At 39.8% G+C, this 144,179-nt stretch overlaps 1 protein-coding gene and 1 long non-coding RNA gene across 5 annotated transcripts; both read left to right on the forward strand.

Moving 5' to 3' along the window:
• Positions 1-4,184: 4,184 nt before the first annotated feature.
• Positions 4,185-67,756, forward strand: TRIQK (triple QxxK/R motif containing). 4 transcript variants are annotated; one of them, XM_075743731.1, is made up of 5 exons: positions 5,175-5,189; positions 6,598-6,728; positions 22,268-22,347; positions 52,675-52,760; positions 62,555-67,756. In XM_075743731.1, exons 3-5 carry the CDS (start codon positions 22,287-22,289, stop codon positions 62,666-62,668), a joined length of 261 nt encoding a protein of 86 aa, XP_075599846.1. In that variant the 5' UTR covers positions 5,175-5,189; positions 6,598-6,728; positions 22,268-22,286; the 3' UTR covers positions 62,669-67,756. The 4 variants fall into 4 exon arrangements, with proteins under 4 accessions (XP_075599845.1, XP_075599847.1, XP_075599848.1 ...); XM_075743730.1 differs by lacking the exons at positions 5,175-5,189; positions 6,598-6,728 and adding an exon at positions 4,185-4,286; XM_075743732.1 differs by lacking the exons at positions 5,175-5,189; positions 6,598-6,728 and adding an exon at positions 4,681-4,911.
• LOC142600333 (uncharacterized) lies at positions 22,357-24,953 on the forward strand. The gene is made up of 3 exons (XR_012833764.1): positions 22,357-22,962; positions 23,530-23,664; positions 23,790-24,953. It is a non-coding gene; the product is annotated as an uncharacterized LOC142600333 (long non-coding RNA).
• Positions 67,757-144,179: the final 76,423 nt, after the last annotated feature.

The raw sequence follows: 144,179 nt of genomic DNA on the forward strand, positions 1-144,179 counted from the left end.
CCTCATGAAGAATTAACTAGGATAAGCACTTACTCTAGTTGGTGCACTGTCGATCTGAACAATGCAGACAAAAATAATAATTAAAACATAGCTTCATGCTGAGATGAAACTTTCAAGAGTCTCTACTGTGTTAAGCTTATGATTTTTCTGGTTTTGTATTTGCAAGCATAATTATGTCCCAGAGGCAACGGGAGCTAGTGCTTGTCAGTCCCCATTTTCCCCTCTGATAGGAGATTAATTTCTTTACACAGAAATCCAAAAGTTGATGCCAGAGCAATAATAATAATGTAAACAAGTCTTTTATTCTTTTAATCTGAAATGCATAATTTAATGGCATAGTTGTATAAATAATGAAAATACCACATCTACTTTAGACAATTAAGGGTAAACTGAAGGTAACATTTAATGTAGTATTGATTGACTGTATCAACAAAATGACGGCAGACATCTGTATGGATGATAGCAGTTAGGAAAATGCTACCAGGTCTATCAATACAGATTAAGCAGGGTGGGATGGAGCAGACTTGATGGCTCAGAGTACTCGTAATGGAATATGGAGCCTTTCACCTCCAGCACGCTCACTCGAGCCAGCCTAGGTCAGTCCGTGACTGAAAGTCATTACCATCAGATGGCTCTTCAGTGAAATGAGTTTGTCCTAATGGCAGGCTGTCGTGTCACAAAATGCACCATCTATCATGACTGGCACCGCGTTGAGATATTCAGCTGGAAGGATGGAAGGAGAGAGGATAGGCTCCATATCCCTTCTACCCCCACGGGGAGCAGGGGTACAGACAGTTGTCCGGGGTTGCTCTGCTACAGGTTATGCTGCAGAGGTTTTAGGAAGGTATGATTTTAGGGACCATGGTGCTAAATACTAAATGAGCAAAGAGAAAAAAGAAGGTACCTGTGCTGAATAGATTGCAATTGAAATGTAAGACATGACATGAACTAATGGACAGAAATGGTATATACAAGAGAAGCATGGCTGGAGTAGGCTCAGCACACCAGCGGCCTCCAGCTACAGTACATATTCTGCTATGCTTGTAGATTTGGATGGATTTGAGAGTAACATTGTTACATGGGGGAAAGCACAAGAGGGTTTTTAGAAAAAAAAGAAAAAAAAAGGAAAAAAAGAATAAAAGTACAGTGGAAGCCAGTATCCTAGGTTAGTCAGAGGCAAGAAGCAACACATTAAAAACAAGTGAAAAAAGACAGGACAGGAATAAAGGATTTCCAAATGAAGGCAAAGTGCATACAGAGCGACGTAGAGATGGGAGACATTGGAGAGGTGCAAAGTGGGGAGTGACACGGGCAAAGGGATGAGCTAAGGGGATTATTTCTTTCAGCAGCAGATATGAGCAGAGCAAGACTGTATCTGTCACCAGAAATGACATTGTTTGGAAGTGACAAGAGCATAAAGAGAGTTTTAGCTTTGTGGTTGCATGGGGAATACTGTACCTTTTAGAAGTTCTGGGGAAAGGTATTACCTTAGAGATTTAATGATAGCCTGAATATTAGCACCAATTAAGTAGCTGTTTTATTGGCAACATCCAGGCCTGTTGAGAGATGGGGCAAAACTTTTACTCATAGTGATGGCAAAATGAATGGAACAAAAATCATTAAGGACATTCTTTCACATCTTTGAGCTTAACCTGTTGGTTAGACATACATTAGGAGACATCAGGTTAAGCAGTAGACAAGTTGCTGCGTTTTGGGGAGTTTCTGTCCATTAATTTAATCTGTGTTGTGAACTTGGAATAAAGATGTTGAGCATCTTTTATCTACTGAACTCTAAAAGCTCAGGGACAGCTTCTAGGAGCTCTACAAAAGATAAATAAGAAAAGCAAGTCTATTTTCAGTAGGCCTAACTTAACTTCTATCCAAATTTTTTTTCACAAATCAGAAAGCTGAAAACCACTGCATAGAATGAGAACAAAAAGAGACAGATTCTTGTCAAACGGTCAGAGTAAGCTGAAGACCTTGTGAAGAGACAAAAAGTAGGAAGAAAACCAGGGAAAGGCAGTCATTGAAAACAACGACTGATACATTTTCTTCAAAATTTTGTGCAATAAACTAAAACCATATGAGTTTAAAAAACATTTTTGGATTTTTAAATTCATCTGTTCAGGGGGTATGGTACCAAATTGATGGGTGTGGCAAGATCAAGAGAAGGTACCAGTTATTCCTCTCTGATTGATACACATTTCAGTTATAGTTAAGTAGTTAGTACTTGTATCTCTCATGTATTTATACCTGTGAAACACAGGTTATAAATATCCTAGGACACCTGTACTCCACCCAGGCTGCTTCTTACCCTTCAAAACACACCAAGCCTGTCAGTAGCACTTTCTATCATCTGAATGGCAAATGTCCTCCTGACCATTAAACCAATACGCACACTTTCTCTGCAGAAGACACAAACATTTTCCCCGTAAAGTGAGGATTAAATACAAAGAAATTGAAGACAGTGAAACTAAAAATGGTGAAAATTTCTCAGTGGTTGTAGAGCCCCTTTTCATGAAGTTGTAATTACTTACAACTTCTTCTTTACAGAGTCTGTATCAAGGCTGCTGGGCATACACAGGTTTATTACTTAGAAGAATAACTTGGTGGTGAAATGAATATTGTCATTAGGTGAACTTAGTTAAAACTGAACTAAGACTAAACGTATTTTACTACAAGGACTCACAAGGGCAAACTCTGCAGCAGTGGTTCAGATAACACAAAATCATGTAACAGGATACACTGATTCTGATATTTCTTCACGTTTATTTATTTTGGTTGTGATTACCCAGTCAAAAATCACATGTAACCTCTATTTGAATGAGATTGCTGTTTTGCACATAATACCATATTCAAATATCCATGAGCTCAATCATTAATTGGGTTTAACTGAATCATATTAAAACAATCAAGGAATCAAAATAAAGTATTAAAATATATTTACATGTGTATGGTTCCTGGCTTACCATTAAGAGAATGAATGAAATAAAATATTGTTGAAAATTCTGAACACACAGAAGTTAGAAAAATTAGAGGTGGTGCCCACAGTGAGTATCGGAGGACAAGATCCCCTGTCCCACAGAGGACAAGATACCCTAGGAAGAAAACATAAGGTTGTGTCCAGTGAGCTGTCATGTCCAGAGCAGTTAAATACTCTTAGTGTGAGATTTCTTGGCAGAAAATGTACAAAACCCCCCTTTGTCTCATCACTCGAAATCAGCTGTATTTCTAAGAAAGCTGTTTCATTTCAGCCATCCATTAAGCTTGCTACAGAAATGACTGGAGAAAACTCTGCGGTTTGGTACAAATGCCAGACAGAAACTCTCGATTAATCAATTTTTCTGTAGGCTCATTCTCCACTCTGTATGCATGTCATCTAGAAAGATGGGAAAGTTCAGCTGGGTACGGCTTTCACTTCCTAAGCTGCAGAGGTAAACAAATGCAAATATTTCTTTTTTGTGTATCTTTCCTTACAGGGGAGTGTTACACTTGATTATCAACTGCCACTTTGCAGGAAGCAAAGTGTGCACTTGCAATACTAATCAGTAAGCTGTTCCAAAAGTCAATGGCTTCCTTCTTGCACCGAAGTGAATGAATTAGTTGTTGCAAAGGACCTAGCATCATCTCAAGGTGGTGAAAAATTACCTGACAAGGTTAATAACTTCCCATGTGTTTTTAGGACCATAAAAGTAAGTTCCCACTGAAGAGGGCTTGTGATGATGATGATGTGAAGGTGGCTAATTGCTTTTCACTCTACATGTCTGGAGCAACACTTCTGATACAGGTAGGCAGAAGAGTGGTACAAACCGAGCAGAGGGTGTGAAGGGGGGATGCCGAAATACTCCATGACTGAACTTTAAGCCACCCCCAAAGCATCTCCCCTGGTAAACCCAGCGAGACACCCGAGAGGGGCAGGCAGCCGGGAGCAAGGCCTCCCGGAGACCGGACAGCGCTGCAGGGCCGAGGCAGGAGGCGAGGGCCCGGCAGCCGGGGCGGGGGGGGGGGAACCTTCCTCGACGCACCTGCGGGCGCAGCTGCTGGGCGCAGCGGGAGGCCGGGCAGCGCTCCCACCGCCGCAGGTGCCGCGGGGCCGAGGCACTCCCCACCCCGGCGGGCTCCGCGCCCCGTCCCGGCACAGGCCGCTGCCCGGCGGGGCGGGCGGGAGCAGGAGGCGGGGCGGCGGGGGCGCTCGGGCAGGAGGCGGTGGCAGCAGCCCCGCCAGCACAGGAAGTCGCCCCACCGAGAGAGGAGGGAGGAGGCGGAGCTCTGCCGCTCGGCCCGAGGTACCGCGCCGCTTCCCGGGGTGGGCGAGGGGCCGCGGGCGCCAGGGCCGGCCGGCACCGCGGGCCTGCGGTTGTCATGGCAACCACCCCCCTCGGCGCGGCGGGGGCGCGCTGCCCCGCCGCTCTTGCGGCGCCGCCATTGGCCTGCGGGCAGGGAGCGTCCGCACTGGTGGCGCGCTCGGCCAGCCCGCTGTCCGCCGTGGGTCTCCGCTGCCATTGGCCGGGAGGAAGCGCTCGCCTCCGCGATTGGCCGTAGCGCGCTGCCAATCGGGGCGGCGCCGCGGGCGCCCGGGTGCCGCCCTCGGAACGTGGCCTGAGAGGCCGGGAGGGGTCAGCGGCCGCGGCCGCTGCGGCCATTTTGGGTGTGGGAGGGCAAAGCCGCCTCCCTTTCCCCCCCCCCCCCTTCCCACCCCTCCGGCGGCGTGCGCTGTGCTCGGCAGGTGGGAGCGGACGGCTGCCCTCAGGGCCGCGGCTGGCGGTGCCACCTCACGCCGCATCGAGTTCCTCCGCTGCCTGGCCTGTTTCCCCCGTGCCCGCAAGTGGTGCCAGGCTGGGCCCCTCACTGGGCTGTGACTGGTCGATTTTTGGGGAAATAAGCCCCTTACCAGCGGGTCTCCTCGGCGAGGTCTGTGCTCGAGGCCTGGCCCGGGGGCTGTCAGGCTGGCTGTGCTGACAGGAGCCTGCGACGCCTTTGTGTGAGGATGCCCCGCGACTTTCCCTCGTGAGCTCAACTCACGTGCTGCCCGCCGGCTTGGTGTGGATGGGTTTGTGTGAGTGAAACCCCATCTGTGTGGGGGTTCCGGGGGGCTGGGAGCTGGGCAAGCAGCTGCTCTGTGTATGTGCACGTAGGCTGGCCCCCCACGCACACTGAGACCAGGACGTGTTGGAGCCGCTGCAGATGCGGTGTGTAACAGGGCTGTATGTGGCCGGTGGGCTGTGCGTACGCAGTAAATCTGATACAACCCGGGCTTGTTGAGCTGGCTGTGTTTACCTTGCAGGCGTGATGTGTTCTGGATACATTGGACTCCTTTGTGTTTTCTGCAAAGTGCGCTGGTCAGGTTTACATTCAGAAAATCCTGGACAGAAATATGTGAGCTGCAACATTTATAAATGTGAAGTGTTGGCAGGGATTTCTGCCAGTGTATTCGTGTGGCTCTCAAACTGCTCTGCCTTACGTCGGCCTACATAGCTATGAGGACAGAGCATGGCACCAGAAAGCCCCTTTTTAAAAGAGCTTATGGTATAACTGGGCTGTATGTACAGCACATACATTCACGTACAGTAATTCAATTACGTGTCATACAGGGCTCAAGTTCTTTGCTGTTGGGGACCAGGCTCATTCCTGAAGAGGTAATCAGCGTGGAAGGTTACCTGTTACTAAAGACATGTTGACTTTCTTCCAGCCTTTGCTACTGATGTGTGACCTCCATAGTAGAAAACTCTAGAAAGTGATGTTTAAGGGATACATGAAAATCTACAAGTATGGGGAAAATTGAACCATTTCTTAAGTAGTGCTATTTGGCATGTCTTCCTTGGCTGAATTGCTTCACCTCTTGGTACAATGCAGGCGGGACAAACTTTGTTGTTCAGCAGATAGCTTGTCTGCTCACTAAGGAGAAAAAGTGGCAGATGCTTTTGTTGGCATGATTATCTTTGATCACAAATTAGTACATTTTACCCCTCTAGGACTTGTTCTCTGTCTTCATGGAAGCCATGAAGATGTAAACCTACTTCAGGTCAGTACTGTAAGTGTGAGTATAGAGAAAACAAAGTAACTGTTGACTTTGAAATGAATTAATCACACCAATACAAACAGTTGACACTTTTTGTTTTTTTAGGAAAGGGCAATTGGTCACTTTTTTCTGTTATTCTTGCTTCAGTATGTAGATCCTTTTTGTAATTTATTTTGTAATTTATAATTTTATAATTTATGTATAGTCTTCTAGCTGAACCTGTTTGAGCAGAGGTAGATGAGCCTAAGTAAATGACCTCCAGGGTTCCCTTCCAACATCAACAATCCTGTAATTCTGTGAATTTGATTTATTAATTTAACCAATTAGAGATTACAATATTCTACAATTGACTTCTTAGTCTGTCTAAAATAGTATTTTGTATCTACAAAAGCAACATAGAAAATACTCAGTTGTTTCAATAGATGTGAGAGCTCTTCAAATATCTGGGTTTTGAAAGATTACTTCAAATCAAATGACTAAAACAGAGATTTCTGTTAGCTTTGGTAAAACTCCTCTTATAATTAACTTTAAATCTTATATTGATATACGTATGAACACATATCTGTGTTTCTATTAAGTTCCATCAAAACAGGACTGTTCCTTCCATTTGAGATGCAAGCAGCTGAGTTCCTGAATTCAAATACTACATCACATAGAACGAACAGGATTTTTCCATACATCTTTCCTTAAAAACGGACTTTAACAAAAGGTAATATGCAGCAATATACATACTTTTCTTCGTAAAGTCAAGAATAAAGGCAGTGCTTTTATTACTGTTTTTTTAATTATTTATTTTCATAAACTTGAACTATACGGAATAAGTTTATAGGCATTGGAAGCTTCCACATGTACTTCTGCCAGTTCCTTAACTTGATAGCTCTTGCTGTTACACTCTGCAGTCCCTTCAGAAAAAGAAGCGAATCTGTGTGCCAGTTTTAGAGCAGGTATGGGAAAATCCTCTAACTCACTATTCGTCACAAATACAGAATGAAGACTAGTCACGTAAGCTAATATAGTAACCTCTGATACTGCCCAGCGATATCTAGGATTTACTTCATTTAAATAATTCAGCCAAATCCTGCAGCCCAGTCTTAAAGTATGTTTTAAGCTCAGTGTACTTTGTGGCAGTAGCTCAAGGAAGCATCCAGTTTTAGTAGACTCTAAATAGAAAACAAGATGAGGGGGTTTTTTTGCAGTGCAATGAAGACATTTTCCTTGGGTTTTTCTGTGAAAATTTGTTTCTTGATGCCATGAATTAGTTTTTGTTTCTTAGATGGTTTCAAAAGAAACCAAATTCCTTCAAGATTAGTTATAGTTAGCTGCAGTTGGAATTTTAGAGTTTCTGTGAGATTTTTCTCATAACTAAGAAGTTCTTGGTTTTGTTTTCCTTTGAGATATTTCCATATTGATCTAAATTTTTCATTAGGCAAGTAAGCTGTGAGTTATAGCTGAGGTAGGTTACTTTGGAAAGTCTTTATATGTTGCTAAAGCAGGCTAATGTTCCAAAACAGGGTTACATGTTAAAAAAACCTAACCCAGTTTAATACCGTCTTGGGAGGGTTGAGTAACTCTAGTAAGTACTTATTCTTCATAAGGAAATTGTTATGTTTACGTGTTGAGATACTTAAAGAGAATGAAACATAGATGGTTGTAGAGTGTAGACAAAGAAGCTAATTATTTTCATTTACAGTAGAAGTGTCCCTCAATTTTCTGACCCTCTTGTGATGCTACTGTTGTGATACAGTTACTCCTGGGGAAACAGGACTGTGAAAGTATATGTTTTCTGACACAAATTCTGCTTTAAATTTTTCTGCTCTTGTAGATTTTTTTCATTTGTTTGCAGCTTTACTTTTTATCAAGGAAAAATGTGAAGAGATTTACAGAATACATACACACTGATCATTTTTTAAAATAAAAAATGAAGTGCTTTTCAGTGAATGGCTATCCTCATTTCAAATGAAGTCTGCAATGATTAAATATTAAAATGATCGATGGTTTAAATTAATATAAAAACTTTTCAGGAGATTATTACAAAGATTAACATTTTTAATGTTTTAATACTTCCATAGTTTATCAATCACAAGCACAGTGAAACTGTTTTTAGTTACCAAGCTGATGATCTCATATATCACTGCAGTATTATGCACAACATAAACATCATGGTGTCGTTGGTAGAGGAGATGAAGAAACATCTCCTTTGTTACAGCTCTTTATTAATCAGTTTTAGTCTTGAAGTGGTTTTTGACACACAGAAGAAGCAGATTAGACTTACCCCCCTTACCCCCTGCCCCCCCCCCCCCCCCCCCCCCCCCCCGGAAAGAAGACAGAAAGATAGTTCCAGAAAACCTTTTTTTTTTTTTTTTTCTTTTTTTGTTCCATTTAAACAGGAACTCTGTTTCATGTAGTGACGAACATAGATGGTCACTGGTACTGTTACAGAAGAAGAAAAAGCACTTGCATGTGTTTTTCACAGTAGGGCTTGCATTAATACAGCTTCAATATCCCAAAATTATCTGCAACAGCCTATGCTTCCTGATACATTTTTATTCTTTAGAATGATGGTTGAAGGTCATGGGAAAATGTCAAGGCACCCCAGGTGCTTTTGTATCACTAGCTGCACATAGATACCCCTGTAATTCAGTGGGTTGAGTAAACACTTACTCCAGGCATTCTTGACATGGACAGTGCTAATCCCTTTGTTTCCCATTTCTTCTGCATTTTCTTAGAAGCAAGGCTAAAATATGACATTAGGGATTTTTAAGTTTCATTTTGCTTCTCTAACCACATACTGCAATGATACAACAGAGCTTTATACAATACAGTTTATGGTGTCACAGGACTTTTTGCAGTGTTAAATATGATAATTCATACATCAACAAAATATTCTCTGTTCATGTGTTGTGATTGTTCTTGGCATCATCCGTCATCCAGTATGTTTTACTATCAAAACCAAGGCAGATTTGGAAAGACACAGCGTAATGAATTAGCCAATGTAAACCCAATAGGATGGGAGGATGCAGCAAAGAAGGATGGGAGATAGCCAGGAGAGGAAGGGTGAAATATAAATCCAGGAATAGCTGTTGAGCTGGTGAAGTGAATAAATGGGGAAAGACTCTTCTGACAGCAGAAACTTAGGGTGGAGAAGTCATTTATACCAGAAAGGGCAAGTATGAGAGAAGGAAAGAGCAAAGGTTAGCGGTAGGTTAATGTTGAGAATGGTATTGGGAAATTAAAATCCAGAGGGCAAACTGAAGCACGCTGTTTTGTACACAGGTTTTTTGTTAGCTAGCAATGCTGTTATTTCTACTCGTAAGACAACAAAATAAAAGATGGGGTTACATTGCCTGTAGTTGGTTGCCTCTAGCCAGAAAGCCAAATTTATCCTTGTGTATTTCCATTGAAATAAAATAAATAATGGAACAAAATAACCTTTTATGTTATGAACTGTGTTTTTTTTTTTTTATAGTGGGGAAACAGATTGGCTTGGAAATATAGTAGATTTCAAAGTTTCAATTGTTTTCTCTCTGCCTGTGCTGTGTGGTGTAAATGAAGAAAAGGTTAAGTTTACCCATGATAATTCCCTCTCACATTTACATTGTCAATCAGCCTTTGTAGCTTTTTGTGCTTTTATCTATTGTATTTTCATTGTAGTCTTTACATATGAAGTTCTCAATTCCACGAACTCTTATGCTCAAATTTAATCACAAATGGCTCTGACAGATGTGCTCTGGAAGCCTTAGATGCTGTGGTTTAAGATGCTGCCAGCTGGTCACCTTCTCCCCACCCCTCAGATAGAAGTCTGTACAGAAGAGCCAGCAATACTTGCATGTCAGTTTGCTTCCCTCACCTTATCTCACACTTTTTTTGAGTGGCTCGTGCTGATGCATAGGCTGGGAATGGGGTCCTGGGTCCAGAACGTACCCTCTCTTACTGCCCCTTCTTACACCTGGCAGAAAGGTGTCACCGAGGGTCAGCAACATCTTAAAGCCCCTCGGATACCTGAAGCTTGTTTATGAGACTCCCCTATAGTTTCAAGTTGAACATATTTTAAACTTTCTATTTTAAATTACCTACATTTTCAACTTGTTACTGTACTGAGTAAGTGTGGAGGACATTTTAGTAGTTGGCTTTACCATATCACCATCTCTACATAAACTCTCACCTCATGGCTTTGTCTAGTCTTAAGAGTGATCATGCCTAAAAGCTCATTAATAACCCATAGATCTTTCTTTTAGGTAGTATGTATGCCATAGAAATTGTCCAGTAGGCGGTTTTAGTGTTGGACTCGTGTGTGGAGCTCATTATGCTACCTCCAATTAAGATTACATCACTTCACTGCTAGACCAGCTTGGTATTACTTAAGTTCTTGCCAAAAGGAAACAGTTAACCTGAAGCAGTGTATTACTTGTTTTGGTTTTGTGTCTTGGCTGTCAAACTGAAAGTATGCTATTTGTATAGCTAACATTTAAATTTGATTAGGTCCTTGATTTACTGTTACTTAACTAAAATTAATTTAAAAATTAGGACTGTACAGTAACAATAAAATTGCTAAAGAGCTGGTGAGCTGCCAGCACTCAGAAGTAATGGCTGGAGGCCACTGTCAACAGATGAGAGCTTGGGGGCACTTTCCCCAGCAGTTGTGTCGGGTGTGATGCTTTTCGCTGTTTTAGTGAATTCTCTGTGTGTAAACATAAAAGCAATAGTGACAAACGATGTATGGTTCAGTGACTGCTGGATTGATGAAGAAGGGGTGAAGTTTAAAGCATGGCTGAGGTCATGGTAACATGAGCCTGTTAAAATGCAGTTTGTCTGCAAATGTGTCGAGGAAGAAGGAATGCTGGATGTGTGTGCGGAATGGAAGATTCTGTCTTGTAAAGCTGTGATTTGGGTTGTGCGGAAGCACCAGTAGCCAAAGGGGATTCAAATGCAGGGCAATGGCAAGAAGGGCTGGTGCTGCCTAGTAGAGACAGGGGGAGAGGTAGGAGGGCTGTTTAAATCCCTTTAATAAGACCAGTGTTGGAATGTTGCATCTAATTCCCATTTCTATGAAAAATATGTCCTGAAAAATTTCAAAGCATGATGAAAGTCCTGGGAGATGAAGACGTACTTCTGTTGAGGGTATTACCTTTGGTAGGTGGGCTTGAGAGTAGTTTCAAGCTTGCTGTGATGTTTCTGGCCACATGTCTCCTTACCTCACTCGTGGTGGACCTCAGCAAGTTCTGTTAGCTAGCTATCCCACCTGGCTGCCGCAGAGCCTCCTACACACATGGTGTTGAGTGTCCTGGGCAAAGCTTGCTGCATCTCTCTGAATTTGTCATTTCTTCCCAGTACAGAGGGTATGGAAAGCATTGTTTCTTTTTTGTTGTATATATGCATCATGGAAAGCTTTCTATAATGCATTTTTTCAACTTTAAACTTTGGTATGATTAAACTTAAGTATCATTTTAGTGGAACCACAAAGAGTTGCAGCAGATAATGATTTGGGGTTCGTTGTTTTTTTGGGGTTTTTTTGATTCTGCAATCATAAAATGGTCAGAGCAAGGATGGATGTTGCTTTCTTTGGATTTTTTTTGATGTATACTATTTAATTTATGAATTATTAATTTTGAATATTTCTGTAATTTGGAGTGAAAAGGTTAACAAAGCATTCTGAAATTGCTGTTTACCTTTTTATTCTGAAAGATAAGATAATTTGAAAGCCTGGGTGTACAAAGCAGCGTATCAACAGACTAAATGGGAAGAGGGTATTCTGGAAAAATGATTATTATAGAGACAAAACCTATTTTAAAAAGCTTCAAACTATTTTCATTTTAAGTACACCAGTGGGGTTAAATAATATAAGTAACTTCTGTTAAAGTAACAGATCATAATAATTTAAAACAAAAGGTCCCAGCGCACTTGCTAATATCCTTTATGGCTTCAGTAAAATACATCTGAAATGATTTACAAAGCAAAGCTTCTGGATGAATTCTTCCAGTTCTATATGGGAAGAGAGCCTGTTTATCTTCATGCATGTTTATATAGGCCCATGGAAATTATGATCTAAATGTGGGTACCATACTAAAACATAGCCATATATGCAGAGTAAAGAATTCAAAGCACTTGCATTCTGTCATTTATTGCACACAAGTAATGTATATTGTATAGGCTTGGTTCAATTCTGTATCCTGACCATAGAAGGACTCTATAGAATATGTACTGTACCTTGAGGAGACCTTCAAGGGAAGGAGAAAAAAAGGAAAAAGCTCAGGGGAATGGCTCTCTGACCAAACTTGTCTCTTGTTTCTGAGCCTTCAGACTTAAGCACTGTCAGTGCTGGAAATAGTGAAGAGCTGGAAAGATGTTTCCCCTGTACTATATTGGTATATATTTTTATTAACTCACCTCATTTAAAAAAAAAAAAAAAATCAGTATGGAAACAACTGGGACAAATGTGGAGCTGAGTGCATGGGACAGAGTATTTTGCAAGTTAAAAGGAGAAACAATTTATCTGAAGTCCTTTTCAGAGTTGACCCAGCTCTCCTTAAACTTCTGAAGCTTGGTTACAGGGTTGTACAGCTTTTGGTACAGCAGTGGCCAGACTGAGCAATTGTAGCAGAGACAGAACAGACCTGCGGTTTCTTGTGGTGTGGAATCTGTTTGTTCTTATGAAACCCGGCCTGAACTCATTTTACTGTATGCTCTGGCAGTTGGTTTTTTTGTTGTATGCATTCTACAAGGCTAGATTTCAGGCAGTATATCCCCCTCCTCCTAACAAAACTTTATGGCAGTGCTGAACCATACGTTCTGCTTTGACTAGCCAAGGGCATGTGCAAACCCCCAGTGCTCAGAGAGATGCACTCAGGAAATTAGAGCGAACGGAGTGGATTGTCATCTGCCATTTTGTCTCAGGCTAGGGTTTCTGAAGAGATGCTCGCAAGCCAAGAGCTACTCATTAAGTGATCTTTTTTTAGGAGTCTCATAACTATTCCATTCTTAACTGACGTTTGCACAAATGGTCATGTCCGGGACCTTCAGACGTTCACATGATTTTCTGCTATTTCAACTGATATTTTTCTGCTAGTTTCTGCACTCCGCATTTGTCTCCTCTGCCTTAAAATGAGGCAAGTAAACAGTTTACCACATTTTCTGATGGCTATCAGAGCTTATTTTTTTCATTTGGCGCATGTAAAGGTTTTAGCCTGATTTTGATCCATTCCTTTAATTCAATTTTCATTCAAGATTCAGATTTTTGATAGATATCAATGATCTTATATTCCCTTTTTGCCCAAGCAGAACATAAAGCTCCTCAAGAGATGGTATCATATACACTATTTATTCTTTATTTTAAAACTCATTGCCTTTAATGGGATCTCTAGGTAGGTTTCAGGAGAGCCAGATCTTGAGCAATTTAGATATAATCTGCAGAGAGCGTGCTTGGCCTATTGTTTTGAACTACTTTGGAAACTACTGAGCCGATGTTACTTAAGCCATATTAAACTCTTCACTCAATTATGGCCTAATCCTTCAAAACCAGTAGAGTAGGACTTGGTTTTGAAAATGCTGCTGCTAACATCTATGGGTCTGTTCACTAAGGCTGACTATTAGCTCATTATTAAGTGCTGTAGGGCTGAACTCTGCATTTGATATGTAAACACTAAGCTATCTACTGGTTTTCACCTTGGACAATTTTAAAGAAAAAAATGCAAAAAATGAGGTATTGCTTTAAACTTGAGGAAATACATGTCAGCTTTATCTTCTGATCTTTATGGGGAAGATTTAACAGGTTATTCTGTCTTTAATCAGTTATTGAAAAATAGAAGAGAACATAGATGTCAAAACGATGAAATTAAAACTTTTTACACTCAATATTTCTTTTGCCTGGTGACTAGAATAGTTTTTTGGTTGTTTTTGGTTTTTTTTTAAGCTGAGTTGCTTTCCTGAATGCCTAATATAGCATGTGAGACAACAAAAGTGGCATTAAACTATTTTTGTTCATTCATAGATCAGTCTGTTTAATACTGAGCTGGAGTAGTTTCAGAGAAAGGAAAAAAACCCCACATTCATTCTGAACGCTGGATGGAAAGATTACCTTTTATGTCCTTTTGAACACCAGGTTTAGTAATGGAACTAATAATTCAGTTTTGCAGAAGTGTTACAATTAGGTCTACGTGTACTGAAGTGTTATTTGCTGCTGTCATTTGTAGCCTGTTTTTAACTTCAGCATGCTTGCTCAAGGTAAGATGTGATGCAATCATTAGGCTATAAATGTAGTGACCAGTTTTAGCAATTATTGTTACTTGAAGCCCCATGTGATGAGACATTGTATTAAACTACAGTGAAATATATAACAGAAGGGCACATTTGTCTGCTTCCCGGCTTTGTGCCTGTGTGGCTTATTTCTGGCTGTTTTCGCTGCTTCTGGTTTTCAGTTCTGAGGTTGATTGTCAAACAGGAATGGACTATTTGATGAGAGCTGATTTTCTTCTCAAATGATAGACAAAAATTTGATGAAAATGGAGTCAGAATAGATGAGATATCAATGATAGAATTAATGGGGAAAAAATTAAGCTGAAACTTAGCCTAACATACTTTAAAAAGCATTTTTTAAAAAAAAAACAGGGTGAGAGGAAAGGAAAAATTACAGCAGTTTCAAATTATTTTGATATATTTCTTCAAAGAAACTATTTCAATTTTTAAATAATTCACTCAGGAATTTTGTATTTTTAATAGTCCAAGATAATGCAAGCAAAAAAAAAAAGGCACAATAGGAAAAAAATATCAATATGGAATTATTTATTGTTCGAAATTTTTTTGAGTGTGTGAATAACTTCAAAATTTGTAAGATTTATTCTCACTGAAGGTCATTATCCCATTTCACAATATTGAAAATGTGAAACTGACTTTCTCTCCTCTGGATGGTTGTGAACTGTAGTTTAAGATGGATATGCCAAAGGCAAGTATAACTACTCCATAAATATTTCTTCTCACTTAAGGAAGAAATAAGAATTTAATTTCCTTCAAAAATGAGCCTAAGCTTAAAATCTACAAATGAGGAATGAACAAGTGTATGTAATTAAAGCACCCAGGCTTGTAGCAAGCTATGACTTGTGGCAGTCCCAGGAAAGCAGTAGCATCTGGAAAAAAAAGGAATTTTTGTTACTTCCCAAAACTAAAGGCAAGGGAGAGTGGAGGTGTTATTTTCTGATTTGCAGAAGGAAAAGAAGTTGCTCTTCCCCTGCTGTAACACCTAGCAGGGCAAAATGAAGTTTCTGAGGTTTTGGAATAAGACCTCAATGAAACCACATGGTACTCTATTAAATGCAAGAATTGTAACTTCATAACATTAGAAGTGAAGTGCTTAAGCAGACTTAGCTGATTTTGAAATTTAAGGTCTATGACCTATAGCTTTATACCTGTTATTTAAATTATTTGCTACTTCATCAAAGGAAATGAGTGCTGAAGGGGTGTGTGGTGAGGATCAAAGAGGGACTAAAACTGCCTGGATTTAACTGAACCGCAAAATGTTTGCTGCTGCCGCTTCAATTACTGAGATGGAGCAAATAATTGTTTCTCGTCATTGGTCTTGACTCAATGAACTTTTAACTCACAAGGCAGAGAGCGCGTGCTTCATTCCTGTCTTGTGTACTGGTGGTGGTGGTGTCCTTCGTACTTACCCTCAGACCACAGAGGTGGCTGTACAGCATCTGTGGTTGCTCCCATGGAGGCTGTGCCCGTGCTTGGTGGATGTGCCTCTGGGCACCAGGGTGGTCTGGATACCTGTTCTCTTCCCACCTTTTTTACCTCTAATTTCTACCATAGTACCCCCTGCCCCCCCCAAAAAAAAAAAAGAAATTAAACAGATTCTGTTATTTTGAAGCATGTTACTCTGAAATACTGCATATCATAGAATGGTTTGGGTTGAAGAGACCTTCAAGATCATCTGGTTCCAAGCCCCCTGCCATGGGCAGGGACACCCTCCACTAGACCACGTTGCCCAAAGCACCATCCAACCTGGCCTTCAGCACTTCGGGGGGGGGCATCCACAACCTCTCTGGGCAACCTGTGCCAGTGCCTCACCACTCTAACAGTAAAGAATGTCTTCTTAATATCTAATCTAAATCTCCCCTCCTTCAGTTTAAAGCCATCCCCCCCTTGTCCTATCACTCCATGCCCTTGTAAACAGCCCCCTCACCATCTTTCCTGTAGGCCTCTTCACGTACTGGAAGGCTGCTCTAAGGTCTCCCTGGAGCCTTCTCTTCTCCAGGCTGAACAACCCCAACTCTCTCAGCTTGTCCTCATAGGAGAGGTGCTCCAGCCCTCTGATCATTTTTGTGGCCCTCCTCTGGAACTACTCCAACAGCTCCATGTTGCGGCCCCCAGAGCTGGGCACAGTACTCCAGGTGGGATCTCATAAGAGCAGAGGGGCAGGATCACCTCCCTCGACCTGCTGGTCACGCTTCTTTTGATGCAGCCCAGGACACGGTTGGCTTTCTGGGCTGCAAGCGCACGCTGCCGGCTCATGTTGAGTTTCTCATCCACCAACACCCCCAAGTCCTTCTCCTCAGGGCTGCTCTCAATCCATTCCCCACCCACTATTTGTGCTTGGTATTGCCCTGACCCATGTGCAGGACCTTGCACTATGGTGTCATGTATCATGTAGTTTTCCCTTTAGCAGAGATTACATTTTGAACTGTCTGGCGAGGCAGAATCAAACCACAAGTATGCTTTTTTCCTTCATGAACTTCTTTAAGGATGTTTTCTTGACACCAATGCCATCATATATTCCTAAAAATGAAAAAAAGTTCATCTTTGAACGTTTGGAATTTTAAATTTGTTCAGATGAAGATCTGTCTTCATATTAAAATGAATATATGTTTCACAGATGGTATAGCTCTACTCAGCTCTGAAGTGAGTAGGGAATTTGGTTCTGAAGTCAAATAACAAATCCTAATAATGAAAAGTAAATGTAATGTGTATGGAATCACTACAAATAGGAGTATTCTTTTGCAAAATGTCATACTCTTTTTATAACAAGTGTAACACCAATTGCTAAACAGATATCTTCTCTTAAGTAATGTTTTTGTAAGTGAGTTTTGGCCTAGCACATTTTGATTCTTTTTCCCATCGAAGCTGTGACAAACTGGGAATGGAACCTTTGACATTTTTAATAGACTCTTTTTGCTCGAAAAAACCAAATTTACATAAGTATGAAGTCTTTTAAAAAAACGTTAAGTTTTGCAATCCTTGAAATTTTCACTTTTTTTCCTGGCTGTCATGAATACATTTAATGATAATCTTTTCGACTCTTCAGATATTTAAAAACATTTTACATCTAGAAAAAGTGAGTAGACTTTTTGCTAGAGGAGCAAATGCAAATATTTAGTCCTTAATAATCTCACCAAATTTTAGGTACTTAGTGGAGGTTTAGGAGCATAGCAAGATTGCCGGGGGTGATTTGGATTCCTTACCATTGCATCTTTTTCTTTGTTCACTGTAAAGGGAGCGGAGGTGGCCTCTTGCATAACTTCGTTGTCTCACTTACCTTCCTGAAATCAGGTGGAACTAATCTGGATTGTTGATGAAATTTATTTTTTTTGTAGTATGTCGCCTCAGGAGTTTAAAACATCCAGGAGAATATGCTGAGTATTCATATGAACTATTACCTGTGTACTACTTTTGTTAAATAAATTTAGAGCTAATTTCATGGGGTTTGTAGGCACTGTATAAGTAACAAATAACAGAGCAGCTCCCTTCCCTGGAGTGCAAAGGGCAGTTACTGGAAATAACAATGTGCGTTTTGTTTCTAGTGCTTACATGAAGCTATGAAACAGCCTGATATATGTCAAAATAAAAGTTGTAAATCCTGGATGGTTTTAATCTTGGGATATGGTACAGTGAGTGGTTCTTGTCCTTGTGTGGAATGCCCAGATTATTTGAGCAGTATTTGTTTCGACTGGAGTTATGGATCCCATTTTTTGATTCATTTTCCCAAATTTAACTGAATTTAAATCATGTCTGCTGCTTTCAAGGTTAAATTAAGTAAAGAGATGTTAAATTCCTTATATTAAAAGAAAATTAAATAAGTCCCCAAAGAAAGTAGAGCTAGACTCTGCAAGAAGCACCGTGGGCAGGTACTCTTTCTTTTGAAATAATAGTCTCATCCTTTGAGAGAGACTTTTCAGAGGAATGGTGAAGACCACTGTAAGACTTATCAGTAGAACATGAATGTGATTTTCTTTCAATTTTTTTGTTTGTGTGTTCTTTATAAGTGGTACTAATAAAGTTTTTAAAATTCTTTCTCTTGGCCAAGTATGGTTAAAGGATTCAGCTGCATTATTCTTGCAATTTTAGCTGCAGGTTACTTCCCTTGCATTTCTTCCACTGCTGTACAGACAGACCTTAGTTACTTCAGCTGTACACCAAAAAAAGCCAATTAAAATAACCAACAGCAATGATTTCCAAAATACCTACATGCAGACAGCTTCCCACTTTAAATGCAGTGCTACCAGTTCTTTGGAATAATTTGATGTTTGCAGAGGATCTGATGTGCTCCTTGGATTTTACCCGAAGAGGATAAAAATCTATTTTTGCTCTCTTGTAACTTGTAAGGATTTTAATATCCATTATTTATTAAACTGTGAGCTATATCATCCCTGTACTTATTAGTATTTCTAAAGTCATTCAAGATATGTTTCTATGTCATTAAAGTAATTGTTTTTTGGGTTTTTTTCGGTTGATACAAGCAATGTATGCATCAAGAATAGTGAGTTGGGATTTAAACACTCCTGTGGTCAGACCTTGAATGGACGTTCAGAACTGGTTTTTATCTCACAAAATGCTGCTGACAGTTGGAGGTGATAATAGGCAATTTATTGTGTGTATTAATTATTATCAGTCACACTTATGAATAACAGAGGAGGAAAAGAAAAACCATGTATTCTTTTGAGGGTGTAAGCCTTCACAGGTGAATTACTAGAGGGGAGGAGAAAGAGGGTGAAACAACAGTGAAGGGAACCACAAAACCAAAATCATCTTTTGACCCTGTAGTATGTCTGAGATAGCAATAACCAAAAAAATCATTCCAGTGGGCTTCGCTTTATTTTCTTAAAACCATCTTTTGTAAAACCTTGCAAGTTGAGGAGGGCTCACGTTGCCTTCAAATGATCTGAAGTTACTCTTGAAGTATTTTTGGTAGCCTGTAAGAGCAGTGACAAGCTCCTTTACGTGTTTTTTAAATGGTTGTGTAGTCATTAAAATTCCAGGGACCTGAAGGCTGCTTGGGGTGCATGTAGCGCGGCGTGCTGCCTGTCCCTTCGGTTTGGCAGTGGAATAGAGGAAAAGTCAGATCATCCACTTGCTGACTTCAGAGGCAGAGGAGTGGCCAGAGGCAGCTGGGAAAGACTTGAGTGCAAATTTTGTTTACAGTAGCGTTAAGATGGCCAATTATTCTAGGATGACCTTGCTAATTTAAACGTGGCAATGGCACTTTTCAAATTGTTTTGTGACTCATAAAGGTTCCAGGCTTTTCCTTTATGGAAATCTGATCAGAAAGTTATGTTGGAAACCACTCTTACAGTAAGGTTCATAAATAATAAATATTATCTCTTATTAATCCATATTTTAGTTTAACTCTGGCTTGTTGCTTCCTCAGGGAATGCAGGATTCTTAACAAGAGAAGGTGATGAGCCGCAGTCCCTGAGGAATTAAATTGTGAAAACAATCTCAGTTTCGTACATGCTAATATAGATCTGTTATTCCCTTTCCACATCTATCACAACACATTTTAAATTGTGGCTGATCTTTTATGCAAATAGCTGTCTTATTAGACATTGCGGCTGTATGTGCTAATGTCTCCATGGGTTTCTCGGGCGTTTGCTATCTAACCATCAAAGCGGTGGAAATGAATGATGATTACTGCATCCCTTTGAAGAACAAAGAGGAGTCGAGGTTCTAGATGCGGGAGTCAGTGACACCAAGCCATGCGGGCACACATGAGCATTTCAGTGGTTCATATTAAGTCGGGAAATAATTTTTGCCTGCGTTTTCTTCTTGTGTTTTATTGGCACTGCTAAAACTGCAAACATCTTTCACAGCTGACATTTTGTTACAAAACATTAGTAGGCTATTGAAATTGCAAAAGGCAAGACAAAACAGTCTCTAACAGTGGCACAAAAAAGCCAAGAACTAGTTTTGCAGTGTAAAATGTATCTGTTATCTCGTCAACTAGCTGAAAGTTCAAATTGTGCTTTTATTTTCCACACTCATTATTCTGATGTGAACCTTATGTGGGAAATACAACTCAGTCAAGAGAATAGCTGGGACACAGAAGGAGAAAAAACCCCAGTGGATTACAGTTCACTGCTTATGTTTTTTATGTGAAATGGGAGTATTCTCTAAATTAAACCAAAGTAATGTATGGAAACATTAAAAGACTATAAATGAGTTTTCAGTTCGGATTAAAAAAATAACATCAGTCTTTTATACCTTGTTATTATTCCTGAATACTTTTTAAAAAGGTTGCTGATTTTTGAGCACTGAAGTTCATTTTCTGCCCTGTGTCCCACACTTTAGACTAAGGAGCCTGATTCCAGCTCTGTTGTTCCAGATTTGTCACTTGACATTAATTGCCAATAATTCTTATGGAATAGATAAATAGAAAAGAAGAAACTTTTGTGGTTTTAAAATGCATGAATAACTGGTGAGATCATTCCTGCAACTATACTTTAAACTTTGTTTGAAGCTATAAAGGAAATAATGGTGGACGTTTAAGGTTGTGAAGCTGACGGTAGTCCATCCAGCAGTGCCCCGGCATGCTTTTTGGCCCGTGGTTTGGCAGTGCAGTGCCTTCAAGGGCTGTATTTCCTAGACAGCATGCCTTGGCAGAGCCCAGGGAAGCTCGTCTTGCTGTAGTGTAGCTGGTTATGCCTAACAGAAAAATAAAACTTGCAGATACTCCAAGGCCACATCTGCTCAATCTGCAGACAGTTTGTGGCTACCCAGGATGGTTCAGCCAAAGTTTTTGCCCTTGGCACTGCACTCGCCAGGGCCAGTTGGGAAAAGGCAAATGTTGGCTGGTGTGCGTCTCCTGCACTCGAATGGTGAATCTGGCATTTCTGGAAAATGTCAGTTCTCTTGTGAGAGCAGGGGTTGGTGTTGGGTGCTCGTGTCATAAGGATGGTCAAGCAATGGGGTTTATCGTCGCTGTGATGAGTGATGTCTTCAGCCCAGCCACAATGACTGAAAACCAGTGCTTTGAGCAACAAGCATGACTATAAAAGCCAGGTATTTTTTGGCTGTGGAAAAGGGTGAAACGGGCGTGTTTGTAGAATCTTACTGTATCTTTTGAGTGGTAGCCCTGTCAGAGGACGGAGAAGAGACCATAAGGTTTTGCACATTAAATGGGTATATTGGGGTTTGCTAGAATGCTACTCAGATGACGCTTGTTCAGTTACATGGATGGTGTGGGAGCACCAAAATACCGAAAAGAGCGTCTTTGGGTGAGCGATAGTGCAGTTCCCTGTGCAATCCTAGTGTCACCTGCTTGCGCTGTGCAACGTGAGAAGCCCATTCCCGAGTCAGGATGGTTGTTACCTAAACACATTGCAGGCGATTTAAACTCTCAGTACTTTGGCTGAGAGATGTAAAATGGGCACAGCCCCAGCTCTCACCTTTATTCTCAATTTTTTATTTTTTTTTTTTTTCATTCGCAGATCGCTAGAGTCCATGAGGGGAGTGTGTTTTAGTTATCTGTTCCTCTCTTTTCCTCAGGGTGGTTGAGGGGCTGTGGCTGCAGGTGGGTTTCCTGAGCAGTTCCACCTGTGGATGCACACATGCCTAGTCCTGCCGCAGGCTCCCGGGTGTCCCGTAAATGCGGTTGCCAACAATAGAAGCAGCTCACAATATTCCATTCACTCCCTGGTTTACTAAAGAAAAAAAGATATAGGAATGTAATTCAATGCTAACAAATGCTGAATTACAGTGTAATCAGTTTAAATCCTTTTTTTTTTTCTTTTTTTTTTTTATTCAAACTAACAGGCGTTCTGTAATGCTAATAACCCATGCAATGGGGAAAAAGGTATGTTTACAATTTACCTAATAGTCTTCAGAATAGTGATGATTAGCACCAGTGTCTCACTGTACTCTGGGACGGCTTATGTCTTTGTGTATAATCATGTAAATGTTGCTTGGTAAATTTTTTTGTGATGTTATAAGTCATTGATGTAGGAATAATGCTTTTTTTCTTTTTTTTTTTCCTGATACCGACAGTGATATTTGGATTGAAACGATGGGTAGAAAAGATGCCTCTACAGCAAGGACTCCTGTTGACCAGTACAGGAAACAAATAGGTAAGAAATCTGAAGAAAAGTTTGTATGCTTAAAAAAAATATCTATTTTTTTCAGCCAGAGCAGTTAGAATAACAAAATGTATTATTCCTCTTCAAAAACTTTTGTTTTGCTTGCAAGTGGTGCAAAATAATGCACACTCCAGGGAAACGTGTTTTATATGCTGCTGACTAATTCATTCAGCAAAACCTTTTATGAAGACAGTGTTTTGAGTAACTTGAAAAAGTCCATGTTCTGTGTTTGGAAATACTAGTGAAATAATGCAGTGCAGTGGCTCCACGATGTTTCTGAACTGTTGGAAGTTTTCTGATTTTCCTCTGTGTCTCCAGTTTAAAATATGGTTATTTCTAACAAAATACTCTTCCTGCTACATAACAATTTTTGATACATTGAATGCTACAGACCGTAACATTGTATAACATTGTATATTCTCACACTAATGGAATACTTTTAACATGTTAATCGTTTATTTTCCTAGGTCTTTTTCTGGTCCGTTGTATATGTAGGTGACTTGTGTACAAAGTACGCACATGCACACACACGAATACAGACATGTACACTCACACAGATACCTATGTAGCAGATTCAAATCCCTATTTCTTTGCTTAAAGGCAGAGGTAAGTGACTAATTTTTGGAATCCGTATATGAGGATTCTCTCTCCCTAGGTGTTAAATAATGTTATAAAACCGACATAATATTTTAAAAGTGTGTATATAAAATGAAGTACCTTAATCTATACTCAGTTATTTAAGTAAATGACTTTGTTTTACAGTTGCTAAGCACCCACATCTGTGTTTAAATATGCAGAAAAATAGCAAGTGTCTGTGAAAAAAGGCTGTTTATAATATACATTCTCATCGTGAACGAGCTAGGTGTATGTGAACAATCTTATTTTTATCATGTCTTAATTTTTTTAGTGCTGCCTTATTATTTTAATATAACTTTTAATGGTCTATTCTGCATTTAAAGTTGAAAGGAAGGGACTATTTTGTATTTTATTTGTTTTAGATAGCTGCGTAATGCTCTATATTTCCTAATCTTGGGCACTTAACGTGGTTGGCTTCCTCGGCTCATTCTCTGAGATGAAACATGGCTGAAAACTTCTGAGTGCCTTTACAGATGGGAAGCAGATATACTGGAAGAATGTTTAAATAGATGGGCTCTCTGCTTTTGTGCAATTTAGGTTTTGTGTAGAAAACCTTGCAAGAAAACTATTGCCCAGCAGAAGATGACACCACAAATATTTCACCCAAATGGGTTTGGTCAGAAGTGGGAGCCCTGCAGCTCATCTTCGGGACGAGTCATCTCATGTAACTGGGTGCATGGAGAGGGCATGATTGCATCAGCTTTCCGGCATTTTCTCTGCCTGTTTTTCATGGTGGTCACTTCTTTTTCAGTCACCTCCTTCTGGGTTGCTTTTCTTCCTTTTCTGAACACCTTCAGGTGACCACAGTTGGAGTCATTTTTGGAAGTCCTCTGCGGAGTGAAAGAGACTGGTGATCTCCAGCAGGATCCCCAGAGAGCAGGCTGGGCTGCTGGAGGACCACAGGGATGTGAAGCTGCATCTAAGTATGAGACTCACAAAATTACCTCCTGCTCTTCCATAGTTTGGGCTATTTCTTGCACGTTACCACCATGCGGCACCATTGTTGTATGTCTCTCACCTGTGAGATGTCAGGGCTGATCAGCTTGTGCCTTCAGCAGAGGAGACAACTGGTGCTGTAGCAAGGGGGCGAGAGGATTTGTATCAGGGCCCAGCACTCAGAGGGATCCTGTTATGTAGCTGACTCTCTGGTTTCGGGCTAGCACATTGTCTGAACAATTTGGCACCTTACCTGTTATACGATGCAGCACCGTGATCCATCGGGTACCGCAAAGTACAGTGTCTGAGGAGGCTCGTAATAAGCTCATTTTCCTGAGATGCAACGCGTCACTCTTAACTTGAAAAAAGCAAATGTTAAAAATTATTTCAGGGAAGAATCTCACGCTGGCAGGCAAATAAACTATATAACCTAGAAGGTGTTTCCGTGATTGTAGTATTCCTTAGACGACAGAGAGCAAGAACTAAAATAGACTATCCACTGATGACGGTTGTTTCAGCTCCCACTCTGGTCATTCACTGACATAGCCATAGAGTTTGCCAATGGAAATTAGTTCTCTGATCTCACCAGTGAACTTCATGAATGTGAGAGGGGGGAGTTGAAAATGTATGGACACGGTTTTATACTTTAATGTTGTGGACATGTTTGAGGTTTATGGATAAGCATTTTGGGCTAGCTTTAGGCCTGGTAGCTGAGCTCAGTGGAGCTATCCCTTCAGTCTCATTATGCCTTTCAGTGCATTATAGGACAAATAGGTGTATTATTGACAAACATTGTCCAATAAAGATCTTGTCTTGCCATAATAAATACGGAAATCTTTCAATTTTTTGAAAACAGCCAGTTGCCCAGGACAATGTCTAGATGGCTTTTGAGTATCTCCAGAGAAGGAGACTCCACAACCTCTCTGGGCAGCCTGTTCCTGTGTTTGACCACCCTCAATGTAACAAGGGTTTGGGTTTTTTTATATTTAAATGGAACCTCCTGTGTTTCAGCGTGTGCCCATTGCCTGGTCCTGTCATTGAGCACCACTGAGAAGAGCCTGGCTCTGTCCTCTTTGCACCCTCCCTTCAGGTATTTATATACATTGATGAGGTCTCTCCTGAGCCTTCTCTTCTTGTGGGCAAACAGTCCCAGGTCTCTTAGCCTTTCTTCATAGGAGAGATGCTCCAGATCCTTAGTTTTAACTCCTCTTGATCTAATTCTTCATGGTTTGATTTCATTCATGTACTTATTGAAAATTATACAGGAAGAATTTCAATTTTGTCTTAAAATCTGTTCATCAAATAAGGCCTAGATTTGGCAGCTTAGGTACTTTTGCAGGGATGCTTTAGTGTGAGGCTGTTCCGTAGAAGACCCCCTGAAATACAGAACACAGTCATGCTCCTGGACTTATGGGAGCGTATGGGAGGGTCATTCTTGTTTGTAGGAGAACAGAGAGAGAAGGCTCATCTGCTGCGGAGATGGATGTTTGATCACCCTTTCCCAGACAGGTTATATCTAGAAACAGTGGGAAAAGGGAGGCTGCATGGGGCCTGTCTTTAAAAAAATTAATTTATCAAACCCATTTAAAGTTTTAAATCCATGCTTGGAGTGATAGTTGTCCTTCCTTTCCAGGCGTTCGGTATCTGTGGATTCTTGAAAATATTATGATGGATGCTGGCTTAACAGCTATCTCTTTCTGACTAATGGCGTGGCATTATTTTTTAGCGCACAATTCAATGTTTTCTAGCCTTGCTGGATAGAAGGTAACCAGATTGAAACATTTTTAATACCTTTTTTTTTGATGGAAAATGGCAGTCTTCATGGAACAACATGTCACAAAGTCATGTCAACTTCAACACAATTTTCAGTTAGATGTTTAGTGGAGTAATTTGAAATAAAAGCAGATTTTTAATTTAATTTTGTTCCAAGCTTTCTGTTTTGTTCTGAGTTTCCATACGGCACACCACATGTTTGCCCTGTGCCATGGTTCAAGTTCATGTTGATCACTTCAGTTCAGCCGTTTGCCTTTTTCTCTCCTCCGTGAGCTCAGGATTGCTCGCGTCTTGTTTGCCGCTGTGCCGTTAGCGGTTGCTGTTTGCTTCAGTAGCGTTTTCAGAGGATTCCCCCGGCATAGAGATTGATATTGCTCTTCTCTGTCAGCTGGCTTTCAGCCATCTCTCCTGCCACCAGCCAAAATTTGTCTGTAGTGTCTCTTGTTCAGCAAGTGCTCCGGATTCCGACAGCGGCGCTGCCTTTTCCGAGGGGAGCAGAGGCAGCCTTTCAGTTATCAGACCAAACTGGCACTGGCTTCGTGAAGACTGTCCCCAAGTGGGACAGGGAACAACAGCAGCAACCTTTTCAAACTGGCTCAGGCTGTGCCTGGAGGAGGGCGGATGGTGCTGAGGGAATCTCTCCCTGTTCAGTTCCTCGTGAGCAGCCAAGGCTCTGGAGGAGGCACGAGGAAAAGTAATTTTAACACTCTTTATTCAGCTTGCTCTCACATACCCAAATATATACCTGTAGTGCAGCAGCAAATGGGGCTGCTCTTCTGCATAATGTTTCCTTCTCACGGCTGCTGTTTATGCTGCTGTGCTTAATTTGCTGGGATCGGAGGAAAGGTGTGAGGCAGTATGCATCTTTCTGCATTTATGCAGCTTTGCTCCGCAAATGCTGTGTAAATAGCAACAGGTTTTGCACCATATTCGCTTTGTTTACTGTTATGTGCGCTTTAAGTTCCCAGAACAATTCCACATGTATATTTTCCATCCTTCTTCATCTGGTGTGTCGCTTGCTCGGCATGGAAGCTGTAGGATTTGTGGGTAGTGTTCATGACTCGTGTGATTGCGGGATCCTAAGCAGGCATACTGAGAGGATTATAGCATAACTAAAACCTGGTCTACAAATCAGGAATAGACATACTTTTGGCTCCCATTACTATTGTGTTGCTGTAGCATAATTTTATCATAAGAAGAGGTTGTTTGCCAGTCATTCAACCTCCAATTTGTAGACTCAAAGGTCTGCTTATTGTCTGCTCTGTATCTTCTGACTTGCTGGCTTGATCCCTCAGGAGCTGGAGCTTATATAGGCATAGCCCGGGGATCTCTGGGGTAAACAAAGCTCCTCACGTTCCCCGGGAAGGAGGAAAAGTTATGAATGAAAATAAATTCTCTTTTTGTTTTGGAAAGCACAAGGTGCTAGGCTGAGCACCATGGCGCAATGGTGGAGGTGGTACTCGTGGGTGTAGCAGACACAGAGCGATGGAGCGGTGAAGGGGACATGGAGGGAGTCCTGAGACCCCGGCTGTAGCAGCACAGGAGGGGAGAGATGCCCATGTGAACTAACAGCTAAAGCTCTGTGGGTAAAGTCACCCCTTTTTTAAAATTCCTCAGTGTAGGGAACTGGTGGATCATCCAGAAGAAAGGCACCTCATCGTAGTGCCAGGGCTTACAGTCCCGCTGTAGCCCTGATGAGATGGAGAAGAGCTTTTCTCAGTGTGACCATGGTGGGCAGAGCTGGGCTCTGTTGCCTCCCAGCCTCCTGCAGAGCATAGCTCAGCTGGCTGATGGCTGATGGCAAAGGAAAGCAGTGCCCGTCTCCCAAACCAGGAGCTGCTTGTGGTAATATGGTTGCACTGACAATAGGAAGGAATAGACCTTGGTGGGATGGATGGATGGATGGATGGATGGATGGATGGATGGATGGGGACTACAATGTCTCTAGGGTTCCCACCTCCAGCTACCAGCTCAGTCGTGAGCACGGACATGTTGCCTCCCTGTCTCCAGAGGAAAGCCCTTCTTGTGGCAGATTGCCATCTCCACTTTCCCACTGCTAAAAGTGTCTTTACTACCTCGCCTTTTTCTCTGTTTTCCATTATTGTTCACCTTCTCTATGTTTTTTACAGAGTTAATGTCCCTCCACCTTCCTTATCCAGAGTAGTGCCATTACATACTCAAACTGGCTGCTAACAGTCTTCCTTTTCAGCTCAAAAAAGGAAAAAATGTTACATTTTGATACTTTCTTCCAAAATATATTACATACTTTGAAGTGAAACGTGATTGTTTTGTTTTGGATCAGGAAATGTTTATCAGCGTCAAAATTTTAGATTTCATTTCTGAAACAACAGCAGCAACAGCAAAAAATGTTTGGACTGAATTTGTGCTGAAAATTTCAAAATTGCACCATTTGTCACAAAGCAGGAATCCCTATCTTTTTTGTCTGATAAGAGGCACAGGACCAGAAGGCAACATTTGCATCATCAAGATTGCTCTCCACTGTCACAAGCAAAGATGTAGCAAGACTGGTGCCAATGGAATGAAAATTCTCCAATCTATTTTTTTAATTAGTCATCTTCCCCCCCCCCCCATATTTGATGTCAGTCACATATTTATTGGGGTAAAGTACAGAAACAAATACTTGCTATTCTAAGTTGAGACAAAAAGGGGAGAGACCTCTCCTACTATTTATTCAGAATGTAAAATCAACCCAAGAAATAGGCAGTTCCAGTGCGCGGCATGGCCTTTTTTATTTTTTGTATATGGAACATTACATTTACTCTCTTGAATTTTTCTAATAAAAATGTACTACTAAGCACATAATAAAGAGAAGTAGGAAAAAACCCCTCCTTTTGCTATTATGTGTGACTGTTGGCAAGTTTTGGAATCTTTTCCTACGCTGCGTTTCATACTTCACAATGATATGCCATGGATACCACGTGTAGTCACTTTTCTTTTGTTTGGGAGGAGGTTTTATGAAGAATGAATGTCACAAAAATTGAACTAGATCTTTTGGTCAGCGATTGCTGTTTTGATTTCAGTTTTGTGCCAGTGGCATCACTTGTTGGAAACTAAAGCAGGAGCAGCTGAGGAAAACACTGTTGTGGAGTGAAGCCTCGTCTGGCTGTACTAATTTAATCCACATTTTGTGACGATTGGGATGTTTTTAAATATGTTCTGTGAAGGCTGATGATGGATTTTAAGCACATACAGTATGTGATCACTTATTTTTTAAAGTCCAAAGTAGTAAAGCTATATTTTATTGCCTTGGCTTAGAGCATAAAAGGTGATGGTAGATCTGGATATGTACTTATGTTTGTGTGGATATTATTTAGTTTTCATTTGCCTGGCAGACACGGCCCCAGCCTGAGCAGGGACGGAAGGGATGGCTGCAGAGCCGGGGGGCTGTGGGAGTGTGTACACACACCGTGCAGAGATGCTGAGGAGGAAGGTGGTGTATCTAACCCTTGGCTCCCATCCTCCCCTCTCCACAGCAAAAGCCTAGAGTTTCTTTGAATTTGTTTGATTATACTACTTTTACTATACGTTTATACTATGCTTGTGTAGTACTTTTATACAGATGGAGACTCATAGTCTGCTCTTATTTTAATCTCATCAACAATATCACCATTGCACTCAGTGGAGTCACTACGAATTTTTTTGTAGGTGTAAATGAGAGTGAAATTTGATACGCTGTTTCCAATTGCTGAACTGCATTTCAGCATGGTGTTATTTCAAGCACTTGCACTTTCTTTAAGGTATCTGGTGTCTACAGAGCTCTTGCAATGATACATATTTGTGCTTGTCCTTACTCTCAGCTTCTGATCCATTCTTCAATGGATTCATTTCTGCAGTCAAAAAAAAAATCAACCTAAACTAACGTCTTTGCATCCTCTCCAAAATACATAAAAATTTCACTATACACACATAAGTATGTATATATTACATTCAGAGGCAGAGCAGTTTAACATTTTTAGAAATTCTTTCACCTTTGAAAATCTTAGCTCGTATGTGCGAAGGGTGGCCTTCAAAGTAGTCATATCTCAATGTGAATCTGTAAATCTAACTTTAGACACCCATTTCTAAAAAATCTCAGACATAATTTTTCTGTGTATACAGTCTTCATATATATGTGTTCTCTGCGTGTGGTGCACGTGCTTACATTTGTATATTATGTCAATATAAATGCAAGGAGAGTTGGACAGTGAACTACAAATCTGATTTCCTCTTATTTCATCATAAGGCAGCAGTGCAGAAGGCATACGAATTAAATGCCCAGTGCACATGCATCTATCAAGATGTGCTTGACAGATGTTTAAGGCAGACATAATGCATAGTTGTAACAGCATTTCTTTAGTTACAATGAATGCTATGAGATGTAGCGCTATTTTCTTTATTTTGGTGCAGTTAAGTTCTGTCCAGCCGTTGTCCCACAGTGGAGGGTGGCAGTCTAGTTAAACCGCCGCTGCTCCTCCACTGCCTGGACTGGCAGAAAGGAAGGCAGCAAGGAGTCTGGGGAGCATTGCAGGGAGCAGTGGTCTAAGAATAAAGACATAGAGTCCCCTTGGCTTAATTTAAGAGGGTTAACTGCAAGGACTTTTGTATTTCATGCTTCAGGATGTGACCATGTGCATTATGTAGTTCAGCAGGTATCGCACCTATTTATGACCTTAAAAAAAATGTGTTAGGTGTCTGTGTTCGGGGCAAGCATGGCCATAGAGCAGTCGTCTGGCTTTTTGTAATGAATTTGTTCACATCAGTGATTGCTATCATGCGGTCCATTAATTGCATGTTGTCAGGGATTTGTGTAACTGATTTATATTAAAAATATTTCTTTCAGTGGAAGCTTTTGTGTCTGTTATGCCTTATTTTGGAAGAAAGTTAGGAACTGGTTACATTGTGGTTTTCAAGGTCTTGAACTATTTATGGGATTGTCTGCTAGGCCCTACATATTACTTGCAGGCTTTAAGTGTTGGATGGGAAATGAAGTAACAGGGCAGTGGGAAAATGATCTTAGTAAGCTCAAACTGCTAGAATGAAAATATAAAAAGGCAGTTGCTTAATTTGAATTACAGTTACAGAAATTGCAAACATCATGCAACTAGCTTTTGCTTTTACTTGATGGTAAAGACTGATTAAAAATAAGCACTATTGAATGTATTCACACACTCAAAGTTATTTTGAGATTTTTCATTTGTGTAGCAGTTGGGTCAGTATGGCAAAGCACCACAAAGTGAACAAAGAGCTCTACAATAAGAAGTGGAATGTGAGAAATCCAGTACTCTGCCCTGATTGAGTGCTCTGGTCGCAGTTAATAAATTTACAGATAATATAAGGCAAGTCACTAATCTGTTGTTTAATCTCTGAAATACTTTACTTGAAATTTGCTCCTTGTCATCGTCCCATCTACATAGATACCCTATTTACCATGGGACCAACTGAGTGAGTTTTGCTCTGCTAAGCTATTGGTACTGTTCTAAAATGACTCATATATTAAATAATAATATTTTCGAGAGTTTTGACTGCCTGTTAAATAGGAAGGGGGTGGACAAAGCCTGCCTTTTCCTTAGTTTATTTTCTGTGAATATCTTATCATTATCACCATATCTACATTGGTGCTGTATTTGTAACAATACTAGTATCCTTGATTGTGCTATTTGATTTTTCATTAACAAAGTCACAGAAATTTTAGAATGCATGGGATTTTTTGTTAGAATTAATTTTCCTATGGTATTTTAACCGAATACCTGTGAGCTTTCTTGCTTATAAGAATTGGGGTTTGGATGGTCTAGGGTGTGATAGGTAAGAGGATTTGACACAGCTCGTCACTAAATCACTTGCTCAGGTTCAGCCTAGGTGATAGTCATGGGAAGATGGTAACTGCCTGGCAGATGTTGGGTGGCATTTATGATGCGATGTTTGTGCATTCAGTTCCTAGTGGAGAAGTGTTGAAAAACATCATTATTTGTTGGCAGTCAAAACAGACAGGAGCCGGATAATGATCTAGCATATGGAGTGAAACAGTGTCTCAGCATTAGACATGGTCCCTTCAGCTCAAGGTTATGGCATGCTGATGAGAGTGTGGCCCAGATTCCCTGAAGCTGTTGTGAGTAAGTCTGAACTCAGACGGTGCATTGAATCCCTCAGCTTTGGACCTCTTGAGCATAGTGCTTGTGTTGACCTGCCTCTTAGCAGCGCTGATTGGCCACGATGCTGTGTATTATGGCAGTGCATCTCCTGGTTTAAAGTTGGCTTGCACCTAACCAGTTCGACATCACAGGCGGAATGAGTGTGCAACTGTTTGTGTAGATCTGGCCTGAGGGACCTTCAGTCAGTGTTACTGAGGAGCTGGGAGGAGTTTTAACTTAAAGTACAATGCAGGTGGGACCTCCTAGGAGTTTTGCAGGCATTGGGTGGGGATGTGTAAGAGTCACCTCTGTAGGCTTCTCTTCTAACGGGTGAAAAGTCTGAGTTTGGGCTGGTGATTCATGTCTGCCCTTGTAGATTAAACAAGCCTGGTGCTGCTCTCTGGCACAGAGGCCAACTGGCATCAAATGACCCTGACCATACTGTTAAACTCTTTTCTCCCTAAAACAGAGTGGCTGCTTGCAAACTGCTTATTGAAAATTGTTCCAGGCCCATGTTGACTCTTGAGCCATGTGTAGGAATGGCTTGGGAGAGGACTACTCAGGGCACAAACTGTGCCAGGAACTGTTGTAACAATTGGAGGGTGCAAACCACTGAATTCCAGTTTCTGTTGGCGTATAGTACACTGGTACACCTACAACCAGATAGCCACAGGGTACAGTTTGACATTACAAAGTGACCTTCAGCAACACCTGCCTCTCTCTACTTGTACCTGTCCCCATGTTACAGTGTATACTATACCATCCTGTGGGATGGCGCAGCTGTTTGTCTGCCATTTTGATCCAGCTTGAAGAAAAAGATGAGTTGGGCAGTTTTTGAGTTGAATCAATTCCCTGATCTGCTTCATCAGCTGGCTGCATGCACAAACTGAGCTAATATGCATCGAAGCGCAGGATGGCGCACTGCAGGGACTGAAGTGCATGGCAAAACTCGGGCCAACATGTGCTGTAAGCTAGTGTTGCTCTTGAACATATTGCAAAGCCAAGCCACACCTCAAGTGAGTCTAGAAAGAGTCTTTATTCTGTATAACATGCAAATTGAACAGATTAGGAAGCATAAGAAGGATTCGCTTCCTGTGTACGCCTCCCCCAACTTCTTAGAATCACGTTTTATTTCAGTCCAGAGGCCTCTGGAGGTCAGATCAGTCCTACTGGCTGAATTAATTACTTTATGAATAATAACTACAATAGTTTAAATCCATGTATTTTTAGAGATATTTTACGCTGTCTGCAGTGAACAATGATGTTGTCTTCCATACACGTGGAAGGTGCAACAAAACCTGGATGCAGTTCTTTTTTTGGCACAGCCTTTTCCGTAACATTCAGGTGTAGTACAGTGTATTTTGCCTGCTGAACATTAGAAGGAAATGGAGTGAAGTGACTAGAAAAGATAGGCTGCAGTCCTGTGTCTTTTCTGGAATAGATAGGGACTGTGCAAACTAGAATGAACTGTACAGGGAGAAACATTGAATAAATTGCAAATCAAATAGAACTGAAGGTACTATCCTTAACATACTTCATAGTGTGAAGTGTCTCAGAAAATCAACCTGTTAAGTACAATACCAGATGGAAACGATTGGTAGAGTTACAAGAAAATCAGACTCATGTCTGTAACGCAGGAGGTTCCGTGTATCTTGACAGGCAGCTTGGAAAACCACAGACCCCATAGCATATATTCCATGGAAGAGTTTCTGTCCAAATGACTTAATGGAAAAAGCAAATATAACCTGTTGTGTTTGTGCAGAGAGGACTATCAAATTCTAATGAGTAATCGTCATGAAAAGGACAAAAAGGGAAGTGCTTTCATGTACTTTTCAGAGAGGGAGAGTAAAACATTTTTGCTGTGGCAAAAGCAGAAAAAATGTAGTCTACAGAGGATTGTCTTCCCCATCTTACTTCTATCACTAATGGGAAAAAAAAAAGAAACTAAAAGGCATAGTACAGTGTAACTTTGAAGTTAGCCTTGCCTAGCTTCTGGTTAGAGTAGGTAACCTCCAGAGGTCCCTTCCATCCTGAATTGTTCTGACATTCTCTGCCATTATTCTCATTCATTTCTGAAATGCTGGGAATATTTGCTGGCAATATCTTGGCTGGATGGTCGCACTCAGAGAGTTGCAGTCAACAGCTTGATGTCCAAGTGGAGACCCGTGACGAGTGCCATTCCTCAGGGGTCGGTATTGGGACTGGTGCTGTTTAACATCTTTGTCGGTGACACGGACAGTGGAATCGAGTGCACCTTCAGCAATTTTGCCAATGACACCAAGCTGTGTGGTGGGGTCGACATGCTGGAGGGAAGGGATGCCATCCAGAGGGACCTTGACAGGCTGGAGAGGTGGGCCCGTGTGAACCGCATGAAGTTCAACAAGGCCAAGTGCAAGGTCCTGCATGCGGGTTGGGGCAATCCCAAGCATGACTATAGACTGGGCAAGGAATGGATTGAAAGCAGCCCTGAGGAGAAGGACTTGGGGGTGTTGGTGGACGAGAAGCTCAGCATGAGCCAGCAGTGCGTGCTTGCAGCCCAGAAAGCCAACCATGTCCTGGGCTGCATCAAAAGAGGTGTGACCAGCAGGTTGAGGGATGTGATTCTGCCCCTCTATTCTGCTCTCATGAGACCCCACCTGCAGTACTGTGTCCAGCTCTGGGGTGCCCAGTACAAGAAAGACATGGAGCTGTTGGAGCAAGTCCAGAGGAGGGCCACGAAGGTGATCGGAGGGATGGAGCACCTCTCCTATGAAGACAGGCTGAGAGAGTTGGGATTGTTCAGCCTGGAGAAGAGAAGGCTCTGGGGAGACCTTAGAGCAGCCTTCCAGTACGTGAAGGGGCCTACAGGAAAGATGGGGAGGGACTGTTTGCAAGAGCATGGAGTGATAGGACAAGGGGGGATGGCTTTAAACTGAAGGAGGGGAGATTTAGATTAGGTATTAAGAAGACATTCTTTACTGTTAGAGTGGTGAGGCACTGGCACAGGTTGCCCAGAGAAGCTGTGGATGCCCCCTCCCTGGAAGCGTTCAAGGCCAGGTTAGATGGGGCTTTGGGCAATGTAGTCTAGTGGAGGGTGTCCCTGCCCATGGCAGGGGGGTTGGAACTAGATGGTCTTTGAGGTCCCTTCCAACCCAAACCATTCTATGATTTTATGATGATCAAGAAGAGCCTTGTTTAGCACAGCTGAACACAAACTAAGACAAATATGGTTCCTCTTAGTGAATATTTTGGGAGTAAACAAGACAGTATATATCCAGTCTATAACTGCCTATAAATTGTCCGTAAGGAAACATTGCTGGAAATTAGAAGGCAGTTTCTTACCAATAGGAGATTGAGCTTCTTGAGTAATGCCCTACTTGTAGTGCAAAGACAATAAAAAAACCCCTCGAAGCTCTAACTTGTTTTCCAACTGATCACTTTCTATAATCAGTTTTCAACAAAACTGAATGCTATGGGTGCCTTCAGAGTACTGGATTTCAGTAGTTCACCAAGTGCTTCCTAGTCATATGTTCCATATGGACAAAGTTTCACTGTGAAGTGGAGCAGCTTTCTGATATATTTATAGCTAGAAAATGCATTTGGAAGGATTACCATAACTTTCTGACTGTAGTTTTACTTGTGGAAAAATTAATACTGAATATTTTCACCAAAATCAAGATTTCAGGAGAACTGAAAACATGATCTTGAATTTCACAGGCTTTTTCCTTTTTGTTGAAGGGAATATGAAATTCATGCTGAAAGGGGAGAGATGAGGGAAAAGGAGCACATTTTGATCGTAACATTAACCTTTGTTTTTCAGTGCCTGTGCTCTCAACGTAATATGGTGAAACTATCAAAACATTTCCACAACATCATCTTTTCCTGTTTGTTTTTGGTTTGTTGTTTTGGTTTTTTTTGATAAACTGCTGGGTGTACATTTGGTGTTGCTTCTGGTTTTGTTCTTTATATTGTAGAAGGGCAGTACTTAACAGTCTAGTAGTAAGTACAGTGTGCAATTTCTTGGAGGATCCCCAGTTGTAAAGCTTTGACAGGACTTTCCAATGTCACCCCTTGGCCCTAGCTGTTGCAGCATGTCCCACTGGTAGGAACAGGGTGTGACTCAGGCATTCTTGTCATCAAAAAATGTCAATGGGGAACTTAAAACCAGTTCATACTAAATTCTTACAGCTATTAGCTCATCTCCAGGGGGCCAGAAAAGAGAAACGCATAATATTTGTAGGTTGTCAAAGAACCTGGAAACATACTTCATTCAGTAAGTAAATAAGAAGAGTTTGGAAACAGTTTACAGCTGGTGCCAAAGGTTGTGGAATAAGGGCATGGTAACATGGGCGATCTCCACTGCACACATTGCTCACTGAAGTGCTTTCTTTAGGTGGAGTTTTCCTTCTCCGCCTATTTATTTGTTGAACAGCATATGCAAAATCAGTTATTTCCAAAGAATTATTTTAACCTAGCTTAGCACATTTTGAAAGAAATTAATGTGGGTGTGCAGCACTAAGCGTTACTGAAATCTTCAGCATAAAATTGCTTGGATCTTGGAAGTGCACACCAGTGTGGGGGACGTTGAAGAGCTTTGTTCCCAGTAAATCTTGGAATAGGTCAATATATTGGCTAGAGTGAGTTAGAGTTGGCTGAACAGCTGGAGTAGAAAGTGATCAAGACAAATGAATTTATGTGAACATATCACAGGGACTTATCAACTAAGGGTGCCATTTGATCGTGGCGTGGAATTCTGGCCTCGGAGAAGAGTGAAGTAAGACTATTGCCATGTTTTATTTACCTCATTAAATATCTGCACTTTTCCTAACCCAAAAGAAGGAAGGCTCTTATCTAGGGCTGCTTGCACATGTGATGAATCAAAACGTGTATGTCTTGTCCAAGGTCATACCCAAAACATGTGGCTGAGGGAAGAGAAGATATTCTGGTCCTCGTCTATTACTCTGACCATAAATGCATTTTCCTTCTTCCATTGGTCCCTTGCCTCATTTACTACACTTCATTTGACTTGATTGGTGAGTCTTATCATCCATATTTACCTACTTACTGAAGGAGGAAGGGGCTTCTGAGCAGCATACATTATCATAAAATGATAAAAATTGATAAAATTCTGTATTTTGATATATATGTTAGGAGCAGACAACTTTATAATTATTTCTTGACTTTTCAATGCCTGCCTTTGCACTTGCTAGTATCCATGTCTGTATTAAAAGTACAGTTGGGTGCCTAAAGATTTTTCCTATGATATTTCTGTGGAGAAAAACAGTAAAAAATAAAGCACTAGCACATCACGGAGTCAACTGTGAGTCCTTTTGCCACACTCTGTAGCCCTTTAATTGTAAGAAGAAAAAAAATTACCAATTAGAACATGAGCGTTAAATTAGCATTGTATTTCTGCCACAGCTTTGGATTTTGCACCAAAAGAACTAAGAAGTAACTCAATGTAAATCTTCATTTCATGCATTTTTCACTCAAATGTTAGTTGCAGTAATTTTGTTTTAATAATTTATTGTTCTCTGTTCTGCATATGCAAAATCCCTTTGCTAAATTCTTAGAACTTGACATAATCAGATCCACTGGCTTTTTCTTGGATCTAGGAAAAGTACGTCTGTCATACGGACTGCGTTGTTACTGAAAGTGAAGTTGTGTTTCTTTTCTTCTGAGGAAGTGAACTGTTGAAAAACAGGCCATTGGGAGGGAGAGTGTGCGGCTTTGTTTTGTTCTGTGTTTCTATGTCTATCTATCTACAAAATGAGACATTCAGAAAAACAATACACTCCAAATGTGAGACCAACCTCTAGGTTGTGAGGAACTGAAAAATGACTCTGAAAAACAAATGCATTGACTGTTTTTCACTCCTCATGCTATATATAATGTGTCCTTTCTGGGATGCTTAAAGAACACAGTCAATCGGAGTGAGAAATGTTAATGGACAACTGTTCAGGTAGTTCACAAATAACCTCTCTCACCTGCCCTGAGCAATGCCCGTCCTGTCTGTCGGGAGCCCGCCACCACGGGAGGTGGGGGATTTTCTCTGCTGATGCTGCACATCAGGACTTTCCCGCAGGAAATGCACTGGAACTAGGACCAAATCACTGGTCACCTAATGGTGTGTGGCTGAAGTTCCGTGTCCTGTATCGCGTGCTAGACCGCACTAGGTGACTCCACAGAGAGGGACTTCTTCAGCAAGGGAAGACAGAGTGGGGAGCGGGCTTACGTTGGACCTTTGTGATCAGAGTAGTGCTCGTATAAACACTTTGTGAGGAAACAGGCATAACTAAATGTTAGTTTTCTGTTTAATTCTGTTTAATTTTGTATGCTTTTAATTCCAGAAACTGAAATTGCTTTGTGCATGGCTTTATAAATATTTAACACACATTTTTAATGAATAAGAAATTGACTTTAAGGGTCAGTAGCAGATTCGGTTACTTTTTCAGGTACTTTTTTTAATTGTTTCTCATTATATTTGTAAATGTAATTTTAAAAATCTTTAAAAAGAAATTAATATAGGCCATCAGAGAATCATCTCTAATAGATAACACTCATGAGTGTTTTTCACTTCTATTACACCATTAGACCAGGATCTCAGAGTTTTTGATGAGTACCAAAGTCTTGCAAGGAAAAGAGATTTCCCAAGGTCATACAGTAATTTTATGGAAGATTCAGGAACAGAAAACAGCTCCATGTTTTATCTGCTCTAGTCAAATAGTTTTCCAGATGGTAGACTATTTTCCTCAGCAGTCTCTCCAGCTCTTGTGTGTTTCCTACAAGAGGCAGCGTACTTAAAAGATCATCCTGTGGAATAAAGTTTTGGAAAAAATGATGCTGGGAGCAATCCTTGTTTCTTTGAATAAATTGCCCTAATACATGATTTCACTATTTAAATTGTTTATAATATAGTCGTGTTCAAAATAGGACTATTACTGAAACCGACTGACTTTATTCTATAAAAAATCAACAGAGCACTGATGCTGGTGCAAATGATGAAATAAAATCAAAAGGTCTCAGATAAACTCATTACCATCACTCTGATGGCAAAGTGATTGGAAAAATACAGCATTTAAGTTACTTGACAAATTTATATGCCTGAAGAGAAGATGTGAAGTAAAGCCTAGCTATTCTTCATTATATATTGAAGATTGCAGTATTTGTGAATGATATCAGACATTCACCTGTAAGGCAGCAAGTCCAGTCCTGAAGTCAGGAGTAAGATGCCATTGTTTTACATGTTTTAATACACTACATGCATACATATGTAGTTCCTCTTCTATGAGCCTTCAGAAAGGGAAAAGAAAAAGATGGAGTAGTATGTCTAGAAAAATAAAGATAAATTTTAAAGTTAGCCAGGCTGCTCTATCCTATTCTCTTAACACAAACACGGATCTCACCACTGGCTGTAGCCCAGTTTGGCTTTTGAAGATAAAATTGTGTTTCCTAATATGCCTTCAAGACATTATTACACCTTTAGTTCTGAGGTCCATAAACCATTGCTCTGGATGCTCATAAATATGCATTTCCTTTACACTTTCAAGTAAGCTGCTATTGCTGTCATTCACTTTTAGTTAAGACCTGTCAGGTGGTGTTTCTTTTGAAGGAAAGAAGTTTAAATTATGGGTGAACTGAAGATATGTGGTTCTTAGGAGTGCTAAAATTATGAGTGAGTTGGAGAGATTATTCCTCACGAGTAATTTTAGGATCCCAAGGGATAATGGTGATGTGTACAAGAGATGTTCCCTTCTCTGCTAATTCCATTAAAAGCCTCTGATTTCTGTATTGCTGGAGTGAGACTCCAAAAACCTGCTTTTCCATCTTACATAATCACTTTCACAGTATCCTGTAACATCCACCTCTGCTAAGACTGTCAGTGCATTGACTCCTGGAGTGACAGTGATATATAGGTCTGACAAAGCATCCTTCGCAATATGCTTCATTGAAGTGAGAACTGCAAATGCTGACAGTATTACTGGAAACCTTTTACTTAGGCAGAATTAATAAATTACAACTTGTGTTTTGGGATGGTCTAGTAATATACAGCTGGTCCAGAATGATATGACTTGCTAGTAAGGAATTACTGCATCTTGGCAGACAGCATCCAATTTATTTTCAATTCTGAGAAAAGCATTATCCACTGGATAAGACACTGGATCAGGAGTTAAGGCATTCAGGATCACGGTTGTGCCATTCAGGATCACGATTGTGCCATTCTTCTGGTGCCTGACCTCATGCAAGTCTCTTCACCCAGATGTTTTTTCTTCCTTCCCCTACTCTTTTCAACCTGTGCCGTTGTCCTTGGGGTGTGATGTGGCTGTTCACAGGGTGTCCCCCCCAGCTCTTGCAGCTTCTACACTCCTAGGTGAACGTTATGAATACCATGCTTGGACTACATCTGTAAATTTAGTCCGTTACCACAAGTTCTAGCTCCAGTCCAGGCTTTGTTTGGTTCAGAGTTGGGAAGCTTTTCTTTAGCAAGTTGTGACCCGTGGCGAATTAACAGGGAGTCAATCTGAAGCAAAGAATGGTTTTAATCTTGGCAGCAATGATGCAGGCTAATGTTAAAAGGGATTTCAGCTCAACAAGGCAGGCATTAGAGAGAAGTGACCCTAGCTTCTGCTGAGCTGCACTGTCTCTGAGGCTCTGTCCCTGGCTCATCATATGACTTTGTCAATGTCCTTTGTTTGCCACAAGACTTTTTTGTTTTTCATAAAATCAGATACATGATTTAATGTTGGGTGATGTACTAATACCATTCAAATACTGCCATCCTACCGTGTGTGAGAACAGAAAACTGAAACTGTTAGAAATGGATGCGATGTGGTGTCTGCAATGGAAGTCCTCTACTCTGTTCAGTATGGCCTCATCCATTCCCTGAGTCACTCAGGTTTTCTGTGCCACCCCCAAGACCTTACTATTCCAGCAAAGGAAAACAAAGCTGTGGGTGATGGGCTGTGTCCTTCCCTTCCTGGACTAGCTGTCCCCGTCCCTCCTCTAACCAAAGTCCCACAGCAGAATGGCTGGTTAGGTTTGGCTGGGGAGGTCTCTGGCTCCTGGGAGGGTGCTTGTAGGGGAACAGGAACACAGGAGAAGGGATGACTCCAGATCCATGTGGTGCCACAGTCCCACTCTGACGTCCCCCACGGACAGGCCCCAGTCACCTAATAAGGTTGGACAGATCAGGTAGTGTGGGGTTAACTACAGCAGAGGGAGAGAGATCCTCCTCTCCTGAAACACCACTGACCCTTTATCCAGAAAGTTTAATATTATTGTTACAGTACTTGGTGATGTTGTGGTGCTTATTCAGCAACTGCTGCTGTGAATGACTCAGTGATGTTGTCTGGCAGTCGTACAGTATGATATACACCAGAGTAATTGGGAATAAATTTCAGATTACTGATACTGAAAACATTTTTCAGGCAGTGGTTGGTTTGGTCCTGTTCATGTGCTCAAGAGGTTAAACTTATTGCCAGAGATGTGGTCTGGAAGAGTTTCTTGCTGGTTCAGGTAGGCTAGGGCTGACAAAGGGGTTTTCTTCAGCGGGGAAGGAGGGAAAGGGGTATTGCTTTCCTTTTGGTCATGGTCTTAGAATCATTTACATGTGTGTTGTGGTTTTTTCCTGAAAAAATACCCCAGTAGGGAATCTTTGACTTCTCCTGTGACCTCAGTTGCTCCTGTTCTGTTTAAGGTCAAAAGAAAGTCGTTTATGTAAGACAATGGGAGAAATTTCTGGCTATGTAGTTGCAGGGATAAAAAGAACAGAGAAGATGTTTTGTGGAACATCTGTTACATGGATATGCTTTATTGTGGGCAACTGAATTGGATGACCTGGTCATCAGTCTCTATATTTTCCTTTATTGTCTTTAAGTGCTCTCAGTGGAGAACTATTAGTAGAATTTTCCTACCTTCCTGCCTAAGCACAGGCTAGCTTTTATTGGAGTTAACCTCTAGTAATTATAAAGCCAACATCACAATAACAATCAAACAGATGGGACATATAATATTCATAAATTATTGAATGCAGCTTCCTCATCCTTCACAATAAGCTCTTCAGGACAGGGACAGACAGTGTCTTGTAAGCACCTACAGTACAACAAGGAGGTAAGCAACAGCCAACGTGATTTGTCAAATCAATTCAATTTCCTTCTCTGACAGAGTAGCAAACCTTATCGATGGGGAAGAGGAGGAGGTGCCATATGCCTTGACCTTGTCAAGGCTTTTGACAATGTCTCCTGGTAAACAAACTAGAGATGCATGAATGAGAAGCTACTGCAAGATGGGTACAAAACTGGTATCAAAGCTGTTCTTGGTAGTTATTAACCATTTATTGTCTGTTTGTAAAGGTGTAATAAGGGATCCATAGTGGACCCAATATCTTAATTGCAAGCGGGATGATGAATTTAGTTTGCAAATTATACCAGTATGGGAGACAGTGAAGAGATAAGAGTTTAAGATTAAAATTCAAACGAAATTTCAGAAATCGATGAAATGGCTTGGAAAAATAGAATATAATCCAACAAGGAAAAGGACAAGATTCTTAACTTTGGTATAAATAATCAACCTATAGACTGAATATGGGTAAGATGCTTAGGCAATAATTTTGGAGAAAAGGTTTATAACAGTGAGCAGAGTCACAGGCAGACTGTGATTGAATGTGTAAGGAGAGTACATACATACATAAAAGATACCGATAAGGCCTCAAATGAAATGCTGTGTTCAATTTTGTACAAAGATCAGGAAAATAGTCCAGAGGAGAGCAAGAGGAGCCCAGAAAACAATGACTGAAGGACTGGGACTGAAGGCCTGATTCAATCTGGAGAGCAGAACGCTTGTGAGATGTAATGGCAGTCAGTAAATACATAAAAGCCTTATGCAAAGAAGAAGGGAATAAATCAACTATCCTCCAAGTCTGTGGTGGATATGACAAAAAGTAATGTGCTAAGAGTTCAGTATGGGAGACTTGAGTTAGATGTTGGACATGAGGAAACTTTTCATGATAGACCTCGTGAAGCACCGGGGGAAAGCTCGTGAGGCTGTGCCATCTCCGATTGTAAGGATCTGTTTTTCTGTGACTCTCCAGTCCCTCTGTGGAACCTGGTTACTGGATGAGTCCTCCGGGTGCGTATCTGGGGCAACAATTAATCATCTCTCGTTCTCTTGTCTTTGCTACTTAGCTTCTATCTGGCAGATCCGCTCCTGTTCAGTTTTTTCCCCTATTAAGTGAGCTATGAGTACACCTTCAAACGGGGTATGTTAAATAAAGTCTGAGGCCTCTAGGGACAGGGATGGCAAAGACCAGAAGAGCATGCTCAGGACTTGTGCAGCTCTGAAACGATGGCGCTGCGTGCTACCTCCATCTTCCTAGAAGCTCTGACCATAAGTCTGTTTCCACTTATTTCGGGGTGTATCACATTTCCCTCTATTTGCAGCCAACAAAGTTAATAAAATTGGTGTAAGCCAAATTGGAGCTGGGTGCAGTCAGTCTCAGAAAGGCAGAAAGACTCTTTGTGTGGTGTGTGTCCTTCTTACCATGCCTTACGCTGCCTTTTTCACACCCCTCATCATCAAAGAAATAGTATGATAGTTTCCAGTGTCCAAAAATCATCTAATCAAATGTTTGATAAAAATATGGCTTTTAATTGCATTAATGGTGGGTACTTCACTCCTAAGCAGTAGTATTTTTGTTTTGCTTTTCTCATTTTCAGAATTTGTACTGAAACATGGTTGTTTATATGAAACTGCTAGTAGTTGTTCCATAGCAATGTAATAAAAATGTGCTCAAAACTACATGTGCACATCAATGCATGTATATATTATGTAGGTGGAGAAGAAAAGAAGCGAAACACCCACCCAGTGATGTGTTTCAAATTCATCATGTTAATTTATTTTTAAGAAAGGTATTTAATGTTTTCATAGTTGTCTGTCTGAGTAGGAAATGTTAAAGAGATTGTTGGAAAGGTTATTTGAAGAACTACCATCATGGTGCGTTGAAGATACTCCTTTTACATGGAGCTATTACTTTTTAATGGCTGTAGGCATGCACCTGTTGGGCTGGAGCAAAAGATTGTAAAAGATGATTTAGCACTGAAAGGCGTGAAAAAGGACTCCCCATCAAATAGTATCTAGTAAGCATCAATGTTTTTAGTGCTGTTCTTCAGATCTTTTATAACGGTCTTGCAGTTAATTGAGTATATTCTACAGGTATTGAAAGCAATGAAATTACTTGACTAATAAGCTGATTAAAAGTATTGATGTTATTTTTTGTTTTGTACATTATTGATATAACCAGTTTTCTGAATTTCTTTTCTTAATTGCTTATATAGATTTTTAAAATATTCCTTAAAAGAAGTATCAGAAAAGGTGATAATTTAAATATGTTCTTCATTACTCATTACAATCAATGTTTAATACAGATTTTAAATATAAAGCATTTATTTATTTATTGAAATGCTGCTTTTCATGGCAACTCATAGCAATTTCTGAGGGATTTTCTAAGGGATTCTATTGCCAGTCAGAATATTATATTTAACAAATACTACCAGACTTCTGTTTTGGAAGGAAAGATAGCAATAATTAAATGGGTATATTTTAGTATATTTAAGAATGCTTTATATTTTGTTTTTTTTTTTTTAATCTTGCATGCAGCATAAAAGGAACTTATTCATTTTAATGCATCCTTCTTGTTGGCTTAAAGCTGAAATATAGTTGCTTGAAAATTAATTTACCCCTCATGAATGACTGGTTGGATTATCTTTGTAGCATTAAATGTCAACCCTGAGCTCAGAGCACATTGTGTCTACGGTAAAAAGTTGTCCCTGAGCACTTAATGTTGTGTTAAATGATGATGTGTCCTTTGCAAATGTATTATTAGTGTCAAGCTGTTCCGTCTCTCAAGATTGAAAAATGGTCAGTGATTTGAGCTGCCATTAAACCTGAATAAAAAAAGAGAGAGGCTGCGGGGGGTTTTCCTGCCTTTTCTGGGCACAGACATACTCTTGAGTAGGTATAAGACATACCAAAATTTTTCTGTTAACCTAAGACTCCAAAAGCTCCATTTGGAATCACAGCAATTAAAAATAAGAAAATATCATTTATTTTGCTGCTCAGAAAAAGAATGGTCATTGAATATGTCTGTGTGACACTAAGAGCATAAAAACCAATAATAAATACTTGAGAGCTTGGTCTTGTTGCCGTAGATGTGAACTAGAGTTCTGTTGCCAATTCTCAAACATAGATTACAACACTGTTACTGATGTGTCATTTGCTGTCTGATTTTATCTGAGGTTAGGCTTGAAATTCCTGTGGAATTTTCTTTTTCTGAGGTTCCTCTAACATCCTAAATAGATAGTTATTCTAGTTTAAGATGTGTCGTGTGTGAGTGGAGTTTCACAGAGTTTCACTGGATTCAAATTCTGTTACTCAATGAATATCCAGTGACCGGTTTAAAAGTCTCTCAAAGATATTTAATCACCTTAGAAGCTAGGTGCCTATGTACCTTTATGGATCTGGGTGATGTTATAAAGAAAATGTTACTGAGAAAACAATTCTTTCCCCATGCCAGACACCTAACTTGCTGGCATTAATAAAGGCACTTAAAGAATAATTCTACTACTGTGTATGAGATGATAGAGCCCAGTTTTGAGGAATCCCAGGGCACGTAGGAAAAAAAAAATACTTCTTATATTCCCCCTATTAAAAAACAAACTACTGTGAAATTACAGAATTTTTGAAAGTACAAACTGATTTGAACATTTTAGTCAATTGACTTGCTGTTTGCAGACCCTACTGAATTCCTGTGGTGCACTTAAGTTACATTACTGTAGTTGCATTAAGGTATTTCAGACAATGTGATTTTATGGCCAAATTCTCCCTGAGTTGTCAACCAGTTAGCCAGTTCCAGGGAAGCATTCTCTCATGACTGGAAAAAGGTAAATCTTCAAGAAAACTAGAAAGAGGACATGGACATACTAGAGTGAGTCCAGTGAAGGGCCAAGGTGACCATCTGGAACACAAGATGTACAAGGAGAGCCTGAGCGAGCTGGTTTGTTCAGCTCTGAGAAGAGAAGGCTCGCCTGAGATGTTATTGCTGTCTACAAATATTTAATAGGAGGCTACAGACAGAGCGAAGCCTAACTGTACACAATGGTAGGACAAGAGGCAAGTTAGAACATGCAAATTCCAACTAGGTAGGAGAAAAATGTTTTACCAGAAGGATGGTCAACTGTTGGTAAAGGTTGCTCAGAGAGCTTGTGTAATCTCCACCTTTGGGAATACTCAAAACCCAGCTAGACTAGCTCCCTGAGCTAACTTTGAGGTTGGATCCAGATTAGAAGTTGGCTCTGTTCTGAGTGGAGAGTTGGACCAGATGACCTCCAGAAATCCCTTCTAACCTATCAGGCTGTAGCTTAAAGCCCATAAAGGGACCATAGCTGGTACACAGGAAAGGTTCTGAAGAAGCAGTGTGATAATTATGGAACATCTTCATAGCAGTGGCTCTGTAGTAGAGCCAAGCTAACTGGCTTGGGAACCACCACGGCATAGCTGAGCAAGGGTGGAATTCAAGCTGTCATTTTAGATGCATTTTACAGTCCCTTTGTGGCTCTGTGATGTTCTCTCTATAGTACAAGTAATACTTAGGAGAATTACTTCAAAGGTAATTTGGCCATGTCCTCAAATGTCCTGAGAGTCCAGATACAATCGTGGGAGACCGGTTCTCCTTCTCCACTTGTCCTTTAGATGTAGTGTCCTTGGCTCAGATTCATTCTGCTTAATCTTAGAGGTGAAACCAACCCACCTGACTTGGGTGCTGAACATCTCTAGGCTCTCTCTGTTGTTGGTGACAGTAAAATAGGTGCTGCCAGGGAGCACTTTAGGCTATCCTAGACTGCTCTTACTCACTCTTGGGAGAAGTCTCTCTATGGGAAGTAAAGAGACATCTAGACAAGCAATCACCTAAAACTGAAGTCAGGTGACCTTCTATGTCTTGAATGGAAGGAGGTTGTGGAGAATAGCGTGACTGAGCCTTGCTCCATCTTGGACCTTCACCCCTGCCAGTGAGATCTAACTTTTCCCTTCCCCCTCTTACAGTGGGGAACAGGAGGGGATGCTCAAAGTCAGCCTGTGGAAACCTTGAAAAGACCAGAGGACCGTTCCCTTGTTCTTGGTTCATTCTGTGGGGTTTTATGGAGGGTTCCTGGAACCTTTGCTAATTCCGATCAATAATCATAATAAGAACATTGATTTCAGCTTAACTAGTATGATTTCACACTTCCACTGTGACAGTAAAGCTTGCCACAGTTTGTCTCTAGTTTCTAATTAGCTATGTATACATTTTAGTATGGGTTTCAGCATCAGTTAGTTACATTAATGTACTTTAGTTAAACTACTACTGGTAACTAAAATTTACCCAGTAGTTTTATTACACCTTAATTCTTTAACATATGAAATGGATTGCTACTGTATGGAAAATGTCTTACTAATGTTTTGATTATGACTATAATACCAGCACAGAAATATTGAGGACAGCAGTTTGTTGGTTGTTAGGAATTATAGTGAAAGTGTTGAAAGGAATTTTAAATCTGTAATGTTGATTAGCAAATTTTACTATCTGTCAGTTTTTTTGGCATGCTGTAAATAACTCATCTTCAAATAATTTGTCTGAGTAATTAAATTTAGATTGCACATTTCTCATTTCAAATATTTTGACTCTTATCTATTTGCTTTTCCATTGTGGCTTAATTGGTGTGGTCTATATAAACGGACAATAAATTTATATACCTTTGTTATAAAGATCAGTCAGTGAATAGAACTTGGTATTCATCCCAGACAGAATTATGATTGAATGTATTTGCAAGATTAAAGCACTGAATTTACTTTTTTCTAATTAAAGGCAATTAAAGATTTGCAGACACAAATAAAAGACAATGAATTGAGGAATAAGTGTAGGAGCAAGTCCATTTGCAGGTGAAAAGAAGTGCCTTTGAAGCAGAACCAGCTGTATTTTCATTGAAAGAATAACAGTTTAGGAAGCTTTTCTGCATGTGCTTGCTTGATAGCATAATGTACTCATAAGCAGCTTACGCAGTACAGTATTCAGAAAATAGCAGTGCATTAATTTTTAAAGTAGCAAATGCAGGCGAAGAGCAATGCTGCCACATGATGATAATGAAGGTGGATATTGTAAAGTCTACTGAGAGAAAAGAAAGCAGGGAGCTCCTGAAATGTGAACATTTATAAAACAATAACTAGATATTCATATGATAATAAGCTTGGACAGCAGCATCAACAAAGGCCAAAGATGCAGTCCTGTTTCTGCTTAAGCCTGATGAATTGAAAAGCAGGGAGGCAGTCTTTAGTCTGTTATTTAATTCCAGTAATGAGCTATTGTTAGAATGAAAGAGTAAATATCTAGAAGGGTTGGGAATCTAATTTTTTTTTTCTCGTGAAGTTATTCTATAGATTTGTTCAGGTTGTATCTTAAACGGCAGCATCTTTCAACACAATCTTAAATGTAGGCAGTTTTCTTAAATATAGTGCTCACGAAATTGCATTCTCAGTTACATGTATAACAGAGCTTGGTATGTATGCAAAAGTACAGTGTTATGCGTATTACCTGGTAATGTCGCAGTATTTCTGTAGACTGAAGAAAAAAAAAAAATGGTCACCCAGAACTTAATGAGCTTGTCTAGCTCATATGTATTACGTACTTTAAGTTTTGCATTAATCATGATGTCACTGGGGTTTAGTTAAAAAGAATACTGACTATACAAGATCAGGTCATCTCTAATCTGTTATTAAAGTTATTGAATAGAACATATGTGGGATCTCACTTTCCCTTGAGAGTGGAGATAAACCACAAAAATTCTTATAAAATCCATAGTTTTTTAATCCTAGTTACATGAGGAGAAACAAACCCATGTTGCATATTGTATGAATCCCTAATATTTGCTCTAAGGGAGACACTTTGGCATTTTTCACAAAATAGCTGTGTTTAGTAGCTCCAGAAGTCCCTGTATTTCACCCTTATCTTCACCCTTTTCTAATCCTACAGGTGGTAGAATAGTCTTCGTTTCTACACGTGGAAAGTTTTCCAAGCAGGATCTGTAAACAGGGCACAGCTCAGTTAAACTGCTACTGAGGTCACTTTGCCACCAAAGGAGTGGAAAAAACTGTGCCAGAAGGATGGAAGGAAGGGGCGAGATGAAAGGTGAGCTCTGGAGAGCTTCTGAAGGGCTAAGGCAACCTCAGACACTGAAATGGAAAGGTGGATGATCTTTGCACCTGGTCTTGGGAGCAGAGAGATGATGGCTGTAGTCAGTAAGAAAAGTTGCTCTATTGTGGGCTAGTTCTTTGGCCTTAAAAATAGAGAGAAAGTGATGGACTTGGGAAAAGTTGTAAAGAAAGAAGTGGCAAACTTGTAAAAAAAAAAAAAAGAAACTGGGGTAGTTATAAAAAAAAGTTAAGAAAAGAAAAAAGCTGACACTGGAGTTTGAGAGAAGAGATGAGATGACGAATTGGTAACAATAATGAGAAGTAGAAGAGGAAAGGGTTTTGCTTAAGTAATACAAAAAGTAAGATTTGGTCTGGAAATTTTCCAATTCTGTCTTTTTGGCTGCTTCTTGCCTTCATACGTTCCCTCAGGAAAACTCAGTGTCTTGAATAGACATTGGGTAAAGCAGACAAATGATGATGAGTCTGTCTTAACTGGCTTTGCTGGTCACTTCCTGGGAAGAAGAAACAGCTTAAGCTGATGACTCAGACAGATAAATGTACAAGAAAGCTTGCAGGATAAGTGAGATAAAACTAGAAGACGTGGGGAGTGTGAATATACGTATTCCAACTGGTTGAATTTGTAGGCCCAAAAGAACATAGGGAGCCTGTATTATTTATTTGTGCCTGTTTTCCAGGTGGTAATGATCAGTACTCACGTGGTAGGGGCTTTGCATTTCATAGTTCTTTATAGTGCTGTAGTGCAGATGTCTTTCCCAAGGCCTCAGAAAGTTCAGATGTTTTAAGAGTCTTTTAGTACAATTGCTGAATCTGGTTTTCATTACAAAGAACTCCACAGATGCCCTTTTTAAACTTTTGCACTTGGTGGACTCAGACTGTTTCCCTACCTTCTTTTTTTTTTTTTTTTTTTTTCCTTTTGGCTATCACATTTAGCAAGGAGAGTGGTAAATTAATGGCAGGTGCATAGATTTGGAGAACTACCAGCTCTAGAGTCATTATTAAAATAGCCTATTTGTTATATGGGGGGGGGGGGGTAGTTGTTCATATCAGATTTAATGTAAATCTGGAAGTATTCTCTAGATAAGTAGAATCCAGTCTTAGCCATAGCCACAATACTGGAATAAACAGTAGCAGAGTGCCTGAAACCAAGGGAAAGAACACCAATAAGGTTTCCGTTTTCTAGGAATAGACTTGGTCCTGCCGATAGATGTAGTTCATGGGCTGGGTCTTCTGTGCAATATTTACCCCTTCACAGCTGAGACCTGGAGAGGAGGAGGGAGGATGGGCAATGGGAGGAAGGGGAGGTGGGTTTCGGTAGCTGACTTGTTTCCCATTCCAAATGGGCCTTACAAAGCTTTCCAGTTTTCATTATCTATTGGCATTGCATCACTGGAAGGGAAACCTCTGACTGTCCTGCTTTAATTACCCCAGACAGGAGAGCAGCAAACCTGAATTATGAGAACTGAAGTTGAAGTTAGTCCTTGTCAGTTATATACTTCTAAACAAAGGTATTTTTCATGCTTAAAACATCTCGGATAAATTTCTGTAGTTTGTTTGCAAGTAAGTAAGAACAGCTGCATCACTTTATTGAAAGTTGGCTCCCAACAAACAAACAAAAAAATTCAAGGCTGGGGTATATCTATGCCAAATTTCAGCCTGGAGTGAATTTTTATGAGTTATAAACTCCTGCCATTTATAATGGAAATTCTGACAGCTCTTTAACTATTTCATAGCAAAAGTACAGCTGCAGTACTTTAGGGAGAAGAAACACGTTCTCTTTCTGGCTGGCTTCGTCTCATGACTTGGCCATTTTGGTGGTTCCTGCAGTTCTTTCCCTAAGTGTTCAAAAAAATTACTGTACTCCTGATGCATCCTATTATCAGATATTACTGACTTCTGAAGAATAATGCTGCAGTGGTCCTGTCCTACAAATGAGATACATTGGCTGGATGAACATATTGGAGCATCAGACATAAATAGTCATTCTGTCATCTTTTCTTCACTCTGTCCTCTAAGAAGGTTCCTTGGATATATGCTTCTTTTTTTTTTTCCCCAATAGACATGGTTTCAGTAATTTTTCCTTTTTTTCATTGAGTATTTTCTAAGTTATTTCAGGTCTTTTATGAATAATATCTGACCAAAGGATAATACAGAGACCTTCACAATATATAATCCCTAAGGCTGAGGAGAGATTATACGACGAAAGCAAATTCGTAATGCGAGTTCAGCATCCGCAGTATGCTACAGAGAGGAGCTCTGCATTGAATGTGAGCAGAGTGATAGAAAGACTATACAAAGGCAAAGGTGTGTTTCTATGAATCTAGTATATCCCTGGAGAAGACCTTTCTTTTCCAATTCATGTTTCAGGATTTCACCACTGCACTATAATATCCCAATATAATATTTGAAGGTGACCATAAAATGAGAAGATCGCACTATTGATTATGAACGTAAGATCACATCTGGTTCAGCAGATGGGAGTGTTGCCTACACAAAACTACTGGGCACAGTTTTAGAGGACAGGTTAAATTATTTGAATGTAACAATAATGAAAGCTAATGTACAACTACATGAAATAAGTGGTTTAAAAATGGCCAAACATTTCTGCTTTAAGCATTGTAGCTCAGCTTTGGAAATAGGCGAAAAGGATGAAGAGGAATGTAGGCATTAGGGGGGGAAAATGGAAAGGACTTTTTTGAAAAGCCAAAGTGGTTGTACTGAAGCTCTACCCTTCTGAGCAGTTTCTTCACCAATTCCTTTTCCTTCTCCTCCTTTTGTGACTGTATCCGTACCTTGACTTCTGTTGACTTAAAGAAGCTATGGTTAATAGTGCATAGTACAGCAGTAACAGGCCCTTCAGACAGCAAAAATATCCCTGAGAGAGATCAAGTGTTTTACGCTTTATTATTAAGTTAAATGATTTATGCCATTTCTAAGTACTTGCATGTCCTCCTCTGAACTCGGTTCATATGGACTTGGCTGCACTCTTTGTGGCTGCAAGAGTTAGTCCCTGTAAGCTTTAAAAAGTCCATCTAAGACACTTCTAGAAGATTCTGTGTAACATGTTTCTACAAGCAGATGGTGTGAAGCAATAGTTTTATTAGCACTTACTTGGACTGACCTGCATGTCTGAGTTCTGATACACGCAAATAATGTTCTGATTCAGAATGATGAAACATTTACACTCACCATAATGTCCTGTATTACACATTTATATATGCATAAGAGATGACTAACCAACAAAAATTGTAATGAAAATTTTGCTTTGATTGAAATGTGAGGGAAAAAAATCATCCATCTTTAATCTACTTATTTGTTGTCTGATGCTTACTGAACAATTTAATAATCATTGCACTAGTGGATGGCTATCCGTACGTGTATTTTGATATCCCTCTGGAGTAAGAGGTTCTATGCTGATTTGTTGGCCCTTGCTTGTTGCTGTCGCTGTCTGTGCTAAGGACCGTTGTTCCACAGATCGAGCCCCTGTCTTACAGAGTAGCTCCTGTTTAAAGTGCTGGACTGTGGGATGTTTTCAAAATGTTATATCTGACTTTTCAACTGAAATAATTGCTGAAATTCTTTATATTCTTTTTACATCATTTTCATGAAATGTGCTTTTCTACTCTAGGAAAACAAGATTATAAGAAAACCAGGCCTATGTTAAGAGCTACAAGATTAAAAGCAGAGGCCAAGAAAACTGCACTAGGCGTAAAGGTAGAGACCTATTTGATAGCTTATACCACCTTTGTGTATATGTTGTTTCTGTTCCCCATAGATGTACTGTGTGAATATTGATTTCTGAGAGATATTGTTTATGACACTTCAAAATCTAAGTAGAATGCCAGAATCTAAAATATTTATGATGGATTGCTTTTACTTAACCCTAAAATAACTAGAATAGTTGAAATGCTAAAAGATTTAAGTAGTCCATGTCCTTGTTATGATGCATACTTACTTTAGGGTCAATGAAGTACTGTATGCTTAGCAAATTGATCTTTTCAGGGAACCTCTCTACACAGAGAACAAATGCTTTAATGATTTCATATAGTTATAAACCTTACAATAAACATCTTCCTCCTTCCTCTTACTATACTATACCCAGGAGTAATTTAAAGACTGAGTTTGTTAAGTATTGTAAATTGTCGGCATTATTATCTCAGCCTACATCCTTGTGTACTGCCCCTGACTTGGAAAAAGAAGGCTTAACTAAAAGCAAAACACATGGAAAGGTACTGAATTTTATTTTGGAAATGTCCCTTTTTCAGCAGGTATGAAGTATAATAATGACTATTTGATCACGGCCATGCATGTGAGCAAGGAGGACAATTAGGAGTATTTTGTACTATTTACTACCCAGTGTGTCATCAAAACAGAATTTATCTGAACGCACATAGTTTACTTAAGTTGCATCCGGTATTTTTCCCTCGCACTTATTTTTGAATCAAATTGATATACAATTAGCTTAGCAGCCAGGGTAAAAACTGAGCAAAATAAAAAAGTGGATCAAATACCTGGGTATTCTAGTGAAAGAAACTTCAGAAATGTTAAAAGGAGAACATTTTCTTGTTTCTGGCAGATGAGAAATCAATTTTTTCAAGTTATAGCTTATAGCAAATGCCAAGGTATTACTACCAAGCTGTAACAGCTGTTGAGCTGCCAGATGATGTATTTGGTTGTCTTCCAGAATTTGCTATTATAATCACGAAACAGTGCTTTCTTTTTGCTCCTGATTGCTGATCTCGATCAAGCATTACCGTACGATGCAGTATGTTTTCACAACATAATCTCCTCAGTTAGTGCTGTGTGTCAGGTTTTAATGAGAAAAAGTAGATTGCCTTTTTTGTTTAAAGGATAGATTATTAACCTTTTGAGTGTAATGTTTTTTCCTTCCTTTCTTATTAAATTTTACTTTTTCTTTTCATTTTACTTTCAATGACATGACCTTTTAAAAGTGATGTTCTACTTGGAGACTTTTACTGTACAACCTAGTTCTTTTAAAATGTACAGGTTTTTTGCATGTTTTTCACAAGTGAGAAAAATACGAACCTTGGTCCTTCAAAACCTGTTTTATTTCCTTATTTTCTTAAATAATTTTTACGTTAAAATGAGGGAGAATAGGGAAGCATATGTGTAATCATGTGTATAATGAAGAATCAAGTATTAGTGAGTAAAGAAATCAAGAATGGTTTATTTTGTACAAATATATTCCTGCACGTTATAGTAGAACACCACCTGACTTCCTGGTAAGAATGAGTTTTGCCGTCAAGGCACACTCATGCTCTCCAGGTCACGGGATGTTGTGCTTTGGAGGTTCTGCTAGTTGCAGTGTGCAATGTCTCAGGTTTGCAATTCTGCCTCTGTCTTTTAAAAAAAAAAAGAGGAAGGAAATTCTTTAAATTATTGTCATCCGGCTGTATATATTTTTTTGAACGCCTGGACCTTTAAAATATGACTCTGGATCATCCCCAAACAGATCACAGTCATTTGCTTTGCTTCCTAATTGCTGAGAAAAGCTGACAGAGATGAAGCAAAAGGGAAGGTAAGTTGGGCACCTTTCCCTCCGGGGATGTGCTTGCAGGGGAAGGAAAGTAGGGCCTTTTTATGCATCCCTCTCACTGAGCCTGCTTGATGCCAACAACCTCAGGCTTACTAAATGTTACAATACTTCTACCAGAATATGGGCAATCCCTGTAGAATAAAACCCTGCACTCTACTGACAGACCCTGCAGCGTTCAGCGCGGAAGCGAGGCATATTTAATATCTCAGGGTAAGCTTGCACCTCTTCCCATCTCGCAGTGACAACTCTTCCCCCTGCTCTATCCCTCCGGTTCATCAGAGCTTCACCATGGGCAGCGGATGCACCTGGAGTGTCCGCAGGGAAATTGCGCTCCCCACCCCAGGAGAGGCTGCTTACTTGTGAAGCCCCGTAACCTCTCCCCCTCTCTCAGGCAGGGCTTGTTTTGCTCGGCCCATTGTTAAGTTCCTCCAGCTGTCCAAGAGCGATCTTCTTACGTTCATCCTCCACACCTATCCCAGATACTCCTATGTTGTCTTCTGGATAAATTTTGAACTAAGAATTTCTTGAAGTCTCCTGCTTAGTGTGGCAGCAGGGTGTTAAACCAACTGCTCCTCCTGTCTGTGGTTGTCAGAAGAGTCAGCAGAGTTGAGGTCCCATCAGGTTAAGTACATTCATGAAACTATTTTGAGGCTTGAGTGTGCATTCCTTTGTTTCCTGATATTCAGAGCTTTTGATTGTGCCCGAGCTCTTCCTTTGGGAAGGTATCGTCACAGTTGTCACTTCATAGTAACAAAGTTTTCTGATGGTGATAAGTGACATGATTCACCTTCCAAAGGCTGAGGTTTTAGTCTTTGTGTACGATGCAGGGCCTCGATTCTGTGCTGTGACAGTTGATTAACTTCAGTCTGTGTTGAGGAAAAAAAAAGTGGTGTAAGTACAGTGCAATGCAATAAGTAGTCAGCGCTTTAAATAGAAGTGTCCAAAGTTCTTGTAAATCTTTGTGAAAAGACATGTGTTTACCATATATTTTATTTGTTTATATAGGTTTCAGTGCATGATGCAGTATGCAGCATTTCAAAATATATTAACATTTTCTTATAAAAAGCTAAGTTTCAGTTAATAAAAATATTGTAGAGGAAGGATATCCTTATCATACATGTAAAAGTACAAGCTCTCTCGGAAAGAGGGATATTTTTATAATTCTGTGAAATACCTAACACATTGAGTACCATAGTGCCACTTCAAACAATAGGGGGTTAGTGCTCATTGATACCTCTGGAGTTGTTTTGCACTAGTGTCCTGAAGAGTATATTCCCAGCTGTAAACTAAGACTTGGTGTCATATTTAGGGGGGAAATAAAAGAGGACTGGAAAATAGTGAAGGGATTTTAGTCCTTAATTTCTGTGAAGATAATGAAATTCAACTATTGTGTATTTTGCCATGAGAGCTGACAACATTCACTTAAAAAAAAGGCCCTGTAAATGACATAAAACTTTTCAGAACCAATCCCCTGGAGATCCTTCACATTTCATCGCTGGCATACTAATTAGCTTGTCTTGTCAAACTTTGATTGCCTTGTCATTTTAATGCAAGGTTTAAAGTAACAAAGTTTCTTTCAGTCACTGGCATTTAGTACTTTTTAATTTCCCCAATGAGAGATTTTATCCGTGTTGATAATGTCAGAGAAGCAGCTAAGCACTAATAACTATCAAAAGTTAGTTTAAGCAGGGTGACCATGCTAGTATTTGGTGTGTAATATTTGCTCTTTAAACATGTTTAAAAATTAAATATTGCAGCAGAGCTGTTGTGCTGGCTCTGTTTGTATATGTGACACTAATACAGACAGTGCCAAAATATATGGTATCTCTTGGAAAAGCAGGACCCCTGTCTCGAGAAACAACTTGGAGAGAAAGCAGTATGCTGCATGTCTCCTGGTGTTTGGCTAAGACAAAATTATTTGTAGCAGGACCAAAAAGCGAGCCTCGGAACCTTCTCTGAGTGGTTTTTTTGTTGTCCCTCCACGGGGGGCTCGTGCCAGTGGAAGCCCACCTGCTCGTCCTTACCGGGTGGAGCAAAGGGGTCTGCACCATTGGTGCTAACTCTGCTCTCAGTGGGTGAGGAAGAGGTGCCAGCAGGAGGGTGGCAAGCAGAAAGTGGTTTGAGGAGTGTGGAAGCTCAGCCCCATATAGCTGGGGTTTGGTATGCAGAGGCTGAAAGTAATGGGAGTTCTTGGGGAGAGATTTTTTTCACAGGCTGCAAGAATGAATCAGTGGTCCGTGGGATAGATGATGAAGTTTTCTCTGTTATTGAAAGGTAGACACAAATCTGAACAGTAGTATTTTACACCCACTTGCAAAGACATAATCGACTGCAGAATACCACTCCATAGAGAATTATTAGCAATGTAGTACATCCATTGAGCTAAGGAAAAAAATGTTTCCTAAAAAAGGGAGAGCTTACTGTCTGTTATTCTTTTGTGTATCTACTTCATCTATTATGTAGCTAGCTAGCTCACTATTAAGAGTTTATCTCATCTGGAACAAGTTATGTATGAATAGATAAGAAGACATTCCTAGTGTATTTTGGCAAAGAGTATTCTCTGATTTCATGCTGTTCATAATCTGCTAACTTAGTGAACTACATTTGCCAAGATAAGTTGGGAATATAGTTTCATAGCTTTGCAGAAATTAAGGCCACAAGGGACTATTAGATCATTTGATCTGGCCTTCTATATGTTACAGATCATAAAATTTCATCCAAATACTTTCTAGGAAGTCCAAGCACTTTATAACGGAGAAAATACTGGGTCTTCAAAGCAGCTTATGTGCCTCACGTGGAAGAGCAGGGCAGCTTAATGTGCCACCAGTGGACTAACTGTGATATTCCCAGTGATCCCAGTAGTCAGACATTGATCCCTGACCTTGAATTGGAAGGGAGAGGAAAAAACCTGTGCAAAGAGAAAAACAAAATCAGATTTCCCATCTGACCCTAGCCTGACCTGTACGCTTAAGTACAGGAATCATGCTGGCTTTCAGCATGTGAACAAGATGCACCAAGGAGAAACTTAGGAGGATTTTCTGTACCATCTCGGAGCAGTAGTCCATCTTTCTTAGGCTTTGTTCTCTACTTATGGCCGTCTCTAACACTTCAAAGGATAATTGACAACAACAAAATTTCAAATGCCTGAAATGAAATCAATACAATTGGAGGAAAATTTCCTGAAAAAAGAAGGAAACTTCTTTTGATCCTATACAGAAAAGTCTGAAACACAGGAGCATAAAGTGCCATTACTTTTAACAATCTGGTACTTCGGGGGTTCAGAATATAGCACTGACCATGTAAGTAATCCCAGTCTTCCTGGGGCCCTGAAAGAGGCGAGCAATCTGGAGGGCTGATTTCGCCCACTCCAACGCTGGCAGCCAGGACCTCCTTTTCACACAAGCCCAAGTTGAAGTATTCTTCCCAGTAGCTAAATAAAAATGTACTTTCCTTTGAGAGATCTGACCATAAAGACTCACAGCCATGGAAGTCCATATTTTTCCCAAGAGGTAACTGGAATGTTCAATCATTCTTGCTCCTAGGAAATGGCATCTTATTTCAAGACTGAGCTTATCTAACTGCAGCTGGACCTTGAGAGGGACCCCACACTGTGAAGCGCCTTACTTAAATACAGGTGTATGGCATATATAGTTCTATGCTGTAACCAAACTCCCTCTCGTTCTTCTGTAACATAAAATAAATACCAGTCATCTCCCTACTGGAAATCTCTCTGCCTTTGCACATCCAGAGATCACACTGAGGGAGTGGTTACCCCTTCAATCCAAAGACCTTTTTAGAGTCACAGTTTTTCAAGGCAGAGTCCTCCATTTTGTAAGTACTATCTACATCTTTGATACCCGTATGTATTATCTTGCACTTAGCTGTATTAAAATGAATCCTGTTGCTTTTTGATCATATAGCCAGGCCTTTTAGATGACTCTGTAATAGTAACTTGTTCTCATTATTTGAGACAATAATGATCTTTGTTCCATCTGAAATTTTTACAATAAAAACCTTATAAAAATTACTGATAAAAGATAATAAATTACTTTTGTTACCTTGTAGCAGATGCAGAATGTCCAGCATTAAGGAAGTAAACATCAATTTTTAAATATGATTTCATTGAAACTCTAAAAAATGGTCACAGTGAATATCCAGATAAAGTCTTCCAGTTAGAAATTATATGGGTTAAAAAGGTTGATTGTCAAGTCCATGTATGTTTGTTTTATTTCTATAGGTATCCTTGGTCAGCATGATTTTCTTTTCATCTCTTTTCAGAAATAGCTAGGGATAATTTAGCATTTCAAAGACAGCAATTTGTGATACTCTTTCAACTAGTTTTAAACTGGTTTCAGATAAAAAAGGTACAATTCTCTTTGGAGGACAATTAAAAATATGTAAAAAATCTGAAATTTCCTGAAAGTGTGATATCTCTCTATATGTGTAGGATATGCTGCCATACACAGTGTCCAGATTTGTATTATTACAGCCAACATTTTTTCCTCACCCCTGTTTTTTCATCTTCTGATTAATCTTGTTTAGATCTCAGCTCTGCAACTTGCTTCATCAGGGTGAATCTGAGGATGTTATCCAAGTATTTTGGTACGAGAGACATAAACCTGACAAAAAATGATGGGAGGATTAAATCTACGTTATGCTGTAATGGCATGTGTTTCCTTTATGGAAAAGTTTCTGAAAAACTTAACCAAGCTGAAGTCAGTAGGGTTCTACAGACATTGTTCTAAATATAAGAGAATATAATAGAAAATTCTGCTCCTTTTAAAGACTTCTTTGAGTGTACTTTGGGATTTGAGAGCAGGGATGTTATTTCCTAGTGTTCTGTACCATGTTATAAAAGAAAAAAAAAAAAAAGAGAAAAAGTCCTGTGATCATTTTAAGTTTATTTCTATAGGACCTTTTCTATATTGGTTAATTATTCATGGTGAAATCCTCTGAGTAAATGGATTTCGCAGAGGGATGATGGGGATGATCCATAAAGTGCAAGAGAAAGGGAGCTATATATGCTGAGCGGGGAGTATTTTAACATTTCATTTCTATGCATGGCTTAAAATACAAATAGCAAAGCCTGATAAGTATAAAACAAATTAAAATGACAATATATACTGTTGTTGCGAAGACAGAATAGTGGTGTAGCATCTCATTTGGTATTTACATTGCAAAATTTATGTTTATAAAAGTTCATAAACTGGATGCAATTCTTAAGAGACTGCATATCCCTAGCTGAGAGCCAGGTGTCCTTTGTGAGGCCATTTATTTTAGATTTTTGTTACTCTTCCTTCTTCAGTAACTCAAAATTAAGGTTCTTGCATAATTCTCAAACCTGGAATTTCATTAAGGCTTTTCGTTCCCAGGGTTAATAAATACTGATCCAGCCACCCAGTTCCTAAAGCCTGTGTAAGGAAAGTGGTATTGTTATCTCAGTGTTACTCACTGCAAAACTTAGGCAGAGGAGTTAAAGAACTGCTCCCGTCAAAGGAGTTACTGAGCAGCCTGAGAATAAAATTCAAGATTTTCCCAGTTCCATTTCCTAGAAAACAAATCTTTAATGTAAACATTCCCCCAAATTTTTCTGCTGCTACAACAGTGTTTCATAAGGGAGCCTGGGGAGAAGGGAGAGGAAAGGTGAACCTATTGTAAAGCAGAAAGCGTGGCATCCAAACAAGGGAAAAAACTTTTTAATACTGGAATGAATTTGCTCTCTGTGTCAAGTGTGAACGGTGCCTGCATTGTACGGTTTTGTTGTCCACTCTCCTGAGCAGATGGAGCTTGCAGTTGTATGTCACTTGTTTATTACATCCTCTTAAGATTAGTAGCTGTGTGGCCAGATGGGTCTGGGAGCACAGCTGTGGATACAAGGAAATAAATGAAACCTGTCTGATGCTGCCATGCCCTTTTGTGAGATACTGACGTGTTGCAACTGCAACAAAGCAAAAATCACTTTCCTTTAATGTATTAGTGAATTAGATGTACTTTTTTTTTTTTTAATCAAATCATATGAAATCAGGAGGATGAGGTTCAGAGGATGATATAATTCTAAGAGGAAAATGTAGTTGAAATCTGTGGCAAACAGCCTCCGCAAATTTACAGGAGCAATTTTAATGTGGTAAAATAAATTTAAAGTACATCTCAATTAATCATCTGTATAAAATTTAAAGCAAAGGTTTCTATAGAACAAAGACTCCTATAGAGCATACGCCAACTAGGCAGTAGTATTTCAAAGTTTATTAGATGGCATATGTTGAATTATTGATCCAACATTCTGATAAACTATATAATGCATTCATGTAAATGCAAATGAAATGCTGTTCTATAGAAGAATGCCAGATTATGGGCTAGACTTTTAAAAATGAAGCTAACACAGTTTTAACTCCTTCATGGCAGTGGACATACAAAGTTGGTCACAAAGCCACCATCAGTCTAGAGATATGGGATGGAATTTGTCCTACAGTGTAGGTCTCCACACCAGAGATAGCACCTCTCTTCCCCTTCTAGTCTAAGGGGAGAAGTAGGCTTTTTTAGGAAGAATTCACTTGACCTTTTTTAGAGGACACAATGAATCTTACACCAAAGAGGGTCAGATTCTCTCCTTGGATGGTAAAGGGTGTCTGATTGTCTAAGTGTGGTGTAGGCATCTCCTTTCAGTGCCACTGGCAGAGTGGATTTGATGTGGCTTCTTCTGTACAAATTCAGATTAGTTATAAAGTCAGTGAACTGTTTTTCTTCTCTCAAGTATACAGCTGGATTGTTGTGATTCGGATGGTTTGTAGGTTGACATGAAGCTGAGATTTGGAAGGGAGGTTGTTGCTTCTTTTTGTAGAGGGAAAACTGTTTTGGGGGATAACAAACTAACCTGTTCCTTGTGATCACCTCAGTGCATGATTTTAAAAATGCGTCACGATGATAAGGAATGAAGCACAGTGCATGTTGTTAGCTGTGGAAGCTGCACTTTCTGTGAGCTGAAGGAACATAGGGATTTTTCTCAAATTTATATTTCTTCTTTCATTGTCTAGCAAAATGAGAGTCAATGCTATAGGAAAATAAAAATTTAAAAATGTGAAATACCGTGACATTGAAAGAAGTAGTTTTATGAAGTGGATGATCATAGTATGATTTATTATATCTGAGATCTAAAGTTGGAGCTTAACAGAGTCCAGCCTTAAGATAGAATATGATGATAGGCAGTCACATAATGAGTATGACGAGTAGTACAAAAACATTTTTCTGCTTCTGAAAGCTGCTATAAATCATGTATACTTTGGAAGACTCTTTTATGTTAATTAAGAAAGATGCAGCAAGTTGCAGTATTTTATGGGAAGAGAGGCAAGTGCAAATTGTTGTGCTTTTTGCCTTATTGCAGAGGGGAAGGAAGAAAAGTTTCGTCCAATTCTGAAAGATTTTGTAGCTCCATATTGTAATGCATGCCAGGAGGTTGGGAGGTAGAGGTAGCAATTTTCATTGACTTCCACCATACTGTGTTTGCTTCATTAAAAAATTACAAATTTGTTGGCAAAAAGCAGTAACATATTGCTAGAAAACATCAAAATTCACAGTGTAAATTCATAACTTAAATTTGTGTTCAAAACTGTGGTTTGTGAATTCTGTCTTTTCTTTTAAAAAGGAAGGAGTAGCATAACAAAAGGATGTAAAGCTCCTGTTTCTAGGTCGAACAAAAGACCTTTAAGCCAAATATCTTATTTCTGGCAGTATATCAGACTCACTAAAATCTTGATTAAGTCAATGGCTTTACAACATTCTGAAATGGTAATCACAAAGAAGAAATCATTAAAGTATCAATGCCTTATGCAATTATATATGTCTGTTATTTTGATGTGCACTATAGAATGGAAATAATATATATTCCTGATTTATCTGAAAATATGGTACTATTGCTAACAGGTTTTTTTAAATTTTTTTTCTCTTGTTTCTACAGGAAGTTGCCCTTGTCCTTGCAGCTATACTGGTATTTTTGTTGGCTTTCTATGCTTTCTTTTATCTTAACATTTCCAATGAAGTTGACCTTGATCTGGATCCAGATGAAAACTAGCAGATGCAATGAATCTATCATCAAGATTTTTTTCAACTTGAACAAGACTACGCAGGAACACACAGTACCTTCACTGTGAGACAGTAAATGATGCCATTTCTTGCGGTCCAAATTCATAAGAAAGTTTCACAATACGTCAGTCACTTTTACATTCCAGATCTCCAAAATACGAGAACACTGATGCCCGGCAAGTGTATTTGGTTAACACCAAAGCCAGTTTATTGTTTACATTGTTTTTTTCTCAGGCAGAGAACTTTGATGTGAAAAGACAGGTGCTATTATTATCATGGGTATTGATGCTGACTTCACAGGAGGAGAGTCTGCCTTGACTAAATTTAGGAATCAAAGCTTCCTAATAGCCAAATTAAGTTCCTTTTCCTTTCCCAAAAGAAAGCAGAAATGCCAAATAAAAAGTCTTGTCTTGATTTGTATTTAAAATATATCAAAACCCCTCATCCTTTCTCTCCCTTTTAATCTTTCTTTTGCGTGTGTGCACATGCGTGTGCATGAAGGAATTGTAGGAAAAAAATATCTTTTTTGAAGCAGTCTGTCACCTCCTATATGGACTTAATTTTATGTCATCCCAGATTCTGTGTGCCCATATATCTGCAGTAATCTTTTTTCATTCTTTTGCCAACTGTTCAGCACACATGTGTTCTGTCAGAAATGGCACCTGGATGACAGAAGCTCTAACATTCGCATATGCCTCTGAAACACAGTTCTTTGCCTCCTGTGCTGTCTGAACTAGTGTAAATAGAAAGTTCAGTCGATGTTGGTTTTAATTAGTGTATTGCTCTATTAATATAAAGTCAAAATCTTATTTTAATTATACTCTTCCCGCTGGTTGTGGTATCAACTTGCTCTACCTGTTAGGGGGATGTTGCAAAAAAATTGCAGTCATTTTAATCATCAAACTAATGTGAGAAGTTGTAAGTATCAAGAAACCTTTTTTTTTCATACGTTCTAGTAATTGGGAAAATCTTGGCCCCATGACATCCTTCAGTTCTTGCAAAGTACTTTTTAGAATATGCACTGTCGAAAACATTTCTGATCCCTTTGATAACCACAAGCCACTTGAAGAAGTAGGTATGTCAAAGCAGCTGCAGGGACCTGTGAAATTCTGGCTTTATCCCGGTCTGCTGCTTCGGCTTTGGCATATAACTGAGCTTGTGGTTGTAAAGGTTCAGTTTTGATCCTCTTAAAACTGTGGTCAGTCTTTCTCTAGTTCGGATTCACTTTGATACCAAGAAAAGCATAAAGCCGTTGGTGATGAATGTGGCAAGGGAGTTAGGCAGATTGGCTTCCAGAAAAGTTATCATAATTCTGAAATTCTATTAGCAAACTAGCTTGGCTTTATCTTTGATACCAATTTCAGGGCTGAATGTTAGGTTTAGTTGCAACTGAGATATTTACTGACTTGTTCCAGAAATGCTCAGCTAAAATTTCTTACAGTGATTTTGAAGACAAAGGGATACAAATCATAGCAAATATTATAATGGAAAATATATTTATTTTAAATTGACACAGTCCTATTATCACCACTTAAGGAACTTAGATCAATACAGTTAATTTTTAAACCATACAGTAACTATGACCATATACATTATGAGTCTCTAAGGATCCACTTCTTACCTGTCATACTCCTCATTCACTTTATGCAATGCAAAACAACTCTAGAAATGCAGAGTACAACAGTCTTCCGAGAAGAATATGAAAGAGAAGCATAAACGTATATGTGCAAATATTTCTCATTTTCTAATTATGACTGATAGAGACACAAAATCCTAATATTTATGCATTTATATGACCTATAGTCTGCTAATACTTGCACACGTGAACAACGCTCAGCAACCTGTTGCATTTGTGGTGAAGCATTATCTGACACATGGCCCGACTTTCAGTGGAGAGAAGAGCACATCACAAGCTGTCTCCTTGGATGTGACGTGCCTTTCACTTCACCAGTGCCACACCACATGTCACAGAAGCTGCAGACCTCTCCTGTTACTTTGCATGAGAATTTTCTTGTTCCATAAAATGCTGGAAGGATTGCTTTCTTAATGTCTGCACGTAGCTCTCTGGGTGATGTGTGGCCTGAGAATGATGTGTAGTTATCCCCTTCATGCAGGTTGTCTCATAACTTGCTCTCTGAATCAGTTCCATGAAAAAGCAAGCTATTCTTACTGTCAAATTTAGGAACATGAAGTTCCTAGAACAGGAAGATTGCACTTCCCATAATTATGACTCATAGACAAAATCCGAAGCGCATACGTGTTTGATTGAAGCAGCTTCCCTGATTTGTGGCTTATCAGTCCATATTGCCCACAAGTGCCATAGTTTGCAGTTTGTCTGTTGGCTTTGTTTAAGTTAGGCCTTTTCATTCATGTGAAAGATATTCACATGTACCAAGAAAATTTCCTTTTGTGTAGATGAACTGGATAGACTCCTGTTCAGTGTACATAGAAATACATGTCAAATATCGCAGCAAGTACACTTTATCTCTTATCAGTACAATAATTTCTAATGAGACTGTGTCAATGGTTTTGTAAAGCTAACAGCTCCCACTTTTCATGAAATTATTCATCCTTGGTTTTCTAAAAGGCACAAGCACAACAATATTAGCAATGAGGTCTGATTCTGAGCTTACTAATTTATGATTCCCCTGAGTCGACTGAAAGTACAACTGATTTACTCCAAGGGAAAATCAGAATCAGACCTGAAGTTATTTCCACCTTCTGGAGGGCTACATTGTCCATGCCTGGTATTTTAAAGTTGAGACTGATTTTAGTCTTGCAAACATGTGGCTTATTTTGCCCTTAATTATATCTGAGATTGAAATATGCCTCTTGGTTTTTGGACCACCTATCTTTGTATGAGTTGCTCAGTATCTGTTTTAATAATAAATGTATTTTTACTATTTTTGTGCTCTTATTAATGTTGGATGTGTCACACAATTATATATACATTTGAAAGGACATTAAAGCGATCTAAACAGCACGATGTTCAAATGTGAGCAGTGATACTCACCAGTTTTAGAATATGTGGATTATTCTAGGCAGTTCTAGCCCCTAAGCTCACCTTAAAACTAAGCATAGCCTATGAATACTTAGAAGACAGTAAAGAGACCTTCCCTTGGCATCCTACCCAATACCAACAGAGCAGATCTCCTTCTGCAGACAAAGTTGTTCCATGTAGCTCCCATCAACTTCAGAGAGCTTAACTTTATTATAAAAGTAGTACTTTTATATGCTTGTTGCAAAGAAAGGTTGCTGATCAAACTGTTTACACAGCAGCCCTGGCGTAATGGGGCAGTTTTTTTCAAGGATATTCACCTCTGGGGAAAGAGTAGATGTCAGTATTGTTATTGCCCTCTGCTTGTGGAGTAAACTGAATTTCTTCCCAGCAGAGGTTGTGGAGGAGATGCCTGTACTGAGTCCTCGTGCTGTGGGTGGGAGCGGATGTCCCATCTGGAATAATCTCTGTCTAGCAAGGCACAACAGTCTTCCAGCAGTGATTTTGCTTAATAAATCTTTCCTCAGCAGTTTTCCTTTTCCCTTTGATCCTACAAAAGCAGAACCAGCATGTAGACCATCTCAGGACAGAAGCCTCAATACTAGTTTTACTAGTGCTGCTGGTGAACATTGCCAAGGACAGGCTTTAACTCTATTTCCTAGAGTCCATAAATATATTTTACTGGAAGCTTAGGAGGCATGTTAAGCATTTCCCTAATGGACCTTAGAGATATATTTAAACTTTTCTTGAAGAACGCTTTATTTAAAGTTCACTGTTGCGTATCATATAGATATCATGTGATTCAGGATCTGTCATAGCTCCTTCCATACATCACACCAGCTGTAGCAGGGACGACACGTAGACTGTGAGATTATGCTGCAACATGTAACTACGAACATACGCAACATGACCAAACTCATCTGTTTAGGTGTCACCTAGAATAGTTGACCTAACAAGTTGTGTTTGAAAACAGTTTTTAAACAACCCCACTAAATGAAGGCACAGTGTAAGCCCTACAAAACTGCTCATCCCATTTCCATGAAAATTGCTACCATGGAAGAGGCTTATCTGCTGAGTTAGGGCCAAGTTTGGAATGCTGCCCTTTCAGGGAGGAAACTGTTGCTAGCAGCTCCCGATAGAGTGATGATTCGTTTTGCTCTGATACGGGATTGTGCCTATAAGGCACAACTGAGCCAGTTGGTGAAGGTCAAATGCATTCAGGACAATTCTTAGTAAAGGACTGTACTTGAAATGCAGACTAGGCAAGTTAGAGTGCCAACAAACAGGATACTACATATCTTGATCGCATTTCAAGTTTTACTTACAGTAGCATAATAATTAGTGGTGCTTATGACTAAGAAAATAACAATATGGCACAAGAAATGTGATGTTGGAACTGCTTCTTAAAAGATTTTGTAGTGGATTATGCTTGCACTTTGGGAAATGAATCCACGAGATGAATAAACTGGCAAAGATTGTGATCTCATGCTTACAGTATTCTTCCCTGAAAGAGCCGAGAAGATATTTTGCAACACTTTTCCCCATCATCCTCTTAGTTTGCTGTAATACATTATTTCGTAGATGTATTGCTGTACTTTTCCAAGAGTGGAAAAATATTTATTGTAGTTCATCAATGCATTTAATTGACAGAATCCTCTACTCTTCCTTTTATCCCTCCTTAATCACAACCAAATTGGTGGGGAGACAGCCAAAATGTTAGGTACCAGTGTCTCTCAAGCAGATGTCACACCACTATTTTTTAGCTCGTTTAAATGAATAAACATGTTAAACTGTGAAGTATTACATTTTAGACTTTTTCATTAAAAAAAAAAATGGGACAATCTGTTTACTGTCCTTAATTAAGACAACAATCGTGATGGTTGCCAGTTTTGGCAGTTGTAATGATGAACTATAAATATTGGGACAAATCAACTAACTGGTGATTGTGGAGGATAGTTCAAGTAAAAGCCTCATTCTGCATGAATACTTTTTTCAGTGCCATATTTTTTCTAACTTCTATAATTGTTATACTGGTTTTGCATGTTAAAACCACAAATAAATACGTGACTAGTCAAACAATAGGCTTGATTCTGTTGTCTTATTCTGAATCACTAAAAAAAGGAGATAAAAGCTGACAGCACAGTTCATGCCTTGCCCAAATTCTCCCTAAAAGGTGTTTGTTCAGGTCAGTTATAAATGTGAGCTATGAAGAGCTTCATTTTGCTGAACCTTGGAAAAACTGAGCAGCATATAGATCTTTGGGAAGTTGCCATTTCACAAAGAGTTGTTGGAATTTTAAGGAGCAGAGCCACAGGAGGTGAGTATGGAGTTTGGTGACAAACTGATGTCATTCTCCTATTGCAGTTCCTCTGGGAACAAGAAGGGAAAAAAATCGAAGTAAAATGGCCAGTTCTTCCAGGAGATAACCACCTCACAACTCACTGTGTTGCTCAAGAAGAGGGTGGAAGAAAAGCTAATTCTGATATCAAATTAGAGCTACCTCAAGTTCTTAATTTTCATAGGAAAAAAAAAAAGGGCTAGGAGGAGATAAAGATGTCTGAAACAAAACAGCTTCTCATTGGATCAGCGGTTCATTTATTTAAGTAGGGAATAAACAGAGTTTGGGGGATTTACACAAAGCATGAGTCAGGTTAATTGTTGTTGCCTTCATGTATTAAAAAAGTCACATTGTGCCAAGCTAGTAGTAGTCTATGAGTTAAATGTAAATGTATTGATACTGGCAATGTCCCCATTTCTCTAGAGACACCTTCTTCTGTGATCCTGTCAGCAGAGAGGAGGGACAGGGAGGGAAATGGCAGGGGAGCCCTTTTGCTGATTCTGCACTCCTAAAGCATCACCTCTGCTCAGTGGGGAGCTGCTGGTGTTTAGAGTAGGACTGTGGTCCTGGGTTGCTTTGGACAGGTTACAAAAAAGATCAGAGCAGAGCTTAACCTACAGGGTGAGTCTCCTACCATCTCTGGTGTCTGATTTGTTACCACAAGTAAATAGAAGCTGAGATGTTCAGGTTTTTTACTTTGCTTTATTAGGTTCTCAGGGAGGTGCCAGAAAAAATTGTCTTTTGTTGTCCTTTTAAAACTTGCGTCTGCAGAGTTGTTTCCCATAGTGTCTGTGGGACTGCTTTCCAGTCAAAGAATGCCATGCTCATGCCTACTGCTTTTGGTCGGAAAACTGTTGACACTATCCTTTTGCAAGGAGGGGCTGGGGAGTGACCTCCCATCTCCCCTGCTCTCACCTGGCTGGAGCTGAAGCAGCCTCAAGTAGATACTACTGTGTATTATAGTAAGACTTGCTTTGGTTTGGGAAGGACAGCAAATTCTGAATTCAGGGCAGCTTTATTTAGCCTTTCCTGCCTGAGGAGCCTTCAGAGCAGCCTGCACAGTTTTTGCTTGCTTCCCTTTTGATAGCTTCCTTCAGCTTCTCATTTAAAAGATGAGCTAAGGTGCTATGGTTGTCTACATAAGGCAGGGCTGTTTTAACAACAGTATCGTGGGTCCTCACTGCCCCAATGAGCTCGTGACTGTTCCTTCTTAAAAGACAGACAATCATATTTGCATTTATCTGTTCATTAATCGTAGCTGTTCTCGAGCTGCTCTTCTCAGGCAATACTTTACCTTTGTGCCACTGTGTCTCTGCTGCTCCAGCAATAATGGGATGTGCTGAACAGAGAAGAGAGTAGAGTGGCTTCTTCAGATCATTACCAAAGCCAGAAACTCATTTAAAGTTAGGCAATATATGTGGGGGAAATTTTCCCAGTGCGCTACATAGATTTTTACTTTGAAGAGCAGCCCTTTAAAATCTGCTCTGTTCTTGTCAATACTATTTGATGGTTCTTGCCCCTATGCATGAAGGCCTGTGAGTTCACATTGAAATAAGGCAAGTTATAAACACGATTGTGTTATTCATGAGAATGCATCAGTATTTGTTTTTTTTCTCATAAACCAGTCATCAGCTGTTTTTAATTGATAGAAAAGTGGCTTTGTTTGCAGGCGATAGAGTTTTGTCAATGTAGCTTCTCATGTGAAATGTTACAGAATGATAATTATCTCCCTTTGGTTAAGGGTTACCTCAAAATAGGAATTACTTGTAATATGTATCACCTTTTCCAAAGACTGTGATGCTGATATTTGATAAATTCTCCACAGAAATATGAGACCTATGACTCTAACAAGAGCAATGGTTTTGAAATTTTTCCTTGTCAACGAGTTTTACTTTCTGTATTAGGAAATTTTCAAGTTGATATCATGATGGAATGGGTAATGCCTGAAGGACAACTGAAAAGAACAAAATAAATGCTTAAGAGACTCTCCACATGTGTTATTTACCCTCTTGTACACACACTGCTCTGACTGGACTACGTCAGTGTTACAGGATGATGGAGAGGCAATGCGTCTGAGACAATCATCTACTTTTTGCTTGTGATTGTTGCACCCTCAAACTCACGGGAGCAAATGTTTCTGCTACACTATGTTATGCTCATATACACAGGAGAGATGTCTTTTACTAAATGAATTGCTACATACAGAAGATAAATTCATGTAAAGTATACAGAGAGAAGAAAGAAAAAATGCTCCCTGTGAGCAAGGGCATTTGGAAACAAGAATCGTTCCTGCAGCACAGGAGTTGTGCAAAGGTGTAAAACATGTTAAATTTAAAAGATAATACAGAAAGGAAATTTTCATTACAGTGCGCATTTATGAAGGACAAAAGTAGGCCTCACTCCTCTGTCATATATTAATCATTCCTTACAGTACATATCTCCAGAGTAGTTTCCACAAAGCTATTATTTCCCCCATTCCGTCACTAATTTGGGGACTGTCATTACCAACTCAGAATGAAAAATGATCTTGTATTTCACAGAACTTAAACAAGAAAATTAAAGTATCCTTGTTAAGCATTGAGTTATTCAGTTGCTTTGAAAGGGTCTACCAGAGGGAGCGTACCATAATGTATAACGCAAAGTGATGTAGAATAACAGAAAAAAATTATAGCTGACTTTCAACCGATCAGCTAACTATGGAGCTGTCCTGGGGGCCTTCAGCACTTCCTTGCTGCTTCCTTGCAAAGTCTTGAGGAACGGATGTATCACATCCACTCATCAACATTTATCTCAGTTACCGTCTTAGTTTTTGTGTCCTTTATAAAGAATTAAAACTTCAGGGTCATTGGTCTGAAGAAGGCTGATTTTGATCTTTGCACCTAGATCAAGCCTTCCAGCTTGCAGATTCCTTCCAGAGAGCCGTCAGCAGTTTGGAAAGAGACTGCATACTCTTCCGTCAGGTTAGCAATGAGATAACACAGGATGAAGACACTGAAAAAGTGACTCAGCCTCCCTTGGACAGAGGAGTATTTACTGAGGTTGTCTGGCAGTGGGGTACCAGATATGTCAAGCTCCGCATGAAGGGAGGAGTGAGCCTGGGCAGACGGATCTCAGGATGTCAGCAGGGACTGGATGCAGATGTACTGCCAGATGCTTCTTATGCGCTCCCTCCTCCGATGGCACAAACCCAAGAAAACTTACGAGAGGACCCCAGTGCAATCTTGTTCTTCAGGAGTAAGAGTTGAGATCATGAGAAGTATCTCTCATGCTAAGGATGATGAAAAGTTGGTCAATTCATTAACAACTCAGGATTATAGGAGTGGCAAGTGCTAAAATAAACCTTCCTTAGCCTAACAGCAGGGGTACATTTGTAAATGAACCTTTGCAAAAGTCTAGGCACATTACGGATAACCAAACAGTTTAATACTTGTAATGGGGAAATCTATGCAGCTGAATATGAACAAAAAAACATTTCAATGAGAAATATTCTAATTCTGTTCCAGAGGAACTACAGAGGTCCTAGCTCTGATGGGGTCTGAGGAAGGAGTCATGTACACTAATAATGTCTGCCTCCTTTCATCATGTGCTAGTAATAGGGTAACACATCTTTTCACCCAGCCAACAGAAATACTTTAATTAAGTAAAACAGGATTACAAAACACCAGGCTACCTAACTGCCCCAGTTTAGAGAGCTGCAGAAATAAAGCTCTCAGTTCATTAAATTATAGCTTATATAGATACCCCACTATTACGGGCCTTACAGCCAAATATCAAAAACAGATCCACCAGCAACATGTTCATGCACTAAGTTCTCCTGTGTCTCAGAAGTCTTGAGGAATACAGAGACTGTCACATGTGTGAGAGATTTTTCTCTTATGTTGCTCCTCTCACAAGGTGTTCCTTGACCTTAGCATAGGCTGAGATGTGAAGTTGGCAGCTTAATGAGGAGGAAAAAGTGGATATTCTGTAAAACCTTTACTATATGCTAGTTTTAATCATTTAGAGGCAGACATCACAGCCATCCTTGGAGGTGGAACTGGGAAAAAGTACTCCAGCAAAGACACTGTTGTTCCTCTTTGGAAAGCACAGTGGAAAAAGCTTTGGGCTGTCTATGTCCCAGTGGAGGATAATCAGTGATGTGGAAGGCTGAATAGATGGTCCTGAAATGAGGACAGCAACCAGCAAGCAGAGCAGACCCTTCTTCCAGAGCCTCAAATCCACAGCAGTGCCATGGCCCAGAGGAGCATCACTGCCTCTCCATCTGAATCCCAAGCCTTCGGCCAACTCACTCTGCCTTGGAGCTTGGGAAAAACAAACGTTGTGTGACCCTTCAACAGCTGTTACACAGGATGTGTCTCCAAGAATGAAAATTTGCTCACACAGGAGAAAAGAGCCTGAAAACCTCTGCATAATACTACCACCCACCAACACCCACTATTTGTGAATTATATCACTGGCTTTCATCCCTCTGAAAAACAAAGTTGATTTGACTAATACTGTAATGTTCCTAATGACTTGATTTTTGGATATATGGCAGCTGCATTTAGAAAAAAAAAAAAGCCCACACAGATAATGGCTTGATTCACTGTGGCTGGCACAGATGGCCCTTGCTCATTGAGATGGGAGCAGCGCCTCTGGCAGGGCAGCTTGCGTTGGAAAAGGCAAGACTCTGTTCATGGTTATGCTCTAGCGACGTACTTCTCCCAGTGGTATCGCCTGCTCTGGGGGCCCTGAGTCCCTGCAGGGCCAGGGCGGCTGACCGTGCTCCCTGCTGCTGCATCAGCCCTCTGAGCAGTTTAAGTATTGACAAGGCTTATCTGTGCAGTAGACCCGAGCAAGCAATACTCTGGAGGCAAAACCAAGGCAGGAATACACGTGGGAGGATGAGCTGAAGCCCCAGGGGACATCGAGTCTATACACTAAGTTGTCAGGAGGACTGTATCTAAATCCAACTGCAGTCAGAAATGAAGGGAATTTAGAGGTTGGGTTGGCTTAGGGTTGATTCTCAGCTGATCCTGGATGTACGGTGAACGACTGCCCACACCAGAACTCTCTGGGGAGTAGAAGGCAGTCTGGAGTTGTAGATGCATGAACATGCCTCCAAAGGGCTGCTGCCCTCCAGGCTGTCTGCTCCCTGTCCACAGTGGACCACAGGTGACTTTTGCAACAACCTGTCTGGTAACACACTGACCAACTTCATGCCATGGCCATATTAAATTTACTTCTGGGTGTGCTTGGGTTTGAGGGCCCGTGATCTCTCAAGGGCTGTCCTCAGCTGCTCCCAGGATGGCCCATGTTTGTCGCCTGTGTGGAGGCTGAATATGTATGAACAAGCTTGACTTTTGCATTGAGAAAGACTCTTTGGGCACATTCAAAGTAATTCAACTTTTGGCATAAAGGTTTTAAATTTGCTCTGGCATAATTATATCCTTTTTGTTTACGAGTTGTGACTTGTTTTTTTCTGATGTTTTTCACACAGCTGTATCTTTAACTACCACTGAGATTTTAGCAGAACTTTAGGAGACTGTATCACTTTCTGTCTCCCACACAAATGTGTGTTTTCTTGGGCTGCATTAAATAAGTTGTTTTGCACTCACTATATTTTGCAGGAAGCCAGTATGGCAGAATTGCAACTTCTGAAGAGTTCTGAATTGAAAATATAGGGAAAAGAATAAACCTAGACCTTCATTTCCAAAAAATAAATTGAATAGTTGTATACATTATTCAGTCATGGGTTAAAATACTTACTTCTAATTATTAAATCATTCATAATTTAAATACTTCAAAATATTTTCATTAAATCCACCACACTGAATAATACTAAATTCATTAAGATAAAAATGATAGGTTGGGATGAATATAGGCATCTTAAAAAGCAGTCCACTGTGCTCACTGTGTGGTGCCGGCAGGCTTCATCCCGAGACTTGCTCAGAACATGTTTCACAGCCACTGGGAAGCTGTAGTGCTGGTCTGTCACCGGCAGGTTTTTTCTACCTCTAGCATGGTGATGGGATAGCTTCACAGCTTAAGATTTTGCCGTTAGGATGAGACAAATCTCAAAAACCTAATAATTACTAAACACCCTGTAGAACTTCTCTCCAAAGCTAAGGGGGTTTAGCTGTGGTTTTTCCTACAAACCTCAACTCAGATAATTTCCTTTTCATTATGACTTAGTTACAGTACTTCTCCCTTCTCCTGATCCTAATCTAGTACACAGTATGATATTATCCATGTTTAAGCAGATGTTGTGATTCACTCCAAAGGTGGCTGCATTTCAGTAACTGGATAAAGCAGTCCCACCACATCATTTTGCAAGGTTTGTAGAATGATTTAAAAGGAAACATTCTATTTAGATGTAAATTATTTTACTATTATCATTATTATTATTATCATCATCATAGTGAACTACTAGGAGTGAATAATAAGAATTTATTTATTCACATTTGGATAGAAGCACACAGAGGAATACAGCAAAGATATTTGTCTATCTATTGCTTAATGTGAATGGACTCATAGTTTATTATCAACCTTGTATTTTTTGCCTTGACTCAGCTAGCACTAAATGTAATGAAAACAGTCTGGAGGCATTTGTCTGAATTCAGTAAACAAATTGTTTTAAACAGTTTCGAACATGAATTTCACATTACAGCTTCATTTTCCTGGCAGGTTTTATTATTCCATTGTAGGACATCATTACATCGATGGTGTGAAGCACTCAGAGAAGCAGTTTACAGGTGCGTCTCACCTGTTGCTCATTGTGACAAGATTCATACTATTAAGAGAATGGCTGTAAAATGTTCTACATGCAAATCTGCTACCTGATTATCTAAACATAGTGCATGCAATTAATTCCTAATAAAACCTGGATCAGTCCTTGTTAACATAGCCTGTTCTCCAACAGTGGGGAAAAATCTGTCCTTCGTACCTCTGGCTGATGGCAGAAAAATATTTGGAGGTTCTCAAATACAAACCCCAGGGTTTAAGAGGATTCAAGACCAATCAAGTTTTTACCCATCAAAACACTCTACCATTGAAGCATGCAATTTCTCAGTCCCTGATCCTTAGTTGGGTGCTCAGGGTCCATGAACAGCACATGGAGGTGCCTGAGAGTGGAGCAGTCTGACTTACCTTGATCACAAGATACGGAGATATGGAAGTCAGGAGCCTGTCTGAAATCCCATGCCCTTCCTCACTTTTGAATGGCTTTTTAATAGGCTTTTGAATTTCTGTGCCATCATGAAGACTTGTCCCTTTCCCCACCATCTGAATGCTCTATCGATGGTAGGTGCCTAAACCATCTCTGTCAAAGGTGGAGCCGCCGTCACATCTCTAAATCACAGTCCCGATGGAAAGTACCACTCCTTTTCTGTAAGAAGGGATGAGAAAGTCTCACACTGAGAGGAATGAGCTCTGACTGGGCAGAGTGGGGCATTGAACTGTACCTCTCATATCCCATTCAAATACTGCAGTAGCTTAGAAAAAGAGGAGTACTCCAGCGGCCATATTTCAAAAGAAACTGATAGCTGCCATTGGGTTTTATGTAAAATCAATTTCAGAGCTCTTTGGTAGGTATTTTCAGAGTGCTCAAAGCAGCCCTGGGGGAAGATAAACAGAGGAACATATTTTTTGGGTCCCAACTAAGCTGGCATCTGAACTGCATGTTGGGCAACTTGAGCTTTTTAAGACTGAAAAGCTCTCGGGTATCAGCACAATTCAAGAAGTCTGGGGAGCTTTTGTACTGGCAGCCGAAGTCAGGGAGAGTTTGGAAACCTCCTGGACTAGACAGCAGAATCTCTGTTTTAGATGTAAGCACATAAATTCCACCTCTGCCAGGTTTTAAGCAGCTAAGTCCTTTTCTGAGTAAAAAGATGTGACAGATATATGGCCACCCTTCAATCTGAACTCTGAGCAGCTTTTTCATTCTTATTGCACAACTGAGGAAACTTTTATACCTTAATTTATGCTCAATGTATATTGAACAGCACCTTTTATCCTGAGTTTGTCTTCCACCATTTCTTGCTAAACTAGCATGCAGTGGGCATGAAAACGCATGAGGAGTTTCTATAACAACACTGTGAAATAATAAATACCACAAAGCAACTCTGCAATCTCCAAATAACGTAATTTTTTTTCATTTAATTACTATCCGCATTTCTGTCCAGCTTCAGAATAATACAGCTGCAAAAGTAATTAATTAATATAGGAATGCAGTTTAATAACAGCACAAGGGTTCTGTGTTCACCCATTGGTTACGGGCACTAGCTAGCATGCTGATAACAGGTTGTTGCTATTGTTGTCACCTCATTAGAAAATTAGCATTTAATTAACTTAGGAAGATATGGAACAATTTTGATATGGGAAATATTTGTACACATTGTCTATTGGAATTAAAAGCTCCCATCCAGCAAAAAGCACAGCAGCCTCTACAGCTGGTGGCTGTTGGCCCACAGAAACTAAACAGACTCGCCGGTCTGTGCAGCTGCAGTCGCTGCCTTTGATTTGGAGGGGAAAGAGAAGCTGTGAGACGCACTCTTATCTGAGGCATCAGATGAAAGGAGTGATCCAGCAGAGGCGTCTTGCAGGCACTGTAGCAAGTCCCCAAAAGTCTTCATGCACAGCCAGCACCAGCCTATGAACTGTCAAGTAAAGGTTTTGAAGGAAAGATGGCTCTGCTTCAACCTGGGCCTGATGCAGCCTCCCCTGAAGTCAGTGGGAGACTTTCCACTGACGTCAGTGGGCTTTGGATGGCCCCGCTGGGCTCTCCTGGCCCGCGAGCCCCGGTGCTGCTGTGAGCCAGATGCCGGGAGAGGTAGGTCAAGCTGCGCAAAGGTTAACCACTGCCAGTCTGGAGGGGCAGTGGGTGGGGAGGAGAAGGGGACAGCAAGAAAAGGAAGGGGCTGCTGAAAGTTAACTGGATTTTCATGCTGTTGCTTGTTTGTGTTGACAGTGGCTGAATGGGCTGAGGCTTGATTTAGATGCTCTTGTGGATGAAAAGATCCTCTTTAAACTGCACTGTTGAAAAACAGCCTTAAATCTGCTGCTAGCAAACACAAAATAGAAAAAAAAATCCATGGTTCCTAGGGTCATTTGTTATTCTGACCAGATAGTTTTATTTAGGTTGATGCAAAACTAGAGGAACAGTCAGACGACATTGAGCCTCGCTCCTGAGGGGTGAGGAATTCACACCTACGTGTGCCAGCACCGCCGTGCGCATTCGTGGGGGATTCCTCCAAGCAGGGGTAAATGGTTGTATCACCTCTGTCATCCCTCAGGCTCCAGAGCAGATACTGCAAACCCTCTGCACATGTTTAACGTTGCACATGCGAAGCCGTGGAGTCGTGCCAGCATCCCACAAGTTTCTCCCACTGACGTCCCTGCAGCTGCAGCTGCAGCAGCAGGATCCATCCTAACCCCGGGCTGAACCAGCCCTCTGCAGTAGCCAGCCCGCCTCGGCTGTGCTCGCAGCCCTGCTCTGGCGTCTCCAGGTACTTCTGAGAGAGATATCACTGCCCTTGCCAGCAAAAACAGAGCTCCCAGCTCTTCGCTTGCCCTTCTCCAGCCCCGCTGAGCGGATTACCACCTGCCAGGAGCGCTGCAGCAGGACATTAGGGTCTCACTGAACGGGATGGGTGGGCTGTATTGTGTAAGGCTGTCTCCCTTGGGGGGATCTCACTCCTGTCAGTGCGATGGGCTGACAGGTAGGGACCGACAGCACCCATCAATCACACCTTTAACAGCCTGAAATGCTGCCATTTCTCTTGTGGAGAGCAACAGCCAAGCCGACAGGCTGCGCAGGGCTGTCAATGAGGCAAACGTCCTCGGTGACAGAGCTGTTCCTGAGGGGATCTCCCACAGTCGTTCATGTTTATCTCGAGCAACTGCCCCCTATTCTTCCTCCTGGCGTGAGGTGAACAAATATCAGAGCTGGAGGGATTAAGAATAATTGTGTTGTGATCGGTGCAGATGCTTTTTAAGGCAGACACTGAAGTGCGTGATGCTGCTGTACGCTGTGTGTCAGGGCGTGAGGCTGGCAGATAAAATGCAATGGTATTCCTTCAGCAAAGGACAGCCAGACCCAGTACCGCGGGGATGAGGTGTGTATGCCTGCGTTACATGCCTTTAATTGGCGGCAGCAATTAAAGGCTGTTTGTGTGTGTGAAGCAAGCGATGTAGATAAACATAAGCGCCCAGGTTTCACCGTTTCTTGAGAGGGAAATGATCCCGCCCTTGAGGCCTGCAGCAGCAGTGCGTTCAGAGGAAGATCAGCGCTGAAGGTCAAAGGTGGAAATAATGTAGCTCGAAGTCCTTTCAGCACCCAGCAGCAATGGTTAAATACCCAAAGGGAGACACAAATAAATGAGGAAGCAAAGGAAAAAGGAGCAAACAAGCAAAACATCTCATTAAATTCTCACTCTGTGTCGGTCTTATGTTTTCCCTGCAACTGGTTCAGAAGAACTGGCTGCTTCTAGCTCCCAAATTACCCCACAAGCCTGTTCCAAGGGGCGCAGGTTGTGCCCTCCCTGGCGAGTGAGTCTGGCGGTGCGTGTGGCTCCACAGGAAGACATAAGGACAGACCTCTGTCCGGCCCGGCCTGATGAGCTGTTCTGTGATGCAGACTGACAGGCCAGGGCCTTCAGAAGAAAACGCCGCATAGCCATATAGTTCTACATCGGCCTTTCCATTTACATTTTCCTGTGTTTACGCATTGCTCTCACTGCCAATAATTTGTATTTGTTGAGATTCAGACTACCTATTTTGGTGCTAAAATCCAAGAATATGATTTAAAAACCTACAGGCCATTGCAGCTTAACCCTAGAGGTGCCTACATCCAGTTTAGACCCCAGACCTCCCGGGAGCAAACACCAAATGTTCTCAGAAATGTTTAGGCATTTAAAGGAGCAAGAATCAGAGCACAAAGCCATCATCTTGTGGTTGCGTGTGGCAGCCAAGAGGCAACTGAAGTGTGGTAGGGCTCTCTGACCCATGAGCCTGTGTTGGCTTGGGGCTCAGCATCAGCGGCAGGGGCGGTGCATCCCTGTATCCTGCTTTGCTCCCCCCAGGTTATCCTGCTTTCTGGATGAGACTTGTGGGCCACATCTGTACTAGCAAATCACACCAGGCCAGAACACGGTTGTGTCTCCCACAGTTGTCTGGATTGTTTCCTCTGCATGTTTCTCCCCAGTGAGATTCAGGCCTGAGCCCACTTGCTATGGCCAGTCAAGGTCTGGTCAAGGTCTGGCATGTCATGTCCATATCTGTCCATCCCTTACCTAACAGCCACTTCTGCCATCTCTGGGCACGGATGTGAGGTAGTTGAATCCTTACAGCCCATCCAGTCCCTGCTCTCAGAAAATATAAGGAGAGTTACACTGTTGAACTCTGAAGAAATTTCAGGTAGCGCTAAGTTCTGCCCCCCCCCATGCTGCCTACATTCTGGCATTTCACTAATTTGAATTGCTGATCTATTTAAAATGTAAATTGCTGATCTATTTAAAAGGCTACAGCAGGAGCACAGTTTACATGGAGATCCAGCTGGGATGGAGGGTCAACATTCAAGTTCAGTGTTTTTTTTCTAAATAACTTGGCTGCTAGAACAACACCTCAAGGATTTGAATTTAGTAGATCAAATTTTCTTCTCAGTACCTCCCCAATGACACCACTTAGGTCAATGGACCAGCTTGTGATCTCAGTTAAATCAGCATGTATTGGGAGTAACATTACAGAGACTAGTGGAACTATTCCAGATTTATATTGGTGCTAATGAGACCAAAATCTGGTCCAATGTACTTGCAGAGACAGAACTGAGAGCAAAGCATTCATTCCATTCCTCAACTAAAATATACTGCCCTGCAGAATTTTTAAAATCCTTGAACACAAGTCTGTGTATAACAATAAGAATAAACAGAGTAAACACTAAAAGAATAACAGATTAAAATTTATCCACTAACCTATACCAAAACTAGTCAAACCTGGAAGTGTTCCTGTATAGATGCAAAAAATATTAATCATATCAGATAAGCTACATGAATGCTCAAGTTATGAATTAGCAATTATTTTTTAAATGTTCTAGTTTAACACAATATTTTGAGATGAGAAGACTAATTCAAGGTTCCAGCCTTGCAAAGATTGGGGTACACTACTTTTGTTAGTGGTACCAACATCCCATTTACTTTATTCATGTTTTTTTAATCACCCATATGATTCTTTGTACTTCTGTTCCCAAATACCTGCCAATTTCTTTCTTATTATTCTTTCCACTTCAGCTTCTTTGTGATTTGTCAGCTTTTTCAGAGAATATTTCAGAAAGCAAACTTTTTTCTTTTTTTAATTATATTCATGAAGAACAGTATGAAAATTTTACAGTTCATATGAGAATGATTACCAAAATCAGAAAAAAAGATTGGTTCGAGTTCTTCTTGAATGCTTATTGTGATAGAAGAGACCTCCTCCTTTTTAGCTCCTTGGAAACATCTGAATTGTTCTTGTTTGGATGATGAAAAGTGGTAACTAGCACTCTGATGACCAAGCTCCCAGTGTTAATACAAGTGCAATGCAGTTGTAGAAACCAACAGGCCATCGAAAATAGAAGTATGAACTGGAGAACAACCAGAACAGGTCCAGCTCCTCTAGCATTAGCAAAACCTGTAGTTCAAAAGGTCCTACCCATTGGGACAGGATAGCCTTCCACCAAGTTGGCTTCTTTTTCCAGGTGTAAAGAATGCTGGTCTGGAAGTGTGGGAGAAAAAACATCAGTAAAGATTTTTCATAAAATGAAAAACAGAGGAATAGAGAGAGTTGGCAAACGTATATATCTAAGCTGTCCTGTTCCTTTCCTTTCAAATTAGATGAGAATAGGGAAAGGGGAAGGGGGGAAGAAAAAAAAAAAAAAAAGAGACAGTAGGGCAGAGGAATAGGGGAAAGCTAAAGAAAGGTTTTAATCCCTCAGGCATCCCTCTGAAGCAGGGTGTTTCCTGTCTTCCTGCTCTGGGAGTCCTGTTTCAAGGGTTTTCCTTTTTTTTCCCCCCTTCTTTCTTTCTTTTACAATTATATATATATGGAATGGGATTCAGTATAGAAGAATGTATATATACATGCTGGAGGTTTAGCTTTATGGGAATCAGTGGAGCTGTGCTGATTTACATGACAAGAGGATCACACCTTCCTACCAGGTATTTAAACTGAAATAGCAAACTACTAGTGGCATAATTTATACAGAGTTTGTATTTCTGTTTTAGCCAGTTTCTGATATAGACAAGGGGGGAAAAAAAGCACACAGAGATCTTTATTATCATCTCTAATAAGAATCTGAGCTCCAAACTTGATAGTATGTGACTGTGCATAAAATTAACTAGATGTGTCTGTTAGCAGATCTGGCTGAAGTTGTGTGTGATTATATTCTGCATGCGTATTTGTTTTCAGTCATATTTACAGGGGTGCCTCTATCCTGATGCTTCAGTTAACTGTTACTTTGAGGAAATAAACAGAGGTGAGGGTCCAGTCACCTTCAGCTGTTGGAAGCTAATAAGGTGTTAATGAAACATTGGCAAATAGCAGCAGTTTAGCACTCTGCTGACACTTGATTTTTAAAAGAGACAGAGTGTAAATAAGCTGTGTTTGCAGTGAAAATTAAAAAAGTGGGAGGTGGGGGAACAAATAACACTCTCACAGTTTATTGGTTTTAAGCAGGAAACACTTGATAAACCACATCAGGGAGAGTAACTCACATGCCACAGGCTGTCAAACAAGGCAGGATGGCAAAGGGGTCTGTTTTCATACATGCCTTTTTAAGACACTTTTAGAACCATAGAATCATTTTGGTTGGAAAGAACCTTTAAGATCATCGAGTCCAACCGTTAACCCAGCACTGCCAAGTCCACCACTAAACCATGTCCCTAAGCACCACATCTACATGGCTTTTAAATACCTCCAGGGATGGTCAGTCAACTACTTCCCTGGGCAGCCTGCTCCAATGATTGACAACCCTTTTGGTGAAGAGTTTTTTCCTAATACCCAATCTAAACCTCCCCTGGTGCAACTTGAGGCCATTTCCTCTCATCCTGTCACTTGATACTTGGGAGAAAAGGCCAACACCCACCTGGCTACAACCTCCTTTCAGGTAGTTGTAGAGAGCAATAAGGTCTCCCCTCAGCCTTCTTTTCTCCAGGCTAAACAACCCCAGTTCTCTCAGCTGTTCCTCATAAGACTTGTGCTCTAGACCCTTGACCAGCTTTGTTGCTCTTCTTTGGACACACTCCAGCACCTCAATGTCTTTTTTGTACTACGGGGCCCAAAACTGAACACAATACTTGAGGTGCAGCCTCACCAGTGCTGAATACAGGGGGACAATCACTTCCCTAGTCCTGCTGGCCACACAATTTCTGATACAAGCCAGGATGCTCTCGGTCTTCTTGGCCACCTGGGCACACTGCTGGCTCATATTCAGCCACTAACACCACCAGGTCCTTTTCCGCAGGGCAACTTTCCAGCCACTCTTCCCCAAGCCTGTAGCGTTGCTATGAACTCTTGTGGTTGTTCATGAGGGATGTGCATGAGGGTGCCCTTTCTGCAGGGCACCTAAAGCTGTCAAGAAGCATGAGCTCTGTTGTTCCTGCTGCATTAAGGACAACAAACTACACTTTGAGAAATGGTAGCACTCTGAAGATTTAACTTCTGTGGCCTGTAGCAGGGATGTGGAAGTGATCTCTGGGATGCAGGGAGCAAGTAATTTAGGCTTGATATGTACCAGGCAGCTCTACATAAGGTAGCACAGCATCATCCTGAGTGAATCTTTCCTTTTTTCAGCACTCACAGTATAGAAGTGGGTCCTGGAGGTGGTATAGCTAGGCTATACCTGGTATCCTGCTTCTAGGTCTAAAGGAAGAGGAGGATGGTGATGGAGCAGGAGCTTCCTTGGCAAGGAAGTGGAAGTAAACAAAGGTAGCTTAGCAGGCTAGCGCTTCAGAAAGATCTGGGAAGAGCATTAGCAGCTTCATTTCAGAATGGCTTCTTGCAATAGGGACATTGACATCGACACCTAGAATACTTCTAGGCTCAATAGGAAGGTGCGCATTTGTAACTGATGCACTGAGGATTTTCAATTTATGCAATATATCCAGAAAGATTCCTTGATAAAATGTTCTACAACGAAGAGCTAATACCACGGCAGTTAAAAAAGGGAAATACCCTGGGGACATCACTTTTTCTGCATAGTTACAAAGACATTGTTTGTTTTGCAGGTGAGTAGCGTGTGAGTGATGTTTCCTTGCCAGGTTGGAGAGACTGGGGTTCCAGCAGATTATGAGCCATGTCTGAAATTACTTTAGCAGTGTGGAGTTGTTATAGTTAGTAACCTGAGTTACTTGATTTGTTTTCTCTCCCATTCTCATGTGTCGCATTCATTCACAGCAGCCCTTACTATAGCGTACCTTACCAGCGTAAGGCAGCTCCATTGGCACACATACTGTATAATAATCTCTTACAGTACATTACAATTGCAAATTAGAGTTAACTTTAATTTAAAATGTAAAATTTTCACTTTTTCTGAGGTGAGGATTGTCAGAGGAATAAACTTGTGGGTGTAATAAACCCATGGGTATTAGCAATTCTGAAGTGTTGAATAAATGAAAGACACAAAGCCTATATTTTTGTGTAGGGTAAATGATGCTACATATAAATATTGAAGTATTGAACGTAAAACACTCTATGCAAAAATAAAGACTTTGTTTGCTAGATTCTCCCCGATGTGTTAGAAAAGCTTTAACCCAAGGGGGACTGTAAATGCAGTCTTTAAAATGAATTCAAGTGTTGTACATTGTCTATAAATTTCTCTGTTGAATTACTATCTTATTTTCAGTTTGAGGCAATATATTGTTTTGTTTATGAAGAGTACCGCGTAGTAGGTATCTTTTTGGTATCAACACGCTATGAGATAAACATCTTGCAATATGTTTGAAAGAATCTGCAAATTCACACTTCCCAAATGAGACAGAATCCCACATTCTTGACTGTGCTTCCCAATAGTGCTGGAGTTTGGTCCCAGTCAGAGTCAGGATGTTGGGGAGGGCACAGGGAGTGTCCCAAGTTGACTGTGAAGCAGCTTGGGTACCCGTCCACTCACACACTGGGGACTTGGGGTCAGGATTTCCCCTGGTCAGGCTGGCAAAGAACATTGAGAGCCCTTTTTCTGCCTTTGTAGTATATGGTCTATTTCCTAGGATAATCCATTTTTTCACTAGCTGCTATTATGAGGACATAAGACACCAGGAGGTGCACTTTGACCTCTCCTGTTCTCTTCTGTCATACACAGAGTATTTGAAGCTTTTGGCCTTTTGTACTAAAGGTCCAGTTTTGTTGTAGGATGTCAAGGCTCCTTTTGTAAGGGGCACAGAGCATAATTCCTATGATGCTTTTGTCACAACAGTGTATTTGTTTTAATGACGACTAAGCCACCTTTAGCAAAAGCAATTGACCCTTGGTGATGGACTGACTTTCTTGCCATCAGAGCATGGAACATTTGTTTTGACATTAATGCAATAATACCAGTACTACTGTTTTCTCTAAGTATTGTGCTCTATGTAGATAAAATTTATGAATACAGAAAATCCATGTTCAGTAGTTAGAATATAGAAATCTGAGTGAAGAATATTTTGCAAATAGAATTCTCATCCTTTTTCTCCATGTTTAGCATCTAAAATAAAGAATACAAAGTCTGTTTTCTTCAGATCCAGGACAGTGCAGCGGAAGATTGTGTAACCACTTATGAAAGGAGTCATTTGAGGCTATGAAACAAGGAGAGGGAGAAGACAAAGCAAAACCACTATCATTTATGGTGCAGCAGAAAGTAAAGAGGGGGCTAAGATGAATAGAAAGAATGAAGGAAAGAGCACTAATATTTCTAGAAAGAAAATACTTCCTCTCACATATTTTAAAGGAAAACCAAAATGTAATAGGAGTTTAACACCTGGGGAAGATCTGCTCTATGGTTGTGCTGTGCGTTGCTCTTTGCTCATAAAGGTTGAAAGTCTGAAAATGACCAATTTGGATTATTCAGAAGCTAAAAATTACTGCACAGAGTTCTGCTGCTTGCAGAACTGGGGGAAGATTATTCCAGATGTAGCTTTTCCTCGACCCAGGAAGACAATATTTTCCTAGGCTGGACTAGAAGTTCAGAGCAGGATTCAGTTTGAGATTAAGACATGCACATTTGAGTGCCTAAATGCAAGTGTCTTAATATAAAAAAAGTCTAAACAGTTTGACACTCCTAAGCTATTCCAGACTAATGTTTAATTTCCATTTATGTTCATTCAACAGGAACAGTCATCTCCTGAGGAACTCCCATCCCAGCCTGTGGTCAGGACTGCAACCTAAGTGAGATAAACCTCCTGGATATGCTCAGGTGACTAATTTTGACTGGACGCTGAAGTAAATTTGATTAAGATGATTTCTACCTCTAGCCTTTAAACTTCACTTTTCAGCTATTGCAGATTCCTGTCAGTTCTTGGGAGAGCATCTTGGGAAAAACAAGTTGTCCTCTGTTGGCATACATAATTTTCGTACTACAAGGCACTGGTGATTTACAGAAGCATTTGATGGACAAGATGACATACTGTCCTGGGGACAGATTTCAGCCTTTTGAACAATAGTATGCTGGACATGCTAGAATTTCAGCTTCTGCTCTGGGCAGCTCTGGAGGGACTTATGGCCTCACCTTGCTGAACTACTACCACCTGGCTTGCAGTGGGCAATGGAGAGTGGTGGTTTTCCGTGCTCTGAGAAGCACTTTTTTTTTTTTGGAACAGAATCTAAAATTCATTACTTATTTTGCTGCCCTTCTACACTCGCTGTGGAATTAGCTTTTGAGCATTCTTGTGGTGGGGTGTTTGTACATCAGGGTCCCCATTAGCTGTAGCACATGGATTGCAAATAAAGCTTGCATTCAGGTTGCAAGTGCCAAGGATTGATTACAGGCTACTAGGCTCTTTGGATAGCTTGGTTTTGGCATATAAATGTCTTGCACAGGCCCAGCATGCCCATGCATGAGTCCTCATTGCAAATGAGGAGACGAAGGAAGGCAGATCTGGACAAATGGGCCAAATTCCTAAACTGGCAGTGAAGCAAAGGATGTTGAGACCTTTCTCCCATATGTAACAATACTTTGTGATTTCTCTCACTGTGGCTAGTTTGAAGTTTACACAGGTGATTTTCTGATGGATAACTCTTAGGGTGCTCTGATCTCAAGCAGCTGGGCCACTAAAGTTGGAAGCTCTGTTTAACCGCATTCTCCATGTCCAGATAAATAGTCATTCTGTTATGAAGCAACAAGCATGACTGCACACAAAGGGTCGAGTCCTTTTTAATTAGGTGATTCCATGATGATTATTTTCCTGGCATACAAAAAAGGAAAATTAACCTATGAGTACTTTGCCTCCAAGCACTCTTCAAGGGTTTCATTTAATTTGTCAGTGATACAGAAAGAGGAGTAATTTCTTAGCAGATATTTATCTGGAGGGAAGAAGGTGGTAAATAGTTACCCAGGCCTGTGAAGTGCAGGTGTTCATTAAGTGTACCCTGACATAAATCTCCTTTTTTTCTTTTGTCTCTTGTGTTTGTTTGCTCTCTCTGTTTTATTCAGGAGCAGCCAAGTGTTACCTAGCAGGGATATCCACCTGTGGTCACTGGGGTAGATATGTCATAAATGTTCCTGGAAGCTCATTAAAATAAATCCAACTCCCGAGCAACTTTTGTTTGCTTTTGAGCACTCTTTTAAGAAACTCTGCAGCCAACATTTTATTACATCCAGATATGACTTTTTTTTCATGGACTTGTCTTTTATATCACTTTAAAGACAAGAGTGTTCTTTTTTAGAAATGACAATTAGAATTTCATCTATAATTACAGCAAGCCCATACCTCCTTAATAGGTTGCAACTAGAGTCTTAAAAAAACCAAACCCCAAAACTTCAGAAAGCTTGAAACTTTGCTCTGCAGTTTGCATTACTAACTTACTGGTCATTCGAAACACTGGCCATATAAAACACCTCTTCTACTCTTTCACTTTTTTCTCTAGTCTGACTGTCTGGTTGCCTTTTTTCTGGGACAAATTTTTTTACACTTATACCTCTTAAATCATTGGGAAAAGTTAGAGCAAAAGCATGTTCAAGTCAAAAAGGCCTTGAATATGGAGTCATATTCCAACATAGTTGCATTTTGCATTTTTCTGACCTGATTCTAGGAGTTGGTTTCACAGCTTCCTCCACTTCAAATATTTTACCTCCAAATTTCAAAAGCCTTCATTATGGTCACAACCATTTGCAGTGAGCTTTAGCACATAGAAGTACAGCTACCTCGATCGTTTCTGAGTTGACAGCAGTTATTAACGTAGCAATGACTTTACCTCTTGTCTTCTTTGAAGGTTAGAATCAAGGCACTGACCTCATGCAGTTAGAGTAGGAGTTAGATGTGAGTTTGGAGCACACAAAACCCCAGCCTTATATTGTCTTTCTCTTGGTTAATACTATAATTCCTGTATTTCTATGCAATTCAAACTATATTTTAAGATTCCTGATACATGCATGAAGATTTACCAAAAAGGATTTGATTTGTTAAAAATCAAAGATATTATGTAATAAAAAATTGTTTTCTGCTTTATTAAGATTGTTGTCATGTATTACAATACAGTAATAAAATCCAACCAATACAAATAGACAGCTCAAAGTTTCTTTGTTGCTTTCAAGTTTGCAGAAAGGTGTTTTTCAGGGATTGAATGCTATAAATTTTAAAGATTTTTTACATTTTTCAAAAGAGAATAATGATGATTTTGTTTAAATATAGATGATTGTGTCTATATTTCACTGGAAAATAATACCAAAGAGAAGAATAGAAGCTGTAGACATTAAAACTGAGGGCATAGTTGTGACCAGCTGAGAGAAATTGCTCAAGGTCCTCTCAAAGGTAAGCAAAGAAGACCACAGAGACCTAGAGGATGGCAGCAGCCAAGGTATGGGCATGATGAACTTTATCAAACACAGCCTGGAGATAGGATTCTGCAAGGCCTGGAGCCCTAGTGAGGTCTAGTGGTAGACATTGCCTTTCCAGCTGGAGAACCCTAGGCAATGATGTCAAGTGGAAATCAGCTGCTGTTGCAGATGTATAGTCGAAGGGTTCTGTACTCAAGCCATGACATAGCATGCAATATGCACTGCAAATCGGGCAGTATGACCAGTCCATGCCATAAATTAGTCTTTGTCTGTCTTATGTCATTGGTCTTTTCTTCTTATAATAAGCAACTTCCCTAGCCATGCTTAATTCATAATGGAAGGTTTGGTCAGCAAACAGATATTGGAAGAGAATATTTGTCACTTAGATATTCAAATAATTAATTTTCAGCATATGTTATATTCCAGTGGGGAATAACAGGCTGGTGTGTTTGGGTATGAATGCATAAACCATTCAGGAACTGTTTGAAAATAATTAAGGAAATAAGATGCCTAGTGTATATAAAGTGGGCTTTTAATTATAATAGAAAAGAAATTCTTCAGAAATCATTTGTAAGATAACTTATATTTCTCAAGTGTGTTTTGGCAGGGTTTCAAATAATATATCAAATAGCGATCGCATATTGTGTGACAGCATTACAACTAACCCAACGCATTATACAGGCCCAGCTACTGCAGCCCAGCTCCCAGCCAGATTCAATGGTGTGCTGAGAAGGTTTTGGAAGAGTTCAATCTGCATTCAGGTACTTTTGTGTGCAAGATGTTATGATATTGCATCAGAGGTGGAGAAGCATACTGTTACACTGAACCAAAAAATCCTGGCCAAAGCAGGTTGATAGGAAGGTGGTAAAGCTCATGCTGTCACCAATGCTTATGCCTGTAGGGAGAGCTGGTGCTGCTGCTTTCTTCACTCAGGGTGTCAGCAACTGGAGTACAACTCTAAGGGAAGAGGGTCCTAGGTTTAGCTTCCTCCTTGTTCATTTGCAGAGATACGACTCTCTACCAGCAAACTCCCAGGAGAGCTGTAAGCTCTGGGATCTGGAGCTGAGATGTTGGCCATTACTGGGACAAAAGAACAAGGAGGCTCAGTTATCCCGGCATCATTCAGGGAAGAAATACTAAATTCCCCAAGTTCCAAACCATGTTGCAGTGCATATTTTGGTGTTTCGTATGATATCATAATTTTAGCAAAAGCTAATGTTTCTGTATCTGGGCTTTCTACGGAGCACAGGAGGCCCACACTCTGTATGTCTGGTGTCTTACTATGAATATTGCATTAATGCTTATGAAGAAGATAAGAGGAATTCAGAAGATGTCACCTTAGATTACGGTCTGTTGATAAAGGTGTGTTCTCAAGAAGATGAAGGTGAAAAGGAAGATACCTTGGGTTTGGTATGTGAGATACCATTCATGTGACCATGAGAAGGTATAAGGTTGTGTACCATAGCTAGTTGTATACCATAATTGTGTGCCCACCACCTGGAAGGCTAACCCTACTTATTAGAGAATCACAGAACGGCTGAGGTTGGAAGATGTCTCTGGAGATCATCTAGTCCACCCTGCCCCCAACTCCAATTTTGGGAATATTTTTACCGAACAGGGAGGATTCCCGCCTAATATGAAGACTTGATGCTTTTGAAACCTCTAAACCTGTGATACTCTAGACAGTATGACCTTTGCATATAGTACACTCAAAGTAATTACAGTAAAATTTCCCCCTTGAAATACATGATTCTTTTTAATTCTCTGTCTGGCTTAGAAACTAGCATAATATTTGCAGTTTCTGTAAACTGCCCTTTGCAAACAGCTTCTTTTCTTCAACTGTGAGTTCCAAGCCGTATACAAAGCCAAGGGTATAGCCCACAGTTTGCATTAAGTAGCATTTGATTAGGTGGTAATAACATTAATTGACACCCAGAATCAGTCGGCTGTGGGTGATCTGAAGCGATAATGCACTAGAGCTTCTAACATTCTGTTTTAAGTCAGAATGCTCCCTCAGCCTGGGGAAAGATGCAGGTGTTTGGGATAAAAGAGTGTTTTGTAAATGAAGGACTTGAACACTGTGATTCCACTTCATTACTCTTCTGCTGTTGCTTAATGTAAAATGGTTACTCTATTACCACTTTTCTTCTGTGTTTTAAAAGTAATAGAAAATTAAACAGCAAACCTTAAAGATAAAATCTGACCCAAATATTTTTTTTGGAAAAAAAAAATCCTTTCAAATCAAAGAAGAAAAAAGATATTGCATAACTACGAAATCATTTAGAAACATCCCTGATCCAAAACTGTGTGTCTATTACTAGAAGCTTTTATTATAAATGACTAGTTGTTGATTATCTATCTCGCTTGCCTTTGTAACGATGAACCCCTCAAAACATTGGCCTTCCCTGAAAGATTGTTTCAGCTTTGTGGATTAGGGTCTTCATGGAGATAGAATATATGTATGCAGCTGACAAAGCAAGTGTCTTAGTGAATGGTAATTGTTCCCCAGTTCCCACAAATCCTTTCATAAACTATAGGGCTCATTCTTTTTTTAGGGATCTTTCTTACATTTCATTAACAACTGAGCCATTGCCGAATTATATTTGATATACTCAGGAGTTAGGCTTTAGCAAAGATTGTACTCAGCAATGCCGACTGAGGGAGTCTTAGTGCTCTAGTAATTTTGTACCCTTGGGAAAAGGAAAAGACATGAGCAAAAACAATGAAAGCCTCTAAAACTGGTGTACACTATAGATTGCCATTGGGAATATAGGCATAAAATACAATTTGACTTTGTTTTGAAATTACAGGTGTGCATTTCATGTCTTATTACCTTCTCTGAAAACTTCCTTGTCCTGTATTTTTCAAGGCCCAGGACCACGAAGCTGTGAGAAATGCTCCATTATTTGGGCGTGTGCAGTAACAGAGCCAGAGCAATCCTGGGAAGACCAGGGAGGACTTCTGCAACGAGAGACCATAGCATTTAGTCCCTGCCCCAAGAGCCCATCTTCTGGTTTCAGGCAGAGCATGGCATGGGATGGTCACTCAGTAAAGCAGGGGTACGACTGTAGTGCCTCCAAGCGGCTTGTGCGGGAGTGTAGTTGGCAGCTCGTGTTGTACCAATGGACGATACTCCTAGTATGAGGTGGAGGCAAGTTGTATGAACTGTGGGAATAAACACATTCCTCCTCTTTCAAACATATGCACTGTATTTGTCTATGGTCAAAATGATTCTTGGGGATAATTCTGAGCAAGCATTTGGTGTCCTCAGTTGTACCCAAGAATAAAATTGGTTTTCTTTATTTATAAATAACAGGGAAGAACAAACATAATTAATGAAGACACATACAGTGGGTAAAGCTGTGCGCGGAATAAAGCAGCATTTAGACATGTAGATCAGTATTTCTTAAGTTATGCTATTGGAACATCCATGCGGTTTCTATGGGCAAATCATTTGCATAAAACATGGAAGAGCATAAACACAACAAAGATCCGATTCTTTTCTTAAAGACTATTATGCAGTTTACATAGCTTGCGATTCCCAAACAAAGAGGGGTTTTGTCAGACAGGGAACAATGTGCATTGCTGCAGGCATGAGAAAGGAGAGCTGCATTTGGAAAGTATTACAATTATAATGGGAGTAGATTACGAAGCAGATAATTAATGGTAGAGATACAGGATCTTCCCTTCCCACTGGGATTCATTCTCACTCTGTTGATGTAACTTATAGCCCTGAGGAACACTCTTTTTAGTTTCAAGGCTCTCTTTTCTAATCTCTAGGTCTTTTAGTGTTTTATTGCATTGGTCACAAAGGTTCAAGGAGGTCACTCCAGAAGATATTCTCTCCAAGGGATTAAATTGACTCAGAGAACAAAGTAATTTGGAAGAGTTTTTGCAGAAGCCTTCTTCTACCTTTAAACTACAAAAAGTCTCCTCTTCCACTCCTGCAAGACCATTTCTGAAGTGCTTCACTCTTCTGATTTGTATCATTCTTCAGGAAGATCAGAAAAGAGTATGTAAATCTAAATTGACTTCATAGTTCTATCTAAACAATGGAAATGGTATATTAAAAAATGTATATGCTTGGAAGATTATTCTGAATGTTGAAGTCAGTTGTTTATATTATTATTGATTAATATAGCACTGCTCTTCCTTTTCAATTACATTAAATAATATAATTTTCTCTTCTGAAGTATCTTTTTGTTATAAAAATTAAGATTTTTGGATGGAGAAAACTAATCTACAAAGGATTATACTTCTACTAATGCTTTTTAAAGTCATTCCAGTACAATAGGGTAGATCAGAGGGTTAGTATGAGATTCATTCCTGAAACACTTTGAAAAGTTGTTGAGCATAATTATTCACAAAGACTTAAGAAAGCAACACAAACATTGTAAGCAGAGAAATCATTCTTAAATTTCAAGCTATTAAGCTGGCTGGTCAACTATATAAACAATGAACAAGAAGCATAGGTTAGTATATTCTTTAGATTATCTGATACAGATTGTTGTTTACTTAGTGTCTGACCTGTAAATAGAAATTTTCCAATTTGTATGCTAAGCGCATATATAAGAACAAGAGACAACTTGTAAGTGGAATGCAGCATCACCTTGAAGTGCTTCAAAGTTATACAGAGTCATCAAAACAGTAACTCAAAGTACCATCAAAGCAGTAAGCATCATAGCCTCCATATAGCAATATGTAAATAATTAGGGGAGAGCCATCTGTAATGTGTGTGTTCTGGATATTGATCTATTAACACACACACATATATATTAATTTATTTAATCTGTTGAGTTATGCCATGCTGTACATACTGCTAAAGTAAAGAAAAACTATTTTTAAAGCATTTTTAATTTGTATTTTTCCTAAGTGTAGTCAAACATTTCTGCATTTTTGTCTTAAATAATAATATTAAATTTAGCCTTTATTGGTTATATTTATGTGAAGAGAAGACTTTCAGTAGGCCAATTGATGTAGGTAAAAAAGGCTTTTATCTAGTCACTCAACCCCTTTTGGTCTAACACGTGTGGATATTGTCCATTCAATTAATGTATTTCAGTGTAGAGAAAAAAAAAATGGAAAAGTTTTATAATTGCTGAGGTTGCTGGAAGAAAATGTATATATATTCATGAAGTGGGCCCTGTAGTTTGATGTTTTGCATAATATAAGCCCTAGAACATCACCAAAAGACAGCCTTGCTTAGAGAAAAATGCTGACTATATTGTTTAGTAGGAAAATAGAAAATATTATTGATTTTATAGTAAAATTATATATGCAGATTTATTTAAGATTCAGTCATGTTTAATTCATATCTGTTTCTATTTACTTTGCAGAAAGTTCTGTGCAGTTCAATATTACTGAAAAAATAGTGCTTCTACAAAGTCAAGCTTAGGGCTTGTGATACGGTAAGGTTGGATAGTGTTGAAATATATAGGTAATATCTTAATGTGCATACCATTTGTGTTTTATGATTAGCAGGTAGATATAGTTTCATTGAGTCCTCAGTGTTTTTCTTCAGCAATGCTAATAGATTTTTTTTTGAAACAATATTATTGTAAAATTTTGCATTTCAGATTTGTTTAACCTACACATTGTGGGTGGTTTGTTGGTTTTGGTTTTTTTTGTTTGTTTGTTTGTTTTTTTATGAAAAGGAAACAAAACTCCATTTTGATAATGACAGAGAGAGAAACTCTACATAACAGGCATTTAGGAGAGAGCAGCTCCTGTTCCAGTGCTTTCATGGATGAAGGTGAGGAAAGAGGACAGGGAGACAGGAAGAGAAACAGGTGTAGGTATCTTCATGTCATATATGGGAAAATGACATGGAAGAGAAATTGGCCAGTACAAAGTTATTCAGGGACACTTCAACATAGCCAAGAAGCAAATCACGTGTCTGGTCCCAAGTCCTATTACAAGTCCTTAACCACAAGACTAGTCTTCCTTCTTTAGTTGGAAATTAATAATAGCATTCTGAAATTATAATTTCACTCAGCTTTGTTTCCTGTTGTGCTGGCTGGTGATTTTCAGTGTATCTGGTACCTTACTTTTTATTTTTCATTAATTGGTTGGCATTTGATTAGCCACCAGCCTCCTGAACAACAGGGAATTTTGTATTTGAGCAAGCTGAGGTGAGAATTGAGTCCAATATAAGTCATTTGAGTGCAGCTGAGCTGGAGATTCAAGGTGTTAAGTACTTACTGAAGACTGTTCTTATAAATCAGGTCAGTATGTGTATATACAACTATGTAATCTGAATTAATACACTTATGCATGTTCTGTATTTTAATAGAGCTGGACAAAGGAGGTACAGTAAGGAACTAAGTAACTCAGTGAAAACCTAACTGCCATAATGCCAATGGGACAAAAATATCTGCATATTTACCTACAGCATAGCCAGACTGTTGGTTTTTTTTCTCTGCACATTCACCTACCCTGAATGTGAAAATGGAGAAGTGAGGTAATGTGGGACATTTAGTTTGTCGCTGTGCTTTCGTTTCTGTTCAGCAACTATCATCTTGCTTCTCTCCCTCAGCCAAAATAGAGTTGAGGACACCTTATCAGAAAAGAAGTTCTACAAATGCCTGCTCTGTTCCCTAAGGAAAGACTTTTTTTTTAAGTTGAGTTTGGTTTTGGGGGTTTGTTTTTGTTTTTTGTTTTTTTGGTTTTTTCTTTATGTATAGTAGAGCAAAGTGCTCCAGTTCACTTCTGGCTAGTGTTGAAAAGGGCTTGTTGCACTCTCTCTCTTTTTATGTTTTGCACTCTCTGCAGTGCCCTTTTAACCACCTGAAAATTTACTACATGGCAGAGGAACACAGATCCCGTAAATGTGAAATACAGAGTTTGCAATGTTTTGGAATCAAAATACTTTAGTACAAGAGCTTCCTGTTTTTCTAGCATTATAGGAATGAGAAGGGTCCATAAATTTGTAAAGCAAGTTATTAGCTTAAATGTCATATGTGCTGTGCTTGTCATGCAAATTTAAAACCTGATTTACAGGCTTAAAATGTTATCAATTGAGCTAGAATATTATGTAATACCTGAAGTAACTGCTCACCCTGCATTATTCAGAAGCACGTATTTATGAAAGAAAAACAAATTGAGCTTAAATTTTTTTTGTGTTAAATTTAAAAAAGGGAGCAAACTGACAACTAATCAGCCATAGCTTGTAAAAATGATTTGTGACTTTAAAAAGGAAGAGAGGAGAAAGAAAAAAAAGAGGAGAGGTGAGAGGTAAACATTATACTGTGCAGATTGGTTGTGCTTTATTCTGGAGCAAACTTGTCCGAATGAATTATAAATGTGGTAGCTCAATAATAAATGGGGAGCAGGAGGGTATACAAGCAATAAAATTAGGTGAATGCATAGTGTGCTCTGTATTTTAGTTAAGTGGATGGTGTAATGTGGTAATAGAAATCCGTTACCTACATACTCTGTTTTAATGAACATTGCTTCGTTATACTGCTGTAGTGAATGTTTCTTATTTCCAAGAAGATAAGAGAGTATGTTACTATGGGAAAAAGATATACTCATTAAACCGCAAAGTTGCCAGCACGCCATTCTTGATACACACACACACACAGAGACACACACACACACACACACAGACGTATCTATATAAAGCAAATATGATTAAAATGTTCCTGAACCCGTGCATACAATTTCATTTTTTGCAATATTCATTTCATCTATTGCAGAGAAACGCTGTTTAATTTGAATGAGACTGTGAATTTTGCAAAATGAGGAGGTAATAGCATTTTACTTAAACTTATGGCATCTCTGTTCATATTGTACGGTTCAGGAACAGTTTCTTCATAATTAAAGTGTCAAAAAACCACATTTGAATCAAGAATGATGAAATTCATTCACGATGATTTGCTAAAGAATAATAACTTTAAACTTTCTCCCTTTAAACAGAATTGTTTAGGGCCCTCTCATCAGTTGTCCAGGGTCCTCTTATTTTCTTTTCTTGTTACCCTTGGAAATGAACTTTTCTCTTATAATATTTCCTTTATTTCCGTGTGCTCTGCATATTATATACATTTTATGGGTCAATTGTTGGAGACCGTTGTACCAGTGTTTATTGAATATTGATAAATATTTTTTAAAACTTCACTGAGTCAATAAGAAGATGTAACATATTACACCTCCTGTACAAAGGGTATAATCAGTGGAAGTCCGAATTTTTACAGTAATTTGGAGACTTCCAGGAATCCAAGTCGAGAAATGTGAATTTGTCAGCATGTCGAACTTGACTCCACAGTATTTGGCTTATTAGTTCACTGCTGAGCACAGGATGGTACCTCTGGCCTTGATTCAGCAGTCTTTAAATAAATGGATAAGTGCTCTGCTGACTCGGGGCCAGACGAGTGCAGTGCCTGTACAGGGCATGTTGGGTGAAAGAAAATGTTGACCACAGGGGTTTGATTTCTTCTTCCTTATAGGGGAATAAATCTGAAATAAATCAGGAGAAACATACAGAAACAATAGCAAGAAGGAAGCTGGACCAAAAAGTCTTACCCAAAAGCATCTTTAAGTTGTGTGTTTAGAACAATAGTGCTTGTTCTGTGAGATGGAAGACATTTGCTTGATCTTCATTATTTTTCTGGCTTTTCTTTTTTTTTTTAAATTACTCACTGGGGTCATATATAATAAGGGTGGGATTTGCTGCACCTTAATGGCTATCTGAAAACTGTCTAGTCTGAGCTTCTTTATGTGGAAAGAGACAGGTTCTCTCTAGGAGCTGATTTATCCCATCATAGGGTACGTGTGGTGAATTACCCCCAGAGATGCCGCTGTATGGCGGGAGACTAGCAGACTCTCTGATCAGACAGAAGTTAGGTGAGATGAAGGTGATGCTACCTGACTAAATATAAAAAAAGCTTATTGCACAGGTGTCTGTCTTGTCTTTTGCCCAGCAGAATTAAGACATGAAATGAAGGGAAGAAATTAAGTTTACGATTTACCCCTGTGCCTGCGTGAAGCAGGTGTCTGAATGCGAGCCAAATAGCCAGCCCTTAGATCCAGCTTAATTTCTGGAGAATGACTGCTGTAGAAAAAGCTCCCAGTGTTCCTCACATTGACCTAGTTTTCAGTGTTATCTAGTGACTCTGTGCTAATGTGACCCAGTATTTCTTTGCTGTTAGCTGCCTGGTCCATTTAGATTTTTTTTTCGTTCTTGTTTACTATTGGCGTCTGTACTCACCAGGCACCTAATCCTGCAAAGTGCTGAGTCCCACCCGGGAGGTATGGGCTATTCTCTTTTCTCATCTAGCAGGAGTCAGTCTGCCCCATTTCTCCCAAGATTAGACTGGATAAGAGACAGGTAACCATAAACAGCATTGTAGCTGGTTTTAGGATTGTACTCCAGCAAAGGTCAAGCATAATGGTGCAGTGAAAATAAAGCATTTTGAGTCATTTATTCCTTTAAAAAGGTTTGTATCTTCCATGCAGCTGCAAAGCCATAATGCTTTCATTAAAAGTCACATCTGTGCTGAATTAAAACAGGAGCCTTTTCCAGCCAAGGAATATTTGTCAGGTTGAAAGTTTTTCTCTTAGCTCCTGAAGCTTTTTTCCAAAATCCAAGGGCTGAGACAGAGAGCAGACCTTGTCACGAGCTGGTACCGAGGTTTAAGTACATTCCTGCTATGTTATTCACCGTCTGGCTCCAATTTGGAGGTACATCTCCCTTGTGTTCACTTTATTAACCTACATATAACTGGCTCTTTTGTTTAATGTGGAAATGAAAAAAATAGATGCTGGGCCCAAGAAAAGTAGTCTGAAAACATCTTTTTCCAGATTTTCTGCTCCTTGTGGCACATTAAACACTGGCATGGAAAATTTGGTGGATAAAATATTTTTTAAAAGAGGTTTTTGAGAGTAGGCATTTTTAGCTTTATGTGAAAAGACTTAAGCAATCATGAACTCTGAGTCGTCTCCCCTAACTTTCTGAGCCCATTTACCAATTTCTACCAAAATTGACTTCAAAGATGGGAATGTACCAAATCTATGAAAACCACCAAGCAGATAGAAGACGATAGCCAAAATTAATACCTCCACCAAGAGTGTGTCTGGAGCGTAGAGGCCAGCAGCTGTGTAGCTGACTAGCGAAATAACAGATGTGTATTCCTCAACAAATTGCCTATTTCACAAAAAGTCACCACATAAGCTACTACTGGTTCGTCCATCTGGTGGGTATGGGACCTGGTAATAAGTGCCAGGACTTGAACCAGAAACTGGAAGTATTGTCGGGAGATCTGTGGTGGGTATGAGTGTAAGTGAGGGGTTTGGGGGGTGTATGTCTGGGACAAAAGGCTTTGCTAATCCTGCTGCTCACAGGCCAGCTGACTTAGAGAAATGCTTACTTTAGAAGGGGTGGAAAGCTTCAACATTTCTCTTTGTCATCTCTTCAGTGTGACCACTTCAGTCTACTTTTTCTGGGTAAAATAAACAGACTTCTGCAAACATTTAGGCTTTTAATATTTAACATACAAAATATGGTTGTATAAATCATCTATCTATCTATCTAATCTATATACATATGTGTATACATAAAAAATCTGAGTGCTTTTTCAGTTCTTTAAAAAAGGCCATCAAGCAAAGAAACCAGTTTTTATTTTATTTAGAAACAATAGCATTTCAACTAATTTTTTCCCTTCCTCACTCTGACATCCCACATCACTGATGTCAAGGTCTTCCCCAGTCACAGAATTATACTTTCTTATTTTTCCCAGTTAAGGACTGTCCTCTCAGAGGGAAGTTTGTACCAAGGTTTCCTCCAGATTTTTGGCTGAGGTGCTTCATGAGGGAAATACTTTGTTTGAAGAAGATATTTGGATGCATTACAGTGTGAAGAGCTTCCCTCCACTGCAGTGGAGAAGGGGGAAACCACCTCCGACTCTTTTTTCATGAGAAGTGGCAGATTTTCAGGATGTGTTTAACAGTGCCATGCTGAATCTCATATCCTGGGGAGAAGTTCCGGCTCTGCGGAAGCCCACAGTGATGGTCCTGCTGAGCCGAGCGGAGGCAGGACTTGTAGGAGCAGGGAGGGGCTCGTTTCTTCCTCTGTGCTCAGGACTGAGGTTTGGGGGGGTTCCTTCCAGAGCCTGCATCATGCCAGGTCTCGGAATTCGTACAGCCCTTGCTCTCCCTTCCTCTACATTGTGGAATACATAACTTGTTTCCATTGTATATTTTTATGGAAATAAATTTAAGGAAAATACCCCTGAAGGTAACCTTTGATTTAGGTGTTCCCTCAGGGCTGATTGCTTAACCTTCTCCTTCCTGCAGTTATTTAAAAAGAGAGGAGGGTGGAGATAAATGTGAGGGGAAAGTAGTATTTTTCTAAGCAAAACCAAGGGAATTGAAAAAAATGTTGTTAAAAGAGAATTTCTGACAGTCCAAGCTGTCTTTGCAATCCTGCATTTTCCCTTACCCTGTAAGGTTTCACTGCCCCGTATAGCTCCGGAGCAGGAGGCAGACTTTGCCTGTGTTTCCTCCAATAGATGTTCTTGGGGTGGTGGTGGTGGCAATCGATATTGAAGCATGCTGATATTTCCAGGTTCCACCTTTTGAGAGTCTCTGAATTTCACTGTCAAGTGCAAACACTAAAGAGGATGAAGGGACTTCATTATTGCCAGGTTGCAATACTGTTCAGAACCCACCGTCTCCAGAGGATGACTGGGCTCTTGTTCCTGGTTCCTCGCAAACTAGAAGGAAAGAGGGCTGAGACGGTCTTCCCCGCTACCTGAATTTTGCCAGCTGAGAACAGGCACTTAGAAAATTACAGAGAATTAACATGAGTTAAACACTCTGATATCTGTAAACTCATAGCAGTGGAAATTTGTATACTGAAAAACTGTTAATTCAGTGTTTGTCTTTTCTTAATGTTTATTGGGTTTTAATTTTCAATATATTTAATCTTTTGAGCCTCTTGACCCAGGAAAAGGTCATTATTTCTTTAACAAGAAAATTATTTTGTTTATGGACATCTTTTCCCTTGTGCCTTTTATCACACAAGAAGGGTGGAGTGGTGGGACAGGGGTATCACTATAACCATTGCTTCACTGAGAAGGAAATGCAGACGATCTCCTGGAGCTATTCATCATTACTCATTGCCTTGACTTATTAGCCATTGAAAATAGATGCAGGGTGGATGCTGGTGTTTAATGCAATGTTAGGTGATGGAATAAAGTGTGTTGGTGAAGACTTGCATGAAGTGTCTTCCTCCCCTGGCAAGCTTAGCATGAGGAAAGCACTGGGTGAAAAGCTCTGTGGGGCTTTCCTTGTAGGTGTTCAAGCAACAAGGCCTTTCCCTACTTACACCCCAGAAAGTGAGAGGTCTGAGAATCTCTAGCACATGCACGCAGGATTAGATATAAATATATCTTTATGTGTTTGCAGGACAACAAGTCCAGTGAATAAAGGATCTAGAAGGCAGAGACAGGGGATCCTGGCAGCCTCAGCCCTGGGCGTTGGGCACCTCCCTGGGGACAGGGACATGCCAAGGCTGGGCCAGGACATGGACCTGCAGGTGGGCTCAGCTCAGCGGGGCCCATGGCCAGGCAGGGCAGGGTTGTGGGGAGCTGGACACCAGCCTTGCTGCAGCATCACTGGGGCAGGGACTGATGGTCCCGGGAGGCTGCCATGGGGTCCTGGGTTGTGGGTAGGTTGGGGGGAGCCCTGAGGGGCTGGGCAGGGACACTGGAAAGCCCATTAGTGCCCAGGACACTGGCAGTGTTTTGGTTAGCTAGCCAGAGGTCAAGCAGAAAGGGGAACCCATGAGCTTGAAGCCCAACTTTCCTTTAGGTGGGGATGTCGGTTCAGGTCTCTTTCCTCTGTCAAGTCACCAACTTCTAGGTGGAACTGCATATATTTGAGACCATTAGTTGTCAGTTAAAATTGGTTGAAATTGGTCAGGTTGAAACTTACTTGGCAACAAAGTTGGACAGATGCTTCTGGGGTGGAAGTTGCCTTTAGGTGAAACCCTGCTTGAACATGGTTTATGAGATTGCTATTTTGAACAACAGCATCTAGACTTACCTAGCTGATACCTTTGAGGTTTGAATCTGACTACAAAGCACTTGGTTTTCAAAACAGCACATGTTTTCCCTGCATCTCCAAGTACAGGCACAGATTCCTTTCCTCACACAGAAATGCAATGATATATCCACTTGCGTTACAGTTCTCCTTAGCTGTCATCTTCTAAAAATGGCCCTTGTTGTTTGTATGTATGTCGGACAGCTGCGTTGCGTGATCAGGGTTTACATTTCTAGGCTGTACTCAGGACGCAGGGAGGTGATCTTCTCTGTACGTTTCCGTATCTGTAGGCTGTATTTTGCCACTGGTTTTCTCATAAGAATTTTTTTGACCCCCATTTATTTTTCCTTACAATGAATTTTTATCTCAAATTACTGCATAACTAACAGTTTGCAGTAGCCTGCTTTAAAAAAAAAAAAAGAAAATAAAAAACCCAACCTAACAACAAAGTAACTGCAATGATAATAATAAAAAACCCCTGTTCTTACTAGGTTGCAATCTCAAACCAATCCACTTTGACTGTAGCCGTGGCAAATTGCTGTCTGAAAATGACTGCCCTATTCATCTGTTAATATTGTTAGAAAGAAAGCTACAACTGTACCTATCAGTGTAACTAAATTAGAGCAGGTTCACATAAGGCAGGCACACATAAAAATGTACTTACGAAACAGATGTATCCCTCAACAGGAAAATGACAGCAATTCTGATAAAATGCTTTTATTATTTACTTTCAACAAGTATCTATAGCCGCAGCTTGACTATTGTTGAATCATTTCAATAATCTTGTTATAGGCCTGGCAATAAAAGGAAAAGCACTTCAGCGCAGTGAAATGGCCTAGCTCCTGACATGTTCAGTGGCATGTCAGTGATACGGTGGTATTTTTTTAAGCCGTCGAAACAAACAGCAGCATTGTTTATCCAGGTGGTGAACCGCCTGGAAGGAGAGAGAGCGCATCCCTTGCGTGGAAGGTGGCAGCTGGCGCAGGTTGAACCCTGCCCGTAGGGCCGGCCGGCCGCTGGGCAAGGGAAGCCTCGTGCAGGGGTTGCACTCGTGTCTCTTGGAGGTAAACACAGCAGTGGGAAGGATTACGCTTGGAAATTAAAAAAAGAATTTTGACCTTAAACTGAGCGAGTGCAGGTATCCCTAGACTTCTGTTTATTATATACCCTAAAGTTTATGGTCCACTTACAAGTCCTTTAAAACTAGTGCCCAGAGCATCTCCTATTTCAAACCTAAAATATTTTGAACAAAGACTGTGGGAATTTTGAACATGAATGCAAAAGGAAATGGATAATTAACGTTTTTGTATTCACTGTCTTTCCAGGTTTTCATAGATTTCAGAAGAAGTGTGAGATGATAACTAACTACATGCACAAAACATTGCAGTTGGCAAGTATAGAAATATCTTTTGCTATGTATAGGAACACAGAAAAATAAACTCAGTGGCTTGAATGTGGGATGTTTGTGGCAAAGGAATATCTTCAGAGTATTTAATTTTAATCTGCTACAAAATAACATTGATTCCACTTCAAAAACGTGGAACAACTTATTTTTATTTGTTCTCAGACTCCAAGAAATATTCACATCTGAGCAGAGAATGAAGTTCAGAGCATTTCAGAACAGGAGCTGAAAATGTCTCAAAATATTAAATAGTGGACAGTAGCTATGAGAAGTGGTACGAAATCTAATGTCACAAATCTGTACTGATTCTTCTGGTAATTGTTCCAGGTGAATATAAAAACTTATTCTTTAGCAAAATATGTTTAATTACAAGCTCTGGTATTGAAAGACTTAAGGTTTCTGTAGCAGCATTTCTTTACTCTTCTATCGTATATATTATTCTATATAGTAAAAACTTTAAAATGAACTTTCTGAATGTTCAGTATAAGAACATTCTGTCACTGAAGTCTTAAACTTTTCAATCTTTACCATAATTTGGGGATCTTGTGGTGAAATTGGCTACAGGAGTCTTGCTTTTTATAATTCTTTAAATTTGTATTTTCTCTGTTATGTTCATAACTTTATTTTTAGTAACTATTTCTTTTTACAGTTTGTTTTAGTATCTATTGATTGAGACAACTATATTTGACAACTATTTCTGTTTAGAATTCATAAGTTTCTGAAACTTTCTTCCCTTGCTCTGAAACACAGTGTGATTAGATACCGCCTGAAGGAGAATAATTATTCTGAAAATTAGAAATAAATCCCATCCTCCTTTTCATTTCAGATAATGGGAAGTTAAAAAGTGCCCCATGTGTTAAAAATGTGAAATTTTAATCTCTCCTATTCCAAGAAACAAGATAAATTGTTGAATTTTAAGCTGTTGCCTTCAGTGAGGACCACGTACTTGGGTAGTTTGAGCAGAAGTTAAGTATCACAAACATCTTAGGCAGTTGACTAATCTCTTCCCATGCATGCCTAATGAGTTTATGCCAAAATATTTCAGGCAGCAAATGAAATCACGTCTCTTCTGAGACCTCCCATTGCCTGGTTGCCCTGCTCAGCCTGAGAGCCCCAAAGGGGTGGTTTGAATGGGGAGATTATCAGTATCTCAGCAGAACAGACATAACACTTACAGTGAAAGATGGTGGTAGGAGGAAGGACGGAGATGACAAACTGGGGATTTTGCAGGGAAAGGTGTTTTTTCCACAGGGATTTTCCTTTTAGCAGGTGCCCGACTGGTCCTGACTCAGCTTAACTAAGGTTTCCATCTAGATCTCTTTTTCTAAAACACATGTAAACTTCATCTTCAATTTTACCTGACTGGTAGTTCGAAATACTTTGAGTGCTATAAAGATGTTTTCTTTTAGTGACATGAAAATTGATTTCTGGTCAAACCAAATACGCTGAAATGCCTGTCCAAAGCCCATAAATGGAGAAGCCGATATTGTATCAGTGAAGGCTGGCAAGCGTGGGGAAAAAAGTTTTATTCATTCTGACTACAAGAGCTATGTAAACAAAAACAAAACATTCTTTCAGGAGAGAACATGAAGAACTGGCAAGGAAACAAAAGTGTAATGGAGAAGATTTCTAGGCCACCCAGCTGCCTAATTACTGGCATCATCTCTGGATTTTTACAGCGTGCCTCTCTAACACAGTCCTCTGGAAAACAAAATGCCATATTATTGTGAAATAGTTACAAATCTAAAGCATTTTGTATCCTGTAGGCTTCAGCTTTTACCTACACTGGGATTTTTAAGACACTTGTACTGCATGTTGAACCAAATAGAGCAACCTACTGTTATCTTTTTGTAACATATTAAAATTTAATTTACCAAGATGAGCAAACTGAAAGTCTAGTTTCATTTTTCAACTTGGTCTGGAGGACTGTGGTGGCATTATTCACAATTTCCTAGGGACGATAATGAAATCCCTGGGTTTTGTACAGCCTTGCACTTACAGTGTCCATACTGTGCTGTTAGGGAATGATTTTGCCATTCCCAGGAGTATTCTCAGCTATGTTTTATATCGGATTCTTTAACAGTATTAAGACTTGATGGGATGGAACTAGGCTATTTTTGAGCTCTACTAGCAAACTGTATTAAGATGAAATACCAGAATTTAAAAAAAAAAGCAAGAACAACCAAACAAACAAAACCCAAACCAATAGACCTGCAGGGACAACAAATATTTTTTTTATTCTGTTTCCTGAAACTGTGGCCCTGCTTGCTTATAGATAGAAAAGATCTCTGCTTGTTTTAATAATGCATTCTTAATCATAAACATCTGTATAAAATAATGCAGATGTATGTAATTATAAAAATATTTAAAGCTTGTTTAAGATTTCTGGTTTTGAATCTTTGCAGTCTTTCTGGGTTTAGAAAACAATGTTGAAAATACATTTCTTTATTAGGAAAAATCTTTTCTTTCCCAATCGGAACAAAAAAGCATTACTTTATTTTTTCCTCAAGTTACTGCTCTCCCATGATGCATCGCTGATGCTGTTAATACTTTTTCTATGTATTAAACTTTGTTATCACAGTATTACTGGGGGAGTAATTGCAATCCATTTAGCACAAGCCAAAAAAAAAAAAAAAAAAAAAAGGTGAGTTACTTAGTGCTGTCTCCAGTGACTAGTGTGAATTAACTCTGGCTTCATCTGCACTATAAAAATGAGCACTTTTAAAATCATTGTGAAATAATCTTGTGACTCAAATATATTTATAAAATGTATTTCCATTTTTAATCCAAGAAACTATCCAGCAGTTTAGATGTCTTGCAGATCACGCCAGTTAAGAAAAAAAATCATATTAGCCAGGTATGTTACATGTAATTCTGTTTACAAGAAAATATCAATATCCTGTGCTATGAACACAGAAGGATCAAATGACTCCAGGTTGTTTGGGGGGTTTGGTTTGTCTTCTCTTACTTGTACCTTTAAGCCTGTCCCAGACAGCACCCTCTGCTCGAGATGGGCTTTTATGCAGAACCTCGCTGCAATCTTAACTCTGGCTCTAACCAAAGCTGCCTCCTCTGCCTCCAAGCAGGTTCTTTCTCTCTCTCTCATCCTCACCCCCTCCTATACACAGGGATCAGCAAAGCTTTGGCATCTACGTAAGTTAGATTCCTGAGGGGATTTGCATATTTCTGTATTTTGGGATAGGAAGCTCTTTCAGTCATTACCTGTTTGCCCAGGTAAGCTTCTTGCCTCCTCCCAAACATCTGAACATCAGGTCAGTAGTTACATATGTCAGCCTTAACGATGCTTGATCCAAACTCTAATGGTTTGAGTTTTTTTCTCTGTTCATTGACAGGTAAGAGCATATGTATTACTGCTTATAAAACCATATTTAAATCTTTTTAGATATCTAATTTCTGTGCATAGCAACTATATATCAGAGTCTGCAAAATGGTTGTCGTCTGGTCCCCATCCAATGCAACTAAGTTAGTGCAGCACAGGAAAAAATCTCTTATAAAGAAGAAAAAAAAAGTAGCCAAGTTAATGCAAAGTGTCCCACCACAGATTGTATCCTGCTAGTGTGAACTGTCTTGTCGTATATCATTTTTAGATACAAGGCACAAAACCAAACCACTAGCAATGCGTACTCTGGGGTGAGCATCCCAATACATTGACAAGCTGAGCTCTGGCAGTTCCTGTCATGCCCAGAGTATCCGAGAGATTTCAGGGCACAAGCTAAGTCCAGAGGGAGGGAAGTTTGATACTTTGGCTGATGACACTCTTCCCCCCCCCCCCCCCCCCCCCGTACCTGATTGCCTAAATACGTTATTCTGCCAAGGTCATGGCATGGTAATCACTACATATTTCAGAGAAGGCACTCTGAACTCGTTGTCTCAAGGTGACTAAAAATGTCATTTTACTCTGCATGCACATATTGATTAGTTATTCTCACCAACTTCAATTACAAATAGTACTGCTGTGGTGGATGCCAGATAAACATATCCTAAGGTGACTGTCAGCCTTTAGCCTATTCATCCAAGACCTGACCCAGTTCAGATGGGATAGATATGTCATTGTTGCCCAGACATCTCATACCTATGTTCAATTAGATCAAATGCGAGTAAGTGCATGGTGACATACACCAAACCTGTGAACTACACTGCGATGTATACTGCTCATACCTTTGCAATGCTGTAATTGTAGCCTTTAGTTATTCTAAACCTTTGGAATGTAATGGAGAAAAATGCTTGCTTGCAATAAGTAATGTTGGTTTGTTAATTGCTGCTCATTGTGTTAAATCTTTAGTATATGTGGATTGCTCGCATAGAGTGGGTAGCTGTATTCTGTCTCATTCAAAAACAAAAACCTGAAAATATTGTTGCCCTACAGTACTTGTATTATCTTGGGTTGCTATGACATTGCCACACATAATACAACATAATGGTAACAGAAAGCAAAAAAGCATTCTGGCCTGTGAGAGTGTTGATGTAAATAGATAATGAAGCTTTCTATTGTATGCCATGATAATAGCATAGGAACAGAAACAGATCTTTATATGATAGCAGTTTTGATTTATATATTTACTGGGATTTATATAAGGCATTCATCATGATCCTGTCCTCCTGCACAAATAATTACATATAAATTCTTCGTGCCAAGATATCAGAGCCACTATCTACAGCAAGATCTTTTTCACTTGCTCAACCCATTTAGCTACTGAACAGGGTAAAGCTTTTTAAGCGCAAACCTCCTCATGATCCCAAACCTTTTGAGAAGCTGCCTTATGGACCCTTTTTTAGGCAGGCGAGGGGATGATTTCATTCAGACTCTTTGCATTGCAAGTACGGTCTCTTTTCATGTGGAAACTACCGGTGGACATTCTAGGAGCTATGTGCTTTGTGGTGGACTGGCTGAAGCAGTATGACACCAGGAGAGAGATACTTTTGGGACTCAAGTTTAGGTCAATTTGAGAACAATTTTAGCCCACACCAGCCAACCAGCAACACAGTCACCCAGTCACTGTGAGCTCTGGCTGCAGCATCAACCACATACTGAGGGCTCCATGGATGACATGAACGTGCTGATAGACAGATGCACTTTTTTTTTCTGCAGGATGTTGAGAACAAACCTGATCCTCTGGGCTCAGACATGCAAGAGCAATACCACAAGTCCTCTTTCCTGACTTCTGGCAGCTCTGCATCTGTCACCTCTCTCTGCTATCTGTAAGTCAGTGACATGCAGACTAATTCCTGTAAGCTTCCTACGGCAAGAAAGAACCTGAGTTATACTTCAAGGTTACCTTTGAGAGTTCAGAATTGCAATATGGGCAACTTTGCTGAAGGCTATAGGGCATGGTATAGATGGAGTTCTGTGTTAAGGGAGCTGTAAGGTTAAACCTATATATTGGAGTAGAAACCGTCTTAAGTCTGCCATCAACTCAAGTCAGAGGGGCTTGACAGCATGTTAAGTCTCCACAGGGAGTAAAAAGGTTGAAATAATTTGAATTGGGAGCCCTCCCCCTCCCTAACCAGTTGCAATCTTAAATAGTTTAAGGCTCAGTAGAGCAATAGGAATGCTTTGCATTGGCCTCCAAAACAAACTGTAAGCTAGTGCAACCTGAGAAGCTCTGCTGTGAGTATGTTCCCTGGGTTGCGGCAAATGAGTCCGCGGGTATTCTACTCCCAGAATGGGAGTTTCAAATTCAGTAAAAGTTCTCCCCACCCCCACACTGCCAAAATGTTGTGAATAGTATAGTCAATGAGATGAGGAGGAAAAATGTACAACCCCCTCCCACCACCATTCTAAAATTATTTTTTTCCCTGAACACCCCCTTCTCCTACACTCACTCTGACCACTAGACTGAAAATCCATTATTTGATAAATTCAGGTTAGCAGCAAAGAGAAATGTATTGTATCAGCTGCCTGGTGCCTGGGACTTTGGAGGTGCTATGATACTGGGAAACAGCTTATTTTAGTCTGTTGCAGCTGGACTGTCTTTCCAGAAACATTTTATATGTTAAACTGAGAAAAGACACTGATGCTTTAAGATTTCGTCTTGATTCATTTGACATAGGTCATAACAAATAAAAAAAAAGCTGACTCAAAATCATGGTACAAAAAGGGAGGACAAGAAAGTGATAGCTGCTGATAAAGACAGTCAGGAGCCAAAGCTCTTGGTAACATCCAGCTGGACCTTGGCAGTGCCCTGGGACTCTCTCAGGAGCTTTGAACCTGATGGGTACCTCTAATCTCCTGTACCACAAAGGAAAAAATCGGATGGGTTCACTAGGAGCTGTAACAAGTTTTACTCCATCATTCTTTGACAGTCTTTAATTACATAGGCTAATAACAAAATGCAGACAGTAAAAGAAATCAGAAAGAATTATCCCTTATAAGCTTAAAAATGTTAGTGTATATATTTTCAGCCCTCATAAGCAGTCCGTATATTATGCATGTTAATATGTATCTTTGAGTGATATTAAAAATAGCATTCTGATCATATGACAAACCAGTTGCTATAGTAACTACATTTTTGCTGTAGAACAGCAAAGTAATAATGTGTAAAATGTGTAAATTATCAGTGTGTAAGAGCAACTGGTGCGTCTTCGCTCTGCTATTCTGCTTTAAAATGAATCTTTCTATGAATATACATATCTCATTCATGTATTCTCATGACACTCCTGTTGCTGGCTCCATCTCTTCAGTTGGCCACCCTCGTAGTGCTTAAGTGAGACGTGACATTGCAGCCAAAAGAAAAAGGAGCGAGAGAAGCAGAGATAATGGACTCGATCCAAAGTGAAAAGGCTTATACCGATTTCAATGGACTTTGCCTCGGGCCTTAGGCAAACAAAGGTGATTTATGAGGGATAGCATAGAAAAGGCAGAGTTCACTCATTTTTGCGTGCCTGTTACCACGTTCTCCTGCCGAAATCTGAAGAGATGTTGCACTTGACACTGGGGAGAGGTAGGATCAAGCACTAACATGTTGGAGATTTCCATAGCAGGCTGAGAATATCTTCGTGAATGTGGAACCAATTTTCCAGACCTTGTCTCCCTTCACCCCAAATTCCAAGCTTCTAGATTTACATGCTTGTCAAATGTTTTTTTTACCACTGAAATTTCTTAGGATAGATAAGATAAGTGTTACTAAAATTTAAGAGTGGATGAAACACATGGAATGAAGTCCTGGCTTAGCTGAAATCAATAGCAAAACTCTCATCGACAGTATTTCACCTTTTCTGTTTAGTGTCACATTGAAGAGGGCAGTGACCTACTGGCCTGCAGGAGATTGTAACCCCCCAAAAAGCAACGGAGATATTTATTTTTGACTCCAGAGAGAGAGATGATGTTTGTAGCAGTGCTGGCTACAGATCAGATGTATTCGCATCCAGGGGGAATTTTACAGTTAACCAGTAAATCATTTGGCTCACTCGCTTTAATTATACTAGGTGACTGTGATATTTTATTTTATTGGGCTTTCTAGTTTTGCTGTAGTCCACATTTTAAAACAAGTTGGTTGAACCTGAAGTCATTCCTAATTTTAAGGTTTCGAGCCACTGTGTTTTTCTTGTTGCAAGCACAGCGTAGATGTAATTATAATCTGCCTTGCAACAGCACCTGCCTAAGTGGAACAGTTAGTTATTTACTAACACTCCAGGAGGGACTCCAGATTGAAGGAGATCAGCTGTGTCTCTGAGCTCATGGGTAGCCCAGTACTAAAACCTGAGTCCAGATTTACTGTGTCTGAACTTCATGATACAGCCCACCCCCTGTTCTGTATAACAAGCTGAAGGCTTTTTGTTCAAAAGAGCCAAAGCCCATTTATGAAGCAACTGCATGTTCCAAAATAGAAAGTGATAGTTTAAAATCAGAATTTATTTCTTAAGTGATTATCAAGAGCTTCTACCTTTCCCTTGGAACATTTGAAAAGCAGAGCTACTGCTGCCTTAAATTATCCTGTAAAATTATGTTATGGGAGTCTGTGATACTGATCCGACCAAGAGTCCTTGTATTGCAGCCTTTTGGAACAAAGCTTTTTATACAGTTGTGCTCTGAAATCTACATATGGAAACCAGCAGACTTTATATCAGATTTGGTGTCTGCAAAATATTGTTGTTAATAGTTTTATGTGACACCAAACTAATGTTTTTCCTGTTTCCTGTGTCATTGCTGCAGTATCAGCTCTATCATTCAATGTCAGATTTTTGTATCTATACCACCAAACTATGAAACAAGAATTTTTTGAAATAGTGGAAAATTTCAACTTTTGTCATATATCAGAAATCGTTTAGTTGGAAACGATTCTTTGGTACCCTCATCTCTGTTCTTGCTCTATAGACTTGGTGCTCGCGTGGACTCTCATGATGCAGTGTGGAGGTAGCAAGAGCTACCTGAGGTGGCCCAGGCTCCAGAAAAATTGTGGGACTCCCTCTGGATAATATGCTGTAAAGCTTCATTTCCTTGTACGTTAATCTTGCTCAGGTATTTCTATGCTCTCCTACAATATAAGCTTGCTTTCTTCTCTGTAGCGTGGTGGAGGCAGAAGTGGTAATAGAGAATCCAGCCCCCCCCAAAAAAATAAAAACTGGCAGCATGAGGTGTCTGACTACAATTCCTATAATGTGCTGCAGTGGCATTTCCAAAGAGAAAACCACTGGCTGACTCCTTTTTTTAAAAAAAAGCCTCGGGGTAGGGGGTTTGTGTTCACCTGGAAAGCTTTTCCTTTGAAACTTGAGATCTTTAGGTGGAGATCCAGGGGTTTCTAAGGAAAGGAAAATCCTTCTTTCTCTCTTGTTTTTTCAAACAAGAACACCAAAAGAGCACAGCATAAAGGAGTTATTTTATGAGAAGTAAAGCAAGCAAAAATCTACATCAATAATCAACAAAATAAATATTCTGTAAATTATTTGTGGTAGGAAATAATTAGGAAAGGTAAATGCTGCAAAATGGTGACCAAGTGCATTATTATTCACATTCCCACATTTTTGTCATCTCCTCAACGACTTCTTTTCCACCGACAATAAAAGATTAAGTAAAATAATATTTCTTTGCCTTTTTTAAAGCAGAATGGTAAAGTACTTTCAGCTATATGTCTTCCTACACTTTCTTGATATTCAAGTTATAGCACGTATTAGCACATCACCTTTAACCTGATGGGTCATCTTGTAGATTCAGAATTGAGTCATTTAAACCACTTGTCCTTCCAGCAGTATGATCGTTAGTGACGGTTATGAAATAAGGGTCATAATTAGGAGCTGGTCAGGAATTTCCTGACAAAATAATTTTGCAAGAAAACAATTAATTGACCTTGCAGTTATGAAGGTATGAACTGGTTTATTCAGAAAAGATTTCTTTAGTCCAGTCTGGGATTCCTGTGCTAAACAAAGATATTTTTAGCTACTTTTAAGTGATCTCCTTCCCTCCTGCAGTTGTGTCCATTTTGTTTGAGGGATCACAATTTTGCTCAGTGGATAGAGTATTCCTTGTTAATTCCTGGGGTATTATAAGTACACAAGGATTTTTTCTTTTCTTCCCCTTTACCATTTCTTCCTCAAAGTCACACAAACTAATTTTGAACCAGCGTGGATTCGTGTCAGCATGAAAGGGATCTTTTTTAATGGAGGAAATCTTTTTGAGATTGGAAAAACCATCCAAACCTTTCACTTTGATCCCAAGGTTCAACCATCTGCATCACCTTTTCAGGTAGGGGACACTTTCTTCTTCAAATGGGGCATAGGCAGCTCCTGGATGCACCTATTTTGTTATAAATCCCTTCACCTTCACGTCACTTACATTTGGTAGCTTAAGTTATGTGAAGCCGTAGAAATCTATAGGAATATTCAGGGAATAGTTCACAACTCAATGGAGGTAAAGACAGCAGAATCTAGCATTCAATTTGCCAAATATTCTGGACAGAAGCCAGAAGTCCATTTACATATAAATATATAATTTATAATGTGGAAATGCTTCAAGGCCTTGCATGCAAATGCTTTGGATTTTTCTGAAAAAAAAGTTTCTTTTCATCCTCTTGTCTTTTGTTTCAATTAAATCATGTTTTATTGTTGCATGCATTACAATAAATTAAGAGGGCAACCTTTTCTCTCTTTGCATAAAACTGGCATATAAATGACACTTCCTGCATGACATAAAAACTCGGATAATTGTTTTATAATTAATTTACCCAAATTAATGTAATAGACAAAAAAGTATGATTTTATTATAAATGTGTCCAATTCATTTAGAGAAAATAAACAGAATATACTTTCTAACTCCAGTCTCTTTCTTCAAAACATGTTTAGAATGTTGGGGTATTTTTGCTATTGATTTTTTTTTTTTCTCATTACTGTTTCTGAGTGTCAGTGCATTCTGGATGTTGGCTGGATCAAAAGAGATAAATGTAAAAATATCAGATCTGAGAAAATTCTTCTGAAAATATTTTCAATATTTTTAATTTTTTAACGAAAACTTTGTTTCTTTTTTATGTTCAACTGCTGTTCTAGTGTATTTAGTGTGCTGGCAGTATTAATGACAAATAACTAATTCATCTGAGGAAAACAAATTCTGGCTTTGGATCAAGAGCTTCTGATCACAGGAATTTGTTTTTCAAACTATGGAACTGAATATCAAATGTGGAGACATTTTACGAGAAATTGTGTTGTAGTCACTTATTCAAAACCCAAAGTCATTCAGCAAACACTTTGATGAATGGATACATGAGAAAACTGTTTTGCTGATGGATCAACCCCAAATGGGGAAAAAAATCCCAATAGCTTCCTGCTATTTCTACAAGTTCAAAAATAAAAGTCCTTCTCATGGGCATACAGCTCTCTTGAATGTATAGATAAGGAAACACTAGATTTTAGAAGAATGGACACTAAGAAAAAAAGGACCATTTATGCAGATGATTTAGCTGGGGGCAATATGGCATTGTCTATTTGGCTAGGAAAATGTGTGCCTTTTATGAGAAATAGGTATTTGACCATAAATGCAGGTACCTGGGCAGGAATCTTGAGAAACACATTTTCTTGGCACAGATTGTGGAAGCAGACAATACAGAGATAAAGGAAACCTTGTCAAAGAGAACTTGGGCTTGGAATGTGGTAATCCATGGGAGCGGATGGAAAATTGCTCAAGGAAAATTTAAAAAATAAAATAAAAATAAAGCTAGTGCAAGGCTTTGAATACTAACAATGTGTTAAACTGTTAGGGAAGAACAGAGTGCACAAAATAACACATTTGGAATAAATATGTTTTTGAGAAGGCTAATAAACACCTTATTTTCCACGTGGCAGTAATAGTAAAGGTGGCAATCAGCACACTTAGATTCAGAACAGTCAAACAGCGTATTGAATAGACCGAATGTGGCCGGGAACTGTAGCACTGAGCCGTTAAAGGAGACCTCAGCCGCAGGTGAAGGAGCCAGCCTGACATGAGCGGTTTGCCTGGTGCAGATCTTTCTGGATGTGGTAGCCTGATTGCCGCGTAATCGCTGGACCAACAAGAAGTTATGAATTGGCGTGAGTAATGAGAACGTGACAAAAATGGTGGTGTCGGAGAATAATCTTCTATCCTGATCAGCAGTCTCTTCTTTTTAAATTAAATGGAAACTAAATAAAAACAAGTGCTTAAGTAAGGTTTCTTTACTGTTAGGACATTAACGACATGGAAAAATTCAGTGCCTTGAATGTGGATGAGCTCTGGAATATTTTAAAGTCAAAACTGCAAAATCTCACTAAAAATTTGAAGGAGAGAAGTGTAGAAAGGATATCAGGTCCAAATACATTGAAAGCAAAAAAGATTCAAAACAGACAGAAGGAATGAACAGCAAACCCACAGGGAATGGAAAAAGGTATTGCTCAAGAAAGCAAACTACTTGAAAGGTGAAAAACTGTGGGGAAAGAGAGAGAACTACCTTAAATCAGACTGGATTAGGCATTGCACAGAAAATAAAAACAAATAAGCAAATAGCAAAAGGTTTATTGGTAATAAAGCTAAAAGAACAATGAAGGAAGCCATAATTCCACACAGGGGGGTTGGGTTAAGATTTAGCTGTGGCTCAGAAGCAAAATGAATTTTTTTTAATTTTTTTTTTTTTTTCAGTTTTTGCCAAAGGTGAGGATGTTGAACAATGATTTGTCTTGCTAAACCAATCAAGATATCCATGGGAAAAGAAGATCATTGGAAATCTCCACATTTGAGATAGAATCAAGATTCAAAAAGTTTAATAGCATCATGCATAGGTAGAAAACATGCACATAATCATCAGTGCAGCATAAAATAATCAGAGATTCTTAGCTATTATTTTTATATATTATTTTAAAAGGTGGAAAATATTACTGAATAATAATAAGTATAAACTCATATTAAGAAAGGAGAAAAAGTGTTCTGGACAATTACAAGTTCATGAGTTTTACCTCAAAAGTGCATATAGTTTGGAATAAATTTAGAAGGAAAGTATAAACAAACATAAGGGAGCTAAAATGCAACTTGTATTTACCAGAACTAACTTGATATCATTATTCAGTAAAACAACTGACTTAACTAGGAAATAAGGTAGGTCAAATCTGCTTGGACTTCAGTAGGGCAGGAACGTAGTGCTCCACTGGAATTTACTAATTGCACTAGAGAGGATGGGGATTAGCAGGGAACTTATAAAATAGGTAAAGAGCTGACTCAGGGCGAGATAATCATGCAATGGCTTGTGCTTAAAGGGGATCATCTGGCTGGAAGGAGGTACCCTGAAGTCTTGAGGGATCACTAGGGACTGATTAAGGAGACCTAATCAATTGTCCTGACTGTCATGGGCTAGAGTGTGAGTTTACAGCTTAAGCGCAGTAGCTATTTCTCTGAAGACCATTACCCCTCAGTACCCCATGATAAATAGGACACAGCTCCTCTCTTTCACTAAAGGTAGGAGGGTGCTCGTGGGCAGTTGGTGCACAGTAAATGATGTGTTCTGGCTTTCCCTCTGGTAACCAATTCCTCTGCCCATACCTTTCCTTAATAGCTTTAGTAACGCCAAAGGTGTAAAAAGTGGCAGTGTGGTAATGAGACAAAATTGGAGGGTTTGTCAATATGGAGAGGATCGAAGCATAATGCAGGAAGATCTGGGTTATCTAGAGGACTGAAATAGTAGAAAAGAGCTGTAATTCAATAGCAAAATGTGCAAGGTCAGTCACTTAAAGGGGCAACTAGAAAGAACTTCTCCGATAAGCTCAATGGCAGGAAATGGCAAAGGAGAAGAGGAACCAAGGTACCCTCGTCTGTTTCAGGATACGTCTGAGCCATCCAAGGGATGCTTCCGAGAAGGTGGCAAGGCCACTCCTCAGATATGTCAGCTGAGCCTCATGTCTCAGCCTAAAGATATTAATATGAGTATACAGAGAGGTTTTTGCAGTTCTGATCACCCATATTAAGAAAGGTGAATTCAAACTGGAATAATGGCTGGTGGGGGAAAGGATGGATTGTTTTTATGAGAAGAGAATAGAAGATCTCGGTGCGTGTACGTCATGGGGAAAAAGGGCTGGGAGGGAAAATATTACTGTCTATCAGGGGAGTGAAAAAACAGCAAGTGAAAAGTCTGTTAGGGAATACTACAAAACTGGTTAAAGGCTAATAGTTATGAGCAGACCACACCATACATGAAGGTAGAACTGGGAATGAAAAGTTGTCAGATAATTACAGAATAAAGTCTTGAAATTTCCTGGAACTTGAGAGTCCTTGTGCAAGTATGAGAGTTTAAAAGAAAAAAGAAAAAAAAAAACAAACCACCCTTTTATTTTAAAACCATTAAAAAGTTTTAAAGATTTTTAAAATGTTTTGGAGGTTTAAAATTCACTTTATATGACGTGATTCTCAGTCATAGCAGCTGATAAGACCTGATGAGTTGGTAAGATGCCTTACAGACTTACAGAGCGCTTTTTATCACTGACTAAATGGAGAATATGTTTTGTCTTAGTAGTCCCAAGGTCTTGTGGAGAGTGAGTGTCTGCTGGTTTCTTTTTGTTGTTCTGTTATGTTGGATCTCAACCCTGATATCCATTCCTGTTCACTGAAATACTTGGCAATGGCCTATAGTTAATTGTGTGCTAAAGTGCTGTGCTTAGTGTGGAAGAGCTAAAGGTCATGCTGATACAGTTCGCAGAATTAAGACCACACCATTTTAGTTTCACTTAACTGTCTAATTTTTGTGGTAATTTTGTTCTTCCCTGTCATTTCAAGATGCATAGCAGAATATTTTAATGCTGTATTTTTATATAGTGCATTTGATTTTTTTTTTGTTGTTGTTTTTTACAGAATTGAACATAAAAGCCAGGAAGATGTAAGTCCTCTGTGTGGTCTGGCCATACTTCTCAGGTTCTGGCAGCACTGGCAAATCTGCTCCTTTAATTATGAGCAGATTAAGTGTGTCGGACCTCTATCTTCAAGTGATAATATGTAGATATTCTTGCTGTATAATTAGTGTAGGTAAATCTTTGCCCAATTTAGGTGTATTACTCAATGGAAATCATTATTCTGAATTTTTAACGCTTCTAGCCTTACAGTGAACAGAGGCCATACAGACTTCCAACTGTAACCAGAAGTAAAAATCCTGTTAATTCAAGTGATACAGGAGTGGATCCATAGTCCACTGGAACCTATCAATAAGTTGTAATCTTTAATGTTTGGAAATACGCTTCTGTCCTTTCCTCTCAAGGTTAGTGCCAAAAAATCCTTGATGACTTCAGCTGAAAGATGCACAACTGCAATGAGAAGTTAAATGTGAGATTTGAAGAAAACAAAAATTAAATGCATTTTCATGGTTACTGGCCATGAAATACTGATGAGTTCTCATGGATAATACAAGATTTCAGTGGGAGTCACCTGTGCTGAAAGGAAATTGCAGTGGAGGAGAGTGCATGTATTTAACTAGTTGGAGACTTCAAGGTGTCTCCTTATATCACAGAACACAATGATAAGTTTCAGAAATTGGAACACTGACATGTGAAGATTTAAAAAAAAAAACCCAACAACATCTGAAACACTGGAAATTACATGTGATCAATAGGTCACATTGCATAGAGGCTGAGAATGTGGTTTTCAGCAGATGAGCAACAAGATTAAAACCATGCAGTGATTCCTAAGTAAATGAATATAGTGGCCTTCCACGTGAATTAGTCTGAAGGTGCAGAGCTGCCCCCACGTCTTAGTTAAGTGTGGCATAGACCAAGAGATTACGGGACAGCAGGAACTGCAGGAGAAGCAAAATTTACAATAATAAGTCATTTGACAGAATGGAATGCTGGTAAGTGATAGGAGGAATTAGGTTTGTTGATGTAGGAAATGAGCTATTCAGAAAGATCCTTTAACTGGAAAATGTTGCTTTTCAGTGAAAACTGGAGAAGTTAAAAATGCGCAGTTGTAAAATTTCAGGGGATTTGTGTAACTTAATCTGCCCTCAGATGTCTAAGTTGGCATCCAGTCTGCTGAATTTAGCTATCAAAACTGTGCCTAGATTTCGGATGTCACATAGAGCACCACTTCTGAAATAAACAGCTAAATTACAGCTACTACATTTAGGGCAGTAAGGATGCAGTGGACACCAGAAAAGACTCCAAACAGAAAGAAGCGGGTGCCTTTCAAAGTCACTGGAGAAATCTTACTGGCCCGTCTCTTCAAGAGGGTTAGGAAAATTGGGCCCTTGGAGGATAGCTGAGCTGAAGAGCTTTTGAACAAGAAGAGGTGGGAGGTGACAAGCAGCAGATCTCGACCTGGCATGAGGCCGTTTAGTGTGGGGCAGAAATGGTGGTGGGCTGGGGTGAAGAGCTCTGGTGCAACACGGGTGCACTGCAAAGATACCGGACACTGCAGAGGACTGTTTTCACCCACGCTTCTACCCAGGACTGCATCTCCCAGCCACCCTACATCCCTGCTCACACCGTGCCCTCTCTGCTGTTCAGAAACGGGGTACTGGGCTCTCGTCCATCTGCAAGAAGCGTTGCACTACGCAGCCTGTGGGGATGCCTGCCAACCAGGAGTGGGTGAAATTCACTGACCCCAAGTTTTTCTGACAAAGTGACTATTTACATTCATTGCCCTTAATAGATGAAACTATTTTGAGCTTCAATGTGAATAAAGCTATTTTTGCTAGATGCATGGAGTGTTTGCCATTATTCCATGTACCTCGTCACATTTAGTGCGTAAAAATACTCTCAGTGGAAATACCTGGATCAAAACCAATGAGGAAGCCGTGCACATACTCCAAACACCTGCATATCACAAAAATTTAACAGTGCCAGCACCAAATAGCTCTGGTTTATCTCAGAAGAATGTTTGCAGCTAATCCTCTCTTGTGGACATAGATAAACATACTGCAGCTAATACATACTTATCATAATTCAGCGGAGACATTTCAGAGTGCACCACTTAACCGCTTTTCAATTTCTTTTCCTGTTTTGTCATTATCATTGTTGTTGGGGTTGTTTTTTTTTTTTTTTTTTTTTTTTAAATCATTTACAGGTGATTGTTTGGCCCTGTCTTGGAACTACACCCTCAGTGTACTTCAACTTTCTTTTCCTCTCACTGCTGCTTCTCTTTGGATAGAAATGTACAGAGCTGTGGGAGAGGCTTGTGTAGAGCACCTAGCTGCATTGCAGGTGTCTCAGGCCCTGTGCCGGCAGTCCTAGAGTCACTTTGGGGCTTGAAATTTAAATTGCAGGTATGTGATCTATATTTATTCTTCTGTGAGACTGTCATTTTTTTTAGGCAAATTTCAATTTTCATTTCCTGAGTATTATATTTTAATTCAAACCAATGAAATACTATTTATTCTTTGCCTTTCTTTTAGGAGTAATATCAAGTTCAAATCCAGAGTTGGTATAGATAAATGCAGGTTTACCAATGTACCAGTTTACACTAGCTCAGCCAGTACCTTCCTGTCCTTGTTCCTGCTGTAACTTCAGCTATGCTTTTCATCAATTCTCCTTCTTAAGATGGTATTCTGCTCCTGCATGGGTCTCCTGAATTTCTGTTCCACAGACTTCAGCTTGTTCTAAATGGTGTTGACTCTCTTCTCATGTATCTTGTGTCCCAGACTTTTCATCATCTCAGTCTTGTAGTTGTATTCTCACTGATACAAAGCTTCTGCTGTGAGGAACAGATGTTTTGTCTCCCACATCTTCCTCATAAAGATATTGTAAGAGGGTTCACACAGACCTCCAGGTAGGTAGGTAGGACACAAGGCTGAATTTTGATGCCATCCCCCTAAGGGCCAAGCAGTGCAATTCCAGAGGTGGATTAAAGAGAGTGTGTTTGCCAACAGGCTTAGCATACTTGAGTTTCCTTGTCGTCTGGAGACTTCTGTGAGACATAATTGTCCTGCTGGGTTTCCACAGTGTTTCTCCTCCTTGCATTGAACAAGCTCTTACATGCAATGCAGAGACTTTTCCTTGTCTGTGTGTTCTTTGAGACTATTCTGGAGTTCCAAAGTTGGGAAAGACAAAAGCAATTAAAAAAGGGCATTCATTGTTCAGAGCAGCAAACTTCTGATCGGAGGGGAAAAAAAAAAAGAGTTATTGATTCCACTTCCATAATGTGGAGCTCTCTGTCTGGTCGGTCTCCACTCACAACTTTCAGGATGCTTGCAGATGGGATGTTATCCACCTTCGATTACATCTTTTGAGCTCAGAGCATATTCGCATCCTAGGGGTGTGTAGGGTGGTAGACCAGCAAGTTGTTGCCACCATGTAAGGGTTACTACCATGCAGCAGGGGTTTTGACGTTGTGGCAGGATAGAGTTTCCTTTCATTTGCTTCACCAAAGGTCATGAGGACGTAGCTTACAGGAAAAGAGGGAGTGTTAATTTGTCACAATACTTCAACCATCTCCAAAAGCACTGCATCTCACAGTGTCCTCAGACCAAATCTTTCTCTGTTCATGAACACCAGAAATCAGTTGTTTGCCTCTGTGCAAAATCCTTCTACTGGTTGGCCTGGCCTTTGCATATTCACTTATATATATATATATATATAAAAATATTCACTCCATCTTCAAAGTTTGCCACGCAACCTAGCCCAATGTGTGCTGCATGTGAAGCCAGAAATTAAATGTAAGCTTTCGTGTATTCTTCTTTGAAAGATGTGCATTTGGGAGAATGGGAATCTACCTTGTATATAAATATGTTCTGTCTATGCTTTTCGGTGATTGTCTATAATAGTTTGGCAGTGCAACTGCACTTCAAAAGCTCCAATTCCTTTGTGAGATGCATTCCTCACATCAAATAAATATTTTTCTGCTAATATTTTGTTTCCCAGGGTGGTTTGACAGCCATTATTCTTTTGGGGTGGGAACAGAAGACATGCCAGTGTGAGGCATGGTAATAATGTGAATAAGCAGGGACTGGTTTTGCCAACTAGGAATGATATAACAGCATAATCACACACTCTGATGAGATCAATATATACCTGGTTGTGTAAAAACTGACAGTAGTTAAACATCTCATGTGCTAGGACACTGCAACCTCTCCTGGTTTTCTGTTACTCTTGTTGATTTGCACTATTTTCCTTTTGCTTTTTGATTTACAGTCCTAGTATAAATTCTTTGAGAACAGATATTATATGTTTCTACAGTGGTTGGCAACTAATCCCATTCAGAACTGGAACTCTACTCAGTAAAAATAAAGACTATACTTTAGATGCTGGTGGGTATTGCTTCTCACAGATAGGCATAGCATGTAATATCTGAGAGAGGGCATGTATATGTGATTTTGCATATAAAGTGGGTTTGAATCATTCATAGGCTTTAGGGAAGTGCCTGTAAGCCTATTTCACCACCATGGTAGCCCCGGAGCAAATGCAATGCTAATGCTCCTGCTTAGTGATTTTAAATAGTTTGTAAGCTGCTGTAAAAAATGTGTTGTCAAACTCTGCAACTAATTTACTTCTTCCAGTCTATAAAACAAGGAAAGGAAACATCTGTTTAAATGGGAATGTAATGGCAGTGGGGATTATACTTTTCTTGTCTCTGTTGTTGTTCATTGTGTTTAATCGGTTTAGACACACAAAAATGAATGTCATTGATTAATAAGTAGTAATATTTATTAGAGCTTGAGACCCTGTACAGGCCTGTGTAGATGAACATTTTTGTGACACTGCTGGCATTTCTGAAATAAATTAAGCAGATGTGGGAACATTCCAGACATTGCTGAAGACATAGTTCACTCCTCATGGATGAAGTTATGGCAGAGTTAGCACAGATGACTGGAGCTATCAACACAACTTCTTTGTCCATAAATTCTCTGCAGAAAGGGTTAACATGTTGCAAAAGGCGTATGCTGCATGGGAATTTTCATATTCCTCTGTGTGATTCATTTATTTATATGTGCTCTGTGTCTGTCTCTCAGATTATTCAGCCCCTGGTACGCCAGAATAAATGCTTTAGAAAGGTCAGCCCTGCTTGCAGGGAGCCAGCCTCACCGTCCTCCGAACTCGCAAAACCCAGAGACCATTTCTTGCCTGTGCTTTATAACGCCCCTGAAGAAAATGCACTAGAACAGCACTCAGTGGAGTGTGAAAAACACTAAAGGGTTTTATTCTGGCCATTGTTTACTGCGAAATGCCAGTCTGGTGCTCCAGCACAGCTTGGGCCGAGGGGCCTTTCCTCGTCTGCTCTATCCTGCTTGGTTTCTATGGGGTTTTTTCATTTATAAGCTAAGACAATCCAAGGTTAAGCTGTTGCTGACAGAAAAGAAATAAATAATTTGATATGAATGTTTTGAGGTAATCAAGTGAGATGAACAAAAATACTGGTGGCACGTTCTATTGATCATTTCTCACTCCAGAGAGTGCAGCGGTCTGTTACGGAGCCTCGAGGACCCTGGAAACAAACTGGCCAAGCCATGAGCGTTACTTTACAGTTTTAGATATAGATTGGTATTTGGACAGTGTAGATAGATATGAATATGTACAAATAAAACAGCGTACAAAAGCTTTTTATTGATTCAAGTGTTTCAGCGGTATGTGTCAGAGCATCCAGAAGAAAATTCGGGAGCAATCTCAGCAGAGCAAAGAACAGAGAAACCTCTCTAGAAAAAAACAACGATTTGTTGGTGCCCACAGTAAAATACACTGGAGTGCAAGGAGAGGAGTGTGAAAGACATACTTAAACCTAAATGATAAATAAAAACATCTTAGGGGGGAAAAAACAAGCGTTTGAGGAGATGTCCAGTATATAGCAATAAGCAATCAGTATGAAGAGTTGTCAGCAGTTTGAGTTGGAGCTCCTTGAAGCATGAACAGAAACTTTTGCAGTATCTAGGTTTTAAAGTGACATGTAGGGCTACGATCCCCCAGAGATATGGTCCATCGTAGCTCAGGGTAGAGGCTCTCTCTGACTGTGCAATAGTGCGCATACATTTCATGTGATAATTAGTAGAAACAGAAGGAAATCCAGGCGCATTTATGTTTTTGGTCTCCACGTAGAAATGCATAAGCTATCACAGTTCCTTTCAATTTGCCTCAGGTAGCTGGAGAGGGCAACCAGAGCCCTGTAAAATTGCATAAATGGGTCAAAATTTGGGTATTTAATTTCTAGTTTCCTTAACTATTTTTTGTCTCTAATCAACATTTTCTCTTCATCAAAATTGTATGCTTCACCATTCCTAATACTTGATTTGTGAAGTGTTATTCCTCTTCCACAGTGACTGACAGAACAAAATCGATGCTGGAGCATGTCTAGTGGGCAGTGAGGTAAGCAATGAGTAACACGCTAATGTTAAACTCTTAGTGAAACCTCAGGGCATTAAATTTAAGATGTAAATCTGCACAAGGCACATCTAGGACCCTAATTAACATTCTGATGAAAAATAAATATCAGGTAAGAGGTACGGCTGGATTTTCACAAACTTGGATTTTTCTGAATGAGGACTCAGGTGGCATTTCTTGGGATTAAAATGGATTTTCTAAGGCCAGTGTCTCTTTTGGGATGGGCAGAAAAAAGCAACTTAACAGCCCTTTAAAACATGGCTTATGTACTTCATTTTTATTTTTTAGATATTTATATGCATTTTAGTCAATCTTCTGGAAAATCTAAGGCAGGTGGTGTATTGTTAACCTCATAATGTCCAGCAGTTACCCTTGACCAATGGGTGAAATTCAAGGTTGAAGGATTTTATGTTAAAAAAATTTTTTTTCACTCAGTGAAGACACTAAAAGATGAAAAAAAGGAACTTTGTTGTTGTTGTTGTTTTAAATGCTCCTTTATTGCCTTGAAGACTGACCAACCTGTGCAATTTTAAAATATTGTCTAATCAACTGGGAAAGGAGAAACGAATACGTCCTTTTAAATATGTCCTCTTCACATGCGTAATGAAATGAAATATGAAGTTCAGCATATGCAATGCCTCATCAGGAGATGAATGAGCCTTTTTTTAATGTCTCTGAAAGGCAACCATCACTTTTACGAGACCAAATAATGGGAGGGCTTAAAAAACCTGTATGCAGGCTATTTGTAACACTTGAACAATATCAGTCAGAAATATTTGAACCAGTGGGAAATGATTCCATTGGTTTTCTAGCTTTGATCACAAGAGGGAGTATTTGCAAGTAATCTTTCCTTGTAAAAACAAAAATGCTGTTTAACAGTGCAAGCAGTGGATTTGGGCAATTAACTGTTTTCTGCAATGCCTCAGCAGCATCCGTTTTGCAACAGGTGCGAATTTTGACTTGTTTGTCTGCTTGTGGAACTGCACATGATGAGGAGACCTTCAGAAATTTCATGCACATTGTATACCAATCATGGTGAACTGTTTTAGAGGAAGAAATTGTAGTCTAATGCTCAGAGCCAGATTACTGTGGCATAAATTCTTTGTTAATATCTCAAAGGAATAAATAAATCTTTCTTTCACTTGTATCTTCCTGACCAAAAGAGACTGGCCTTTCCATAAAGGAAGTTTTAATTTCTATTAATTATAATCTTTAATTATATTTTTTGGAAGATAGAACATCAAGGAAAAGAACATGTGGAGTGTAAAAATTAAAAAAAGCCAGTTTTGGACTAGTGTGATTTAAAGGTCACAGTTTAAAGCTATCTGCAAGTTCATAACAGCAACAAAAAAGTCTTCATTCATTACTACTGACATGACTTGCAGCTGTATTTGGTGCTGATCGGTTATCTTACACTAAATAAAGGGAAGACAACCCAGCTGGTAGAATTAAAAATCAAAAAAGTTATATTGGCATAGTTTGTTATGTGTTCTATCCAAACATCTTGAAACTAAGCCATGAATTAGTGAAAATTCAAAGCATTCCTGCAAATTAAGAATAATTTTTGCCCCCTTCTTTGACCTATAAGTAGAATTTGACCCAGCTATACTGCTCATGCAGTGGGAGGGCAATGGCACCGAGGGGGAAGGAGAAGGGAGGCCATGTTATTGTAAGAATAGAGGATTGCTTGAGGTTTCAAAGGAAAATGGCAGCAGGCTTCATAATTCCCAAACTGCTGAGTTAACCTTTTCCTTATTTAAAAATGTTACAGAACTTTTGGGGGATCAGAGGAACATGGAGCAAGGGAAGAAGGATTTGCTTTAAAGCCACACTGTCAGGTAGAGTTATGCTCTATATAAATGTGATTTTTTTCAAGACTGCTAGATCAATAGAAAATTTCCGTGAAATCAAATGTAGAAAATTATTCCACTGAAAAAAACCCCTTTTGTTTGTATTTAACCATTCCACCCCAGCGTCTGCAATCCAAAGAAAGCGGCTTTGTTCAAACTCTTCAGTGCAAAATTTTCTGGCCTTCTGTGAGAGCGATTAATCATTTTGCAGTGAGGAGAGCTGCTCTTTGTGGTCAACATGTACTTTTCCTGACCGCACAGAGGTGTTTTGATGATGGTTGGCAGAGCAGCGTGTCAGGATCTTGCTTACTGACGCTGGTGATAGGTGGTAACGTAGCAGAGCCAGTGGGAATGTCTGAGTGGCCAAATTATGAAGGAGTGGAAAATGCCAAGCCAATGCTCAGAGGTGTGAGCAAGGGTGGTGCCCCTCTGCCCTTCCCCTCTGAACTGCCACGCGCACCTGCCAGCTCTGCAAAGCTCTTGCAAAGCCTGCGCTCTCGAGGATGGCGCGTGTCGGCAGGCAGGGGAGAGGGAAGGAGGAGGCATCGGCTGGCCATGGCCCCATGCGCTCCCCTGTCCTTGCACTTGGAAGGAGGTATTGCTGCTCTCTAACAAAGAGAAACTTAAATTGGAGAGCTCAAAGTGAGTTTTAATAGCTCTGGGCTTGGTTATCGTTGCACATAGCTTTATCGTTTCATGCCCTACTCTGTGGCAGTAGCCATTCTCATAATGCCTGGAAGAAGCACCAAAATAGCTGTGCTGGAGTCAGCCTCTACCTACCCTCTTCCTCTGACCTGTATTCTTCTTGATGGTCCCGTCTCATGTGATAGGACGGCACCCGTTCCTGCCAAGTGGAAGTGTCTGTGTCTTGGGGTGACTGCTGGGAAATGAACCCATTTCATAGAAACAAGAGCCAAGATGCAGTGATTTTTTGGCTTTAACTACACTGGGAAAGCTTTCAGGCAATGAGTTAAGAGTGTTTCCACAAAATCATCTTTTTTTCCCAACTGTTACTTGATTTCTCCCAGTTCCCATGCCTGATTTCTAAACTGCTTCCTCTTTAAATGCTACATGTTCCCTTCGTCCCGGAATTGCCCTTAAGAACAGGAGCAAAGTGGAAGAGAATATCCCTTCAGCTTGATGTGAATTGCAAAGCAGGGCTCTCTCCTTCCATTCTTAAACGCGAAGGGTGGTACGAGTAGCAGTGCTGACAGTGTACATTTGCAGATGCCACCATATGGGTCTTGAAAAACTAGTTGCACCGATGATTCCCTGCACATGTAGGAGACAGTTTGCATTGTTGGCATCGTCCCTGCACAGAAACAAGCACAGCTTAGCAAAGCTAAGCAGATGGCACTAGATCTGGTGCCAGGGAAGCACTGAATTAAAGGTTATACCCACCAGGTTTGATGCGGTGCCAGTTTGAATTGGTACAGAAGCTTCGGCCCACCTGCTTATTGGCCCTGTGACATCTGGCATCTTCCTCCCCCCCCCCCCCCGCCCCCCTTGGACTAAGCTAAATGCAGCAAGGAAAAGTGTCATTTTAAAAGCTAGTTACCAATAAATGGGATTAAAATTCTCTAAGAAAAAAGAAAGCTTTACAAATACATTGTGTTTAACACTGCTATGTTAGAGATTTTGGGATGGCTTTGGGAAGATTATATGGTGGAAAATAAGGCTCTGGATAAAACCACGTTTTACGGAACCACTTAATGGTCAGGGCGGCGTACTAATGAACACGCATAGCTGTTAGGAGTTTACAGCTATCAGCAGCCCGCACATAACGGCTCACTGTCACAGACTGTCACCATACATATGTTGTCACTCAGAGCAGGAGAGAGATTTTATGCTACGCCACCTGAGTGTGGCCGGTGTAGGTGCCTAATGATGCGATGCACCCTGCTAAACTTATTGCCCTGCTCCACTTAGGTTTCTCCCCCACTCATTTCTTTCGTCCTACAGGTTGCACCATTCACCTTGTGAAGATTATTATTATTTTTTTAAACCAGTCCCTCCTTCCTCTCCACACGTTCACATGCTGTATACACAAATATGCTGCCATGGGGACTGTGCTTGTTGCAGAGACTAAAACTGTTTATACATCTTCTCCATTAGGGATTTAATCCTTGCTCCCTTGGTGTGAAATGAAAGCATGCAGCTGTATGGCACTCTGGAGATGATTACCATTAGAGCTAAGCCTGAGTTTATACACACCATGAGCCAGATTAATCAACAATTTATTGACTCAAAATTGAATCCATACAGCATTGTTTTTGACTTCTTTTTCTTTTTTGTTTTAAAGGAAGGGCTCAGGCTGGCTGAATAATTTTGGTGGAGAATTGTCAGAAAATCATTGAACCAGATTTATTAAATATCTGAAAAATAGTGACAGGCATTGTGTGATTTGTAAGCCTCCATCACAGAATGGCAGGGAAGTCGATTTGCTTATAAACCGTAGACATACATTTTTAAATCGTCAGTGCTGGTTTGGAGTCTTCATTACAAAAAGAAAGAAAAAAAGATCAGCTTTGGAAACTGCCTTGAATTTTCTTGGCTTCTGTGTAATCAGCACCAATGTTTAGAAAAAACAAATGAAAAGCTGATAGGAATGGATAAATAAGGCAATATATAGCTTAAGAGATAAATCTACTGGGGAACCAGTTATAACATAAGTGCATTTCACAGCAAAAGGCTCTTGGTCTCCTCCACACAGCAACAAGAAACGCACTGTATGCTTGGAAATCTGTAGCTCAAGAATTTTTTCTTTTTTAAAAAGAGACAAAGAATAATATTAAACAACCAAATTTTACACTGCTAACCTTTGAGATAGAAAGTATTTGTAAGACACCTGATCCAAAACTCACTGAAGTCAGCGGAAAGACTTTGTTGGCTCATGCCTGTCTTTTCTTGACCTTCTTGCTGGTATTTCTACTTCTCACTTTCTCCAGCGCAGACAACTGCACGGTGCTCTCTGCTGCAGGAGACTGCCTCACAAGTCCTTTCCCAGCACAGACATGCGCTGAGTTTCAAGTTGTCCACTGGCTTTTTAAACTTTCCTACAGCACAGCTTTGGGATGTGCCTTGGCTACTGATTTCCAGGGGCAGAAGTTCACGGCTTTCAGCTCTAACCTTCTAGATTTGCTGCTTGTAGACAACAGCCTCATTGCAGTAAGTGAAGACAAAAGAGCTGGAACTCTTCTGGCAAGGTACCCATGAGGATCACAGCCTCGGAGGTAACTTCTTTCTCCAGCTGCCTCTGCAGCAGCCTGATCTGTGAACATCTCTATGGTTGTCCAGATCTTCAGATTTTCAGAGATGGAGGTGTGCAAAGGCAGCTCTGTTGGTTTTGGGGGTTGAGTGGGTAGAGGTAGACTGGCTTGCTTTTTTGTGTCTCATTTTAATTGTCGCCAGAGCAATATCTGGGTTATTTTCTTGGGTTTTGCTGAATGTCAACACTGAAATAAAAACAATAGGCCAGACTTTGAACCCTTATTCACAACAGATCCTCCTCCTTGTCTTCTCTGAGCTTTGGGAATTTATCATTCAGACCAGTAGCAGTACCAATTGAAAAGTGGTTTGTTTGTTGTTGGCGCTTTTTTTTTTTTTTTTATGATTTGACAAATGTTCTATTTACATAACAGATTGGTAAATAGTTTGGAGAGAAATTGCTTTCGCTAGCTCCTCAGATTTCCTCATCTAATACTGCTTTCTCAGAATATTGTCTATTAAAATTATTCCCTAGCATTTTCAAGTTATAGAAAATATCTTGTATTTCCCCAGGACAATGATACTGAATTTAAAATAACATCCCCAACGAAAAAGGTTATAATTGAGGAAGTTTATTACATATCTGTAACCAACAGACAGTAAGGATAGAAACTTTTCACTAACGATTAGCCTGAATTTAGTCTATTTTCTTCTGGTATGGTTTATTACTACTGCAGTCTAGATTTTTCATCTGGCACCATCATTTCCATCACTGTCACTCTTTTCACCATCTTCAACTTCTTCCCCACTTCTTCCTCACTCTCAGCTGCTTCTTTGAACTCAAATCGTCATTGGCTCCTCTCATGGAATTTGAAATACAGTATTTCCTAAGCCATTCAGTGACAACCTCTGGATTTATCTGATCCCATGCTGTCTTAATCCAATGACAAAGCAGTGCTGCACTAGGACTTCTTTATCTTCCCTGTAGGAGTTACAGCGGGATCCCCTGCCAAGAGCCATAAGGGCTACAAACACTCTTTAAAGGGCTTGTTCTCTACTACATCAGGCACCTGTAGTTGTGACATTCCTCCTGGTACAACTGCAAGAGCGGCATTCATTTCTCCAATGATATTCTTCATTGCTGGTGTTAGATACCCTTTGAATGTACCTAGGACAAGCATTTGCCTTTTGTGTAGCAGCACACCTGGTCTCCTGTTCCAAACAATGTTCAGCCAATCCTTCATTAAGTCTGTAGACATCCATCCTTGGTTTTGACACCTAACAATTATTCCAGTAGGCAGCTGGTCCTTCAGCATTGTTTTCCGCTTCAAGATCACATACGGTGGCAATTTTATACCATCTGCTAACACCGCCAGCATTACTGTAATGCACATTTTTTCATTCCCCAAAGTTTTGATGATGACGGATTTTGTGCCTATTTCTTCAATGATGTTATTGGATGGCTCATCAAAGGAAACTGGTGTCTCATCTGCATTTCCCATTTGGCTCAGCAGATAATCATGACCTTCATGCAATCCAATCACATACTGCTGGAATGCAATGAATTTTTTGGTGAAGTCGGAAGGTAGATGTTGGCAAAGCGACGTCCTTCTCTGTAGGCAAAAACCATTATGACATATCATCTGTACTGGTCTTGAATTTTTGCCATGTAATTTGTCATGCTTGTGCTATTCCTTGAGATTTCCATTTAAGGATTTCCTGTGTAACTAGAGTTTTCTTTCTTTTTTTTTTTTTTTTTTTTAATGCACACGTTCTGCAACTTATTGTTCTACTTGAGCAGGAGGGCTGGACTAGATGACCTCCAGAGGTCCCTTCCAACCTCAACTATTCTGTGGTTCTGTCATTCAATGATAGTTTGTGGAAGTGCCCTTTTTCAGGCAATGAATAATTTCTGCATTGATTTAGTGCATAACAGCTTCTGTTTTGATTATTTCCATCTTGGCACATTTGCCTCAGTAACATTATATTTCCTCTTGGCCTCACAATTGATAGTTTTTTCTGCATACCGTACCACCATGAGTTTAAAATCTACATTGTAACTCTTATTTATACCATTTGGTATGTTCCCTCTTGCACTTGTCCCTCTGATCTCCAGATGTTTTGCTATTTCACAATTCACCTAAAACTTTTTAAAAAAGTCACAGTGATATTCTCTGATCCACCCCATGTTTCTTCTCTAGTGAGTGAGAAAACCAACAGTAAATCATTGTGTTGTCTTGTTCAAACTTTGGGCTGCTTTGGGCATACTTGTGCACATAACTGAAGAACCTTCCACAGTGCAGAGTCGTGGTATCATAATAATGCAAGTGGAAGACAACCTACAATTTGTAAGTTAAATGTTTGGACTAAACCCCCTAATCTTGCTTTTGGGTAAATGGAGTGTCATTTTATGTTGCTGGAATTGTAGTCAGATTTACTTAGCAGGTTTTGGTAGTCAGGAAACCATCAACAAAGTCTGTGTATCCACTCAAGGATAGATAATTTCATTTATTAAACTGCTTAAACCAGGTCTGCATAGCACATGACCTGTGAAATCATCTTTTTTGGCCATCTAGTGCCACAGACACAGTGTGCACACTCTGGCATGGGCAGAGGTTGGCTGAGCAATGACCCTTGGCTATGGCCAGGCTTGATGCCCCATCGTTGCGTACACACCTCTGGTGTGCTGGCCAGCCATCCAGTTAGTGTTTGTGCACCTAGGGAGAGACATCAGGTCTCTTGCCTGGAATTTCCTTACTGTAGACTATATGACAGTTATACTGGTCCTCTACATAGACATTTCACCTGAGTAATAGACAGTAACTACTGCATACACAAATCGTGTCATGTCGGATGATAAGTAACATACTGCTAATAACAACCCAAATACAAGGTGGTTTCAATACATACAAGAAACTATTCAGAAATAACATTTTAATAAAGAAACATACTGACGTGAAATATTTTACCATATTTTTGTATTTTGAAATACATACAAGAAATACAATGAAATGAGCTGCATTAACAAAAAATTCAAGCAAGCAACTCCATGTCTTTGCATATAATTACTTGAAACTAATCACTAGCACGGTATAAAAATAACAACAAAATAAATTGGTAGCATCCTACACTTCTACTACCTTAATCCATAACAGTAAGCATTGAACTTAAATTCTTTTTTTTTTTACCCAGTGACTAATTCCGGATAATAAATTGTGTGTTGCTGTGAAGTGCCTCATAGCAATGTATTTAATTTCTTTAATTAAGCTACAACCGGATCTATTTTTAAAAGAGCGTTGTTCCTTCATTATTTTGGTGACATGGATTTAACTTCACAAGTTACAGAGTAGAACTGTTTTATAGACTTTCTTTACTATTTGAACGGTAGACAAATAAAAGTGGACATAAAAAAGGTCATTTGTTTTTGAAAGTTTTATTGCCCTAGTTACAGATAGTACATATAAGTGTAAAAAGACTGTGACCCATATTAGTTCCGCTATGTATTTCTGGTTTTGCTCTTTAAATTAAAAAAGTGTGATGGCATGAAAAACAGATGCTTTCAACCCATTTTCCTCCAAAGTGAGAAAAAATATATGGTTGTTTTGAGGTGCAAGGAAAATTGTATATAGGGATGGATCATTCTGAAAAGATTCTCTACTTCCTAAACAATTTTTTTGGATTTGGCATAGACCACATTGCAGTTCACAGGCTCAGGTCTGAATTTTGGAGATGATGCCTGAGAAAACATAGGGGGTTTTTGGTGCAAAATCTGCCCCACAATGTAAAGCCTCAAAACAAGACTGTATGTACATCTGTTGTATCTTGCTTTCTGGGAGGAATCTTGAAGCTGGAGGCCACTGAACGGCTGCAGATCTGTTCTATGCTGAGTACTTCTGCAGGATAAGAATGGATGTGCTGTGAAGAGCGAACTGACTGGAAGCCTTCACTTGGCAGGTCTGCATAATCAGGCTGCTTATGATTTTAGTCATATAGCAGTACAAGTAGATTTTAGATTTTAGTCTTCATTTTTCATCAGATATTATCTGTATATTCATAATAATGAAACAAACCTAGGACAGCCTGCAAACTCCTCTGTGGGTGTTCAGATTCCTTTTCTTGATTAGCTTCTTATTCATTTGTATTAATATCATCTCTTTTCTGTGGGATAATTTGCTAGTTTTCCCCTGGTTATTTCTTAAAATGTTAATACTTATTGATTCTTTTCTAATTTGACTTTGCACTAAGATTATTTCATTTTCAATTTTATTTCAAGAGACTTTAGTAATGCAGTACTGAAAATGAGTATGTGTTAAGGGTATCAACTAGAGTAAATGTTAGATTATCAGCAGAACATCAGGCTTCTTGTTTAATGTGGTTTTGCACTGGCACATCATGTACATATGTCATTTTTAAGCACTGGCACAAGCAGAGAGTCTATAAAGTATCCAGATACAAAACCTGTTCGATTTGTGCTGGATTTGCATGTAAAAATGGGATTTTGCCTGTAAAAATACCCTAGTTTTCATACAACTGACATTGTCATACTCAGGTCTGATCTCTGTCAAAATCAGAAGGATCATAATTTTAAAATTTGGGCTTCAAGGTCAAGTTCAGCAAGGTCCATATTGCCTCCACTCATATCAGTGGTGGTGTTTCCGACGGCATCCTTTGTCTTTGCATTTTATAAATCATGCTCTTCATTTTGAAAACTAGAACATTTTAATGGGAGAGACATATAGGGAAATAACTTAAAGAGCTGCATCTTAAATACGCCAGGTGAATAATTAGAAGATAATGCCACAATGCAACATGCAGGAAAGAGAATCAACACAGCAGTTGGTATTAAAAATCAGTCTCCCTCCCAGAATGGTCATACTATGGTACGACATCCACATCCATTCTGCTTTGAGTATACAGAAGCATCCCCTGAGGAGGAGCAGCACTTGTCTTTCAGATAATTTAAAGCAAACAGCTGTTTGGAAAATCAAGATGGAAAAAATATTGAAATCAACAAAATTTGAATAAACAGATAGCTATAGTTATGTTTCATAAGAAAGTTGTTAAAGACTTAAAATCAGTTTTTTTCCTCACATGTCTTTTACAATTTAAAAAGAAACATAAAATTGTCCTCAGCAAAGATTGCCTACAGCTAAAAAAGAAATTATTCTGCTATATCCAGCTCAGTACTTGAAGGGAAGTACCAGCCCCTACGATGTGTAGGATCAGTAATGAAGTCCAACTGTAGAGCTGGGAACCTGGGACAAGGGCCAGTCTTCATATAATGAGTTCCAAGATTATTTGGACAGGAATATGGAACATTTACTCATAGAATCAATAGTTTATTACAGTATGAAAGACAGACATATCAAAGACATCAAAGAAAATCCTTTGGGGGCAGGTGAATTTTTGTTATTATTTCTTCTGCACTGACAAATTTGATATAACTAGAGAAGGGATTTGCATTGATTACCTGGTCCTGGGGTGAAATGACTTCAAGGTGATGAGTCTCGATGCAGATTTGAATTAGGACATAATTTCCTTGCTGGTGTGTATTTATGGAGATTTAGAGAAAAGAAACTTTTGTAATATTCAGATAAATATACAGTAACGACAATACTGCAAAATCCCCATTGATACAAATGTTTCAACTCTCTCACTTAGACAATATATAGCTTCTTTCCTTCTCTAAATATTCTTGTGATATAATAGGTGGAAAAGGATTAGTTTTTTTTAACGACATGTAGAGGAATGTCTCTTAAAAGCAATTTCATTTTCCAGTGTAACATTTTGCTCAAAACACCTGAAGGAACATTAAGAGCAGTGATGGCTTCTCCTTGGACTCATCAGTCAATAAGTGAGCAGAAATACGCCATTTGAACTGTATCCATACACAGCTTACGTGTTGCTTATTAAATAGATGCAACACAGTGCCTACAAAGAGTTACGAAGTTATAATGAGAAATTATATGACAAATGCTTTTGAAAAAAATGATTCTTTGCAAAAACATGCAAACAGAATTATATGCTTAACTATTCACATAGCTTTAATAAGGATAACAATTCAAAATCCAGAGGAAATGCCTACAGTGTTTGAACAGTAAGATTAAGAAGCATCTATAAAATATAGAAATGGCTGTAACTATAATCAGCTCCTACTTTAATTTGACACTGAAGTTGTTCTAAGGACCCAGGACTTGGTCTGTAGTGAGCAACAGCAACTTTTCTGTGTTTTTTTTGTGTGACAGTCAAAGCACCTAATAAAAGTGACCGCCACAACATGTTTTTGTCATAACTACAGGTAGGAGATAACTAAGCAGTAACTGCTGTTATCAGAGTTTTCCATGCAAAAGATTCAGCATGCTCTAAAAAAGTATCTGTCGTGTGACTACAATGTCGCTAAGTTATGACAAGGAAATATCTGTGATATGACAGTGGCATCATACAACTGTCAATATAAAGTAAGTGCGATGGGATTGCTCTGTACTCTAAAGCAACTGTCATGTAATGAGGGCTGTGACTAGGCTGTAATAGCAATGTGACTGCAACGTGCCAGCAGAGTGACTGATAAGTAACTCCTAGAAGAGATGACTCCCAAGTAAAATTGACTCTAATAGTTTTGAAGTGCTGCGGACCCTATTTGCAGTGACAGCACTGCCCATCAACTTTGGTGGGCTTTTAGCCTCATGAGAGACCAAGACCAATTATTGCTGTGCATCTGGCAGCCTTTAGGGTCATCCTGGATAAAATATTTTGATACCAAACCGGAGTCACACTACAGTAACGGACCTGATGCTAGATATAGCCTCATAAGCAAATATTTTCCCAAGCCAAAGGTGGGCAACACTGGTGGGTGGCCAAAACACGGGGCTGGGCTGGGGTCCCTGGATGTCACGGCAAGAAGTCTCACCCCCAGGACTCCCTGGGATGGCATTGCCCCATGGTAAGGAGGACAGAGACCTCACTCTTGGGGAGGTCCCCACTGTCTGTGAACACTTTGGACCAGACCTTTGGCTCCGAGTTCCTGGCCTTTGTGCTGGTCAGCCCCTCCGGCTCCCTGGAGTTAGTCCTCAACGATGAATGCTATGGGCACTTGGCAAGTAAGGAGAGAGAATATTACGAATTAATTAAGAAAAAGGGAAGAATTATTATATTCATATCACAGATGGAGATATTGATGTTCAGATTAATTGATTTGCCCTGAAGCTATGCAGCATGTCATTAGCAGCCTTGTGATTACAGTAGTGTTGGTTGAAAAATGGTTTTCGCGGATAGTCTTCAATTTTCCAATATATCAATGGAGAAACCTAATTCTCTGAAGGAGAAATGTATTTTTTGCAAAAAGAAAGCTGTTAGGGATTTTCCATTATTTTTAGCCCTTGAGATTCCATGTCTCCTCTTCTCCTCTCCTTCAGATTTCTTTATCTTTTGGTTTGCTTCAAATAATATTTGGAACATTACAACTAAAATGAGAAAAAAACAGAAGAAAGGTTAAGAGTATTTTTCATTTTCTTTTATCTTTTGGAAGTGCAATGGCCATCTTTGCTTTGGAAGAAGTTCCAGATGGAAAATTAAAAGCTGCTTTAGAACGCCAAGTTTGCCTTATTTAAGATGAAGGCATGGACATTTTTACATCAGTGAGACTGAAGAAAAAGTCAATGATGCCATGAGAGGCCAGATGACTAATTTGAATCCTCCTCTTGCTCGTTACTGTTTAACATATAGGGATCAACTTATTCTTGTTTTATGTTGTAGTAATTAAGAAAAGAAAAATAATCTATATTAAAGGTAATAGTCATTAGTCCAAAATAATCTTTCAATATGAATTATAAACTATGTTCTCTGTGTCATTTACCTCAGATTTGGCCAATATCCCAAGTAAATACTTTTATTAAATTTGCATACCTCTGTATTTAGTGTTCTGACAATGTGTTTTCAAGCCTACTGTTTGCTGTCTTTTGTTCTACGTTCTATCTACATTCTGGTTTGCCTAATACTCACTGGATGGACCCCAACAGTTCTGTTGGAGTGTGGTTTGTAGCTTAGCAGGTATTTTAGAAAACATGTTAATTTGGAGAATATCCTCTGCTTGGGAAATTGTGCAAAGTGGACTTTGGACCCAGCAGACTGTAAAGGCTCGGGAGGAACTGTTACAGTCTGTTGTGCTAATCCTTCTCACAGCCTTTTGGGTCAATAATCTGAGCACTAATGTTTCCTTAGATCTATTGTGTCAGTCCAGTTGCCTTGCATTCATATGAAATTTATGTGCTTAATATCTTTATGAAATTTTTTTTTGGGGGGGGGGGGGGAGGGGGAAAGATGTGCAATTTATGCTGAAATTCAAAGAAATAATGTAGTCAGATTGCTGTCCCCTTGCACTCCCACCTTCAAGAATCCTAGATATGTTAGTTCATGTAATGGATCATTGGTATGTGTGTCATTGTATTCAGGTCACAAATCAAACCAACTGTGTTGGAAAGGAATGCAAACATCACTCAAGTGGAGAATAATATTTCATACTAAACAAAGGAGGATGGGAATGGAAGTTTATCCTATCTGAAAATGGTTCTGTTTCTGCATACCAATGCCTTCTATCAGCAGAAACACCTGCAGCCACCATAAGGTCCACCTTTCAAAGGGAACATTTTCATCTTTTCCTTTTTTCTTTAATATAAAGGAGCAAAATAAGTATACTGATGTGCAATTAATTGTAAAGGCTCACTGTTGAAAAGATTTACTTGTGGTTCAGCAGTGTAATCATCTGTTGGGCATTTGCTATAAATCATGGGTGTCTGCTGTTGTCTCCACTAATTAGTACGCTAACTTATTATTAAGTCCCTTAAACATTATACGAGATCTGGGCTGTGCTCAGAATTACTGGGGGAATGAGAACACTTGAAGTTTTATTGCACAGCTACAAAGTGTACAGTAAATGTCTGGGTGGTGGACAGTTGTAATGCCTAAGACAAGATGGAATATATATATCCTTTAGTAACTGCTCTGCCCATCCGTAATTATAAAAGCCCCTTATTTTGCAGCCTTCAGTGTGTCAGTTCAGTCACTCAGGCACCAAATAAAGGTCTCAAGCACAATAATTCAAAGCAACTGGTACAGTAGTAAGTGAAGTTTTAAACAACAGTAGACAAGTTGATTAGAGCCTTTGGAGATGCATGCCCTGAATAAAGGTTAACCTTTGTGAACTTTGAATACAAAGCTTTCAGATGAATTTTATATGAAATCTGGTGACAAAGAAAAGCACTATTCAGCAAGGGCTGATTAATTGAGTTACACTTCATTGTAAACCCCTGACAATGATGGAAAATAAATTTAGCAATGCGCTTTGTAGCCATACAAGTTGACGGGATCTCAGTAAAAAGCAAGAATCAGACCACATAAAGACCCTGTTGAATACCTCTGAAGATAGTCTGGTGAGTGAAATGTAAAGCCAGGATTTACAAATATTACATAAGTGAACACTGTTACTGCACTCAGGCTGAAAAATCCTGTTCAAATCCAATAAGTGGTTTAAGATGTGCAAATAGAGGTTTCTGCAGGGAGTCAGGCATTAGAAGCCACCTGGAGCATGTGGTAAAGATTGTATCCATCAATACAGCAGCTGGGCTGAAATTATAAAGAGAGCTGCTTTCCATCACGCTTGTTTTAATGCATACATTTCTCCTGTCACTAGCACCCCAGGAAAACTACTAACTACAAAAATGAATGGTACCCATTACCTGATATTCATACTTGTGACAACAGAGACAACAATCACAACACAACAGTAAGCAAAAAAACTGATATCCAAATTATTTTTAAGTTGTTGCAGTGGAAAGATCTTGAGAACCAGTTGGTAATATTTTAATAACACTGTAGGTTAGAAGAATGAAGCAGGCATCTGGCATTCAATCCAAAGTTTCCTTCTGCTCCACACATTCCATCAAATCATGCACCAAAGCAGCTTAAACAAAGCAAGATCAGTAAAAAATTGTTCCAAGAAGGGGAACCCTACGTAACGTTCAGCTGCATGCCAGCACCGAGGAAAACGTGACAGTGGTTTTCATTGTGGTTCTTTAAAACCAGCATGGATTTACCATAAGTGTGTTCCCTATACATAAAGAGTGCTTTTTAAACCCTGTGTTAGTGTGGGACTCGCTGTAGAGGCAGGTAAAGTAGGCAGCTGCTTGCCCGAGGTAGTAGCTCAGGGCAGCAAAAAAACCATCTGCGATTTCCTTCCTAAACTGTCAAGAGTGATGGGTCGGAGAAAGGTGGTCTTACAAAAAGCTACCATGAAAACAGTGTGCAAGCACCACTCGGAAACAGGAAAGGAAACTGTTAAATTGCTCGTTGTAAAGTCGTGTTAAAAAATAATAATAAAAAACAAGCAAGCCATATTGCATGTGTAGGGACAGACTGTGCCACTAAGTCAGAGGCCCAAGCCGTGGGTGGTGTGGAGTAGCATTGTTCCCCGGCAATTAAAATGAACATGCTCGCCACACAAAACTGCAACGTGTTCCTTCCTTTGCGAGTTGTGCCCTCCTCCTGCCCTCGCTTATGCTCCCTGACATGACCAGCCATTGCAGCGAGCAGCAGCACTCGCCGGTGTTTCAGGGGATTTGAGGGATCACAAGTGTCACAGATGTCTCTTTGCAAAAAAAAATGGCAGGTGAGCTGGGTTCCCTGAGTGCTTTCTGTCCCTTTTCTTGTGCATCAGTTCAAGCGTCAGGAACTCCCAGTCCTGCATTCAGGTTATTATTTTATTCCATGTGGCTTTTGAAGGAATACATTGATACTGATGCTGGGTGTTCGGCAAGAAGCAGGTTGTGCAGCTGGATGGATGAGATGCAGGTTGTGCAGTGGTTCCTATGCAGACCTGACACGCAGGGTCAGGCAGTGGGGCATCAGCCCGCCATCCCAGATCTCACACAGGTGAGCATCAGCTGCCTAGGGAGAGAGGACCACCTCAATTCCTTACCTTTTTTCTTGTCTGACTTCTGAATATTTATGTTTTTCTTTAATTATCTATGAAGAGAACAGCAAGTCTGCATTCACACTTTACCAAGGTGTAGCTTTTCTATCAATTAATACGTCATTGCATATGAGGAGAGCTGATAACAGCCCAAATTCTTTCACTGTTTGCTTTGCTGTGCAGCTTATTTTCTCAGTATCCAGCCTGATTTAAATGTGTTAATGAGAGTGCCACAACTTTGCCCTGGGTGATCAGTGGACCAAACCAGCCAAGACATTTTAGCTGTTCTCCAACGTACCTGAGCTAACAGCGGCAATAGGGATCTCAGGCAGCAGGTCGCTACGTGGGTAATCGATTCCCTGCCGCGTCCTGCGTGCGCACACAGATACCGATAAACTTCTGCCGGGCTCCCTCCGAGCCCAACGCCTTTGTTCGATGGCTCTCGCTTACCCCAACCGCAATGATACAGCTTTCAGTCTCCCGTTATTTTCTAGGACTGCTTTCTGAAGTATTGATGGAGGAGGGGAGGGAAGAGGAGGTTTTTTTCCTGTGTCCTTGCCTCCAATCTGTAGATCCTTTCACTCAGTGGAAATCTGTATCTCTTTCTGCTGCCATGGTGATTCAATGAGTTTGAGATTATTTTGCTAAACCTGCCTCTCCCAAGAGACGGCGGTTTGATTCTCAGCGTTCTTAGACAGGTCAAGAATCGCATTAGCTCGGGTCAAAAATGCTCACAGTACAAGGAGGTGAGTTTCAAGATCTTGGCAGAGCAGCAAAAAGGACTTGCTCTCGATCCTTGCGATAGACATTACGATGCTGCCAAATAAAAGCAGTTTTGCTGAAGGAAAACTCACAGCGGTACCGCTGCAGTCAGAGACAAACCAGAAGTGGTGCAAACAGTCCACCCACAGAGGAGGATTAGGAAGAATACGATATGATAGCATCAGGCATAATAAAGGAAGAGATGGCAGGTGAATGACATGCTTATTTCGCGTCTTTGAAGCCATTTAATTTGAGACAAATTGTTGTGCGATAGCTACTCAGTAGCCCAAAGGCAGAAGCACATTTATGCTTTGCATATCCGTGACTTGTGTTGCACAAACGGCAGTATAAAAGGCCACTGTTCTTGGTTTGCATGTGCACACGATTAGGTCCATTCAGAAATCCACTTTATTCTGCACCGTTATTTATGTATACACCAGTCAGCTACACAATGCAGCACATGGCTCTTTCTGAGCACGCAGTTTGAAAGTCTTAACCTTCTTATCTTGCAACAGAACTGGGTAAAAACCAGAATTTTTAACCACATGGCAAAGATGATTCTAAAAAAAGTGTTCTATTTTGAAATGTAAATGATTGGGAAAATACCATAAATTGAATCTTCTACCTAAAAATTATTAAAGGGGACTTTGTAATACTTATGTCATAGTTATGTCTAATACTGAAAATAGTCTAAATATATATGTATTCAGGACAACGACTTATTTCTTTTTAGGGAAGAGATACTAATTGGAAGATTCCGCAGAACTGGCACTTGTGAATCTTTGTCTCCCACCATCAAAAGTTCAGTAAAAAAATGTTTTACCCATATCTATCTTGAAATGTTCTCAATACACAAACTTCATGTTGTGACTTATTTATGTTTTAATATCTTACACATCGAGTTTTATCTAAAAACTTCAAAGCACTTTGCAAGCAATAGATTATGCTACAGTCTTGTGGTAATTATTATCATATCAATTTTATGGAGAGTCGGAAGAACCCGGGTCGTATCAACTGATTTCTAAATCTCTCTTCAATCTCACTCTGAACATTTAATAAACTTTGGCTCATTCTAAGTAAGTTTGGGTGGCTTTATTCGTGACAGTGGTTTTCCACAGCTTCATCAGTATCTTCAAATTCTGCCACCAGTCCAGTATAAATCCAGGACACCCTTGCCACGACGAGGGGCACTGTGCAGGATTTATAAAAAAGTGCTCACCTGCGCAGCTTTACTCACATTGTTGTACTTGCATGCTGCTGTGGAAAGAACATTTTGGGGTAGGCTGTGTTTCAATTTACAGCCATAGTTAGTATACTGCATACTGTAAGCTTGCTTGCAGGCTTTTTCCTCTGTGACCATGAACTTTAACTTTTTCTGTATGAGTACAGAATATTGCAAGGAATTTTATTTCTTAATGTTTGTGTCGTGCCCTGACTTGTTCCACATGACTTCTTTCTTCATGCGTTATTTTTAGCTGGCAGCCTTGTAAATGCAGACTTGCCAGTAAGTAGAGTTCAAGTTCAGTCTCAAAAAAGCAAGGCTTTTTAAAAATAAATATATTGTCTAAATATTCACTTCAGGAAAGAAAACATTCTCGGATGAGGCAATGTCAGAGCTTTTGATTTCTGTGATAGAAGAAGCAGGGGAAGGAAAGAAATGAGTTGAATTCTTTTCATGGAAGTTTGCAATTTTCTTAAAGTACCAACAGTTAAAGTCATTAATTTGTGAGCCTTTTTGAGCTGCAAACCAGATTGACCTATATATGACAATATATACCTGAACTCTCAGAGGTAATGGGGCTGTGGGTTGTTTGTCTTGGAAAGACCTTTTTTTGTCATAATTTTTAATGTGTACATATATTTTTACAGGAAATTTTGTCTGTTTCTGCCATTCTCAAGAAAAGCTAACAGGGAAAAACTGACACTGCTGTCTAGCCCTGGGAAAGTTATTAAGGGATTAGATTCCCTTGCCTAGGAGCACGGACCAGCTTTCACTCTGCAGCCGGGACTGGGGTGGTGTGTCCTGCTGCAGAGGGGGAACATCAGGGGTCCCTTCTCCTGCAAATCTTCCGCTGCCCAGCACTAACCGTGGTTGATACCCACTCCAACACAGCTTGGCATTCAGCTGGGATGAAGGAGAAATCCACAGTTGTATTTCACAGTGGAAAAGACAATTCATAGGTGCGTAAATGTGCTTGATGGCTCCAGCTTACTTACAGGGAGCACCCCAAGCACCCAGATCCAGATGTAAGCGTTCAGATTCACAGTCCCGGATTCCAGAAAACCGGCCAAAGTGGAGGTAAAATAGGAAAAGTTAAAACTTTAGTCTAAAGATGGAGATTTGTGGCTAGAATTTTTGCTGTACCTAAAAGTCAGCTTTCATCATGCAAATTATAGTAATTCTAAATATCAAACTATGTGGCAAAATGATTGTCAGAGAGAATCTTTATTTTCCAGTATATGAATAGCCCTTTGGCTGAAAATTGAATGCAACCAGATATTTCCTTTCCTCACCTACTTTGCACTATTCCTTTCCCTCCTTCAATTGTGTGTCTAGATTAGGCTGCATGTGAGCAATTGACGGATGGTTCAAAAGCTTGGCCAGAAATAAATCTTTTCTATACACTTCTTGTCATCTTTTCTTGTGCTTCCACTTTAGGAAGCCATTTGGGGGCAAAAAAAAGTCTGTACTCTTCTCAGCAAGGCCCTCATCCCCTGCCTTGTTCGAATGGGATTGACCTGAATTTTTATTATTCTTCTGTAAAAAGTTGAAGCTGGATATACATAGCCTTCTCTATCATAGAGGAATTTGTATAAAATCTGCTGTGCCTGGACCAGTTCCGAAGTTGTTATCTCTGGATTAATGGTCACACCTGATCTGAACACAGTGCTTAAAATGCCAGTAACGCAGGAGTTGGATCAGTGTGAACTGTAGCATCAGTAGTCCACCATCCCCTTGTCTGCAGGTAGCAGTAGACACCTTAACACTTGTGCCTCTGCCTTTTCATGAAAGTGCTCTTTGAGAACGTGAATCAACAGCTTGATGTACATTTGAATTCAGGAGGCACTCAACAGATAGCCAAGGGCCTGATTCTGTTCAGTAAGAAAAAATTGTGAGCCTTCTTACTGACTTCAGTAACAGTTGGATTTTAATTTTTTTCAGTCTTTAATTTTCAATTTGTCTCAGAATGAGCATAACCAATGTGGATAGGTGCCTTCTAAAATCTGTAGTGTATAGATGATAGGAGGGATTCTGTTTCTTGTGGGGTTTTTTGGTGGTTTGGTTTTTTGGTTGTTTTTTTTGTTGTTTGTTTGTTTGTTCCCCCCCCCCCCCCCCCCAACATTATGCTGTGTTAACTTCCATTAAAAAGCTCGGATTCAGTTTGGACACTGGTGTTGAAAGTCAACAGATGCATTTGAACCATTTGAACCACTGATGGAATCCTGACTTCTTAAAACTGATAAATTTTTTCTTACTCTGAATATGTTCCCATGGCAGAAAAAAGTCACTATGAGTGAACTTTCTGTAAGGATCACTCTAACGTTAAAAAATCACAGTTTGTTGGATCATGTTTTGTCTATTGCAGGATTTTACACAAGTTTTTATACGTTGAACTGACTAGAAATGTAATTCTGCTTGCTTTTATATGTATGTTTCACCAGAACAAATATCCTCTCTGCATCTCAAAGCTCAAGATCTTTATAAGCTATGTGGTTCCCTTTGTTAGTAAAAACTTTCCCTTCTCCCTGGTCTCCCTAGTCACTCATAAATAATGCAGACCATAGTACATTCCAGTTTTTCCAATAGTATCTCCTTTTTGAATTTATCTATTTTTATTTTTAACGTTCACAGTGAATTGGTAAAAGTTAAAACTAAAATAAATACTTCCTTTAATGAGGAACACAATTTTTTAGGAAAAAATGGAACTAGGACTGACTAATTTCCATTAAAGTTGCATATTTGATACATACGCTTTGGTTCTATATTAAAGTGACAGCTTAATTGGCGGTTGTGGCTAGATCTAATTAAATCTAATAAGGACGATGAGCCTTTTTAGGTTGGCACGTAGATACCGGCAAGTTACATGTGTATGTTACTGTATTATGTATTAGATATCTTGAAGCAGAGGAAATATAAACATGTCGTTACTGTGCATCTGGTACTAATGTAAGAAAACAATATCCTAAAACATGACAAACATGGAGAAAAAATTAAAACCTTTTGTTATAT

This window comes from Balearica regulorum, chromosome 2 (assembly GCF_011004875.1).
Source record: "Balearica regulorum gibbericeps isolate bBalReg1 chromosome 2, bBalReg1.pri, whole genome shotgun sequence".
Lineage (NCBI taxonomy): Eukaryota > Metazoa > Chordata > Aves > Gruiformes > Gruidae > Balearica > Balearica regulorum.

What these genes read in the sequence shown, in the direction of transcription:
- TRIQK (XM_075743730.1), top strand. Translation starts at nt 22,287, where the DNA reads ATGGGTAGAAAAGATGCCTCTACAGCAAGGACTCCTGTTGACCAGTAC. An exon ending in CCAGTACAGGAAACAAATAG is followed by an intron (nt 22,348 to 52,674) that starts GTAAGAAATCTG and finishes TTTCTACTCTAG; the next exon opens with GAAAACAAGATTATAAGAAA. An exon ending in AAACTGCACTAGGCGTAAAG is followed by an intron (nt 52,761 to 62,554) that starts GTAGAGACCTAT and finishes TTGTTTCTACAG; the next exon opens with GAAGTTGCCCTTGTCCTTGC.